This window comes from Moschus berezovskii, chromosome 2 (genome assembly GCF_049115385.1).
Source record: "Moschus berezovskii isolate FMDL1 chromosome 2, NW_MosBer_1.0, whole genome shotgun sequence".
Taxonomy (NCBI): Eukaryota; Metazoa; Chordata; class Mammalia; order Artiodactyla; family Moschidae; genus Moschus; species Moschus berezovskii.
Window position 1 is genome coordinate 3,727,307 of NC_142461.1, and position 141,785 is coordinate 3,869,091.

The 141,785-nt window shown below is 50.1% G+C and overlaps 4 protein-coding genes across 8 annotated transcripts; 2 read left to right on the forward strand and 2 right to left on the reverse strand.

Annotated features, from left to right (window-relative positions):
• Positions 1–4,465: 4,465 nt before the first annotated feature.
• PLA2G2D (phospholipase A2 group IID) lies at positions 4,466–15,025 on the reverse strand. Its single transcript, XM_055397265.2, has 4 exons — positions 14,933–15,025; positions 11,452–11,596; positions 9,618–9,724; positions 4,466–4,747 (listed from the first exon to the last, which is right to left on the reverse strand). Exons 1-4 carry the CDS (start codon positions 14,970–14,972, stop codon positions 4,599–4,601), a joined length of 441 nt encoding a protein of 146 aa, XP_055253240.2. The 5' UTR covers positions 14,973–15,025; the 3' UTR covers positions 4,466–4,598.
• Positions 15,026–33,889: 18,864 nt separating this feature from the next.
• Positions 33,890–43,938, forward strand: PLA2G2F (phospholipase A2 group IIF). 2 transcript variants are annotated; one of them, XM_055397259.2, is made up of 5 exons: positions 33,890–34,148; positions 34,793–34,845; positions 37,992–38,136; positions 39,491–39,600; positions 42,652–43,938. In XM_055397259.2, exons 1-5 carry the CDS (start codon positions 34,039–34,041, stop codon positions 42,822–42,824), a joined length of 591 nt encoding a protein of 196 aa, XP_055253234.1. In that variant the 5' UTR covers positions 33,890–34,038; the 3' UTR covers positions 42,825–43,938. The 2 variants fall into 2 exon arrangements, with proteins under 2 accessions (XP_055253234.1, XP_055253235.1); XM_055397260.2 differs by lacking the exon at positions 33,890–34,148 and adding an exon at positions 34,608–34,706.
• Positions 43,939–57,965: 14,027 nt separating this feature from the next.
• Positions 57,966–85,480, reverse strand: PLA2G2C (phospholipase A2 group IIC). 4 transcript variants are annotated; one of them, XM_088843204.1, is made up of 5 exons: positions 85,221–85,480; positions 74,950–75,047; positions 71,502–71,646; positions 69,547–69,650; positions 57,966–59,804 (listed from the first exon to the last, which is right to left on the reverse strand). In XM_088843204.1, exons 2-5 carry the CDS (start codon positions 74,987–74,989, stop codon positions 59,638–59,640), a joined length of 456 nt encoding a protein of 151 aa, XP_088699330.1. In that variant the 5' UTR covers positions 74,990–75,047; positions 85,221–85,480; the 3' UTR covers positions 57,966–59,637. The 4 variants fall into 4 exon arrangements, with proteins under 4 accessions (XP_088699330.1, XP_055253237.1, XP_088699325.1 ...); XM_055397262.2 differs by lacking the exon at positions 74,950–75,047 and having other exon boundaries at positions 85,221–85,408; XM_088843199.1 differs by lacking the exons at positions 74,950–75,047; positions 85,221–85,480 and adding an exon at positions 73,778–74,039.
• UBXN10 (UBX domain protein 10) lies at positions 84,923–92,849 on the forward strand. Its single transcript, XM_055397256.2, has 2 exons — positions 84,923–85,012; positions 89,791–92,849. The coding sequence occupies exon 2, from the start codon at positions 89,806–89,808 to the stop codon at positions 90,646–90,648; it is 843 nt and encodes a 280-aa protein (XP_055253231.1). The 5' UTR covers positions 84,923–85,012; positions 89,791–89,805; the 3' UTR covers positions 90,649–92,849.
• The last annotated feature ends 48,936 nt before the right edge of the window (positions 92,850–141,785 follow it).

Genomic DNA, 141,785 nt, shown 5'->3' on the forward strand with positions numbered 1-141,785 from the left:
CAGGCAGAGACACGGGGAAGTCATCCGCCCGTCACTGCCCTGGGCTAGGCGCCCGCCCCCCGGAAGTAGAACGCTACATCCAGGTGCGGATTGATCCAGGTGAGGACTGGATCAGCCAATGGTGGGAAGGAGACTTGTGCAGGATGAAGTGCTCCCAACGTGGGGGCTCGAGCTGAGCACAACTCTTATCGTCAGCGTGATTGTTACTCACTATACCTTCCCCCAGGATCCCGTCTTGCTGTACCCCACCCTTGCCTCCTCCTCTCTGGGTGTAGCTGTTTCCCCTGCGCCCCCGGGGTACCAGGGCTGAGTCAACAACTGTTCCAGTAAAAAGTGTGGGAGGTAGGATGAGACATGGCCCTGGAGCCTGCGTTCGAATCCCAGCGCTGCCACTTATCAGCAAGTGACTCAGTGTCAAGTTTCAGTTTCCGCAGCTGGAAAACACAGGTGATAATTCCAGTGTTCTGCAGGAGGAAAGAACTGTGGGCGGTGGGCACCCCAGGTGTTCATTGTCCACCCCACCCCACCTCTGCCGTTTCCAAGCCTGAGCCCGGGGGAAAGAGGAAGCACTGGAAGTGTCCTTCCGTCCACCTCCTTCATCCTGGGGGTGGAGGACAGAAGCTGCCCGCGAATCTCTCCTTTCTTTGAGCCTCTTATCCAACTCCAGTGGCTGGAAACTGACCCAGCATGAGAACTCATCGAGCAGGAAGTTCTCCTCTTACTTTGGGTACTCAGTCCTGGCTTCCCTGAGATCCCACCCACGCATCCAAGACGTGTTCCGAAGTCCTGTGTCATTAGCAACCTGGGATTCGTTCATTCACCCATGTGTTCATTCATTCAACCATGTATTGATCACCTACTCTGTGATCACCAGGCACGAGCCCTAGCTGCTTGGCTCACAGAGGGTGCTCCAGGCAGAGTCCTCCTTCCAATCCAGCCCTAAACTTGCCCACCCAGCACCGTCCTCTGAACAGCCCCAACAGCCTTGGTTCTGGCAGCTCCCACAGGGACATTGACCCCTGTCCCTTCTCAGGGGTAAATAAATCCTGAGGAATCTAAACCAGTCAGGGTAGTCCCATCGTCTGGGGCCACCGTGGTTTAGTCTTGAGCAGGAGGACTGCTGGATGGTGGTGGTGGTAGGGCATATTAAAGAGACGCGGAACAGACAGTGTTTTCTCTGCTGGATGTTATCACGTCTGGCTTGAGGTCTGGACAATAGCTGCTATCTTAGAGACAGGAGGCAAGCCGTCCAGAGGGCAAAGACGGCCCAGGGAGGATGGCCAGGAAAGAAACCGGAGCTGATGACATTATCAAGCCACTAAAGAGCCACCTTCCTCCTAGATGTCTTGTCACTCATTGTTGAAACTCACTGAGCCACAGTTTTTGGCTGGAAAGCTTCCTGACAGGTTTGAGTGGGAGGGGGTGCCAGGGAGCAGAGCAGGAACAGTTGCAGTGGGAGTGGCATCCTGAGTCTGTGTTCTGTTGGTAGAGGGCCCTCTGGAGGTTCCTGTTTCCATTTTGAGCCTCAGGGGGCTCCATTGTCAAATGGGAATAATAACATCCTCATCTGCCAACACTGATGCTATCACAAAGCCACAGAGTTTGGGAGCTCTGATGAGTCAGTGAGGGTACCAGCTCTTGACCATGTGTCTTGAATAGACCTCATGTATCAAGATCTAACTCACATGTTTTCTGCAGAAAGGAGAGAAGTGGGTGGAAAGAGGGGATTTGAGGTTTCAGGTTTGGTCTCTGATTAACAAGAACACCACCCAGGTGGCTCGGTGGGAAAGAATCTGCCTGCCAATGCAGGAGGCCCGGCTTCGATCCCTGGGTCGGGACTATCCCCTGGAGAAAGGAAATGGCAATCCACTCCAGTGTGCTTGCCTGGGAAACCGATGGACAGAGGGGCCTGGTGGGCTCCAGTCCACAGCGTCGCAAAGAGTCAGACATGATTTACCGACCCAACAACAACAAGTAGCAGTTAATTTTAAAATAGAAATTACTATGTGTCACGCATTGTGCTAAGAGCTTAACGTGCATTAATCTTATTTAGTACAGTGACCTCATCTTATTTTCTTATTTCCATTTAACTTCACACACAAGGACCATTTATTTTTGGCTGTACTGCATTTATGACCAACCTAGACAGCATTACTTTGCCAAAAAATGTCCATCTAGTCAAGGCTATGGTTTTTCCAGTAGTCATGTATGGATGTGAGAGTTGGACTATACAGAAAGCTGAGCTCTGAAGAACTGATGCTTTTGAACTGTGGTGCTGCGGAAGACTCATGAGAGTCCCTTGGACTGCAAGGAGATCCAACCAGTCCATCCTAGAGGAAAAGAGTGCTGAATATTCATTGGAAGGACTGAAGCTGAAGCTCTAATACTTTGGCCACCTGATGTGAAGAACTGACTCATTGGAAAAGACCCTGATGCTGGAAAAGATTGAAGGCGGGAGGAGAAGGGGATGACAGAGGATGAGATGGCTGGATGGCATGACCAACTCAATGGACGTGAGTTTGAGTCAACTCTGGGAGTTGGTGATGGACAGGGAAGCCTTGCATGCTATAGTCCATGGAGTTGCAAAGAGTCGGACATGACTGAGCAACTGACCTGAACTGAACTACACAGCTTTTGGGATTATAGTTCCCCAAATAGGGATCGAAGCTGGGCCCTTGGCAGTGAAGGTGCAGAGTTCTAGCCACTGGACTACCAATAAAGTTCTTGGAACCTGAACCCAGTACCCATAGTTCTTAGACCCTACCATGCTCTCTGGCATGAGCCTCTGAGCTTCGCAGAAGGAAAACCACTCAGTCAGCTCTTTCAGAGATGTGTGTCACAGCCTGGATGGTGTGGGTGGCTCCAGGTGCTCCGGCCATGTAGCTAATCATATATGAATGACAGGTTGGGACTTCTTGTAAGAATATATTCACCATCGATCCATTCATCCATCTGAAGTCAGTTTCCCTAACAGCCAAGCCTGAGACGAGAATTCTTGGGCAAGGGAATGATTTATTGAGGAAGTGCCCTTAGGGAGAAACCTGTAGGAGAAAGAGGAAAACAGGGTAGGCCAGGGCACAGATCGAGACATCTAACCCGAACCCACGAGGAGCTCTGGGGCACCGTGTACGACCCAGATGGTCTTGCATCAGGCAGGGAGAAGGCGGTCATGCCCTCCACAGTCATTCTCCCAACTCACTGGTTAGAGGTGGGCGAGGAGGGGTGGGTGATGGGCATGGCAGCGCCCAGCAGCCTGGGGAAATCCTCAAGAGAAGGAGGCCGACGTGCGACTTGGCAGCCGATCCCTGGGCTGGGGACGTGGGCCAGGAGGGGACCTGGGTGGGGCCTGACGCCGCCTGCCCCACCTCCATCTCTTCTCCGGAGGCTCCTTTGATTCCTAAGCAAAGACTGCCTGCTTATCACCTGGGGGAGCAGAGGAAGCAGAGATGAGAGTGACACGGACCCCACCCTCCCAGAGCTCCAGTCCGCTCAGAGCGGTCCAGACAATCACACACCACGCAAGTGGGAACTCGGCAAGGTGAAGACCCGTAAAGTGCTGCGGGAGCTTGAGGGTGGGAGTGAGCCCTTGGAACTGGAGAGGAATGGCCGGGGAAGACTTCTGTAGGAAGCGGCCCTTGGATCCCGAGGAGCCTAGGGTAGGCTTAGCTACCTGGGAAACAGCAGGTCAGTGGAACGTCGCTGCCGAAGTCCAGGTTGAGCAAATGCCTGGCAGCCAGAGAGGAAAGAGTGCCCGGAAGTCACATGGCAGCAGACCAGGTGCCTGGAGCGCAGGGAGCCTGGTCTAGTCCTTGTCTCGAAAAGTATTTACTGAGCCCTTCTGGGTTCTGGGTGCTGCTTTGGGCACCAGCACGGCAACGACTCCAAGACAGGCACGAGCCAAGTCTGTGAGGGTCCCCAAGGCTCCAAGGGAGAGGGACAAAGTGCCAGGCAGTAACGGGTCCCAGACACCCCGCCCACCGCCCCGCCCTGGATGGTGCAGGGCCTTGGGGTTGTGGGGATTTTTTTTTCATTTATTTATTTTTAATTGGAGGATAATTGCTTTATAATATTGTGCTGGTTTCTGCCACACATCAGCATGAATCAGCCACAGGTACATGTGTGTCCTGTGATGACTGGAGGGGTGGGCTGGAGCGGGAGGCGGGACTCTGGGCCTTGGGGTTTGAAGAAGCAGAGTCCCATGGACAGAAAGATCTGTATCGCCCTTTACAGAGGCCACTCTGGCAGCTGCTTGGATGGTGTTTTAGGGGTGGGGGGAGCCTGGAGGGGCCCGGTGAGTGGTCATGAAGGGAGAACCTGCCTCATCCTGCCCCCAGACCCTGCCCCCAGTGCCCACCACTTTGCCCCAAACACACACTCCCCCTGGCAGCTCCCTGGCCTTGGTTTTTCCTAAGATCTCAATCCACCCTCAGAGGAGACATCTGGAGAGATTCAGAAGGTCCAAGAGGCAAGTGGGAGCTAGGGGCGAGGCCAAGCCCCTTCCTCTTCCAGGGAGTATTTTAAAGGAGCCAGGCGGGGATCAGGGCTGTGGCCAGTGGTCCTGGGGGTCTTCTGCAGAGCTCAAGATGCAGAGGGACAGGCTAGAGGGTGTGGCACTGGCGGGTCTCGCCCTCGCATCTGGGCAGGTAACGCAGGTGATTCTTGTAGGTGTCCAGGTTCCGCTGCAGGCAGAAGGCCAACTCCTTGTCACAGGCACACAGCTGCTGCTCACACCAGCTCCCCTTGGTGGCTGCGAGGGGGTGGAGGAGGGCACTTAAGTGGTCTGCCCCTTCCCATGGCGGGGTGGGTCGTCGCCCCCGGAGGGGATCTGCTGAAGGCAGCTCAGCCCTTACTCAGCCTTCGGTGCCCTTCCCAGCTCCTTGGACTCTGGCTCTGTGACCTTGGGCATGGGGCATGCCCTGGCTGAGTGCCATTGCTCCTTTGTTCATGCATCCGTTCAGTAAACAACTGAGCACCCATCCTTTGGCAGTCCCAGGAGGGCGAGGAGAACAGAATGGACACCTGAGTTCACACTCCCCTGGGGCTGAGCGGGGGGCGCAGATGTCGGAGAGGTGTGTGGGCCTTGTTGTTCAGTCGCTCTGTCGTGTCCTACTCTTTGTGACCCCACGGACAGCAGCGTGCCAGGCTTCCCTGCCCTTCACAGAAGTGAGTGCAACTGTGCTTACCCGGGAGTAAGGAACGAGGCAGGGCTCTGAGCTGGGAACTGGTGGGACTGACTCAGTGACAAAAGCCATTTGAGCTAAGATCAGAAGAGTGAGCTGTTGCTCCTACCCTGGAAAGTCAGGGTGGAGGACGGGGAGTGTTCCTGACAGAAGGAACAGCATGTGCAAAGACTCTGAGGAACGACGGACCATGGTGCTTCAGTTTCAGCATCTGTCAAATGGGGAACTCTGCTCAGTGTTTTGTAATAATCTATTAGGGAAAAGAATATGTATACACACATACATACATATATGTATATTCAGATTAAAAGAAGAAGGCAAAGCCTTTAGCACAGAGTAAGTGGTCAATAAATGTTGGCCGTTACAGCTGCTGCCACTAAGTCCTCAGTTAACAGGGACAGCTTCTGAGCCCAGTCAGCTTCCAGCCCCGGGACTTGCTGCCTTTCTCTGTGCATGGACCCTGGGGCCTGGTGACCTGGGTTACAGCCCAGGCTTTCTCATTTGTAGCTGTGTGACCCTGAGCAAACAGTTCACTCTAGTTTCAGGCTTCTTGTCAGTAAAATTCAGAAGGGCTTCCCAGGTGACTCAGGATTTGCCTGCCAAGCAAGAGACGTGGGTTCAAGTCCTGGGTCAGGAAAATCCCCCGAAGGAAATGGAAACACGCTCCAGTACTTTTGCCTGGGAAGTCCCATGGACAGAGGAGACGGGCGGGTCACACTTCATGGGGTTGCAAAGAGTAAGATGCGACTTAGTGACCACCACCACCAAGAAAATGACCAGCAGGTGGTCCTGCCTCCGATCTGGGCTGCTCGAAGAATACACGACGATGAAAAAATGAACAGTAACCTCGGTAACTCAATGAAACTAAGCCAGGCCGTGTGGGGCCACCCAAGATGGACGGGTCATGGTGGAGAGGTCTGACAGAATGTGGTCCCTGGAAAAGGGAATGGCAAATCACTTCAGTATTCTTGCCTTGAGAACCCCACGAACAGTATGAAAAGGCAAAATGACAGGATAGTGAAAGATGAACTCCCCAGGTTGGTAGGTGCCCAATATGCTAGTGGAGATGAGTAGAGAAATAACTCCAGAAAGAATGAAGGGATGGAGCCAAAGCAAAAGCAACACCCATTTGTGGATGGGACTGGTGATAGAAGCAAGGCTTAATGCTGTAAAGAGCAATATTGCATAGGAACCTGGATTGTTAGGTTCACGAATCAAGGCAAATTGGAAGTGGTCAAACAGGAGATGACAAGACTAAACATCGACGTTCTAGGAATCCTTGTGAACATAGACATTCTAGGAACTAAGATGGACTGGAATGGGTGAATTTAACTCAGATGACCATTATATCTACTACTGTGGGCAGGAATCCCTTAGAAGAAATGGAGTAGCCATCACAGTCAACAAAAGAGTCCAAAATGCAGTACTTGGATGCAATCTCAAAAACGACAGAATGATCTCTGTTCGTTTCCAATGCAAACCATTCAATATCATAGTAATCCAAGTCTATGCCCTGACCAGTAATGCTGAAGAAGCTGAACGGTTCCATGAAGACCTACAAGACCCTCTAAAACTAACACTGAAAAATGATGTCCTTTTCATGAAAGGGATTGGAATGTAAACGTAGGAAGTAAAGATAAACCTGGAGTAACAGGCAAATTTGGCCTTGGAGCATGGAATGAAGCAGGGCAAAGGCTAATAGAATTCTGCCAAGAGAACACACTGGTCATAGAAAACACCCTCTTCCAACAACACAAGAGAAGACTCTACATATGGACATCACCAGATGGTCAACACCGAAATCAGATTGATTATATTCTTTACAGCCAAAAATGGAGAATCTCTATACAGTCAGTAAAAACAAGACTGGGAGCTGACTGTGGCTCACATCATGAACTCCTTATTGCCAAATTCAGACTGAAATTGAACAAAGTGGAGAAAACCACTAGACCATTCAGGTATGACCTAAATCAAATCCCTTATGATTATACAGTGGAAATGAGAAATAGATTTAAGGGACTAGATCTGATAGACAGAGTGCCTGATGAATGGTGGACAGAGATTCGTGACATTGTACAGGAGACAGGGATCAAACCATCCCCAAGAAAAATAAATGCAAAAAAGAATGGTTGTCTGAGGAGGCCTTACAAATAGCTGTGAAAAGAAGGAAAGCGAAAAGCAAAGGAGAAAATGAAAGATATACCCATTTGAATGCAGAGTTCCAAAGAATAGCAAAGAGATATAAGAAAGTCTTCCTTAGTGATCAATGCAAAGAAATAGAGGAAAACAACAGAATAGGAAAGACTAGAGATCTCTTCAAGAAAACTAGAATACCAGGGCAAACTTTCAAGCACAGATGGGCTCAATAAAGGACAGAAATGGTATGGACCTAACAGAAGTAGAAGATATTAAGAAAAGGTGGCAAGAATACACAGAAGAACTGTACAAAAAAGATTTTCATGACCCAGATAATCACGATGGTGTGGTCACTCACTTAGAGCCAGACATCCTGGAATGGGAAGTCAAATGGGCTTTAGGAAGCATCACTATGAACAAAGCTAGTGGAGGTGATGAAATTCCAGTTGAGCTATTTCAAATCCTGAAAGATGATGCCGTGAAAGTGCTGCATGCAATATGCCAGCAAATTTAGAAAACTCAGCAGTGGCCCCAGGACTGGAAAAGGTCAGTTTTCTTTCCAATCCCAAAGAAAGGCAGTGTCAAAGAATGCTCAAACTACCGCACAATTGCACTCATCTCACACGCTAATAAGTAATGCTCAAAATTCTCCAAGCCAGGCTTCAATAATACGTGAACCGTGAATTTCCAGATGTTCAAGCTGGTTTTAGAAAAGGCAAAGGAATCAAATTGCCAACATCTGGTGGATCATCAAAAAAGCAAGAGAGTTCCAGAAGAACATCTATTTCTGCTTTATGGACTATGCCAAATCCTCTGACTGTATGGATCATAATAGACTGTGGAAAATTCTGAAAGATGTGGGAATACCAGACCACCTGACCTGTCTCTTGAGAAACCTGTATGCAGGTCAGGAAGCAACAGTTAGAACTGGACGTGGAACAACAGACTGGTTCCAAATAGGAAAAGGAGTACGTCAAGACTGTATATTGTCACCCTGCTTATTTAATTTGTATGCAGAGTACATCATGAGGAATGCTGGGCTGGAGGAAGCACAAACTGGAATCAAGATTGCTGGGAGAAATATCAATAACCTTAGATATGCAGATGATATCACCCTTATGGCAGAAAGTGAAGAACTAAAGAGCCTCTTGATGAAGGTGAAAGAGGAGAGTGAAAAAGTTGGCTTAAAGCTAAACATTCAGAAAACAAAGATCATGGCATCTGGTCCCATCACTTCATGGGAAATAGATGGGGAAACAGGGGAAACAGTGGCTGACTTTATTTTTCTGGGCTCCAAAAATCACTGCAGATGGTCATTGCAGCCATGAAATTAAAAGACGCTTACTCTTGGAAGGAAAGTTATGACCAACCTAAACAGCATATTGAAAACCAGAGACATTACTTTGCCAACCAAGGTCCGTCTAGTCAAGGCTATGGTTTTTCCAGTGATCATGTATGGATGTGAGATTTGGACTAAAAGAAAGCTGAGCAGAGAAGAACTGATGTTTTTGAACTGTGGTGTTGGAGAAGACTCTTGAGAGTCCGTTGGACTGCAAGGAGATCCAACCAGTCCATCCTAAAGGAGATCAGTCCTGGGTGTTCATTGGAAGGACTGATGCTGAAGCTGAAACTCCAATGCTTTGGCCACCTGATGTGAAGAACTGACTCATTTAAGACCCTGATGCTGGGAAAGATTTAGGGCAGGAGGAGAAGGGGGCGACAAAGGATGAGATGGTTGGATGGCATCACTGACTCAATGGACATGAGTTTGAGTGAACTCCGGGAGTTGGTGATTGTCAGGGAGGCCTGGCGTGCTGTGGTTCATGGTTTTGCAAAGAGTCAGACATGACTGAGTGACTGGACTGAACTGAGCCTCTAACCTGAGTGATTATTCAAGCATGCCTCTGCAGGGCACCTTATGTCTCCTCTTATTTTAGTTTTTGAATTAACTTTATGGAGTAGAATACTGCTATCATCCTGAGTTTCCAGAGGAAGATCCCGGGGTTCAGGGAAGTTAAGCAGTGTGTTCAAGGTCACACAGCTGGTCAGTGGTGGGCCTGGGATCTAAGCTGAGGTCTGGCAGCCTTCTAGGTCCTAAAGGGGTCAAAGTCTCTATGGGACCTCTCCATACTCCTACCCCCATTGCTGCCTCTCCTTCACAGCCCAGATATTGCCACTGGACATATGAGAAAAACAGAGAGGCTGAGCAGCTTGTGCTCTGCCATACAACGTGTGAAAGCAATGCATGCGATAACTCCATTGCTCAGCCTCCAGCTCCAACCCTGAGGCCCAGGCACTCACAGCACTGGACTCTCCCCCGGAAAAAGGTGTACTCATAGTGGTCATAGCGGTGGTCACAGCTGTGGTGCGTCAGGTTCCCATAGCAGCAGTCGTGGTCATGGCAGCACCTGGCAGGAGAGGACAGGAGGTGGGTAAGTCCTCGGCTGACTTGAGTCCGAAACTGCATGTCCACCTCGGAAGTCAAGGCCTGCAGGCTCTAGTCTTCTTTCTAGTTAGAACTTCTCGAGTGCTTCCTGTGTACCAGGTGGTGGTTTAGTCTCTAAGTCGTGTCTGACTCTTGCGACCCTGTGGACTGTAGCCCGCCAGGCTCCTCCATCAGTGGGAGTCTCCAAGCAAGAATACTGGAGTGGGTTGCCATTTCCTTCTCCAGGGGATCTTCCTGACCCGGGGATCAAAGCTGGGTCTCCTGCATTGCAGGCAGATTCTTTACCGTCTGAGCCATGAAGAAAGAGTCCCTCCTGTATACCAGGCACTTGCTCTACCTAGGAATTCTCTCTTAATCCTTTCGGCCACTCTAGGATGGAGGTACTAGTATCATCACCATTTCACAAAGGAGGAAGCTAGGCTCTGGGCGGTCAGGCCACTTGCCCAGGATCACACAGCCTGTATGTGGTGGGTGAGGCTGCTGACCTCGGGCCTGGCGGGCTCTTATCCCTCCTCTGGCAGATCCCTGGGTTGCTGTGAAAACCCAGTGAGATCATGGCAAAGAGAAGTGGGACTTTTTTAAAAACAATGTTCAGTGGCAATGGGAAGTGTTTCTGGCTGTTCCAACTAGTTTGGTGTTGAGAGTGCAAGGCGGCCTTCAGAAACCCTGGGGAACCCTCCAGAAGGGCTGGGGCTGGATCGGAGCTCAGCGCAGTTCCTATCAGGGAAAAACATGAGACCATTCAGGTAAGACCTAAACCAAATCCCTTATGATTATACAGTGGAGGTGATTAATAGATTCAAGGGATTAGGTCTGACAGAGTGCCTTGAAGAACAGCTAAGGACTGAGGTTCGGAACATTGTACAGGAGGTGGTAACCAAAACCATCCCAAAGAGAAAGATATGTAAGAAAGTAAAACAGTTGCTGAGGATACCTTACAAATAGCTGAGAAAAGAAGAGAAGCGAAAGGCAAGAGAAAGGGAAAGATAAATCCAAGTCAATGCAGAGCTCCAGAGAAGAGTAAGGAGAGATAAGAAAACCTTCCTCAGTGATCAGTGCAAAGAAATAGACGAAAACAACAGAATGGGAAAGACTAGAGATCTCGTCAACAAAATTGGAGGTACCAGGAGAACAGTTCATGCAAAGATGGGCTCAATAAAGGATAGAAATGGTATGGACCTAACAGAAGTGGAAGAGATTAAGAAGAGGTGGCAAGAATACACAGAAGAACTGTACAAAAAAGGTCTTAATGACCTGGATAACCATGATAGTGGGATCACTCACCTACAGCCGGACATCCTGTTGTGTGAGGTCAAGTGGGCCTTAGGAAGAATTACTAGGAACAAAGCTATTGGAAGTGATGGAATTCCAGTTGAGCTCTTTCAAATCCTAAAAGATGATGCTGTGAAAGTGCTGCACTCAATAAGCCAGGGAAATTTGGAAAACAGGAGTGGCCACAGGACTAAAAAAGTCAGGTTTCATTCTGATCCCAAAGAAAGGCAATGCCAAAGAATGTTCAAACTACTGTACAATTGTGCTCATTTCACATGCCAGCAAGGCAATGCTCAAACTCCTTCAGGCTAGGCTTCAACAGCACATGGTACCAAACGAATAGATGGATGGAGAGGAAACAGGGGAGGGAAGAGGAGGGTCCCTGGGTAGAGGCAGGGCACGGTTGGGAGGAATTACCGGTCTGTGGCATCTCTGGGTTGGCCTTGGCCACCAATTCCGCAATAACAGCCGTAGGAGAAATAGAAGAAGATGGGGTTCTTCCCTGTCACTTGTCTGACCATCTTGTTCAGGTCCAGTATGTCGCCCTCAGCTGGAACCACACCTGCCAATGAGCCCAGGCACAAGGAGAGGATGTAAATCTCAGGGGAGGCCAGTGGGCTGCAGGCCTGGCACCTCTGCTCTGCCTGGGCCAAACCAATGACCTTGGATAATAAAGTAACAACAAACATATGGTTATTGAAAATATAATGACACTTGGTAACTGATTACCATGGATCTTTTCAGGTAGAGACCTATTGACTCCTTCCATCCCATGAGATACTCTTTATTTTTTAAATCTTTTTATTTTGGTTTATTCTCGATGTAGAGCAAAGTTGCTAAGATCATATAAAGAGATCTCACACACCTCCCCTTTCAGTTTCCTCTCATCATGGTATATGTATGAAAACTAAGAAACCAATATTGGAGCCAGAGACACTGGTTTTAATCTCCATTTTAGGGATGAACACACTGAGGTTCAGTAACTTGTTCCAGGTCATAGTAGCTGGTAAACAGAGGAGCAGGATTAAAGCCCAGGGCAGTCGGGTTCTCTGGGTTCACATTCCATAGTAGGAAGACACTCCCCCCACCACCCCCAACTCCTACCGCAGCCCAGAGAGAATCCACACATTAAACAGTATGTGTGGGGGCTTCCCTGGTGGCTCAGTGGTAAGGAATCTGCCTGCCAGTGCAGGCGACACAGGTTCAATCCCTGGTCCAGGAAGATCCCACGTGCCGAGGAGCAGCTAAGCCTGGGAACCACAACTATTGAGCCCACGTGCTGCAACTACTGAAACCCACGCCCCCTAGAGCCTTCCTTCCATAAGAGAAGCCACCATGCTGATTAGTCCACACACCACTACTAGATAGGAAACTAACCCAGCAACGGAGACCCAGCACAGTCAAAAATAAAATAAAGTAAATAAAATCATTAAAAAAAAAGCCTCTTAAAAAAAAAACATGCATGGCTCCTCTGGGAAGCAGTGTGATTTAGAAATCAATGTTTTTCATGGATATTTTTCACTTCAGTCATAATATCTGCTGGTTAGAATTGATCATAAGGGGAATTCATTTTATTGGGAGAGAGGAATGCTTGTATTGAGTTAGGAGAAATAAAATATATTAAACCAATGAATTCAGGGAAGAATTTGGGAGAAACAAATGAGATGCGAAGGGGACTGGAATGTACCTGTGTGCCGCTTTGGGAGATGACCCAAGAACACAGATGGAGCCCAGAGTCTCAGAGAGACTGGGCTGGGGCGGCCCCTTCGGGTGACCCTAGTTTTGGAAGCTCACCTCCCACCCTCAAGTAAATGGTGTTATAGTGAAAGCTCTACACTCAAATAAAGTCAGTAATAACCAGGGGAGAGCCCTAAACTAGGGAAGGTTGGGGCTGGGATGAACTTATGCAGTGGGCTGGGCGTGCCATCAGAAGTAGGGTGCTTGCCTTGTGAAGAAAGTGATAGCTACTCAGTGGGGTCCGACTCTTTGCGACCCCATGGACTGTAGCCCGCCAGGCTCCTCTGTCCATGGGATTCTCCAGGCAAGAATACTGGAGTAGATAGACATTCTGTTCTCCAGGGTATCTTTCTGACCCAGGGATTTAATCTGGGTCCATTTCAGGCAGATTCTTCACTGTCTGAGCCACCAGGGCTGCAGCTGGTAGAGTCTGGAACTTGCAGGTAGGTCATGTTCCCAGTGTGTGGAAGTCCACATTGCCACTCTTGTTTGCCGTGGTGGCTCTAGCTGTACAGATGTTAAAGAGAAACCTTACTAATTTTGACTGTGCTGAGGAATGACCCCAGGCCCCCTGGAACCCCAGATTTGGTGATAAGGCCCCAGAAACAGCCCACGGCCAAGAGAGTTAAAGTCCACCCAGTAGGCCAGCCAGGGATCTGAATTCGGAATCTCCCTTTTTGCTGTGCCTTCATCCCCTGGTGCACCCCAAGTTTAGACCTTTCTATTTCAGCTTAGAAGCAGACACACAAATTCACACCTGAGCTCTGCAGCTGTTCCTTGCCAAGCAAACATATTCAGCTTTGATTCGGGGTGCTTTCAGTGGTCTTATTTCTTACAGTTTACAGTGAGCTCAAGCCAGTCCTGGGGAATCGAGGAGCTCAACTTGTGGTCAAGAGGGCTTCGGGACACTGACTTAGCTCAACAGTGATTCTTGCCTTGGTTGCTCTTTCCATCCTCAGCTGTCGCTGAGAGGGATGGAGCCCCTTCTCCCAAGGGTTAGTGACAGTGGCAGGGGCAATGTCACTACTAACTCATGCAAAGACTTTGTGTTAAGTTACTGTTCCCTAACTGTTACTTACACTTGCTAAGCATTTTGTATATATTTTCTCATTAGAGTCCTTCTAACAACCCAATGAAGAGGATGTTATTGTGCCCATTTTACAGATGAGGATACAGAGGGGTAGGGGGACTTGGCCAAGGTCATGCCACCGGAAGTTGATGGACCAGCATCTGAATCCAGGTTCATGTGTGTATTTCATCTCTACACCGTATTCCCTCTTTGCATCTGAGAGATGAATTTCTGCAGCTTGATTGCAGTTTTCCTAATGGCTTTCACTGTAACCCTGGTGATGTGTTCCTCTTGGGAATTTGGGAGTCCCCAAAATAACATAAAGCACATTAAAAAGTGAAATGCAAATCCTTTCTCATATCACATGTTCTGAGATGGATCAACAAGTAAAAACTCCAGTTTGCTAGCAACCAGATTTCTAACATTTGATCTGTTACAGATCAGGTGGAAACTTCACCATTTCCCAATGGACAACAGAAGCCCCAGGGTCAAGGGAGCTGAAAGGATTCTAAAAATGTGGTGGTTTATCGCTAAGTTGTGTTCAACTCTTTGACCCCATGGACTCTAGCCTGCTAGGCTCCGCTGTCCGTGGGATTTCCCAGGCAAAGATACTGGAGTGGATGCCATTTTCTTCTCCAGGGGATCTTGCCAACCCAAGGATCGAACCTGGGCCTCTTGCATTGCAGGCAGGTTCTTTACTGACTGAGCCACCAGGAAAGTCCCCTGAAAGTGTGGAGAGGTGTGCATATGTAAGAGATTACTATTATCTGGTCAGAAGGACGCAGGAGAGCAGATCCGTTTCTGTAGTTTGTGTCCGAAGTGCCACAGACATCAGTTCAGCTGGAGCCCAGTTTCTGAACTTCTAGTGTCCCGCCTTTGCCTGCCACACAGCTTGGCTGCCCATAACTCTCTGACCGAAGCCACTGTTCCAGGGGATTGAGCCACTGATGACTCCTTGCAGGGGGCTGAAGAGTGGGGGACTGGGAGACTGGGGCAGTGACGATCAGCACAGTAGCTCAGTTTAGGAAAGAGATAAAGGGCATCCCAGCTTCCCTCCCTGCCTTCCCAGCTGTGGGTGCTGTCCCCACTTACCAGCAAAGACCCACAGTGTGCAGAGCAGGGTAAGGTCCATGATCCCAGCACAGAGCAGTGGCGGCAGCTACAGGAAGTCCCCTTTCGAGCCAGCAGCCCCTTATATCAGATGACCCCGACCCACCGAGCTCGCTCCCGCCCCTCCCAGCTTCAGCTCTGACGGAAGTCACCCATGCTCTTTGTGTTTCCTCTTTTCTGGCAATGTGGAGTTTTATTATTTCTGTTTTTAATATCTTTTAAAAATGTTTTTGATTGCATGTTTGGCATAGAAGATTTGGAAAACTTGAACAACTAGAAGAAATTTAAAATCATTTGTGAATCCATTCTTCACCATTAATTTTTTTCAATGAAATTGACATATAACATTGTGTAAATTTAAGTGTACAGTATATTGATTTGATATGTTTATATATCATAATCGGAGTGTTAGTGCAGCAATAATTAGCATTTCTATCACGTCACATAATTTCAATTTCTTTTTGTGGTTGGAATAATTAAGATCTAGTCTCTAGGCAAGTTTAGTGATTATAACACAATGCTGTTGTCTATATTCACTATATTGTCTCTAGGACTTATTTGCTACTTGTTGCAAGTTCGTATACTTATACAATATTTGTCCCAGCCCTCCCCATCCCCTACTTCCTGGTAACCACCATTTACTCTCTATTTTAACATGTTTGGACACACACACACACAACATCTTCTTTGTGCACTCATCCATTGATGGGCACTTAGGTTGTTTCCATCATTAACATCTTGGTGTTAATGCTGCCCTAGTTCTATTACTCTCTATATATCTTTCCACACTTTTCCCTGACCAAATTAGGTAAATATCATAGGTAGTACTTTGTAGTCTGGCCTTTCATTTACTAAAATAACTTGAACATATTTCTATGTTGTTAAATCATCTCCTGCAGAAACATTTTGAAAGGTAGTCTTGTATGCCATTCATTTAAAAAAACCCTATGGTTGGGCATATGGGTTATTTCCAATATCGTACTATTCTAGACCACACAGCAGGACAGTGAAAGAAATCTTTGAGATGAAATCTTGTCCCTGCCCAGAATTGTTTCTATAGGGTCTACTCCTTAAGTGGGCTTGCTGAGACAAAGCACATATACAATTTGAAGGCAATTGACATGTGTTGACAACTTACCCTGCATAAGGTCTGCCCAGTTTAAAATGGGAGTCCTAATAGGACAGGGAGGCCTGGCGTGCTGTGATTCATGGGGTTGCAAAGAGTCGGACACAACTGAGCAACTGAACTGAACTGAACTGAATAGGCAAGTGATGTAGACCCAGCCCAACTAGGGTGGAGATGCTGATGGCAAGACATGCTTGGCATTACAAATGGATAGTCTGCAACAAATGTTTTCAGTTCAGTTCAGTTGCTCAGTCGGGTCCGACTCTTTGTGACCCCATGAACTGTAGCACGCCAGGCCTCCCTGTCCATCACCAACTCTCAGAGTCCACCCAAACCCTTGTCAATTGAGTCGATGATGCCATCCAACCATCTCATCCTCTGTCGTCCCCTTCTCCTCCTGCCCTCAATCTTTCCCAGCATCAGGGTCTTTTCCAATGAGTCAGCTCTTCGCCTCAGGTGGCCAAAGTATTGGAGTTTCAGATTCAACATCAGTCCTTCCAATGAAACAAATGCTCTACCAGTAACCTTCTAAGGTTTGCTGGAGAGTCCATGAGAGCAGAAATTGGGTCTCTTCGGTGCCTGTTGGATGGTTATTGAAGAACATAGAGCACAGGCTGACCTCTTTGCTGCCAGCTAACTGGTCTACCTGAAAAAAAGTAAAGTCACTGCTGGGCGATCTCCCTCTCCCTCTTGCCTGTCTCTTTAAAATCTAATTCTCCTTTATTCCTAGACTCAGTCATTAACTGATCATCTCATACACGAAAAAGCAATCTGCATGCAACACACTAAGCAGCAAATATATGAAATCTCTCTGGCATACTCTTTGGCATGCATCCCCCATGTGTGCTCTATAGTCACATGATCTTTACCTTTATGCTCTTACCAATGTGGGACCTTCTTGTGCACTCTTCTAGATCTGTGGTTACCCTTCTGAGCCCCAGCTCCCCCCTGAGTTGGTATCAATCGAGAAGAAGCAAAAGTAGCCAGGACTTCTACTGATTCCAGAAGTCTTTGCCCTAGTGGGAGAGAAGACTTGATAGATGCTGCAAAAAAGTCTTCAAAATCTGCTGTCCCAGACATCCCCAGAGGTCCCAGGGCATAGTTCAAAGGGAACACATTCTAATTCTAGCTTCTTCTCCAACTAGCTTGGGACCCTGGGCAAGTCATTTGACCTCAAGAGCCTTGCTTTCCTCATTTGCAGAACGTGGACAATGTGGAGGCAACCATCCCTCTCTCCTCTGATGGCCGTGGGGTTTAGAGACCACGTACACACAACACACCCGCAGAGGGAATGCCATTATGGTGACCGCAACACAGGTTATGTAGCATCAAATGGAGATGAAGAGGCCGGGAGTTGGGACCCAAACCCAGGCTGCCTCCCTGGCGTTCCAGCTGCTTCACCAGGAGAAAGCTGCTCAGCTCCGCGTCCTCCATTTTCTCACACGTGAAACAGGGTGGTGAGAGAGTTACGGAACCAAACTTGAGTCCGCTTGCCCAGAAAAGCCTGTCTACGGACTTCAGGTCACGGTGCGGTAAAGAGCATCGTTTACTGAAGGGCACCAAGCAAGCAGTCCAGACAGCTAATGCTCAGCTCAGTTCAGGTCAGTCACTCAGTCGTGTCCGACTCTTTCTCAAAAGGCCTGAATTCCCATGGTGGCTTTCAGAGAAAGCCTGTGTGGTCAGCCTGCGGGCATTGTTCTGATTGGTCGCTGGTAAGAGAATCAAGGCATCAGTATCGTCAAACTTCTGGCTCCAGTCGTCTGGAGTCCATGTGCTTGTGACAGCTTACAGTGAACTTCGTACACATGGTGGAGTCTGTGAAACAGTTCACACGACTGGCTCAGAACAGCCCTTAAGGAAGAACTAAAGGTCCTCGACTTTATTTAATGGCTAAACAATTATTATTTTTGTCTTGCTTGACTGTTTTCTATTGGCTTCGCATTTTTCTTTCTTTTCTGATTAAATGTATTCTTTGGAACTTGGGGAAGACCTAGGAGGTTAAAGTTTTTTATAGTGAGAGGCAGGTGGAAGACCCAAATGGGGGCATGTCTGTCCTGGGAAAGCACCATAGGGTCCAGCTTGGTTACCACAGCACCTGCTTCATAGACTTGTGGGAATTAAACGAGGTGATACGGGGAGAGAGCTCAGTCAGTAGCCAGAAACCAACAAACATGAGCTACGGTGACTCCCACCACCTTCATCTTCATTGGCACCTTCGCTGCTTAAAATGAACAGAATAAATAGCTAACCTTTTCTTTTACATTGTCTAATCTGCATTAATCCCATCCACTCTATCATCTCAGTGTATTTGTTTCTCTCTAGAAATTTGATCTAGTTTTTTTTTTTTTTAATATCTTCTATGTTTCTAATTGGCTTCCCTGGCGGCTCAGACAGTAAAGAGTCTGCCTGCAGTGCAGGAGACACAGGTTCAATCCCTGGGTCAGGAAGATCCCATGGAGAAGGAAATGGCAACCCATTCTAGTATTCTTATCTGGAAAAATCCCATGGACAGAGGAGCCTGGCAGGCTACAGTCCATGGTGTCACAAAGAGTCAGACATGACTGAGCTACTTCCCTTTCTTTTTCTATGTTTCTAATTAATAGTCTCTAGCTTTCCTCTGTTTTCTTAAACATATAGAATATAGGTGTAAGGCTGTTGTAATATCTTTATCTACTAATCCTATCCTTTTTGTTCCTAGGTCTGTTTCTATAGATTTTTTTTTTCATTATGACTCTTAGGTCACCATTGCTTATTGTTATAGGAAACTCTGGGGACTTCCCTGACAGTCCAGTGGTTAGGACTCTGAGCTTCCACTGCAGGGGGCGCTGGTTCGATCCCTGTTTGGGGAACTAAGGTCCCCCATGCTATGTGGCCAAAGAAAAGAAAAGACTATAATAATAAATCTTTGTCTATTTTAAAAGGGAAGTTTCTTTAAAACAGATTTCCAGAAGTGAAATTGCTGAATCAGAAGATAGAAAGGTTCTTAGAGTTGTTCCTTTTTCTGATATTGGTTGAATTTAGAAACTCCCTAGCTTTTGGCTCCATCAGCAGCATATAATAGATGGAACTGATCATTTCCTGAGCCTTTCCAGCAAATCTGTGTTTTCGCTTCCTTGGAAGGAGTGGGGACATACTTGGTGATACTGTTTGCCCGTGATCCATCAAGCTCTCCAGGGGGAGGATGGAAGGTAGTGGGAGAGGGCTCAGACCCTGAAGCGCAAATTCTATTAAGAACAGTTCCCATCAGCTGGGGCCCAGCAAGGTCAGGAACCTACCCAGAGTCACACAGCAGCAGGTGAGTGGCAGAATTTGGGTCAGAATACAGGTCAGTCAGAGCTGCCCCTACTGCATGCTGGGCACTGTTCTAAGTGCTTCACACAGAGTAAGTGCAAAGAGGCACTGCCCGAATCCCCATGATACAGATGACTCATTGTACCCAGGGGCTACTTTCTTAGCCAACATGGATGGAGGTGGAAATGAGAAGAGCTGTCTGAGCTTGGAGCCTGCTGCCCCTGACCTCACTGCAGAGAAGGTGAACCCCCGTCTCCTAAGAGACACCCTCTCTCAGCCAGTGACCAGCGTCCTTTGCTTGACTCGTGCTAAGTCGCTTCAGTTGTGTCCAACTCCTTGCAACCCTATCGACTGTAACCTGCCAGGCTCCTCTGTCATCCCTTCCCATAAAGTCCCATTTACTGAAATGGCCCCACTGCCTGGATTCCACCTGTGATGAAACCTGCCAGAGGCGGCTAGATGCAGCTCAGAATTATTAGTATTAATGCAGAAGGTCTGCAGGGGAAGAGGAAATTGAAAGAAGCTGGGCTTACCAAGAGATGTTCACACTAAATGAAGAAAAGCAGAGAAAGTCAAATACTATATGACATCACTTATATGTGGAATCTTTCCAAAAAATGATACAAATGAATTTATTTACAAAATAAAAACAGACTCACAGACTAAGGGGAAAGATGGGGGAGGGATAAATTAGGAGTTCAGGATTAACAAACACACTACTGTATATAAAATAATCAACACGGACTTACTGTACAGCACAGGGAATTCTACTCAATACTGGGTAATAACCTATACGAGAAAAGAATCTGAAAGAGAACAGATATATGTATATGTGGAACTGAGTCTCTGTGCCGTACCTCTGGAACTCACACAACGTGGTAAATCAACTATACTCCGATACAAAATAAAAATTAAATTAAAAAAAATAAAGAGAAAAATAGGTTAAAAATATGTATACCTATGGCTGCTTCATGTTGAGGTTTGACAGAAAACAACTAAATTCTGTAAGCAATTATCCTTCAATAAAAATATAAATTAAAAAAATAAAGAAGGAAGCTGAGCTTTCTTGGGGTCTTCTGTGCTTCATCTCTGATACGCTCTGGCAAGCGAGGAGGAGGGAGAGATTTGAAATTCTTTTGGGAGAGTGACCCACTTTTCTCCAGCTGCACCAAAGCAGAACTAAAGCAAGTGAATTAAATGACCAGAAACCACTCAAATATCTGTCTGCTGCAGAATGGTAAATTGTGTGATTATACCACACCAACAAACCACAGCTATACAAAGCTGAACTGAACTGAATTGATACATAGCAACACGGAAAAATCTCACAAACATTATGCTGAACACAAAAGAGTACAGGTTGTAAGAGAGATTTATATGAGCTTCCAGACAGACAAGCTAATCTGTACTTTTAGAAGTCAGGACAGTGGCTACCTATTGAAGGGCATGGTGACTGGTGGGGTTACTAAGAGGGCTTCAGGGATGCTACCAATGGTCCTTCTCTTCTGGTATTGGTGACGTTGCTGTGTTCATATTCTGAAAATTCTTCTAGCTGTTCAGTTTTGATTTGTATATTCTTGTGTATCTTTTATAAATCCATGAATGTGAGCAATAACAACAATAATGAAGATCATGAGAGTTAAAGCAAGTGGACTCAAACTTTGGTAGGAAGTACTTGAGATATGCTTCTAGATGATCAGATAAGCCTTCTAGATGATCCCATATCCTTCCAGATGACCAGATATCCTTCTGGATGATCAGATAATCCTTCTAGATAATCCAATATGCTTCTAGATGATCAGATTTCTTTTTAGGTGACCCAGTATCCTTCCAGGTGATCCAATATCCTTCTAAGCGGTCCATTGTCCTTCTGCGTGTGTGTGTGTGTGCTAGGTCACATCAGTCATGTCTGACTCTTTGCAACCCTATGGAGTGTAACCCGCCAGGCTCCTCTGTTCATGAGATTTTCCAGACAAAAATACCAGAGTAGGTTGCCATGCCCTTTGACAGGGGATCCAACCCTGAACCAAGGATCAAACCCATGTCTCCTGTGTCTCCTACCTCATCCAATATGTTTCTAGATGGTAAGATATCCTACTAAATTATGAACAACAACTGAAGCTGTGCAGTTAAAACAAATTTCTACTTTGATATCAGGCAAATCCGGCTTCAAATTCTAGCTTGTTTATGGCATTCCTTTACTTCGTCTCTCTGAACCTCAAGTTTCACATCTGAACCTGGGACCGACATGCACTCTTTGAGGCTTGTTGTCATGATTACAAGTAGAATGGTTGGGACACAGTTGACAGTAAATGCATGGCACCTGGTGACCCCTCTCCCCAGGAGAAAGGAGTTTAAAGTTCTGAGCTCCACTTACACCTCAGGCCCAGAGACGCCTGGTCATAGAGCAGGGAATTTCTACTTTGACCTCTCAGACAAGTGGCCACAGAATGTGATTTCAGAATCACTCAAAACCCACTTTCCCAGCAACTTCAACATTGTCATTTCTTGAAGGTTCTTCTTGTTTTCAGACTTGGCCTAAGTCCCTGTGAACTTCCTGAAGGTCACATTACCCTGGGAAGCAGCAGAGCCTGGGTGTTCAGAAGGAGGATTGGGGGTGAGATAGCCCAGATGTGGATTCTGACCCCCAGTTGTGTTTTCTCATCCGTTAAATGGGGTGAAGGAACATAAGACTGCCCAGCTATTGGAGTTATTGTGAGAATTCTGAGATATGGGGCTTGTACCTAGACAGCATATTAAAAAGCAGAGACATTATTTGTCAACAGAGGTACATCTAGTCAAGGCTATGGTTTTCCTAGTAGTCATGTATGGATGTGAGAGTTGGACTACAAAGAAAGCTGAGCGCTGAAGAATTGATGCTTTTGAACTGTGGTGTTGGAGAAGACTCTTGAGAGTCCCTTGGATTGCAAGGAGATCCAACCAGTCCATCCTAAAGGAGATCAGTCCTGGGTGTTCATTGGAAGGACTGATGCTAAAGCTGAAACTCCAATACTTTGGCCACCTCATGCGACGAGTTGACTCACTGGAAAGGACTCTGATGCTGGGAGGGATTGGAGGCAGGAGGAGACGGGGACGACAGAGAATGAGATGGCCGGATGGCATCACTGACTCGATGGACGTGAGTTTGAGTGAACTCTGGGAGTTGGTGATGGCCTGGTGTGCTGTGATTCATGGGGTCGCAGAGAGTCGGACATGACTGAGCGACTGAACTGAACTGAGTATACAATGACGCGGAGCCCCTTTCCTCTTTGCTCGTTTATCTTCTACATCTTCTCTGGTGAAGAGTCTGTTCAAATGCTTTGCTCATTTTTAAAACTTGAGTGGTTTGTTTTCTTATTAAGTTTTGAGAATTCTTAACAAATGCTGGATAAAATCCATTATCAGATGTGTTATTTGCAAATATTTTCTTTTGCTCTATGATGTGTCTTTCTGTTATCTTAGTATAGTCTTTAAAAGCAGTTTAATTTTCATGAAGTCCAATTTATTATAGTTTTTCTTCTTCTATATTGTGCTTTTAGTGTCATACCAAGAAATCTTCCTAGTCCAAGGTCACAAAGACTTTCTGCTGTGATTCCTTATAAAAATGTTACAAGCTTAGGCTTTACATCTAGGCCTATGATCCACTTTTAAAAAAAAATATTTCTTTTAATTTTTGGTGAAAATATACACAAGGTAACATTTGTTGTTGTTGTTCAGCTGTTGTTGCTCAGTTCAACACGGTAAGCTGTGTCTGGCTCTTTGTGACCCCGTGGACTGCAGCACCCCATGTTGCCCTGTCCTACACCATCTCCTGGAGTTTGCTCAGATTCATGTCCATTGAGGTGGCCATGCTATCTAGCCATCTCAACATTTTCCATCTTAATTATTTTTGAATACACAGTTTACTGGCATTAAGTACATTCACAGTGTTGTGCAACCATTACCATCATCTAGCTGCAGAAATCCTTTCCTCGTTGCAAAACTGAAACTCTGTACCCACTAAATAAAAACTCCCAGTTTCCACCTCCCCCCGGACCTGGCAAGTACCATTCTTCTGTCTCTTTGAATTTGACTATACTAAATACCTCATATGAGTGAAATTATGTAGTATAAGTCCTTTTCTAAGGAGAGAAGCTTCTAACTTTGATGAACTTCCATTTGTCTCTCTCTCTCTTTTTTGGTCACTGTGCTTTTGTTGTATCTAAGAAACCACTGCCTAACCTAAGGTCACAAAGATCTGCTTCTATGTTTTCTTCCAAGATTTTCATAGTTTTAATCCTTACTGTTTCATCTACTACCCATTTGCTTAACACAATGCCCTCAAGTTTTATCCATATCAGTTCTGTTCAGTCGCTCGGTCGTGTCTGACTCTTTGTGACCCCACGGACTGCAGCATGCCAGGCCTCCCTGTCCATCACCAGCTCCCAGAGTTCACTCAAACTCATATCCATGGTGATGCCATCCAAGCATCTCATCCTCTGTCATCTCCTTCTCCTCCTGCCTTCAATCTTTCCCAGCTTCAGGGTCTTTTCCAGTGAGTCGGTTCTTCACATCAAGAGGCCAAAGTATTGGAGTTTCAGCTTCCACATCAGTAATTCCAATGAATATTCAGGACTTATTTCCTCTAGAATGGACTGGTTGGATCTCCTTGCAGTCCAAGGGACTCTCAAGAGTCTTCTCCAACACCACAGTTCAAAAGCATCCGTTCTTTGTTGCTCAGCTTTCTTTATGGTCCAACACTCACATCCATACATGACTACTGGAAAAACCATAGCTTTGATACACAGACCTTTGTTGGCAAAGTAATGTCTCTGCTTTTCAATTTGCTGTCTAGGTTGGCCATAGCTTTTCTTCCAAGGAGCAAGCATCTTTTAATTTCATGGCTACAGTCACCATCTGCAGTGAGTTTGGAGCCCAAGAAAGTAAATTCTGTCACAGCTTCCATTGTTTCCCCATCTATTTGCCATGAAGTGATGGGACGGGATGCTATGATCTTAGTTCTCAATGTTGAGTCTTTAGCCAGGTTTTTCACTCTCTTCTTTCAGTTTCATCAAAGGCTCTTTAGTTTCTCTTCGTTTTTTGCCATAAGGGTGGTGTCATCTGCATATCTGAGGTTATTGATATTTCTCCCGGCAATCTTGATTCAAGCTTGTGCTTCATCAAACCCAGCATTTTGCATGATGTACTTGGCATAGAAGTTAAATAAGCAGAGTGACAATATACAGCCTTGATGTACTACTTTCCTGATTTGGAACCAGTCTGTTGTTCCATGTCCAGTTCTAAATGTTGCTTTTTGACCTGCATACAGATTTCTCAGGAGGCAGGTCAGGTGGTCTGGTATTCCCATCTCTTTCAGAATTTCCCACAGCTTGTTGTGATCCACATAGTCAAAGGCTCTGGTATAGTCAATAAAACAGAAGTAGATGTTTTTCTGGAACTCTCTTGCTTTTTCAGTGATACAACAGATGTTGGCAAAAGTTCCTCTGCCTTTTCTAAATCCAGCTTGAACATCTGGAAGTTCTCGATTCTTGAGAACTTTGTTCTATGGCATATGTCAAAAATTCCTTTCTTTTTAAAGCTGAATAATACAATCCATTAAAAAATAACTTTACCAAAGTACAATTTGGACGCCATACCATTCATTCAAGAGTGTAGTTATTTTGCATGCTCACAGTTGGGCAGCCATCACCACAATCTAATTTTAGGACATTTTCAACATGCTCCACAGAGATCACCCAACGGTTACTCCCCAGCCTCCTCCACCCCACACTCCCTTCCCTAAGCCCTAGTGGTGGTGGCTTAGCCACCAAGTCAAGTCCAACATTAAGTCATGACCCAGGCTCCTCTGTCCACGGGACTTTTCCAGCAGGAATACTGGAGTGGGTTGCCATTTCCTTCTCCAGGGGATCTTCCCAATCCAGGGATCAAAGCATATCTCTTGCACTGCAGGCAGTCTCCTGCATTGCAGGAGGATTCTTTACCACTGAACCACCAGGGAAGCCATCGGCAACCACTAATGTACTTCATGTCTCTATAGAGTTGTCTCATCTGCAATTTCATGTAAATGAAATCATATAATATTTGGCCTTTTGTGACTGGCTTCTTTCATTTAACAATGTTCTTGAGGTTCATTCATCTTATGTATCAATATTTTATTCTTTTTAATTGTTGAATAAAACATTTGTCGAATAAGACATTAATTCAAACAATAGCTGAATAAAACATGAATAATGTTCCATTGAATAGATATTCCACCTTTCATGTATCCATTCATCAACTGATGGATGTTTGTTTTTTGTTTTCTTTTTTCTACTTTTTGGTTATTATGAATAATGCTGCTATGAACATCTGTGTGCAAATTTTTGTGTGGATGTATGTTTTCATTTCTCTTAGGTACATACCTAGGAGTGGAGTTTCTGAGTCATGTATGGTAACTCCATGTTTAACACTTTGAGAACTGTCAAATGTTTTCCAAAGCAGCTGCACCATTTTACATTTCCATCAGCAAAATATAAACTTTCCAACTTCTCCACAACCTCGCCAACGCTTGTTATCATTTGTCATATACATATGTATATATACATATATGTACAGTCAATATTGTCATCCTAGTGGGTGTGAAGTTCTCTCTTATTATGGTTTTGATTGGGTTTCCCTAATGACTAATGAGTGCAATTGTGAGATGAGTGCAATTGTGCGGTAGTTTGAGCATTCTTTGGCATTACCTTTCTTTGGATTGGAATGAAGACTGACCTTTTCCAGTCCTGTGGCCACTGCTGAGTTTTCCAAATTTGCTGGCATATTGAGTGCAGCACTTTCACAGCATCATCTTTCAGGATTTGAAATAGCTCAATTGGAATTCCATCACCTCCACTAGCTTTGTTTGTAGTGATGCTCTCTAAGGCCCACTTGACTTCACATTCTAAGATGTCTGGCTCCAGGTGAGCGATCACGCCATCGTGATTATCTTGGTCGTGAAGATCTTTTTTGTAAGTTCTTCTGTGTATTCTTGCCACCTCTTCTTAATATCTTCTGCTTCTGTTAGGTCCATACCATTTCTGTCCTTTATCGAGCCCATCTTTGCATGAAATGTTCCCTTGATATCTCTAATTTTCTTGAAAAGATCTCTTGTTTTTCCTATTGCAGGGACATTACTTTGCCAACCAAGGTCCGTCTAGTCAAGGCTATGGTTTTTCCCATGGTCATGTATGGATGTGAGAGTTGGACTGTGAAGAAAGCTGATCGCCGAAGAATTGATGCTTTTGAACTGTGGTGTTGGAGAAGACTCTTGAGAGTCCCTTGTACTGCAAGGAGGTCCAACCAGTCCATTCTGAAGGAGATCAATCCTGGGTGTTCATTGGAAGGACTGATGCTAAAGCTGAAACTGCAATACTTTGGCCACCTCATGCGACGAGTTGACTCACTAGAAAAGAGTCTGATGCTGGGAGGGATTGGGGGTGGGAGGAGACGGGGACGACAGAGAATGAGATGGCTGGATGGCATCACCGACTCAATGGACATGAGTTTGAGTGAACTCCGGGAGTTGGTGATGGACAGGGAGGCCTGGAGTGCTGTGATTCATGGGGTAGCAAAGAGTCGGACACGACTGAGCGACTGAACTGAACTGAATGACTAAGGATGTTGAGCAAATTTTCTTGGGCTTACTGGTCATTGTTGATCTTCTTTAGAGAAATCTTTATTCAAGTCTTTACCTGTTTGTTTTTTTTCCCCCCCAAACTTTAAACTTTATTTTGTATTGGGGTATAGCCAGTTAACGATGGGGTGGTAATTTAAGGTGAACAGTTCTTTACCTATTTTTAAATTGGGTTGTTATTTTATTGCTGACATACAGGAGTTCTTTACATATTCTGGACCCAAGTCCCTTATCAGATATATAATTTACACACATATTGTTCTATCCTATGGGCTGTCTTTTTACTTTCTTAGGGGTATGGTTTGCAACACAGAAGTCTTTAATTTTGATGAAGTTCAATTTGTCTCTTTTTTCGGTCACTTACACTTTTGTTGTAGTATCTAAGAAACCACTGCCTAAATTAAGGTCACAAAGATATACTCCTATGTTTTCTTCTAAGAGCTTTATAGTTTTAATCCTTACAGTTAAATCTATTATCCATTTTGAGTTAATTTTTGTGTATGGCATGGGAAAGGAAACCAGCTTCATTATTTTACATGTGGATATCTAGTTGTTTCAGCATCATTTTTCTAAGACCTCTTTTCTTCTTGAATTGTCTTGGTACCCTTGTTGAACCACGATCCATTCTGTTTAATTTTTGAATATGGTGAGAAGTATGGATAAAAATTCTTTTTTTCTCCTTCCTCCTTTCCTTCTTTCCCTCTTCTCTCTTTTTCAGATCTATTGTCAATTGTTCCAGCACCATTTTTGAAAATCTATTCTTCCTCCATGGAATTGCTTTTATACTTTTGTCAAAAACAATTGTATAGTATAGGTCTAGTATTGTATAGTATAGTATAGGCCCATAAATGTATAGGTCTAATTCTGGATCATTTATTCTATTCCATTGATTGTCTTTATACCAGTCTATACTGTGTTGATTAAAGTAACTTTATAAGCCTTAAAATTAGCTAGTATAAATCTGTCAACTTTGCTGTTTTCACAATCAATTTGATATTCTAGGTCCTTTGCACTTCCGTATGCATTTTAGGATCAGTTTGTCAGTTTCTACAAGAAAAGTGTACTAGGATTTTGACTGAGAGGGCATTGACTCTATAGATCAAATGACATCTTAACAAAATGAAGTCTTCTGATTCATAAACATGGTCTTTCTTGATTTCTCTGGGCATCGTTTCATAGTTATCTATGTACAAGGCTTCCATGAGCTTCCCTGGTGACTCAGACAGTAAAGAATCTGCCTGCAAGGCAGGGCACCTGGGTTCGATCCTTGGGTTGGGAAGATCCCCTGGAGAAGAGAAGGGCTGCCCACTGCAGTATTTTTGGCTGGAGAATCCATGGACAGAGGAGCCTGGCGGGCTACAGTCCATAGGATGGCTAAGAGTCAGACACAACTAAGGGACTTTCACTTTCTTCCTTCTTCTTTTCCACTATCCCTAAATATTTCATATTTTTGGATGTTATGTTAAAGTATATTTTCCAATTCATTTTCTGGTTGTTTATTGCTAGTAAACATGAAATTCGGAGAAGGCAATGGCAAGCCACTCCAGTACTGTTGCCTAGAAAATCCCATGGATGGAGGAGCCTGGTAGGCTGCAGTCCGTGGGGTCGCTAAGGGTCGGACATGACTGAGTGACTTCACTTTCACTTTTCACTTTCACACATTGGAGAGGGAAATGGCAACCCACTCCAGTGTTCTTGCCTGGAGAATCCCAGGGACAGGGGAGCCTGGTGGGCTTCCGTCTATGGGGTCACACAGAGTCGGACACGACTGAGTGACTTAGCAGCAGCAGCAGCAAACATGAAATTAAAAGAAATGAAAAAACATGAAATTTCAGGCATGAAATTAAAAGGCGCTTGCTCCTTGGAAGAAAAGCTATAATCAACCTGGATAGCATATTACAAAGCACATTATTTTGCCAACAAAGGTCCGTCTAGTCAAAGCTACCCAGGGATTGAACCGAGGTCTCCCACATTGCAGGCGGATTCTTTACCAGCTGACCCACAAGGGACGCCCAGTATCTCAGAAGATGACTGCATTTGGATAAAGGGTTTTTAACTGAGTTTAAATGAGACCATCAGGGGACCCCCAGTCCAGGGCCTGGTCTGTATGAGCCGAGGAAATTCAGAGACGGGGAGAAACAGGAGGGACGTGCGTGCACCGAGGAAAGAATGTGTGTGAACAGCGCACGCCGAGGGCAGAGGCCTCAGCACGAAGTCAACCTGCCGGCGCGCCACCTCGGCCTCCAAGCTACAGAAAGGTGGGAGATGAATCTCTGTTGTTTAGGCAGCCCAGTCTACGGTACTTCGTTACAGCACTCCTTGCAGCCTAATACGGCTGCGTTGTATTCACCCGTGAAGCCATCTGAACTTGAAGTGTATTTATGGAAAGGTTTTAAACTACATGCTCCATTTGTTTCATAGATATAGGGGCTATTTCCAGTTGAATGACTTTGTGTCTTTCAAGGAAATGGACCTTCCATCTTAGTCGTGGAATGTACTGCCTTACATTCATTTTAGCACAGAAAAAATGACATAAACACATACCCTGCCATGTAACTGTGAATCTGCCGTATGACGCAGGGAGGCCAAACTGGTGCTTTGTGACAACCTAGAGGAGTGAGGCGGGGTGGGGGTGGGGGTTGGGAGGGAGACTCAGGGGGCAGAGGACATATGAGCATCTGTGGTGATTCCTGGCGATGCGCAGCAGGGACCAGCGCAATCCTGCAAAGCAATTACCCTTCAATTAAAAATAAATACATTTCTTAAAAGACAATAAAACCACCAGTTATTCTACTGTCTAAAAGTAACCATTGCGAATGTCTTGCTGTATATCTTTCCAGATAATTTTTATACAGATGCCTACCAACTCTCCTAAACACCGCCCCCCCGCCGCCTTTTTTTTAAACAAAATTGCTATTACCTGTAATATCCAGGGCTTTTGTAATCATCAAGTCTTCGAAAACATAATTATGGGTGGATGGTTAAAAATTTGCTTAACTAAGTCCTTTAATTTGAGGTGCTTCTGATTTGGGGGGGGTAACATTGTATGCAGATGACACCACCCTTATGGCAGAAAATGAAGAGGAACTCAAAGGCCTCTTGATGAAAGAGGAGAGTGAAAAGGTTGGCTTGAAGTTCAACATTCAGAAAACGAAGATCATGGCATCTGGTCCCATCACTTCATGGGAAATAGATGGGGAAACAGTGGAAACAGTGTCAGACTTTATTTTTGGGGGCTCCAAAATCACTGCAGATGCTGATTGCAGCCAGGAAATTAAAAGACGCTTACTCCTTGGAAGGAAAGTTATGACAAGCCTAGATAGCATATTAAAAAGCAGAGACATTACTTTGCCAACCAAGGTCCGTCTAGTCAAGTCTATGGTTTTTCCCATGGTCATGTATGGATGTGAGAGTTGGACTGTGAAGAAAGCTGATCGCCGAAGAATTGATGCTTTTGAACTGTGGTGCTGGAGAAGACTCTTGAGAGTCCCTTGGACTGCAAGGAAATCCAACCAGTCCATTCTAAAGATCAATCCTGGGTGTTCATTGGAAGGACTGATGCTAAAGCTGAAACTCCAATACTTTGGCCACTTCATGCGACGAGTTGACTCACTGGAAAAGACTCTGATGCTGGGAGGGATTGGGGGTAGGAGGAGATGGGGACGACAGAGAATGAGATGGCTGGATGGCATCATTGACTCGATGGACAAGAGTTTGAGTGAACTCCGGGAGTTGGTGATGGACAGGGAGGCCTGGCGTGCTCTGGTTCATGGGGTCGCAAAGAGTTGGACACGACTGAGCGACTGAACTGAACTGAACATTGTAAAGAATACCACAGTCAATATTCTTTTTCATCTGCCTCTAGGAACTACTCGGGGTTGTACCTTGGTTTATAGACCCAGAAGTGGAATTACTGGGTCGACAAGTTTATTCTTGACTTTTCTGATTGAGCGCCTGTGGCTGGGAGAGGAGAGAGGGAGGAAGTGCCCATCCTCCCCTCCAGGGACCAGCCAAACCGGTGGCAGCCCGTGGGAGTGTGGGATGAGAAAATGGCCCAGGACTATGCAAAGACTCCCAGGGCACCCCCACCTGCCCTCCGCCCCAGCCATGACCTCCTTGGCATGGATCTAAGTGGCTCCCGGTTACCTATATTTTGGCAGCTGTATCTTCAGTATGGACTGGGTCTTATTTCTTGGCTCTTCCTCCTTTGGAGTTGAGTGATATCATTAAGACACATCTGCAAAAATCGAATCAAGAACTGAAGCCAAGCTCTGCACAGGCAAGTGAAGGCAGAGACCAGCCTCACCCTCCCATCGTCACACTCCAATCTCAGGGAGCTCCCATCTGACAGGGCAGATGCAACCCCTGTCCTCAGGGGAACCCCTGGTCTTTATTGGAGAAATGACAGCCCTCTGTTCCCCAGGATCCCTGGCCTGAGTGCAGTGCAAAGACCCACAGACCAAAACATGTACAGGTGCCCACAAAAGACTGTATCAGCAGGTACCAGTCGCCGGCAGCCATGAAGGGATGGGTGATTAGATGCAGTGGGATTTTTCTAGGATAACTTCCCGGGAAAGAGAAGGGTCTGGACCCATAGACAAGAAGTTGGGCGGGGAAGAGGAGGGTCTTGGGAAGTGGGAAATGGGACCAGCCAGCCCGCTGGTTTGGTAGAGCCAGAAGTACAAGCCGGAAAGGCCGGGGGTGGGGAGGGAAGTCCTGGGCGGGGAGGGGCTCACTCCTGTTCCTCGCAAGCAAGCCTGGGGACGTTGGAAGGGACAGATGGTGTGAAGGTGTGGGCGCAGTTTGGAGGTTTCATTTCCGGTCGAACTCTTCTCCCCTCCCTCCTGTTCCCACCACCTTAATCCATCTCAAGGCTGGAGAACAGATCTCGGCTCGGTATCACACAGGTTACAAGCTTGAGCACCTGCCTTAAGCCTCACAGCGCATAGCACCTGTTGTCTGTTATTATCTGTGAGCAGGATCCTTACTCAGCGACACCTGGTTATACCCACCCTGCAGCTGAGGACACAGAGGCCCAAGGACCAGAGCTCGCTTGTCAGATGGCGGGGTCAAGAAGTCGGGGCGCTGGGGTCAGAGCCCCTTATCCGTGTAACCGTCCACTCTGGGGGTCTCCCAGGGCTCCGGCCCCCTCTGCTCCTCCCCGCTCCATCTTTCCCCGACTTGTGCCGCCATCCCCCACCAGTGGCCAATGGCACCAACTCCCAGGCCACCAGGATCTCAGCGAGAGGTGACTGGGTTCCCCAGGGCACATTTGGCAATGTGTGGAGCCATTTCTGCTTCTCAAAAGTCGGCAGGGGGTGGGTTGGGGGAGCAGGAAGGAGCCTGCGTGTGTGCGTGCTAAGTCCTTTCCGCTGTGTCTGACGCTTTGCAGCCCTATGGACCGTAGCACCACCTTGGAAGCTAGGGTGGAGCACAGAAAGGCAGCAGCTACTGGGTCTAGTGATGGAGGTAAGGGGTGCTGCCCAAACCCACAGGATGCCTAGGATGGCCCCACCAGACGGGTATCGGGTCACATGACAGTGGTGAGGGGTGCAGAGTAGCCCCGTCCCAGATGCTCAGGCTCGCCCTTCCATGTCTGCGCTGGAGGCTTCCTGTTGTCTGCCTGAACCTGTGGCCCCCTCCAGTCTCAGCCAGAGGTGGGCACCCGCAGCTTGCAGATCTAGGTGGAGAGTTCTCTGCAGATTCTAGACTAAAGCGCTTCCAGACGTGAAGGGATGCCCTGCAGGAACACACGTATCCACATGGAGGGCCTCCCTGACAGAGCTGCTCCTTGACCCAACCCTGCTCCGGCTCCTTGAACTCTTTTTCTTCTCTTAGGCCTCAGCTTCTGGGCTTCCGTATTCATTTCAGCATTGTTCAGTCAGGAAAGCCCAGGTGGCTCTAGTAGTAAAGAATCGGCCTGCCAATGCAGGAGTCGCAAGAGATGAGGTTCGATCCTTGGGTTGGGAAGATGCCCTGGCGAACGGCATGGCAACCCACTGCAGTATTCTTGTCTGGAGAATCCCATGGACAGAGGAGCCTGGCGGGCTACAGTCCATGGGGTCGCAGAGTTGGACAGGACTGAAGAGACTGAGCACGCGTGCACTGCTGAGTCAGTTCGGCCAGGATTCCTCATCTTGATGTCTGATGGGGCTCCTCACTCCCGTCGCTAGGTGACACCGCCCCGCCTGCCTTCAGCCAGATCCTTCTGGTGGGTTAAGCTAGAATCTCCGCAACTCCTGATGTTTTGTCTTAGTAATTTCCCATCCACTGACCTCCACCTTGCACCTTAGCTACAGATTCCCACTTTCTAGGTTCTTCCATTTGGAGTTGAATCCAATCTGTCTCCTCCATGGCAAGACTTCATCAGAGCAGTTTCCAGCCTTCTCTCTCTTGGTTATCGTGGACTCGGGGCGTTGCCGGGGAAGCCTCAGCACGTTGACCCAGAAGCCTGCTCATCAGTCCCCAGGATGCAAGACTCTCATGAGTTCCTTTGTTGGAAAGAAGTTCGATGGCAACTTTTCCCAGCCAGGCTCACAACCTTCAACTTCTCTCTACGAGGGCTCTTGGGAGTCAGCGGTCCCTCCAGATCTGGACCAACGACCTCCTTGAATAAATGATCTGCCTGGCTGTGCTTTAACAGGTATTACTGAATGTTTTTCTTTAACTTATCCTCATCCCTTTCGGGTGGGAAGGGAGAGAACGTGGGCTCACTTCCCTTCAGATACTTGGGGAAGGACCAAGTCCTCTTCCGGTGCATCAAGCCCCGGCCCCCGCAGGCCCAAACACCCTGGGGTGGGATGTGACCAGGCAGCTGTGGGCAGGGCGGGGGCGGAGGGAGGAGGCGGGGCCTCCTTTTTCTAGGACCTGTGCCACCTGCTTCCTGCCCAGGGGCATTGCCCCGGCACTCCCCTGCCAGTGCACGGCAGCGAGACACTGGGGCCTGCTCCCTGCAGTCTTTGGAGCGGATTGCGGACCTTGCGAGCCCTATGTCGCTGGCCCCCCAGAACCCAGAATATGCCAGATGGGGCTCCGGCCAACCCCAAAGGGTGCAGGAAGAAGGGGCTGGTTAGACACCCTGCTGGGAGAAGGGGCCCGAGCCTCAGGACCTCTTCAAGAACCTCCAGGTACGTGCCTGCCTCCCTGGGATAGAGCCCTTGGTAGAGACGAGCAGGGAGGTGGGTGGAGAGCTGGCTCCTAGAACCCATTTCTTCAGAAAGTCTGAGCCTCTGATGACGGCTGAGATTTTCTGCACTACCAGGGCCCTTGGAATCCATCAGTCCTCGTAGGCACTTGAGGCCCAGAGAGGGTAAGGGATCTATTGATGGTCACATAGCATTTTGGAAGTAGAGTTGCAGCTAGAACCCAGGGACTCAGGTCTCTAGGCTCCAGATACAAAAGCCAGACACCAGGTGGGGTCACGTGACTGGCATGAGAATGGAAGGGGCTGGTTCTGATGTGTGACCAGGTCCAACCCTGAGAGACAGGGAGCTCTCTGTCTCTTGGAAGCCTGGCTCGGGGTGGAAGGGAAGAAGGCTCCCTGTGCCTCCCAGCTCTGCACTTCTGGGGGTTGTTGCTCCCGGAAGTACAGGCAGGCGGGAGGTGCTCAGATCTCCCTGCAGGAGCTAATCACAGGGCAAGGGCGGCAGGAGCCCGGGCATCGAGGGATGGTGTTGACCGCGGATGTAAGGAGGCTCAGGAGGAAGCTGCGGGCTAGGAACCGCTCGGGGCAGGGAGGGACAGACTGAGGACTGGGCTCTCTCCCTCTCAGGTCTCGCCTGGGGATGAAGAGTTTCGTCGCCATCACCATCCTAGCCAGCAGCGGTGAGTGAAGGTGCTGGAAACCCTGACTCCAGGCTTTCTCCCGTGACTCAGCCATTGGCCACAGGCTCTCAGACCCGCCGCTGGGTCTCTGCTCCCTGGCTCTGCTGGGCTTCGTTCCCTCTCTGCAGCTGTTTGCTCCTCCAGCCACCTGTAAACATGCCCACGGTGGTCAGCATTAACTGTTTACGAGCCTCCAGGGTGCAGGGCGCACAGTTGAGCAAGCCTCGTAAAGTGGTGCTAGTGGCTGGGCGTCAGGGCACTCAGCGACATGGGGCGCTTGTGTACACAGGAAGACGTGTTTGTGTACACACGCGTGTAGGTGCAGACTTGCACCAAGTAGTGAGCTTGCGTGCAGGTATCCGCAGGTCTACGTGTAGGGGGTGTGTCTGAGCACATGGTGATGTCTGTGTGTGTAGCACATGTCTGGAAGATGGGTGAGCACGTGTTCACGGCAGCGTGTGTGTCCCTGGAGTGTGTAGGTTAATGTAGGGCGCACACATCTGCACACGCGTGTGTGGAGCAGTGTCTGGGTGTGAGAGGTAGCGGAAGATGATGGCAGTGGTCCGGGGGCCTCTTCCTTCTTCTTTCTGGAGGGACCACCCCCGGGACCACCGAGGCTCCTGACACACAGGCAGGTGTCCTGGCGGCAGATGCCCTGTGTAGGCAGAAGAGAGGCTGATATTCCACTGACTCTCTCTGTCCACCTGTTCAGCACCCCCCGAACCCAACCAGGTTTGAGGCAAAGAAAGAAAATACCAGGACCAAAATGAAGTTAAATGCGCCCAGACATGAGACGTGGTCGGCTGAATTCAGGCAAAGTGGCCTGTTATTCAGAAAATAATCCCTTGAGTCCAGCACAGCCCGGGGCTGGGCACAGAGGCTGCAGGCTGAGTGAACACAGGCTGTGTTTCTTCTGCTCCAGGTGGATGCGGATGTGGCCGCTCTGGGTGTTTGCGTGTGTGTGGGTGTGGGAGGTGAGTGTGAGTCTGTTTGTGAGACCATGTGCATGTGGGAGGCATTTGTGGGTCAGTGTGCGTGTAACTGTGATATTTGGAGAGTGTGCGGTGGGTGAGTGTGTGCTTACGTCTGCCTGGTGTAAGAGTATGACGTGTGTCTGTCCTGCGTGTGGATGGGTGAGTTTTAGGTGAGAACTGATGGTTGAGGGGTCCCGGGGATGGAAGCTGCCCCCCACCAGGGGTAACTCCTGTAGGATTAGGGGCAGGAAGCCACGACCTCACAGCGGGCAGTGGGTCCCAGGCCCTGGAGGGGAGGGTCTGTCTTACTTATGAACCCTGCCCCTGGCCCCGCAGCTCTAATGGAGAAGCCTGTTTGCAGATGGGGGTCCGTGTGACCCCCAGGCGTCTGGGCACACATTTGATTCCGGTGACAAGAACCCTGCAGAACAGAAAGGGCTGGGGGAGAGCTGATATTACTGGGGACCCCTCTCAGCCCCCCTCTCTCTTCCATAGTGCCCAAATCAGAGCCAGGCCCCCAGGTCGCAGCAACCCCTTCCTCCCTGCCCCAGACCCAGACAGCCACTTACAGGCTCTAAACCACCCTCTTAAGGCCGTCAGCCGTTTCTCCCCACGCGTTTGTTTCCTCTTTCATTTGCTACTTATTCTCTGTGACGACAAAAATCCCGGAGATAGACTAGAAGAGGCAGATGGAGCGGGATTCCCTAAATCAGCTCTCTGACAGGAGGGCAGGCCTGGCCTAGGGTTCCAGTAAGCCCTGAGAGGGGACGCCGTGGGAAGAGCAAGGGTCTGGTCAAGCTGGGTGCTTGCACTTCCCTGGAGGCTGGGGTTGTTATTCCCATTTTGCAGATGGGAAAACAAAGGCCTAGGGAGCCTTAGTTCTGGGCCTGCATCTGTCTGACTCCAAAGTCTGTGCCCTTCCCACTGAGGCAGGTCGAGGTGGTGAGTTCCCCCATCATCGCTAGCGATGTTGGACAGCCAAGTCTCCAGAAGCAAGTCATTTCAGCCTTTGGGATTCCATCTGGGCTCTGTTTCTGAAATTCTTGGCTTCCTCCCTCTCCCAGTGCATTTCCTGTATCAGGCCGTGGAGCGGGGTGGGAAGCATGACTTGAGAACAGGGGGAATGGTGCTGAGCTGGGCGCCTCCCCCGGGCACAGCTGGAGGAGCCTCCCAGGGAGGCAGCAGGGGTGAAGGGTGGTGAGCTGGCATCCCAGCTCTGGGGTTCACAGACTTGGGTCCAGGTCTGGGCTCTGCCACGTCCAGGCTGCCTGGGGCAAACCACCTCTCTGAGCCTCAGCTGCTCATCCATAAAACGGGGTAAGAGCGGCCCTCCTGCCTGTGTGGGGGGGCACAGCCTCACCCAGGTAGGAACCCAAACCCCAGGCTCGATGTTGACTCGGCCGTGAGCCACCACACCCAGGACCCCGGGAGGCAGGGGAACAGGGGAGGTGAGCAGACGGCCCTGGGGCGAGCAGCCTGAAGGGTGCCAGGAAACTGACCTCGTGATTCTGCTGGTATCGGAAGGGATGTTGTGCTACTGGTGAGACAAGCACAAAGGGGAAGAAACGTATACATGGGCACGTGTGTGTGTGTGCACATGTGTGTGTGTGTTCACTGCATGTCCAGAACACCCAGTTGTCTCCGGATTAACCCTGAGATGCTCTGGCCCCAGGCCCTGCTGGAAGCCCAGGAGCCAGGCCAAACCAGCAGGGCCCAGAACCATGTTCAGAAGAGCACGTGGCATTTGAGAAACCCCTTAGGGTGTATCAGGAACTGGGCGCTCCTTGTCTGGGTCCAAATTCTGCCTCCACTGATTTTCAACAATGTCTCCTTGGGCCAGTTGCTAAATGCTCTGGGCCTCGAGCACCTCATCTGTAAAATGGGTTTTTTTACAGGGTTGCAGTGAGCACTTGATGGATTCGGGCATGGAAGGGCGTCGGGCAGGGCCCACTATCACTTTATTCTGGGGGCTGTGGGGCTCGGTGTGAGGACGTGCGCAGCGCACGACACGGGCGCTCTGTGGAGTGCTCCCTCCTGCTCTGCCCTGCTCCCCTGCCCCCCATCTCCCGTCCCCTGGCCCCAGCCCTGGGAAGTCGGGAGGACAGCCAGGCAGGCAGGACCGGCCACGAATGGGGCCGGGCGCTCACCACACCCCTCGGTCCTCTCCCCCAGTCCTGCCTGCGGCCCACAGCAGCCTGCTCAACCTCAAGTCCATGGTGGAGACGGTCACTGGGAGGAACGCCATCCTGTCCTTCGTGGGCTACGGCTGCTACTGCGGGCTGGGGGGCCGCGGCCTGCCCATGGACGAGGTGGACTGGTAGGTCCCGAGAGGCTGGGCTACTCTCAGAACTGGGCGGGGACAGCCCAGGTCAGACCGCCTCCAATCTCCCCGTGGTGGGAGAAGGCCCTTACCCCAAGGAGGAGGCTTGTTTGATGAGTTTGTAACCAGAAGCCTGACATTTGACCTCTGCTCTCCTCAACCGTCTGGGACACTTCCCATTTTGGTCTTGGGCTTGCAGGCATTCAGTTCAGTCGGTCAGTCGTGTCCAACTCTTTGCAACCCCTTGAACCACAGCACTCCAGGCCTCCCTGTCCATCACCAACTCCCAGAGTTTACCCAAACTCATGTCCATTGAGTGGGTGATGCCATCCAACCCTCTCATCCTCTGTCGTCCCCTTCTCCTCCTGCCCTCAATCTTTCCCAGCATCAGGGTCTAGAATTTCCATTCTCAGTGGATCCTTTGACCTGTCCCCAAACACACATGGGCTTCCCTGATGGCTCAGATGGTAAAGAATCTGCCTGCAATGCGGGAGACCTGGGTTCAATCCCTGGGTCAGGAGATCCCCTGGAGAAGGAAATGGCACCCCACTCCAGTACTCTTGCCTGGAAAGTTCCATGGATGGAGGAGCCTGGTTGGCTATAGTCCATGGGGTTGAAATAGTCGAACACACCTGAGCGACTTCTCTTTCACTTTTCTTTTCACTTTCTTTCAAACACATGAGAGCAGCAGTCACACTGCTGCGCTGGACAAAGCAAGGGCTGAGACCCCTGCCTGCTCAGACAGGAGGCCCTGCAGAACAGGACTGTGCCTCCTCCATCAGACTGGGAGTTCCTGGAAGCCGTGGCTTGTCCTCTGCTCCTTCCCCCATCCAAAGCAGCCAGCACCGAGTCTGACATCCCTGGGGGCTTCATAAATGCATGTTGACTAATTGCCTGCCTTTCACCAGAGGGCATGGGACAGCCACATCAGCAGTGGCTCCCTGTCCCCCACCCCCAAGCCCCACTTACCCCTCCAGACCTTGGTCCCTCCCTGGGCATCTTGCACAGCCAGGAGTAGCCCCTGCATCTAGCCATCTCCTCCCCTGTGGACTTCACCCAGGCCCCTCCCTTCCACCCTGACCCCTCCTACAGCTGCAGCCAGGGCTCAAGGATAGGGAGAGCTGGAATTCTGGGGAGAGAACAGAGAGAGGGCGTCACGGACAAGATTCTGGGGCACTGGCCTGACTCCTTCTGGCTGTGTGACTTCAGGCAAGTAATTGCCCTCTATGGGCCACTGTCTGAAGGTCTTACTCGTGAGGGATGGGAACAGGTGATCATGGCAGGGCTCACTGCCAGTGGGAAAGGGGCCAAGCCTGGCCACATCTGCCTACTCTCCCCTCCCTGCCCCTAGGTGCTGCCATGCCCACGACTGCTGCTACCAGAAGCTCTTTGACCTGGGCTGCCACACCTATGTGGACCACTACGACTACACCATTGAGAACAGCACTAACATCGTCTGCAGTGAGTGTGCCCCCGCGCCACCCCCTTCCCCAGGAAAAGCGCCAACTGCCAGCCATCCCCCTCGCCTGTGCCGGGGGCTGTGGGCAGGGCTGCCAGATGAGATACAGGCTGTCCCAATAACTGAATTTCAGATAAACAATGGAAAGTGTTTTCTTGTAAGTTTACACTGACTCAATGGACATGAGTTTGAGTAAACTCCAGGAGATGGTGAAGGACAGGAAGCCTGGCGTGCTGCAGTCCATGGGGTCACAAAGAGTCGGACACGGCTGAGCAACTGAACAGCAACAGATATCCTAAATATGCACGCGTGTGTGTGTGTGTGTGCACGTTAAGTTGCTTCATTAGTGTCCAGCTCTATTTGATTGATGGACTATAGCCTGCCAGAGTCCTCTGTCCATGGGACTCTCCGGGTGGACGGGTTACCATGCCCTCCTCCAGGGGATCTTATTGAGAGAGGGATCGAACCTGTATCTCTGGTGTCTCCTGCGTTGGCAGGTGGTTCGCCTGGGAAGCCCGAATAGTGCACAGAACATACTTATACTAAACCTGAGCAGGAAAGTCATTTGTACTGGTATAAAATAATCAGCATAAGTATATCTCATATAATATTTGGGATATTTATTGTCTCAAATTCAGATTTCACTGGGCACCTTGCTTTCGTTTGCTTGCTTGCTAAGTCTAATAGGCTCTGGCATATCCCCCGAAGCGCTCTGAGCCCCCACCTGAATGGGCACCCTGATTCTTCAGTCCCCACTTCAGCTTTGGAGAACTTAGAGAGCGATCTTGATTCAGTGGGTCAAGTTTGGAGGGTCCAAGTTCTCTCTGTTTTTAACCAGATCCTTGGGTGATTCTGAGACTCTGTAGCAGGCTGGCTGGGGAGTCGGGAGTCCTGTGTTGACACCTAGGCTTGGCCAGCATCTCCAACCCGTGTGACCCGTGGGTCCTTCCCCACCTGGCTTCAGTCTCCTCATGGGTACATTGAGAGGTTTGGATCTGAGCAGACCCCTTCCCTTCTAGTTCGCTCACTGGGACCTCAGTAGATGAGGTGGCCCCATGCTAGGACACCCAGTGTTTCTAGGGAATTGAGATGCTGGAGCCAGGCCTGGCAGATTCCCTCATTTTACCATGGACTCTCATGCCCATTCCCTACCCGAGGGGTGCAGCATCCAAGCTGACAGCCCAGGAGTCCCCGCCGGTGGTACCTCCCCTTCGTGGTCCTGCCTGGGTCAGCAGGTGGCCCCTGGGAAGCCCCAGGCTCCCTTTGTCCCCTTACATCAACGAGGCTGTGGGCCATACCTCACTGAGAGCTCACGAGCAACGTCAGTTTTGCAAGAAAAAAAAAAAAAAAACACTCAAGGCTCCTGTTGTGTGGGAAAGAGTCTGGTGGGGACCTGAGCACTTCTGGCACCCCTTGGCAGCCCAGGGCTGAGCGGTCCTCAGATGCTGCTGTTCAGATGTACAGTGGAGGTGCTGCCTGAGCAGGAGTCCATTAAGCGATCAAATCTCCCTCTTCAACCCCTAAGACTGTGGACCAACCTGAGCTGTGGTTTTCACACTGGGTTCTGAGGATTTCTGGGACCAGCAGGTCAGCTGCTGTGAGCGGTGATAGGGAGGTATCCCTGAGTGGCCCAGCTGGCTCTTTGATATATTTTATAGCTCAAGTGGCTTCTCTTTCAGCTGCTTGAGATATTCGTCCTTGGGAAAGAGTTTCACATCAGAGGATTCTGCTGATGGAAAGTTTGCAAGTTTGCAAACCATTGGGCTAGTGGGTGGTTCTCGAAAGGGGTTCCCTGAACCTCAGCATCAGCATCACTTGTTAGAAATGCAGTTATCAGGCCCCCAGACTCACTGAATCTGAATCTCTCGAAGTGGGGTGGGGCAGCCTTTGTTTTAAGAGCCCTCCAAACAGATTTCATTTTCTTGGGTTCCAAAATCACTGCGGACGGTGACTGCAGCCGTGAAATTAAAAGATACTTGCTCTTTGGAAGGAAAGCTATGATAAACCTAGACAGCATATTAAAAACAGAGACATCACCTTGTTGACAAAAGGTCCATATAGTCAAAGCTATGGTTTTTCCAGTAGCCACATCCAGTATGGATGTGAAAGTTGGACCATAAAGAAGGCCGAGCACCAGAGAATTGATGCTCTCAAACTGGGGTGCTGGAGAAGACTCTTGAAAGTCCCTTGGACTGCAAGGAGATCAAATCAGTCAATCCTAAAGGAAATCAGTCCTGAATACTCATAGAAAGGACTGATGCTGAAGCTGAAGCTCCAATACTTTGGCCACCTGATGAGAAGAGCTGACTCATTGGAAAAACCCTGATGCTGGGAAAGATTGAAGGTGGGAGGAGAAGGGGACAACAGAGGATGAGATGGCTGGCTGGCATCACTGACTCAACAGACATGAATTTGAGCAAACTCCTGGAGATAGTGAAAGGCAGGGAAGCCTGGCGTACTGCCATCCATGGGGTCACAGAGCAGACATGACTTAGCAGCAGAACAACGACATGCAGCCGATCCTAAAGCTCACCTGAGGCTGAGATCTCAGGGGAAGATGATTTCTGAAGGCCAACAACAACAAACGTTTGCTCCGTGGGAGGCACTGAGCTAAGCTCTTCACAAGTGTTTTGCTCACTGCATCCTTGCCACGGCGCGCTCCAGAGTCGGGGTGCTGGGATTCTGGGCTTGAAGAGAGGAAGCCTGTGATGGTAACAAGTGGGGCGGGGGCGGGGTGGAGATGGGGGTTAGTTCCCGACACCTGAGTTTCTACCCCAGCTCAGCCCCGGGTTTGCTGGGTGACTTAGGCAAACCACACCCCACCCTGAGCCTGTTTCCCCAACTCAACAGTGTCCTGTTGGGCTTCCATGGTTGTCTGTTTCCCACACCTTAGGGGCAACTGGAGGGCTGGGAATGCAAGAGGCTGGGCCCTGGCCCTGACCTCCTGCGCCTGCAGACCCAGGGTAGGCCTCCCGGACGATGGTGTGGCCGGCCTGGGACCACTTTCGGAGGCCCCCTGTGACCTCAGGGTCCGCGCGCTCCACTCTCCACAGGCGAGCTCAACCAGACCGAGTGTGACAAGCAGACGTGTGAGTGTGACAGGAGCGTGGTCCTGTGCTTCCAGAAGCAGATCTACAGGGAGGAGCACCGCAATTACCTCAACATCTACTGCCAGGGCCCCACGCCCAGCTGCAGCGTCTACGAGCCGCCCCCCGTGCCACCCTAGGTCCCCGGGGACTGGCGGAGGAGCCGGGAGGAGGCTCTGGCTCTGGGGGCCAGGCAGATGGAGCAGGCGGAGTGGGGGTGGATCGGGAGCCCCCGGTGCGTCTGGCCGCCTCCCCCCGGGAGCCCTCCAGCGAGACCGGTCCAGAGGACTCGGAAAGGTCTGGGCCCTGGCCCTGGCCACCAGGCTCCTTCAGCCCAGCCCTGAGTGTGGATTCGTCCTGGACGCGGCAGGGGGCGCGTGCCTTGTTGGGGTCTCCCCCAAGTGTGGAGGAGACCGGGGGCCTCTGAGAGGGGCCTCTCGCTGACTGAGCGCGGGCCCAGAGCTCAGAGTGTCCTAGGAGCAGGCTCCCAGGCAGACGGAGTGCTGGTCACAGGTCTGCGTTCTAGGGGCCCCTCAGCTGCTCCCGCAGGATGAGTCAGGGTGGTCCATGCTTTGGGGACCTCCAGAGCCCCGGTAAAGAGCAGGCGGCCCCATCCTGGCCTTCATCAAGTTGGCACATGAGTCCCGGCCCAGATCGGACGGTCACAGGGCAAGCGTCCCAGCCCCGAAGTTCAGCCTCAGTGACCCAAAGAGCCTCCGAGCAGGCTCCTGGGCACTGACAGAACCCACGTGCAGCACCCCAGGTCCACAGGGACCCGGATGGGGGCACACTCAAACGTGCTCCCCCGGGTAGGCCTTCCTGCCTCCCCCGCTGACCCACTCAGGTCAGAGGAACAGCCTGGCCACGGCCCTGCAGCCCTGAGCAGCTCTGAGGAGGCCCCAACCCCAGCGTCCCGGGTCCCTGACAAACACACAGGCCAGGGGGTCACGGCCTCGACGGCCAGGCCCTACCCACACCTCCCCCCACGCAGCAGCCAGGCCAGGGGGTGGAATGGGCCAGAAGCTTCTCTCCCTGGACAAGGAGGGGCAAGGCTGCAGCCTCAACTCAGAATCCTCCTGCATGCGGAGGGCGTGGAGAGCTGGAATCCCGCTCAGGGAAGATGAGGCGGAGGCAGGAGGGCCCAGGGCCAGGCAGGAGGCCGTGGGGAAGATTCAAGGTGTAGACGGGGAACAGGATGAGGACAGGGAAGGGAGGGGGAAGCGGGGACCAGACTCCAGACCAGAGCGGACTTGGCAGGAGAAGGGGGTGGAGGAGCCTTGGGGACGGGGGACCCCCTCGGGGCCAGGTTCCCGCTGGGGCCCAGGGGAGCACCGGCCGGGCAGGAGGGTCGGGCGGGCAGGCCCAGCGCTGCTGTCTCCCCAGGTGCAGTTTCCTCACGGCCTCCGGGTGCCCGGGGTGCCCCACCACATCCCGCCTTCTGTCTTTGTCGGACGTCAGCCCCGAGGGCCCAGTGGTGCAGCGCTGTGACCCCAGGGATGCTCAGAACATCCACCAGGAACCTCGGCCCTCCCGGGGGGCCCCGAAGACTTACAGTCCCCAGGGGAGGGCTGTGGGAGTGGCGAGGATGTCTACAAAAAACCACGCCAGGACTGGACGGAGCCCCCCCGAGCTGCAGCTTCTAGAACGCCTGCCATGGGGGCTGCGGTCAGCACTCACCGAGTGTGGGACCACCGCTCACCCCCTGCTGTCCTGCTGGCCACAGGGGGTGACAGCTGTGTTCTCCCGCGTGCCCTAACTCCACCTGCCCAGTCGCCAAGACCCTCCCGGGAGCCCACCTTTTCCTCGCTGTCCTGGGCTGACCCCCAACTTCTCAGCTGAATCTCCACCCCTGCTGCCCCCCCAACCCAGGCAGGGATGGAGTCAGGATGGGGAGCCCACCAGAGGGGTGGACCGCAGAGGCCTGGGCCCCTTGCCCATGGGAGCCCTGGCTGTGCCCCTCCACACACAAACACACCCTCACCCTCCTGAAAGTCTGGGTGCTGGGAGGCGATTCTGCTGCTCAGGGGTTCTGCCTGCCCCCCCACCGCATCCCAGCTTCTCCCAGGTGCTGCGACCCCAAGAGACTGTTCCCAGGACTCGACATCCCCTCCTCAAGCTATTAAAGGCCTCCTTCCTCAACTCCTCGCCGCTGGATCCTCCCTGGCACAGCATCCACTGGCCAGGCGTTGGGGGAAAGCACAGCGGTTCCCTCCCGGGTCTCCAGCTCTGGGGAAAATGGGTTCCCTGGTGCCCAGCGGCGGGCATGGCCTTCCCCCTCCCTGCCCCTGGCCTGACAGAAGCAGCCGTCCTCCAGCAGAGGTGCAAGTGTCAGGAGGGTTGGAAAGTAGGGCTGCGGTCAAGCAATCAGACAACACAAGCAACCAGTGGGCTGAGAGCTCGCCCGGCGTCCACTCCGTGATGCTCTCCGTCCACCCCATCTTTCTTTCTGTTGGGGAACCGAGGCCCAGAGAGGGCAGGCGACCTGCCCACGGTCACCCAGGCCACTATCAGTGATGGTGCTGGGCTCTGACGCCTCAGCCCCTGACTTCTCGTGCCACCTCCTCACATCTTCTTAGCGAGGACTCGGGCCACGAGGGCCAGTGGGACAAGCGACTAAGAGTCCAGCAGGGTGCCAGGTCCTGGGTCCTGGCTTGACCCCTTGCCTGTGAGGGACATCAGTTTCCCCAAGTGCGGAGAGACCAGAGCAGCTGTTTCAGAGGCTCCCCAAAGCTGTGGATTTTCCTGGAATACCCAGGGGTGACCTCTGGGGAAGGGGAGGCTGAGCAGACAGGGGTCGGAGGCCTCCTACTCATCCTTCTGTGAGCAACCCTGCTTTTCCTACGGTACCTACTGCCCCTTCACAAGAGCTACTGCAAGGAGAAAAGGGGCTCTTTGGCCGAAAGTTTGAAAGGCCCTGGACGTGGTCGTCCATGGATTGGTCCTTTCTTTCAGTGAACCTGTCCTGGTGGTCTCCTATGGACCAGGCTGGGCTTTACAGTAGACACCGCTGATCAGACACAGCTCCTGCCCACAGGAAGCCCACAGTCTGGGAGGGGGAGGCAGACACGTGGACCGACATCCTCGACATACAGGGCCAGGTGGTGTCAGGAGGGAGCCCAAGCATGTCTGTGCTAGTCCCGGAAGTGGCCCCTGAGTGGGTGGGGTGGAGCTGGAACGGTGTATCAGAGGCCTCTGGAGGTGGCGAGGGAGAATGGGGCGGCGGTTTTTGAGGAGGGACTCTGCTTAACCCAGTTGCATGGTCTTTCTCTCCTCAAGTTAGTGAGGCCTTTCATGCTGAGGCTTGAGGAGGGCCCAGGACTTCCATCTGCTGGTCTGAGGGCAGCCACCAGCAAAGACACTCTCCTTGACCACGATTTGGGCAGGCTCTTGCAGGATCTTTTCTCAACCAGGGCTCCACACGTGGGTTTCCGTTGCCCCGTTTTAGCAAGAATCCTGCTACGTCAGTTCACTGAGCACCCCCACCCACCCTCGGTATCTGATCAAATTTCTCATCCTCCACCCCTCCCCCCACCAGTGATATCAGATCACCCCCACCCTCCTTCTCCAAGAATCCTGTTTGGTCAGTTCAGCAGGAATTCCCTACCCTCTCAGCAATTTTCCATCCCCACCTCCAACTCCTGCTGTAAATCCCCACTTAAGAAAACTCAGGATTTCACAGTGCTGTAGAGGAGAAACTAACACAAAATTGTAAAGCAACGATACTCCAGTGAAAAATAGAAAGAAAACTGAGGACTTGAAATCGTATTTGGAATTGAGCCCAAATCTATACTGGCCCCTGTTGCAAGAGTTTTTGAATAAAAATCTGTTTTGGCCACTTGACTGTCCATCTCTGGTTTTCTAGGAGCTGTGACTCAAATGGAGGAATCAGATTCACCACTGGACCCTGGGATCTCTGCCAACTAAAAATTGTCACTTGCCATGTGCTTCCATAAGAAGGAAGTCACTAGACACTGCAGCCGCTGACTTTCAGCACTCCCTAAAAGGGGGGGCTTCCCTGGTGGCTCAGAGGTTAAAGCTTCTACCTCCCATGCGGGAGACCCGGGTTCAATCCCTGGGCTGGGAAGATCCCCTGGAGAAGGAAATGGTAACCCACTCCAGTATTCTTGCCTGGAGAATCCCATGGACGGATAAGCCTGGTAGGCTACAGTCCACGGGGTCGCAAAGAGTCGGACACGACTGAGCAACGGAACGGAACGGAACGGAAAAGGAGTTCAGGGTAGAAATGAGCCTCAGGAATGAGACTGTCTGTGCTCTGGGAAAAAGTGGCAGAACAGGTCTTCAGACAGTTAGATATTTTCAGGAGAAGATTTTATGAGCCCAATTTCTAGCATCTTCTCATATCTAGAAAAGCACTAAGATCACTTACGGAGACGTCTGCTCCTCATCACTAAGCAGCAACCTTCTTGACGGACAGGAATCTTTTGTCAAAATGTGTGCTTGATGGTGCACAGCTCCCTTCACCAAAATCACATATATTCTGACACCCTCCCTCTTTAACTCTTTGGAGCATTTCCTTAGCACTATTTCAGACGCCGTAGTTCTCATTTTGCCCCAAATAAAGCCTAACTCACGTCTGTCACATTGCGCCTTTAAAAATCCAGCGCCTCTCACGTTCGGTGGGAGGACAGTGCAGCCTCACGGGCTACCACATCATCGCCCTAGTCACTGTCTCTGAGCTATTTTTCGCTTCTTGGTTCGACTCCATTTGCCTTTATGCTTTGTTATCTGCCTTTAAACCCGAACAGATCCTGCACATTTTATTAATTCTTCTAGTTTTCTCCAAAAGTGTGGCTACAACTCTTCAAATGAATGTTTCCAATTTTTGTCCCGTCCCTCTTGATTTGGAGTCACTGGGAACTAAACCCAACTGTCCAGAAACTTACAGGAACTTTCTAAAGAAGCCCTGTGATATGAAGCTGGATGTGTCCATGCTCTTCTCCAAAACACAAACGTGACCGTGACACTGATGTCTGCCATCCACAAAGACGCTGCAAACTGCAAACCAGGAAGACCGACGGAGTGCCACTGCTCTCCTCACTTCACCATCTGCAGAGGCTTCAAGCTCAACATCTCAGCTGGCTGCCCTCTGCACTTAGAACCTAAGTGTATTTACTCGTTAATCTCTGCTTTTCTTCTCTCTCTTTTTTTTCACAGAAATCCCCCTCATTTAAATGTTTGACAGTTCATACCATTCAGAAAATACCCTTTACTGCCAAGTCTCAACAGATGGTTCCACTGGTCACTAAAGAACAAAATATGATCAGTTGATAAATGAACTGCTGAAAAAAGTTTTCTATGACCAGTGCGTTCTCTTGGCAGAACCCTATGAGCCTTTTCCCTGCTTCATTCCGTACTCCGAGGCCAAATTTGCCTGTTACTCCAGGTGTTTCTTGACTTCCTACTCTTGCATTCCAGTCCCCTATAATGAAAAGGACATCTTTTTTTGGTATTAGTTCTAGAAGGTCTTGTAGGTCTTCATAGAACTGTTCAACTTCAGCTTCTTCAGCATTACTGGTCAGGGCATAGACTTGGATTACTGTGATATTGAATGGTTTGCCTTGGAAACGAACAGAGATCATTCTGTTGTTTTTGAGATTGCATCCAAGTACTGCATTTCAGACTCTTTTGTTGACCATGATGGCTACTCTGTTTCTTCTGAGGGATTCCCGCCCACAGTAGTAGATATAATGGTCATCTGAGTTAAATTCACCCATTCCAGTCCATCTTAGTTCACTGATTCCTAGAATGTTGATGTTCACTCTTGTCATCTCCTCTTCCAATTTGCCTTGATTCATGGACCTAACATTCCAGGTTCCTATGCAATATTGCTCTTTACAGCATCAGACCTTGCTTCTATCACCAGTCACATCCACAACTGGGTATTGTTTTTGCTTTGGCTCCATCCCTTCATTTTTTCTGGAGTTATTTCTCCATTGATCTCCAGTAGCATACTGGACACCTACTGACCTGGGGAGTTCATCTTTCAGTGTCATATCTTTTTGCCTTTTCATACTGCTCATGGGGTTCTCAAGGCAGGAATACTGAAGTGGTTTGCCATTCCCTTCTCCAGGGACCACGTTCTGTCAGACCTCGCCACCATGACCTGTCTGTCTTGGGTGGCCCCACACGGCATGGCTTAGTTTCATTGAGTTAGACAAGGCTGTGGTCCGTGTGATCAGATTGGCTAGTTGTCTGTGATTATGATTTCAGTCTGTCTGCCCCCTGATCCCCTCTCTCAGCGCCTACCGTCTTACTTGGGTTTCTCTTAACTTGGACATCGGGTATCTCTCAAAGGCTGCTCCAGCAAAGCGCAGCCACTGCTCCTTACCTTGGATGTGGGGTAGCTCCTCTTGGCCGCACTCCTGCGCCATCGCAGCCTCTGTGCAGTGCCAAGAGAACGCACTGGTCATAGCAAACACCCTCTTCCAACAACACAAGAGGAGACTCTACACATGGACATCACCAGATGGTCGACACCGAAATCAGATTGATTATATTATTTGCAGCCAAAGATGGAGCAGCTCTATACAGTCAGCAAAAACAAGACCAGGAGCTGACTGTGGCTCAGATCATGAACTCCTTATTGCCAAATTCAGACTTAAATTGAAGAAAGTAGGGAAAACCACTAGACCATTCAGGTATGACCTAAATCAAATCCCTTATGACTATACAGTGGAAGTGAGAAATAGATTTAAGGGACTAGATCTGATAGACAGAGTGCCTGATGAACTATGGACAGAGGTTCATGACATTGTACAGGGGACAGGGACCAAGATCATCCCCATGGAAAAGAAATGCAAAAAAGCAAAATGGCTGTCTGAGGAAGCCTTACAAATAGCTGTGAAAAGAAGGGAAGCGAAAAGCAAAGGAGAAAAGGAAAGATATACCCATTTGAATTCACAGTTCCAAAGAATAGCAAGGAGAGATAAGAAAGCCTTCCTCAGCGATCAATGCAAAGAAATAGAGGAAAACAATAGAATGGGAAAGACTAGAGATCTCTTCAAGAAAATTAGAGACACCAAGGGAATATTTCATGCAAAGATGGGCTCAATAAAGGACAGAAATGGTATGGACCTAACAGAAGCAGAAGATATTAAGAGGAGGTGGCAAGAATACACAGAAGAACTGTACAAAAAAGATCTTTCTGACTCAGATAATCACAATGGTGTGATAACTCACCTACAGCCAGACATCTTGGAATGTGAAGTCAAGTGGGCCTTAGGAAGCATCACTACGAACAAAGCTAGCAGAGGTGATGGAATTCCAGTTGAGCTGTTTCAAATCCTGAAAGATGATGCTGTGAAAGTGCTGCACTCAATATGCCAGCAAATTTGGAAAACTCAGCAGTGGCCACATGACTGGAAAAAGTCTGTTTTCATTCCAATCCCAAAGAAAGGCAATGCCAAAGAATGCTCAAACTACCGCACAATTGTACGCATCTCACATGCCAGTAAAGTAATGCTTAAAATTCTCCAAGCCAGGCTTCAGCAATATGTGAACCGTGAACTTCCAGATGTTCAAGCAGGTTTTAGAAAAGGCAGAGGAACCAGAGATCAAATTGCCAACATCCGATGAATCATCTAAAAAGCAAGACAGTTCCAGAAAAACATTTATTTCTGCTTTATTAACTATGCCAAATCCTTTAACTGTGTGGATCACAATAAACTGTGGAAAACTCTTAAAGAGACGAGAATACCAGACTACCTAACCTGCCTCTTGAGAAACCTGTATGCAGGTCAGGAAGCAACAGTTAGAACTGGACATGGAACAACAGACTGGTTCCAAATAGGAAAAGGAGTACGTCAAGGCTGTGTATTGTCACTCTGCTTATTTAACTTATATGCAGAATACATCATGAGGAACGCTGGGCTGGAAGAAGCACAGACTGGAATCAAGATTGCCGGGAGAAATATCAATAACCTCAGATATGCAGATGACACCACCCTTATGGCAGAAAGTGAAGAAGAACTAAACAGCCTCTTGATGAAAGTGAAAGAGGAGTGTGAAAAAGTTGGCTTGAAGCTCAACATTCAGAAAACAAAGACCATGGCATCTGGTCCCATCACTTCATGGCAAATAGATAGGGAAACAGTGGAAACAGTGTCTGACTTTATTTTTCTGGGCTCCAAAATCACTGCAGATGGTGATGCAGCCATGAAATAAAAAGATGCTTACTCCTTGGAAGGAAAGTTATGACCAACCTAGACAGCATATTAAAAAGCAGAGACATTACTTTGTCAACAAAGGTCCATCTAGTCAAGGCTATGATTTTTCCCGTGGTCATGTATGAATGTGAGAGTTGGACTGTGAAGAAAGCTGAGTGCCAAAGAATTGATGGTTTTGAACTGTGGTGTTAGAGAAGACTCTTGAGAGTCCCTTGGACTGCAAGGAGATCCAACCAGTCCATCCTAAAGGAGATCAGTCCTGGGTGTTCTTTGGAAGGACTGATGTTGAAGCTGAAACTCCAATCCTTTGACCACCTGATGCAAAGAGCTGACTCATTTGAAAAGACCCTGATGCTGGGAAAGATTGAGGGCAGGAGGAGAAGGGGACGACAGAGAATGAGAATGTTGGATGGCATCACTGACTCAATGGACATAGGTTTGGGTGGACTCTGGGAGTTGGTGATGGACAGGGAGGCCTGGCGTGCTGCAGTTCATGGGGTCACAAAGAGTTGGACACGACTGAACTGAACTGAACTGAACTGAAAAAAGTTTGCACAATGTGAGAGTTGCAAGTGAAGTTTTATTTTGGGCAAAATGAGAACTTCACCCTGAGAGACAGTGTTTTAAGTAGCTTTGAGAATCTGCTCTGGGAAGGCAAGGAGAGGAGCTAGGTCTGTATCGGAGTTTTGTGACAAAGGGCAGGTAGTGGGGAACATCAAAAGCTTCTTGTAAATGAATGAAAGTCAGGTATCCCAAGTTAAGGAATTTAGTGCCTTTCTTTGTATGGAGAGATGCACGAGTCTGGGCTCACTGAAATAATTCCTTCCATATGCACCACACCTATCTGGGTCTAGCATCTTGTGTTTTCACACCCTGGGTCTCCCCAGGGCTCACCACAGGGAGTGGCTGCAGTCTGATGACTGCTAGATGGTAGGCATTCTTTCCTTCGGAGTTCCTTTAGGGCTCACCATCCGTGGGGGCTGCAATCACTGATGACTGTGACATCCTTCGTGTCCTGATATGGCAGGAAATATTCCATTTCTCAGAACTCATGCGGTTCAGGAGAAAGAAGATCTCCTCTTCCCTCTGAGTGAGAGGAGGGACTGGCAAAGACTCTCTCCTTGAGCGAACTTCAGTCAGGCTCCTCTGAGACCTTTTCTCAACTCGCCCTCCACCTGCGGGCTTCTGCATTCATCTCTGCATCATTCCTGTGTCTTAGCAAGGCATGCAAGCTAATTCTCTTAGTCGTGTCTGTGCGACCCTGTGGACTATAGCCCACCAGGCTCCTCCATCCAGGGGGTTCTCCAGGCAAGAATACTGGAGTGTGATTTAGCAAAAATCCTGCTGTATCAGTTTAGGGGAAATTCCTGCCCTTCCTCAATATCTGATCAAATTTCTCACCCCACATCCCCTGCCCCCACACCCAGCTCACAGGTGATATCTGCTCATCATGACCTGTTTTTAGGAAGAATCCTGTTAGGTCAGTTTAGTAAACCCCCTACTCTCTTAGCAAGTTTGTATGCACTGATTCCTCCCACCCTTCTCCTTAGATAGAAATCCCCTCTTTTCTTCGCTCTGTTAATGACTGAGCCCAGGGACTCCCACTGGTGGTCCAGGGGCTAAGACTTCACGGTCCCAATGCAGGGGGCCTGGGTTCGATCCCTGGACGGAGAACTAGGTCCCACATGCCACAGCTAAGCACAGCTGAGACTGAAGCTCCGGCCACAACTAAGGCCTGGCACGGCCAGACGCGTGAAACAAGAAGAAACCTGCAGCAACCGCCTGAGCCCAGTTCCATACTGTTTCCCCTGTTGCAACAGTTAACAAAATCTACCTTCACCACTGTCACTTCTGCCCAGATCCGATTTTCTACCTCACCTCTGCCCAGAGCTCGGTCCTGTCCTTCAGACCCTTCCAGGGAGCGGCTGCCGAGTCTTTTCTGGAGCTTGGGTGACACCTAGTGGTCATGTGATGATGACGCCTTTAGGAGCTCAGTTGGGTCAGACTAGGACCCCACGCACTTACCCGCCAGGTTCCTCTGTCCACGAAATTCTCCAGGCAACAATACTGGCGTAGGTAGCCGTTCCCTTCTCCAGGGGATCTTCCTGATACCCAAGGTCCGAACTCGGGTTTCCGGCCTCGCAGCCGGATTCTTTACCCGTCTGAGCCGCCAGGGAAGACAATGGATCACGATCGGCCACCACTGAGGCTTTGCTCCACACCTGTTGCCCCTAGACCATTCAGGTATGACCTAAATCAAATCCCTTATGATTATACAGTGGGAGTGAGACATAGATTTAAGGGACTAGATCTGATAGACAGAGTGACTGATGAACTCTGGACGGAGGTTCGTGACATTGTACAGGAGACAGGGACCAAGACCATCCCCATGGAAAAGAAATGCAAAAGAGCAAAATGGCTGTCTGAGGAGGCCTTACAAATAGCTGTGAAAAGAAGAGAAGAGAAAAGCAAAGGAGAAAAGGAAAGATATACCCATTTGAATTCACAGTTCCAAAGAATAGCAAGGAGAGATAAGAAAGCCTTCCTCAGCGATCAATGCAAAGAAATAGAGGAAAACAACAGAATAGGAAAAACAAGAGACCTCTTCAAGAAAATTAGAGATACCAAGGGAATATTTCATGCAAAGATGGGCTCAATAAAGGACAGAAATGGTATGGACCTAACAGAAGCAGAAGATATTAAGAAGAGGTGGCAAGAATACACAGAAGAACTGTACAAAAATGATCTTCATAACCAAGATAATCACGATGACGTGATCACTCACCTGGAGCCAGACATCTTGGAATGTGAAGTCAAGTGGGCCTTAGAGAGCATCGTTACGAACAAAGCTAGTGGAGGTGATGGAATTCCAGTCGAGCTATTTCAAATCCTGAAAGATGATGCTGTGAAAGTGCTGCACTCAATATGCCAGCAAATCTGGAAAACTCAGCAGTGGCCACAGGACTGGAAAAGGTCAGTCTTCATTCCAATCCAAAGAAAGGCAATGCCAAAGAATGCTCAAACTACCGCACAATTGCACTCATCTCACACGCTAGTAAAGTCATGCTCAAAATTCTCCAAGCCAGGCTTCAGCAATATGTGAACCGTGAACTTACAGATGTTCAAGCTGGTTTTAGGAAAGGCAGAGGCACCAAACCAAATTGCCAACATCCGCTGGATCATGGAGAAAGCAAGAGAGTTCCAGAAAAACATCTATTTCTGCTTCATTGACTATGCCAAAGCCTTTGACTGTGTAGATCACAATAAACTTTGGAAAATTCTGAGAGAGATGGGAATACAAGACCACCTGACCTGCCTCTTGAGAAACCCGTATGCAGGTCAGGAAGCAACAGTTAGAACTGGACATGGAACAACAGACTGGTTCCAAATAGGAAAAGGAGTTCGTCAAGGTTGTATATTGTCACCTTGCTTATTTAACTTATATGCAGAGTACATCGTGAGGAATGCTGGGCTGGAAGAAGCACAAGCTGGAATCAAGATTGCCAGGAGAAATATAAATAACCTCAGATATGCAGATGACACCACCCTTATGGCAGAAAGTGAAGAGGAACTCAAAAGCCTCTTGATGAAAGTGAAAGAGGAGAGTGAAAAGGTTGGCTTGAAGCTCAACATTCAGAAAATGAAGATCATGGCATCTGGTCCCATCACTTCATGGGAAATAGATGGGGAAACAATGGAAACAGTGTCAGACTTTACTTTTGGGGGCTCCAAAATCACTGTGGATGCTGATTGCAGCCATGAAATTAAAAGACGCTTACTCCTTGGAAGGAAAGTTATGACCAGCCTAGATAGCATATTAAAAAACAGAGACATTACTTTGCCAACCAAGGTCCGTCTAGTCAAGGCTATGGTTTTTCCCGTGGTCATGTATGGATGTGAGAGTTGGACTGTGAAGAAAGCTGATCGCTGAAGAATTGATGCTTTTGAACTGTGGTGCTGGAGAAGACTCTTGAGAGTCCCTTGGACTTCATGGAGATCCAACCAGTCCATCCTAAAGGAGATCAGTCCTGGGTGTTCATTGGAAGGACTGATGCTGAAGCTGAAACTGCAATACTTTGGCCACCTCATGCGACGAGTTGACTCACTAGAAAAGAGTCTGATGCTGGGAAAGGTTGGGGGTGGGAGGAGAAGGGGACGACAGAGAATGAGATGGCTGGATGGCATCACCGACTCGATGGATATGAGTTTGAGTGAACTCCGGGCGTTGGTGATGGATAGGGAGACCTGGTGTGCTGTGATTCATGGGGTCGCAAAGAGTCGGACATGACTGAGCGACTGAACTGAACTGTTGCCCCTCTAGGTCTGAACCCAAAGTGAGAGACCCTGCCCAGGCTGGCAGTGCCCAAGAGAGCACTGGGAAATTGTCACTGCACCTTATCATCACCATCAACACCACATCTCCCAAGGAGCAGACTGGGGGCAACATGGGCTCTGTCGTTCAAGGCCCTCTTGGCCTTGGGTTAGTCACCCCACCCCCTCCCAGTGTCCATCTCCCCTTTCTGTAAAATGTGGGTAATAATGACGAGCATCGTGGGGTGTGAGAACCACACGAGGCCATGGAGGTGAATGCTCCCAGCGCAAGGCCTGGTGTCGAGACTGGAAAGTCAGCGCTGGAGAATGGGGCCCTGGGCTGCGTGTTGGGACAGAGGTCCCGATGGCCAGGTCAGCAAAGGGCGGCGGGTGGAAGGAAGGAAGATGCTGATGGGGAAGGATGGCCTGTGACCTTCTCCAGCAAATGGAAACCTGGCAGAGCAAAGCTGTGGTTTAGCAAGAAAATCTGGCTCTCCGCACAAAGTTGTTGGGGGCTTGGGGAGGGGAAGGATGAGGGAGAGGCAACAGGAAAAGGGAAGGAGGCAACTTAGTGCCCTAGATCCATGGCCAGGCACCTGCTGCCTGCCCATCTGACCTGACCCAGCCTGCCCAGCTCTCCACGTCAGGATCAACCGTGAACGCAGGGAGGCGGCCCTGTCCTCCCCGGAGGCTGGCACAGCAACACTGCTGTCAGCTTCCCAGGCTACCGCTTCTAACGAGCAGCTGAGGCTGCCAGCTGTGACAACCAGCAAAGCTGGGCATCGGGAGGCAGGGGTGTGCACACGAGCGTGGAACCCTGCTGCACTCTCACCCCCAGCCTGGCAGTCCGGGGTCTCAGGATGTGGGGGCCCAGGGAGTAGAGCAAAGTGTATTAAGCACTTACTGTAGCTGGTACTGGGCTCAGAGCTCCGTGTGTGCCAACTCAGCTAACCCCCCGCAACCCAATGAGGTGGGGGCTAGTCATAGCTTTGTTTCAAGAAGGAGGACACAGGCCCAGAGAAGCCAACTTAGTTACTCAAGGTCATGCAACAGAAGCAGGGTTTGAACCCCAACTCCAGAACCTTAGCGTCAGAGAGCAGCCCGCTGACAACCCCCTTATTGAGAGAAAGGGGACGGGAAACAAGAAAGTTAGAATCAGGAGACACGGGTTCCCGTCTCAAACCCAGCTGCCGGCTCAGACCCTCTGTTTCCATCTGTGACATGGGGGTGAACACGGCCTGAGATCCTGCTGCTGACCAACAACATGAGGACAGGTGCAAAGGGGCTTCAGGACGGGCCAGGTGTACTCAAACGCTGGCTCTTCATTCTGCTAAGAAGAGGAGCCTGGGGCCCAGAAAGAGGAAGGGGGCTTGTGTGCGGTGGTCCTCACTCCAGGGTCCTTCACAGGAGACCCTGGCCTTCTCCCAGCTCCCTCGCTCACTGCTTCCCACCCCCCTCCATCTCCACTCCTGCCTCCAACTCACCTTCGCCCCCAGCCTCCCAGCATCAGCCTCCTCCCTTATCTCCTGCCTGGCTTTTGCTCATTCCCTCTGCCTTGCCTGGCCTACCCCCAACTCACGTTCAGGTCTAGAAGCCTCTTCTCACCACCTGGTCTGGATGGGGTACCCCCGGGTGTGCCTGCATCTGGGCGCCCCACTCCTCACCTGTCTCCAGCTCAGCTGTGAGCTTCAGGTGTCAGGGAGACAGGGGGCCTCCTACTCCCACTGAACCCCCAGCATCCAGCCCTGTCTCGGCGCACTGGACATTCGGGCAGTGAGCGAATGATGCACGCATGAGTGAAACCACACAACTGAGTGCTTTGGTCCCTGGCGGCTCGGTGGTAAAGAATCCGCCTGCCAACGCAGCTGACGCGGGTTCCGTCCCTGAATCAGGAAGATCTCTGGGAGGAGGAAATGGCAGCCCACTCCAGTGTTCCTACCTGGGAAACCCCATGGACAGAGGAGCCTGGCAGGCTCTACAGTCCATGGAGTCGCAAAGAGTTGGACACGACTCAGTGACTAAAAACAAACAGTAACCAAAACCAGAAGCTCAGCTTCCCTCCAGGGCAAGAGTATAAATCCTGCAGCAGCCTCCTCCAGTACCCATCCCCCTGGTCTCTCCAGAACTGGATTCTTTCTGGGATGAGCCTGCGGCAGGAACCTTAAGGCAAGGAGAGTCAGCTGGGCTCATGTCCTTCCATGCGTTGCCTGTGTGGCCTTGAGCCTCGGTCAATTGGGGATTTATCAGTTCAGTTCAGTCGCTCAGTCGTGTCCGACTCTCTGCAACCCCATGAACCGCAGCACGCCAGGCCTCCCTGTCCATCACCAACTCCCGGAGTTCACTCAAACTCATGTCCATCGAGTCGGTGATGCCATCCAGCCATCTCATTCTCTGTCGTCCCTGTCTCCTCCCGCCCCCAACCTTTCCCAGCATCAGAGTCTTTTCCAGTGAGTCAACTCTTCGCATGAAATGGCCAAAGTATTGGAGTTTCAGCTTCAGCATCAGTCCTTCCAATGAACACCCAGGATTGATCTCCTTTAGAATGGACTGGTTGGATCTCCTTGCAGTCCAAGGGACTCTCAAGAGTCTTCTCCAGCACCACAGTTCAAAACCATCAATTCTTCGGCGCTCAGCTTTCTTTATAGTCTCACATTCATACATGAAAAAACTGGTAAAACCATAGCCTTGACTAGACGGCCCTTTGTTGGCAAAGTAACGTCTCTGCTTTTTAATATGCTATCTAGGTTGGTCATAGCTTTACTTCCAAGGAGCAAGCGTCTTTTAATTTCCTGGCTGCAGTCACCATCTGCAGTGATTTTGGAGCCCCTAAAGTCTGGCACTGTTTGCACTGTCTCCCCATCAGTCAGCACCTGCCCTTCTCCTCCCAAGCCCTAAGGTGAGGGGCAGGGGCACACCACGCTGTTCCTGGTGCCTCCAGGAGCGTCACAGTGCTGAGGCTCAGGGAGTGCGGGCCAACAACATCAATGAGTTAGACCACGTGACAGACCATGCCTAAACTTAATACTGTAGACAGAGCCTCTATCTAGCTCGCTCTTCCACAAGGCGGTGGCTTCGCCAGAGCTCAGCCGGGCGGTTGTTTTGGCCTCACTGAGGTTCTCTGTGTCTGTGGTCATCTGTGAGCTGGCTTTGCTGATCCTTGCTGAGCACTCTCACAGGTCTGGGGTCTCAGTCCGGGCAGCTGGGCGGATGACCCTAGCCCAGGCGGCCTCCCGTCCTCCTGCAGGCCTCCCTGGGCTTTTTCTCTTGGCGGTGGCAGTGTTCTGAAAGAGGGTGTGCACTGGGCCTCCTGAGTCCTCGTGGGGGAACTGGTGGACCACCGCTTTCATCATGTTTTATGGACCATACTAAGTCACAAGGCCAGTTCAGAGTTCAGATTCACAGTGGGTTGGGGGGGAACAGACGCTACCTCTTGATGGGAAAAGCTGAGCATCAGGGCAAGGAAGGATGGCGTGCTGCACCCCATGGGGTCGCGAAGAGTCGGACGTGACTGAGCGACCGAACAACAGAGAGGTAAGAACAATGGTGGTCATTTTTTTTTAACCAAAGAGTCTTTATTATTATTTTTAATGATCTGGCTTCCTCCAGTCTTGGTTGCGGCACCTGGGCCTAATTCCCTGTGACTTCTGGGATCTTAGTTTCCTGACCAGGGACCGAACCCACATCCCTTGCATTGGAAGGCAGAGTCTTAACCACTGGACCCCGGGGAAATCTCCAGGTGTGGTCATTTTTGCAATCTCCGCTACAAGCTGGGCGTCAGAATGATCAGAGTCCACCCAGACTGGACCACTTTAACATTTATTAGAATTTATGCCTCGTGGCCAGGAGCTTCTAAACGTGACCAGCAACCTTGGATACCCCTGACTCGCCCACCCCCCGCCCTTTCTCTGTTGCTTTGGCATCTTCCTGGCCGTGACATCCGTGGCAGCCGTGGGCATGGATGTTCCCAGGCTCTATCTCCTGAGAGGTGAAAATGGCACCGATGTCTTCCTACCTTGGGTTTTCAGAAGTCAGAACTCCAGCAAATGAGAAAAGAGGCCAAGTGCACCTCTCAGGGCCTTGGCATGTGCCTGAGACCTTGTTTTCCAGGATCCTTGCTTGGCTCCAGCTGGATCTGGGGTGTGGGTCTGGTCCCCAAGTCTGCCCAGCATCCCGATCTTGGGCTGGGGATGAAGGGAGCGCTTAAGGCAGATCCTGGGGCCTTTTCCCCTTTTGGAATCTTCCTGGGATGGGGGTAGGGGACATCTCTCTACCTTGTCACTTTGTTCTATAGCTTCATAGCACTGACTGTGGTTGGAACGTATCGTTTATTTATATTTCTGGTCTGTCTCCCTCCATCGAAGGCCCAGATTCTGCCTTCTGCACTGTTGATCTCCAGCCCTCTGATGCCGAGTGACAAAGGAGTACCCTGGGCCTGACCAGGGACCCTGTGGCCTCTCTAGCACTGGAGCTTGTGCTTGCCACAGTGGGGCCGGCTGGAGAACTGCTTGAAGTTCTTCTCGTAAGTGGGCAGGTTCTCTTTGAAGCAGAAGGCAGACTGTGTGTCACACTCGCAGGCCCGTAGCCCACAGAGGCAGCTGACGCCAGGCCCAAGGGCACATTCACCTGCAGGGAGACAGAAGGTCACGGGGGGCTTGCAGCCACCCCCAGGGTCTGGTCCTCAGGTTGGGGAGAACTGTGAGCTCACAGTAAGGGGTCAAGGGTTGAAAATTGAAAGGAAAAAGGAACTGGAAGTCCTTCTCCTTCATGTCAAGCCCTTCCACCTTCCAGCTGGACATGCCCTGAAGAGACAGCTGGAAAGAAACAGGAGAAGGGGCGGGTGTGGGCTGCACGTGAGTGGGGGGAGCACTGAGTTAGTGTCCCCAGGCGGCTCCCAGGGCAAGGACACAGAACCCGTCTTCTCAGAGCTCAGCTCCTATCTCCAGCAGCTTACCTGGCATCTCACATGGAAATCACTAGCATCTCCAGTATAAGATGCCCCAAAGGAAGCTCTTGATGTAGGTGCCCCTGCCCTAACCACTGATCTGGCCCTCCACCCACACTCTCAGCTTCAGAATTGGTACCACCTCCAACTCAAGCCAGAAAACTAGCAGCCAACCTTGATTGCCGCCTTCCTTTCACTTCCACACTCCATCCACCCAAAGCTCCATGGATGTCTCTACGTTTACAATACTTCATGCTCTGCCCTCTTCTCCCCATGTTCTTGGCCATGATCCCAATCCCTGTCATCACCAGCTCTCCCGCCCTGATGGAAGGAAATAAACAGGGACCATTGGAATGAACGAGGTTCACTCTCTTGCTGGAAGCCCTGCTGTGGTTTCCTACTATTTGAACCAAGACATCCCAAAGCCTTGCCACGGACTCTGAAGCAGGCTTGCCGTAACGGGGCCCCTGCCCACCTCTCCACGCCCCCAGCCCTCCACCCTCCCCTCCCCTCTGCTCCAGGAACGCCGGCCTCTTCGGGTCACATGCTTTGGTTGGTCTCGTCCCAGGGCCTTTGCACTTGCTAGTTTCTTGGTCTGAAACACTCCTCTCCAAGATCTTCAAGTGGCTGGAGGCGTCCCACTCTTGGGCCTTGGTCAGACTCCCTGTCTTCAGAGAGGGGCCCCCTGACCGCTCCAGCTGAATGCCTCCAGCCGCCCTCCCTCACGCCCCATTTGTTTGCACCCGCACCTTTCACACCTCTCACTCCTGTTTGCTTGTTTGGGTCTGTCTCTCCTTGGCTGAGTGTAAGCCATGTGAGACTGAGGCTTTTTCTATCTCGTCCCTCCCAGCGTCCCCAGGATGCAGAACAAATGCTGGCTCACAGGATGTGCTCAACTAACAGTCCTTCAGTGAAGGAAGGAAACCTCAATGGGTCTTTGGGATGGAGTGTCTGCACTGTGGTCAAATGACCACTAGGTGGGGATCTTTTACATCTTTTATTTGGTGTGTGTGTGTGGTGTGTGTGTGGTGTGTGTGTGTGTGTGTGTGTGTGTGTGTGTGTGTATCTTTTATTTATTAGTCAGAGTTGACCGAGCTGTGGTGGGGTGTGTGTGTGGCATTCAGTTCAGTCGCTCAATCATGTCTGACTCTTTGTGACCCCGTGGACTGCAGCACGCCAGGCCTCCCTGTCCATCACCAACCCCCGGAGCCTACTCAAACGCAGGTCCATCGCGTTGGTGATGCCATCCAACCATCTCAGCCTCTGTCGTCCCCTTCTCCTCCTGCCTTCAATCTTTCCCAGCATCATGGCCTTTTCAAATGAGTCAGTTCTTTGCATCAGGTGGCCATAGGATTGGACTTTCAGCTTCAGCATCAGTCCTTCCAATGAACACCCAGGACTGATCTCCTTTAGAATGGACTGGTTGGATCTCCTTGCAGTCCAAGGGACTCTCAGGAGTCTCCTCCAGCACCACAGTTCAGAAGCATCAATCCTTCGGTGCTCAGCTTTACAGTCCAACTCTCACATCCACACGTGACCACGATTCCCAATTCCTTTGGCACCAGAGACCAGTTTTATGGAAGACAATTTTTCCACGGACTGGGGGTGGGGAGGAAGGGATGGTCTCCGGATGATTCGAGGGCACCACATTTACTGTGCACTTTATTTCCGTTCCTATTACATCAGCTCCACCTCAGATCCTCAGGCATTATTAGATCCTGGAGGTGGGGGACCCCTGGCATAGGGGATATCTAAGGCAGCCTCCTTCTAGATAACTCCATTCTCTTTTCAGGGTTTGGGGTGAGGAAGTGAGGCAGTCAGATCCCCTGATGTGTTGGCCTTGGGCAAATTAGTTTCCATATCATTTATAAAACGGTGATAAAAACAATAGCATCAAAAATACACAGTGCCGTCTACCTCAGGCATCATGAGGATTTTCACTGCTGTCACAGACGGAGGTCTGGATACGCCCGGAACGCAGAGGCCTCTATGGACGCTGTTATTACGACGATGCTGCACACGTTGGGAGAAGAAGGCCCCTCTGAAGCTGGGCCAGTGCTGGCTATAGTCTGTTTGTTTTCCTTCTCCCTCTCTGAAGTCCACAGCTCCTGCAGGAAGCTGTCTTCCCCTGGCTCACTGGAGCCTGGGCTTCTCAAGACATGTTGACACCAGCCCACGCCTCGGGGGCTCTCCACTCACCCGCAGAAAATGTGCCAGGACGGCTCCCGCCGTTCCCGCTGCTCCGCCTGGATCACCTTTGCCCTCGCACATGTGTGACAATTCTACAACACCCACGGGGCCCCAGCTCCCCTGGGGCTCCCTGAGACCCCCGTCCCATCCATGTCCGGGCCTCTCACCTCTGCCACGCCCAGCTACCCCCTGGATTCCCTCCCCAGGCAGCCGCCGGGTAGGGGCCCCCGGGTCGTGTGGCTGCTGCACGCAGTGGGGCTACTTGGGTGCAGGGCTCCAGCCCATCCAACCTCTCTCTCCTCCCAAAGGGCCTGGTGCCCCGAGCTGTCAACCACCCAGGTGCTGCCTCTCTGGAAACCCGAAGGGAGTCACGCTTCCCACGCTTTCCTCTTTCTCCCCCGTCGCTCTTTCAGTCCCTTTCTCGGGCTCCTTTTCTTTTCCGTCTCTTCTTTCTTCCATCTCCTTTCATCAAGCCTCCCTCCTCCTTTCTCACCATGTCCCTTTCTTGCTTTGTCTTCTGGTCCTTTCCAAAGCATGAACCGTAAATTCTCTCCTGCTGATCAGCTCTACGTCTAATGACTGACCCGGTCCCCAGGCCTTGGGGACTGACACAGAGCCGTGGTCTATCGCTGTGGGCATCCCACAGCTGTAGTAGGGTCAGGCCTGTCACTGGCTAGAAGAGGCAGCCCTGGGCCAAGAAATGCCATGCAAGTCATCTTTTAACAACAAGCCCAAATCCAGAGCCTGCATCCTTCAGTTTGCTGATGGGGAAACCGGGACATGAAGAAGGGGACTGATAATGGCTTCTCATTCCATGAGACAGACTGAACCTCTTCCACCTGGGCTTCCCAGACGGCACTAGTGGTAAAGAACCCATGTGCCAATGCAGGAGACGTCAGAGATGCAGCTTCCATCCCTGGGTTGGGAAGATGCCCTGGTGGAGGGCATGGCCACCCACTCCAGTATTCTTGCCTGGAGAATCCCACGGACAGAGGAGCCTGGGGGGCTACAGCCCATGGGCTGCAGAGTCAGACACGACTAAAGCGACTTAGCACGCACACAAGCACACACGTCCACCGACTTAGCACGCACGCAGGCACACACGTCCACCAATGAGATGGGAGGGTCTACGCTCCTGCGTGGGCTAACCTCGACTGCCTGCCAGGCCACTCCTCGTCTGCACCTCTTTAAAGAGCCCTTGTTTTAAAGCTCAGGGCTGTAAATACCGCCTGAGCACTGCCCACTCCCCACTTCTCCCCTCAGAGACTCCCCAGTTCTCCCCGCAGCCCTTTGAGCTCCGATACGCGTGTGTTCACGTGACCCCCCACCCGGCCCCTGAGCGTCCGACGTGCATCTCAAACCCAGCACGGCTCATCTAGGCTCTTGCTGTGACCGCAGAGTCTGTGTGTCTCTATGCGCACAGGCTCGTAGACGCACGGTTACCCACGGACGCTCAGACCCACGACGTCAGTCGGCCTCCCTCGCCTTCAAGCCTCACACTGACTCCGACATCAGGTTCTGTCGCTTCACCTCCCAAGCACACCCAGCGTTTGACCCTCTGCCCCAGCTACTGAGCCACACGACGGTCACCTCCCCCCAGTGCGACGGAAACAGCCCACTAGTGGCTCTCCCTCTTTCTTCCCTTGCTCCCCAACTTCTCCAGGCGGGGGCCAGAGTCATCTTTCCAAAGGAAAATTTGAGCTGATCACTCTCTGCTTGAAGGCTTCCCCCTGCAACTGAAGGAGCAGGGGAGCCCCTCACCCCATGGCCAGGCCTTGCCGACTCGTTTCTCGTGGGACACCCACCCCCACCCTCCTCTGCCTTCCTTGACACCTGAAGGAGCCATCCACCCCCCACCGCCGTCCTCATTCCTTAGCGTGTGGCCTTATTTTAGAGGTTTCACAGCATTTGTCGCTACCCGAGTGTATCTTTCTTTCTGAATATTTCATGGGCTGTCTCCCTGCCTGCACACAAGCTCCTTCTGGTCACCGAGTTTGTTTCTTTCTTGCAGATCTTCGGCACCAAACACGTGATAAGGGCTCCATCACCATATGCTGCCGCCTCGCTGGCTGGACTTTGACACTGCCCGCCGGGCAGTGAACAGAGCCCCCATCCCGAGAAATGGGCAGTCAGTTTCTGGGTCCAGATCTGCTGCTTGCAAGCTCTGGCATCTCAGGGAAGTTGTTCCTCTCTGAGTCTCTTCCCTAGGCTTTCAAATGAGGGTACAGGTTCACATACAGACTATTTCATGAATTTCTTCACTCATTCGATCATCAAACAGATATTGAGTTTCTAACATATGCCTGGCCTTTGTCCAGGAAGCAGGGGGACAGGTCTGAGTGAGTGGAGCCCACAACTGCATGGCTTTGGGCATCCTTCTCTGTGCCTTTATGAGAGCGAGCACCGACCCCCTCCCCGGGGCTCCCCAGGGGGCTCAGCAGTAAAGAATCTGCCTGCAATGCAGGAGACATGGGTTTGATCCCTGGGTCTAGAAGATCCCCTGGAGGAGGAAATGGCAACTCACTTCAGTATCTTGCCTGAGAAATTCAAGGGACAGAGGAGCCTGGGATGGGGGGGCGCTACAGTCCATGGGGTCGCAAAACAGTCAGACACGACTGAGCATGCATGCACTACCCCACCCCCAACAAGTGCTCCCCATCTCCTGGAGCTCAAACCCCAGCTGCGGGGAGGGCTGACCCGTAAGGAAAGAAATACTGAACAAGATGAGATGGCGGCAGGGCGAGCCAGGTGCCAGGAAAGGAAAAGGGCGACGCGCCAGTGAGCGGCGGTGTCGTGAGGAGCAAACGCAGCGAAGGACAGAGATCTCTGCGAACTACAAACTCGGGCGGTGACCTGGTTCGCCCTCCGCCTTGGGCAGAGGGCAGAGTCACAGGCTCAGAGACGGAGGTGACAGAGGGGCCTCGGGCCGGAACTCTGGCTCTGCCGCCCACGGCCCAGCAGATGTGGGCACACGTGGGTGGAGGGGACATCACCACTGGTGGATCTTAGACTCCCTTGTGAATTCCAAGTGCTTATGCAAGCCCTCTCAACAGAGCACTAACGACCTCCGCGGTCGCCTGAGGGCAGCCGTCACCACTCGGCAAGTTGGCCCCAGGGCTTGGGTTCCAGGCCTTTCTCTGCACAGCTCTCCCACTGACATTTCGAGACACGGACAGACCAGGCTGTTTTTCTCCTTTCCCTTCCCTGCTCGCACCAAACACGTCCAGGAGCAGCCGCTGGTTGCTAGGCAACCTGGAACTAGGCTTGGGTGCCAGATTTCAGAACTGAGAGGCTTGGGAGGTGATTAACCCTTGCAGGGCAGTTCTTTGAACTGCAGTGTAACTGGGGATTGTGGTGGGGGCGGTGGGGGAGAGCTTTCATCCTATAAGGGGTTAATGACATTAATTCAAGGGGAGGCCAATGCAGAGGAGATACTTCCAATTATCTCTCAACGGTAATAAAGAAAATCCCAGTGCTTTCCTACGAAGTAAAGGGGAAAAGGAAACTGGGGTTAAAAAAATAAGAAGAAGAAATCTCAACTTCTAAAAGGAAAGGTATTAATTATGCACCCACTCTGGGTCAGACCTCTGAGTTGGGGAGTGTTTAGTCTTTTGCAACCCCATGGACTGTAGCCTCCCAGGCTCCTGTGCCTATAGAATTTTCCAGGCAAGAAGACTGGAGCAGGTTGCCATTCCCTACTCCAGGGGATTTTCCCGACCCAGGGAGGAAAGTCCCTTACATCTCCTGCGCTGGCAGGCGGGTGCACTGGTGCCATCTGGGAGGTCCCTGCGTTGAGTTACTTCAGTCAATTCTTTAGTGACCTTGGTGACGTTGCTTAGTCGTGTCCAACTCTTTGCGACCCCATGAGCTGTACCTGCCAGGCTCCTACATCCATGGGATTTTCCAGGCAAGATTACTGGGGTGGGCTGCCATTTCCTTCTCCAGTGACCTCAGAGACCTTAGGAAGTACTGATTAGTACTTTACAGAGGAGGAGACTAAGGCCCAGGGTGGTCGTGCAATTAATCCAGCTGGAAAAGGTGAAGCTGGAATTCAGGCCCGACTCTGCCTGACTCCAAAGCATTTGCTGTCTCTGGGCCTTTCAGCGAGGTGCGCGGAGTTGGAACAGAAAGATCTGGGGCACTGCAGGGGGACAAGCTCCTTCAGCTTTCCTTTGCCCCCTGGGCTGGAGCCAAGCATTCTGACAGGCGTGCTTTAGATAACAAGGCGTGCATTTGTGTGAGCCCCCCAGTCCAGCCCCCTGCCCCTCCCAGTAGTCTCATGCCAGCGGGGAAGGCGGTGGGAGGCAGGAGCGCCAGCTAGGGTCAGACGACCTGGACTGAGTCCCAGTGGTTCTTTCCCCGGCTGTGTGGCCTTGGCCATCTCACTTCACCTCTCTGAGCCTCAGGGTCCCCCTCGATAACGCGGAGGACAGTGCCCACCTCAGAGGCTTACTGTGGATTCAAAGCGCTGAGTGCCAAGTCTCCTTCAGATGCTGACGAACTTCAGCTATGGTGAGTGCCCCTGCAATATGGATGCAGAAGCTCCGGCCCAGAAAACTCAGGCCAGCAGGGTGTTCCAGAGCACTGGACAGTCTCAAGACATGAGACTGAGCTTGCCTGGAGCCTGGGTCAGCCCTTCCCCATCTCTGGGCCTCAGGCTCCCCATCACTGCAATGAGGGGTTGGTCGACTGGTTTCCAAAAGCACTGCAGCAGGGCCCGGGGCTGCCTTGCTCTGTGCCCCGGCCCTGGCACAGCGCTGGCCCTGCATGGGTACCCCGTGGGTACTCAGTTGATACTGGGCAAGGAGATGGATGTGCTCGGGGTTCACTCAGGGTCTCAGCACACCAGCAACAGACCCAGGATTAGGAGCCAGGTTACCCGGCTCCCAGCCCTGTTCCTGGAAATAGGGACTTCGCAAGCTGAAGCTCCAATACTCTGCCCACCTGATGCGAAGAGCCGACTCACTGGAAAAGACCCTGATGCTGGGAAAGATTGCAGATGGGAGGAGAAGGGGACAACAGAGGATGAGATGGTTGGATGGCATCACCAATTCAATGGACATGAGTTTGAGCAAACTCCAGGAGATGGTGAAGGACAGGGAAGCCTGGCGTGCTGCAGTCCATGGGGTCACAAAGAGTCGGGCATGACTGAGTGACTGAACAAAGGTGGGGGTGGGAACAACAGGGGATCAGCCTGGTATTCACTGGATGGGTCAGCTGCAGAAGGGGTTGCTAGTGCCCTGGTGAGGATGGGCAAACGTCCTTCCTCGCTAACTCTCTTAGACAGGAGCTGGACTCCGGGATCCCTGGCCCAGCTTCAAGAACAACTGGCTGCTGCTGCTTGGCAGGGGCCAGCATCTATGAAAAGCATAGCCCAGGCCATGAATGTTCCAGTCCAGCTCCAAGACCCTGCCTGCACCTCCCACCACCACCCAGCGTGATGTGCCAAGCAGGCAACACTTCCTGTGCCACCTGCTGGGGCTCCGGCCTCTGCTGCCGGGTCACCTTCTTCAATTTCCTGGGGTCCTTGGCTGCAGCTCTGGTCCCCACGGCAGAAGGTGAAGAGCGTTGCTAAAGAAGCTGCTCCAGATGCAGAGGACCCAGACCCACAGGCACTCAGTACGGCCCACCCACAGGAGCAGAGGGTTTGGTCTGGGGCGTGGGACCACGGTGCAGGAAGGGCCTTGGCACCTACTGAAAACCTGCTTCCCTCTTCAGAGCTCTGTATCCCTCCCTCCTCTCCCTGTGCTTTACGGGGGCATGAGGGAAGAGAGCTCTTAGAGTGCATCTTCTCTCCAAGTGATGCCTTTTCAACCACCCTAAGGTGACACCTGACACGACAGAGGTCAAGGTCAAGAGGAAAAGAGATGAGAAGAAACCACGTGAAGACAAGACCACCAGCCAGATGGAGAGGAGTCAGGGCAGCTTCTCTGTGTGCCCCTCCCCCACCAAGCGACAGCCAGGCTCGCCCCGTTTCCCACCCCCACCCCCCAACATGTGGGGTCGGGAGGGATGAGAAACTTGGTGCCACCACTTGTGGAAGCAAGCCATCTCTGAGATCCTCCTCCTCCAGCCCCACCTCGGCCCCCATCCACCAGACCGTGATCCCGCCCCGTGTCCTGGATGTGACTGAGGGGGCCTCACAGTGGAGACACTTTGCTTTAGGCTAGAGGGTGGTCAGGAAGTCTTCTTGCGCTCATATGGGAAAAACGGGGTCCCTTCCCCATTGACAGCAGGCCCGAAGAGGGCAGAGCGGAAAAGCAGACTCTGCTGAAGCTGGGCCTCCCACCCGCAGGGATCTGGGCCAGGTTCCAGCTCCCAGGCATCGGAACCGGGCAGACCGAGCCAGCCTGACTCAGGGCATCCGGAGCCCGAGCTCTGGGTGGGGGCGCTGGGAGATGAAGGCAAGGCAGGGGGTCCCCCGCCTTGGGAGGGGACAGGTGATCTCCAAGACACACTCACAGCTCTGAGTAAACACGCAAGGGAGGACGGTGGTTCCCGTGACTCCACAAGGCCGAGCAGAAGGTGAGTCACACACTTGAAGGGGCGTTCAGACCACCCGTCCTGCCGAACTGAACGGCATTTGAGAGAGACAAGCCTGTGGTCTGCTGCCTGCAAGTGAGCTTGCGCTTTAGATCCAGCCTGTCCTACCTGCTACCCAGCCGCCCCGGATCACGCTTTGAGAGATCAGAGGCCCCTCCCCACAAGCTGGACACTCAGTGCTGGCCCACCCTGTCCTCCTCTCTGAACGGCCTCAATGACAGATGGGCTCCCTACCCTGCCCCCCCATTCACTCTGCTGTCCCCCACGGCACCTACCCCAGAGCTTGGCACGCAACCCCCTTCACAAATATTTGTTCAACTGAAAAACAGCCGAGCCCCTTTGTTAACACACAACAGACATCAGGAAGAAGCTTCTCAATAGTAACAGCTGCCAAGCGCAGCCACAAGATTCAGTGTAATCTTCGGTCAACAACTACTTATCGAGATCAGGCGGGACCCCGGTGGGCGGTGGGGACTGTGGGCTGAAAACCGCACTCCAGGAGAGGGAGGACCGGGGGAGGGACCAGGGCTGGGCTCTCAGGAAGCGCAGATGCTCGGAATTGCCACTCTCCATCCCAGAGCCCTTGGGGGGAAAAAAAATCTCCTTTTCCCAAAGTTCTCCAGGTCCACGAGGCTTAACTGTAAGAAAGGCCCAGGGTCAGGGACACTCTCTGCCGAGAGGACTACTCACACACCACCGTCCCATTGACCACGCGGAACTGGTAGCCATTCAACACGGGCTGGCAGCCGAGCTGCTTCGCCCTCTCGTAGCAGCAGTCGTGGGCCAGGCAGCACCTGTGGGCCAGACGGAAGGAGACGGGGGCTTTCCTGAGGACGGCCCTGGGGAGAAGGCGGGAAAGGACTCACCCGCCTCCCTCCTGGATGACAAGGTGCGGAAGGCAGGGAGGTGACTTCCTGATGGTGTTAAAAATCATAGAAAGAGCCCTTCTCTACCTACTGCTGGCTCATGAGCTCCTCATGGTGACCCTAGGAGATGCAGTCCTAGTCCCCATTCTGTGCTGGAGGAAACGAGGTTCAGAGGTGAATTTCCCCCAAATCCAGGCTCCCGTGGCGTATTCATTCATTTAATGACCTGCCCTTGTTGTTCAGTCGCTATGTCGTGTCCGACTCTTTGCCAGCCCGTGGACTGCAGCACACCAGGCTTCCTGTCCATCACCCACTCCCGGAGTTCACTCAGACTCCTGCGCATCGAGTCAGTGTGCCGTCCACCGCCTCCCCCTCTGCCACTCTCCTCTCCTTTCACCTTCAAGTAATGACTGAGTACCAAGTAAGTGCCCGGCCCTGGGAGAGGCTCTGAGCAGGCAAAGGTCAGCACATCAGACGTAATCCTTCGGGCTCTGCTCTCTTGAGGCTGAGAGCCGGTGCGACGGCAATGGGGTAGACGGAGCGGGGACAGCACTGGAGGAGAGAAAACAGTTGGGGACAGCCCCCGCCCCCCTCCCCAGCCAAGTCAGAGCGGCAGGAATGCAGAGGCGGGGACAGGCCGATCCGCTGGGCTGGACGCTCCGTCTTCCCCCATCACCATCTGCGTCCACACGTGGGCTCCTGGTTGTCACCTTTGGCTGACAGTGTGGGAATCCTCATCAGCCTTAGGACTTGGAAGGGGAGGCACAGAGCATTAAAGGGCCTGGACTTTGAAACAAGAAAACTGGTGCAAATCCTGACTCCGCCACTCAAGGGGCTGAAGGTCTTCAGGGTCTGCAGCTCTGTTCGGCGGGCCCCTCGTCATTGTCCCCTGTAAAATGGAGATGGTGGCCTGGCCTCAACCACACGCTAGGAGGAGTCAACCAGGCCCCGCGTGCAGAGCAGCAGTCCCAGGGCTCCGCGCGTGCTGGGCACTTCGTCAGTGCCAGGCCCCCTCCACGGCTCTGGGTCTTGCCCAGAGGACTTGAGCTCCAGGGGTGATATTCAGGCCCTGCTGTGGGGCTATATTCATCCACACTCTGGTGAACGTGGCCAGGAACATTTTGCTTCTTATTTCTTCAAATAAAAAGATGCACAGACCGTCATGTTTCCTACTTCCCTGTTCCCTCCCCAGATAACACCAACCTCCACCTTTTCTGGGAACTCACACCCCTCCTCCCCATCCTGAGAAGTAGGCCTGGCAGCCGGGTCTGTGCCGCGTGTCCTCACCCAGATGGACAGCTTCTCCAAACTGGGCCACTCAGATTCTCTCTCCTTCCTGCAGGATGGAATCGGGATGGGGGACACCAGGCCCGTCCTGCTGCACTGATAACCCTAACACGTGAGGGCCCAAGAAAAGACGGCATCTGCCATGGACTGGGAGCTGGGCATTTGTCTAGAGCTCTGGGCAGGGCTGACCACACGATCTGCAAAGCCTGGGGTAACATGAAAACGGGAAGGCCCCTTATTCAAACACTGTCCAGCATTTCAAGGTGGTAACAGCAGAGCAGCGAACCTCCTGCAGGCCCTGGACTGCAGGAAGCCAGCCCCAGCCCTGGGCTTCTCAAGACCTCCCTCCCACTCCCAGTTTTGTCCTTCTGCTCAAGCTCACCCAAATCGGTTTGTTCCTTGCAATTTGCAAGTCTGAACATCCTCTCTCTCTTCAAGAAAGGATTTCGATGTGAATCAAATGACAGAAAGCCTCAGAGCCTCTGCACTCACCTGTCAGTGTTATCCACAGGGGTCCCCTTGCCCCCAAGCCCGCAGTAGCAGCCATATCCATAATACGAGAAGAAGGCACTCCGCCCTGTGATGTGTTTGACCATCCTTTGAAACTGCCAGAAGCTGCTGTGCATGGGGGCCATCACTGCCGAGGAGCAAATAAGGAAGAAGGGAAGATGCTATGAGAAAGATTGCTTTCACATCCCCGAGCCAGAGCCCCCTAAACTGGACACCAGCCCCTTTAATGCGGACGAGAGAGGGTCGATCAACTGCATCACACAGCTAGTTTCTTGCTAACCCCGGAGGAGAGCCCAGTTTCTGGGACATTCAGGACAATGCTGTCAACTACAGTCTTCTCCCCACAGAAAAAGACCACCATCCCGTGCAGAAACACCCTCAGGTCTGATGTTAATCATTAACAAGGAAGGTTCAAAGCCAGAAATGCCAGTCCCTGCAAAAATCACCGGGGCTTTTACAATCTCACAGGAGAAACAAAATACTTAAGAGGCAGAAAAAGCTGTCCTCAATTCATTTTTTTAACAGCAAATACAGGTGGCATAGTGGTAAATAAATCCCCCTGCCAGTGCAGGAGATTGCAAGAGATACAGGTTCGATCCCCGGGTGGAGAAGATCCCCTGGAGTAGGAAATGGCAACCCACTGCAGTATTCTTGCCTGGAAAATTTCACAGGCAGAAGAGCCTGGCGGCCCACAGTCCACGGGGTCATAAAGAGTCGGACGTGAATGAGCATACAAACACACACACACACACAAGAACTTAGCAATTTTTACTTCTACAGAGTGCTTAGGAAAGTGAGGGGAAATATATATATATATATACAGAGAGAGAAATGTTTGCTGCAGCATTATTTGTGATATCAAAACTTGGAGACTACCCACATGCCTACTGACAGGGAGATAATAACTAAATGATGTCTTGAAAACATACTACTTTTAATAGCAATATCACTAGGCAGTGGGACCGAGGAAGTAGGTGGAGAAGAAAACAGACAACATTTATCTTCAATACTTTTATGCTGTCTGATATATACATATTTTACAACAAGTACTTTTCTACTGAAATGTTGGCAACATATGTATGTAAAGGCCTGAGTGGATGTCAGTCGCTCAGTCGTGTCTGACTGTTTGTGAGCCCATGGACTGTAGCCCACCAGGCTCCTCTGTCCATGGGATTCTCCAGGCAAGAATACTGGAGTGGGTTGCCATTTCCTCCTCCAGGAGATCTTCCTGACCCAGCGATCAAACCCAGGTCTCCGACTCCAGGGGAATCTTCCGGACTCAGGGATCAAACCTTCGCCTCTTCGTTTCCTGCATTGGCAGGATTCTTTACCACTGCACCACCTGGGAAGCCCAGGTAAAGGCCTAAAAGGATGTATATCAAACTCTGAAGACTGTTTACATCGAAATGGATCAGGGTCTGTGAAAGATGAGAAGGGGTTTTATCTTGTTACTCCACACTAATGTATTTTACATTTTAATTACAAGTGAACCTTAGTTTTACAATAAAAATAAAGTAAAACGTGAAGAAGAAAACCCAAACGGGGGGGTTTCGAGAGACTTTCCCAGGAGCCCTCCCATCTCATTCTGTGGCCCCAAGCACTGCGGAGGGGGCCCAAGCCTGGGCGTGGTCTCTGCTGCCAGAGCAGTGCCTGGAGAGAGGGTCGGACCGTACTGAGACACTGCTTTTGGGGCACACGGAGCAGGGTGTGTGTGTGTGCAGCAGTGGTTCTTCCTGCACATGGGTCCCCTGCCTCTAACATCGTGATCTTGAAAACTGCTTTCCACCACTGACTAAGTGAACCGGGGACCCCATTTTTGACATTTTGACTTGGGAACCCAAAAGTGATTGTTTCACAGCTGAAATGGATAGAAAAATGGATTTGGGCAAATCTCCACTCATCTAATCAAAGCAACAAGTCAGAGAGTTTTCCAGCAAACCCAACACTGTTTCCCAGTAAGTTAGCTTTCACTTTGCAGAGATAATGTAATCTGGTCTCCTGGAAGCAATGGCTTATAATTACCCATTATTCCATGGATCACCTAAAGAATGCCTTTCTGAGGAGAACTAATCATTCCTAAATTAGCTAGATATATGTCCACGCTTTTGTTCTGGAATCCATATGACTCTAAATAAAGGCAATGTAAGATGCAGAGAACAAACGAGGGTTTCCAAGGGGGCAAGAGGAGAGGGATAAATTGGGAGACTGGGACTGACACATACATACAACTGCATGTAAAACACAAAAGCAGTGAGAACCTGCCACGCAGCACAGGGAGCTCCACACAGCACAGGGAGCACAGGGAGCTCCACGCAGCACAGGGAGCTCCACACAGCACAGGGAGCACAGGGAGCTCCACGCAGCACAGGGAGCGCCACACAGCACAGGGAGCTCCACGCAGCACAGGGAGCACAGGGAGCTCCACACAGCACAGGGAGCTCCACGCAGCACAGGGAGCACAGGGAGCTCCACGCAGCACAGGGAGCTCCACGCAGCACAGGGAGCACAGGGAGCTCCACGCAGCACAGGGAGCTCCACGCAGCACAGGGAGCACAGGGAGCACAGGGAGCTCCACGCAGCACAGGGAGCTCCACACAGCACAGGGAGCTCCACGCAGCACAGGGAGCTCCACACAGCACTCTGTAACACAGGGAGCTCCATGCAGCACAGGGAGCTCCACACAGCACAGGGAGCTCTACACAGCACAGGGAGCTCCACGCAGCACAGGGAGCTCCACGCAGCACAGGGAGCTCCACGCAGCACAGGGAGCTCCACGCAGCACTCTGTAACACAGGGAGCTCCACACAGCACAGGGCGCTCTACGCAGCACAGGGAGCTCCACACAGCACTCTGTAACACAGGGAGCTCCACGCAGCACAGGGAGCTCCACGCAACACAGGGAGCTCCACACAGCACTCTGTAACACAGGGAGCTCCACGCAGCACAGGGAGCTCCACGCAGCACAGGGAGCTCCACGCAGCACTCTGTAACGACCTGTGTGGGAAAAGAGTCCGTAGAAGAGCGGACATACGCATCACCGTGCGATGCAGGGATCACTAACACAGCATTGTAAATCAACTATACTCCAACAGAGGTTAATTTAAAAGTACGGAAATAAAGGCAACTAGCGTCCAAACAAAGACTCCTGAAAGGTATGCGTGTGGTACAACAGGGGTCAGATGCCCTCTTGCTTAGCAAATGGTTAGCAACCTATGATTTTCTAAACGTTCTGTGAGATCCCAGCACTGGGGTGAAGGCTTTGTGCAGAAGACGCAGAAGCAGGACTTCGGTGGGGGCCCACTTCACTCCGGATTCCCCTTTGAGCAACGCTTGATTCTGCTCACCTGACGCCACCCGAGGAGGGGTCGCCCCAGACACAGACACAGACAGGGGGTAACAGGGTGGAGCTCGCCCCGCTGTGACCACTTACAGCAGGAGGCCAAGACCACGAGAACCCCGAAGACCTTCATTCCCGAGGCGCCACGACCACACCTGCCGCTGCTTTCAAGGGCTCTGCCAGCTGAAGTCCTACGTGGGGAGAAAATAACCAAAATGAGGGGCATCACGTGGCTATGGAACCCACAACTACAGCGCAGGTCTTCAAAAGCCCTCAGTGGAGGACTCCACGCAAACAGACCTTTTCAAACCTAATCATCTCTGAATATGATACCCCCCTCAGGTATTTAGACCTAAATATAAAGATAAGAATGGTTCAATTGTTTGAAAAGTCCAAGTTGTTTTTGTTTTTAATTTCTTTCTTTGGCAACACTAAGCCTTCATCCTTTTTTACTTTTCTTTTGAAGAGTCCATATTTCCTGTGGTGCCAAGTTGACAGGCAAACGCTATGCGGTTCGTGATGGGAATCCAGTGTGGGAAAGTCTGGCCCCATTTACATGGCAGTCCCCCTGGGATTTCCTTCCTTGATGACCAGGTATCTTATTCATAAACTTAGCCCCTCTAAATCCCAGCTTCCTCTCCTAAAGAGGCTAAAATCGCCTACCAGTCATTTCAAAGAATAATTAAAAAATTAGTTGGAGTCTCAGAAAACTTATACAAATGAACTTATTTGCAAAACAGGAATAGACTCAGCCATAGGAATCAAACTAATGACTACCAAACAGGGAAGCGGGGATCGGGGGACAAATGAGGAGTCTGGGATTAACAGATTCACACTGTTGTAAATAAAATAGATAACCAACAAAGACCTACTACATAGCACAGGGAACCCTGCTCAGCACTCTGTAATAACCTATGTGGGAGAAGAGTCTGAAAAAGAATAGATACACGCATAACTAAATGGGGCTTCCCTGGTGGCTCGGATGGTAAAGAATCTGCCTGCAGCACAGGAGACCCAGGTTCAATCCCCGGGTCGGGAAGGTGCCCTGGAGAAGGGAATGGCAACCCACTGCAGTATTCTTGCCTGCAGAATCCCATGGACAGAGGAGCCTAGTGGGCTGCAGTCCATAGGGTCGCAAAGAGTCGGACACAACTGAGCGACCAACACACACACGAGTCATTCTGCTGTGTACCTGAAACTGACACAACCTTGTAAATGAATTATACTTCAATAAAAAAAGAAAAAAACACTTAGCAGATCACTGCATCACATCTATTTATTTCTAATAAATTCTTTGTAAAGAAGAAATAAAGGGAAATTAGTAAATGCCAGGTGCTATTTTCCCTAAGGGCTTCATGTCTGTTACATTATTTAATCCTTGCAATAACCTGAGAGAGTCTATTATCAGTTTCGAGATGGAGAAACTGAGGCCCAGTGAGTTTGGACAACTTCCTCCTGCTCACACAGCCCCCTGCTGCACAGACTTGCGGAGCTCAACTAAAATAAAGCAAGTGAAACAGACTGGCACTATAAGACGCTGCAGCAGGTGACCACACCCTTCTTATCACTATTAGCAACGGCGCATGCGTACCTGCTCAGGCATGCACGACTCTTAGCAACCCCATGGACTGTACCCGCCAATCTCCTCTGTCCATGGGATTTCCCTGGTTAGAATACTGAAGTGGGTTGCCATCCCCGCTTCCAGGGGGGTCTCCCAGACCTAGGGATCGAACCTGCTTCTCATGCGTTGGCAGGCAGATTCTTCACCTCTGAGCCACCTGGGAAGGTCATTAGCAATGGTAATGACAGCCATAGCCGGCACACTTCTCACAGGATGACAGAGGAGAACGTGAGCTCAGGGTCCCATGTCCTCACATGGAGCCCTGAGGCAAAGTTTCCCAAGAAAATGTCACAACGAGCATCCTGCCGGAGCATCCTGGCTGGGAGAATTTGCTACTTTTGCCTTCATTGGCAAGATTCTGGTAGATGCTGAGAGGCTGGGCCCTGAACGGGCCTGGTCCCAGCCAGCCTTCATCTCAGATGCTGCAAGGGATGTTTTTAAATTAGGTTCCATCTTACAGGCTGACTTCCTTCGTTTCTTTTGACTGTGAAAAAAATAACTGTGTGATGGTTTAGCCCATGATGAAGGGACTCATATCTTTCAAAAGAGCGAGTGATGACATTTTGGTGAGAAGAAGAAAGGGACCTGGGTGCATTTCTGGTAATGAGATAGTGCAGACTCTTAATAAGCATCAACTATTCCCTGGTGGCTCAGAGGTAAAGAATCCGCCTTCAATGTAGGAGGCCTGGTTTTGATCCCTGGGTCAGGAAGATCCCCTGAAGGAGGGCATGGCAACCCACTCTAGTATTCTTACCTGGAGAATCCCACAGACAGAGGAGCCTGGAGGGCGACAGTCCATGGGGTCTCGAAGATTCGCACACGACTGAAGCAACCTAGCACACACATGCCTTCTTCTAAGGAGACAAGACTGTGGCCCCAGGAGGGCCTCCAAGCTGGTTGGAGACCAAATAGGTAAGTACAGACCATATCTGGATCAGAAGCACCCCACGGGAAGAGCGTCTGCTTGGCTCTCCATTGCTTCCTGAGTGCTTGGCACAGTCTCTAGCAGGCCCCCTCTTTAGGGATGGGATATCAGCTGCCCCTGAGGCTCTCACTCACTCACTGGGAACTGCCTCTGTCTGCTCCAAGGTTGTGACCCTGCCTGGCCATGATGGGAGGAGTAGCCCCTGGAGGTGATGATTTGAAGCGCCAAGTCCCCAGGATGTTGGGAAAAGGGAATTCTTGGGCACTGTTGATGGGCATGTAAACTGGTGTAGCCAAGCAGTGTGGAGGTTCCTCAAAATATTAAACATAGAACTACCGTCACTTCAGTTCAGTTCAGCTGGGTCTCAATCTCAATCAATCTCAATCTGAACCTCAAACGAGATTCAGTCTCAATCGTGTCTGACTCTTCACAACCCCATGGACTACAGCACGCCAGGCCTCCCTGTCCATCAACTCCCAGAGCTCATCCAAACTCATGTCCATTGAGTTGGTGATGCCATCCAACCATGTCATTCTCTGTCGTCCCCTTCTCCTCCTGCCCTCAATCTTTCCCAGCATCAAGGTCTTTCCCAATGAGTCAGTTCTTTGCATCAGGTGGCCACAGTATTGGAGTTTCAGTTTCAGCATCAGTCCTTCCAATGAACACCCAGGACTGATCTCCTTTAGGATGGACTGGTTGGATCTCCTTGGATCACTACCATATAGTCCAACTATTCCACTTCTGGGTAGTTATCCAAAGAAAACAGAAACACTAATCTGAAAAGACATATGACCTTTATATTCACTGCAGCATTATTTACAATAGCCAAGATATGCAGCAACCTAAGCATTCCTTGACATGTATCTATAATGAAATATTGTTGTTCAGTTGCTAAGTCATGTCCAACTCTTTGCAACCCTATGGACTGAGGCCCTCCAGGCTCCTCAGTCCATAGGGTTTTCCAAGTAAGAATACTGGAGTGGGCTGCCATTTCCTCCTCCAGAATGAAATATTACCCAGCCATAAGACACTAAAGATGTTGCCATTTGCAGCAACATGGCTGGGCCTGGAGGGTGTCAGGCCACGTGAGATGTCACAGAGAGAGACAAACACCGTATGACCCCACGCATAGTGGCAGCCGAAAAACAAAACAGATGAGCGAGTAAAGCAGAGGCAGAGTGACAGACGCAGGGACGGACAGGTGGCTTCCGGGGTGGGGGGGGGCTGGGGCTGGGCTTTAAGAGACACGGACTTTCCAGTTATCAAACGTCACGGGATGCGATACACAGCATGAGGGCTTCAGTTAACACTGGGGTAATTCCGTGTGGTGACAGGTGGTTAACAGACTTATCATGGTCACCATTTCACGGCGTGTTTCATCAGCCACTACGGGGTGCTCCTGAAATTAACGTGATACTGTATGTCAACTATACGTCAATAAAAAAGTAAATTAAATAAAGGGCGGCCCCCTTGTCTCCTCCCGGACATCTCTGAAAGGCCAGCCCCAGGCCCTGAGCGCCCTGGGGGGCCGGCGCTGGCCTCAGCATCGCCTCCAGGTGTCAGCTGCTCCTGCTCCCCAGCTCTGCGGCGCCCACTTTCGCACAGGTGTTCTCTCCAGGGGGCCTCCCGGGGCTGCACCCTCCGCCTGAGCCTGGTCCAGGGAGGCCAGTCTAGGAGAGGGATGGGTGGGCCCTCTAGTGGCTGAGTAAACAAACGACTTCGAGCTCAGAGAAAGGAGCCCTGGACTCAACTCCGAAAGGAAGGAGGCATTTGGGGGGGCCTTGCATGACCTCAAGTTTGCATTTTGCATCTATTTACTCCTCACCTCAACCCTTCCAGGTAGGACCTGTCACTTCTTCACTTGACAGTAGAGAAACCAACTCAGAGAGGAGGCGTGGCCTGACACAGATCCACGCGGCTTACCACGTGGCGGGGCCAGGACAAGCCTGCGGTCCCAACTCCAAATCCAGTGCTCCTTCCACCTTGCTGGGTGCCCCCTGCCTAGACCTCTTGTCCGTGAGGCCTTTTGAAGGCTACAGAGCTTTTCCACAGACACTGACCTCCACAGCTACAACTTAGGCAAGACGGACATGGACCTCTCCCTCTGACTAATCGTTTACGGGGGATTTGAGCCAAAGCCAAGGGCACAGGATCAGAGGCACAGAGAGTAGAGGAGGGGGAGACGGAGGGAGCCAGTGGGCAGGCGAGTCCCTAAGAGCAGCTCTCTCACACTCATCAGTTCATCTTCTGTGGACAGTGATAAAGCATTGCTCGGCTTTTCTCCCCATGGAGAACAGAAGCAGGAAGGAGCCTGCAAGGTCCGTCCGTAAGGGTCACCGTTATGCTGTTCACGTGGAGCTCAGCGAGCCCTGTCCTGGCACCAACTAGTATAAAGAAGATGGCTAATGAGTGCATCACGTTTACTTTATACGTGGTACAATTCTGAGCACTTCACATATATTTACACGTTAAGTCCTCATATCCAGTCCCCAGCTAGATAAGTGCTGTCATTATCTTTGTTTTTCTGATAAAGAAAACTAGACGTGGAGAAATGTGCAGTAATCAATATTTGAGGGTCGAATGAGTGAATGGTCCGAGTCCTACCATGCTTCAAGTCTCATCAATAAAAGCAAAGCTACAACCACGGAGGACCAGAATGAGGCTAAGCCTGGCACCGATAATCAACCGCAGTTCATGGATGGCGGGATAGAGACTGGCAGAGGTTAGGTATGTTGCCCTGCAAACTGACAGAGCCAAAGCTTAATCCAAGTGTGCCTGAGCCCACTGCGTTTTTGCTTCTGTTTGTCACAGCACGAGGCTCGTGGGCTCGTGATTCCCCAGCCAGGGGTCAACCCCATGCCCCCTGCATCTGATCGTCAGGGAAGTCCCAGGTGTGTCTGACTCCAAGCTCAGCACCCCGAACCCCCTTAGCAGTTCTCTTGCTTACCCGTGGGCCACTGAGCCAAGCCCTCTAACTATCCACAACACAGCCGAGAAAACAAAACTGAAGGCAACACGGAACACCCAAGCACATGGCACAAGGCTCTTACGGTAGACAAAATTCTAGCAAGAGAATCAGCCTCTTTTTCTCAGACCCAGAAGTAGGACAGGCACGACAAAAGGAGTGGCTGCTCTGAGCAGGAGGCAAGGGAGAGGAATGATTAAAAGGATAACTGCCCGAGCCCGTGAACCTGGGGCTGTGAGCGCAGGGCAGATGGCTGCAGTCAGGTCAACAGTGTTTCACCTGGGGTGCAGATAATGCCTTCCAAGCCCTGGGAAAACACTGCACTGTGCTGAGCCGGCCACTTCTTGGCAGAGCCACTGAAGCTCCCCGAGCCTCAGCGTCTCCATCTGTGGGGAGGAGACAATAATCTGGCCCCCCACAGCCTGCCAGCAAGACTCAGCAAGCTCCCGATGGTAAAAGCACTTGGTCAACAGTAGCCAAGGTGAGTTACCACATCTGGTATGCTTTGCTGAAGAACACCGGGAAGTAGGCAGTACATTTTTGGATATTTTCCAACCATATGGCAGAAATAATATTAAAAAAAAAAAACACAGCTGCGGTGCTTCAAGGGGCAAATTTCATTCTCTAGAAACTTCTCTTGCAGTGCCCTCAGGAAGCTGATTCATCGGGAGGCACGACTAACTGTGCCAGTCTCTTGACCTCTTTACCAAAAGACCCAGCCAGTCTACCCGCTGTCTCAGGGCATCCGTGATCGCAACAGACGTGTCTAATAAGACTGAGTTCAGACAGAGTGGGACACGGGGGCACAGACTCAAGATCCACAAGCGTCCAACTGAGAAACAAAGCAAAAAGGCCAACTGGTCTCTGCGGACAAGCGGCTAAAAAACGGAAGCGCCTGCCTTCAGCCCAGCCCTGGGAGAGGTTATCTCCACTTCAAGCCACATACCCTCAGGGGGGATACCAATGGGCAGTTTGCAGGATCTCTCATAGAAAAGTCGGCTTCTGCAATCAACATCACCACTGCCATTACTTCAATTCTCGTTTGCTATGCACCTACCACAAAGCAGGGGACACAGACACAGGCAATGTCCTGCCCACAGGGGGTTCATAGCCGACTGAAGTGGAGGTGCCCTGTGAGACGAGAGCAACAGGACAGTGGACCTGACCCTCACCAAGCATTTACCACTTGCCACTCGCGGTGCTAAGATCTTTACATGCATTGTCTCATTTCAGCCTCACAACAACCCTATTCTTATCATCTCCACTCTAAGATGTGAAACTGAGGTCCAGAGAAGTTAAAGCATTTACCCAAGGTCGCCAGCTAGCAAGTGGTGGAGCTGGAATTCAAACTCAAGCCTTGAGGCCAGAGGTCACGTCCGCCACCTCTCTTCCAGCACAGGAGGCAGGGACAGGGCAAGTGCCAGGTGGGAATGCCAGGGTGGGAGATGGGGCTGCGGGGTACACAGTGGGCTTGGGAGTCAGCCAAACTGGGGTTCTAACACTGCTCTGCCAATCATTAACCTGGGGGGCTCTGAGGTTCAGTTGCTTTCTACAACTACATTGGTAAGGAGGAGAGAGATGAAGATCTGAAGAGCTGACCTAGTAAAGTCCACGGTGCCATCTTTGGCACGTTCCACTGGACGGAAAGGGATTAGAGAAAGCACAGGAGAGTGTGTGGGAGGGATGCGGGGTGGGTATGGTCAGGAAAGGCTTTAAGAAAGTGGTGATTTTTTAGGAAGAGTCTCGAAGGGTCAGTGAATTTGGATTAACTTCAAGGAATGGACCAAGGTCCGGGCAGGCAGGCATGAAGACCCTGAAGATGAAAAAGCTGAGGGTGCATTTGGGGAACAAGCTGGCTGGAGCCCAGGAAGAGGGCTGGGGAGCAGAGAAACCCAGGCCTGGAAAGGAGGCGAGTCCACATGTAAACCCACAGGGCAGTGATCTTCGGCCGCGTTTACTGAGAATCCACTTTGTATGTGTGCCAGAGACCCGGTATTACAGGCTTCATCCTTCAAAGACGTCCTCTTCAAAGAAGGCACAGAGGCAACGGCAGAGTCAGCCTTCCCTTTAAAAAGCAGGCAGACACCGCAGCTGGCTGGCCGGCCTCCTCTGTTTCCCTCCCCTGCAGCCTCCCCCCAGAGCTGTGCACTGCAAGGCCCCTGACAGCAAAACGCACAGCCCGCTAAGGATGAAACAGACCCCGGGGACAAGCACTGTTTCCCTGTGTGCCCACACGGGGACACATCCACGCCCACAAACACACTCACTCACACACACACACAAATGGGGTGAGAAGCCAATTTCATTTTCCAAAGGATTGCATAATCCTTAGGTGATATTAAAATAGCCGATGAAGAATCCACTTTCATCTTTTTTGGGGTGGGCGTTGAAAGGCTGAAGAGCCTGGCTTAGATATTTTCTGACAGAATCATTTACAAGAAACAAGCCCGCAGCACAGAGCTGCAGAACCATCAGCTCTGAAAACCTCCACCTTCTGCACCCTTGTGGGTCCTGAGATGCCTCCCTGGGTGTGCAGAGTGGGTGAGGGGGTGACCCGCGCAGGAAGCCTGCCCAGCCCAGGCCCCTCTCCAGCTGCTCCCACAGATCAGGTGCTTCTTTTCTGAGATGGGAAGAGACACCTCTGCTGAAACAATCCCCCCTTCCCCAGGCCCCTGGAGAACTTCCGGTCCCTGCGAGTCACTTGGCTCATAATCATGTCCAGCCCGCGCTGCTCTTCTAGCCATGGCTCAGACTGCGCTGAGAAGGATCTGATTTGTGCGACTTGTCTTCTCAGCCAAGTGTGAACACCTTGCTGGAGGATCAGGGCAGTGCTCCATTAGAGTCCTGGCTCCACGTATCTGAGCTAGCCACGGTAGCAAATGTGCTGCCATCAGGCTACACAGGGAATCCGAGCTCCTTCTTCTGATGATATACGGCTCTTGACTGTCTCCTAACATGATCTTCTAATAATCTGTGTGAAACTGTTAGTCGCTCAGTCATGTCTGACTCCTTGCGACCCCGTGGCTTGTAACCCACCAGGTTCCCCTGTCCATGGAATTCCCCAGGCAAAAATACTGGGGTGGGTCTCCATGCCCTCCTCCAGGGGATCTTCCCAACCATGGGACTGAACCTGGGTCACCTGCATTGCGAACAGATTCTTTACTGTCTGAGCCACCAAGTCCTCGGATGATACAGTCGCTAGTCATTCATTTGCAAATTTCAAGAGTCTAGAACAGGGCCTGGCAAGCTAGAGTCCAGGGAGGACTCCTTCTGAGGCTCCCTTCGTTCCATCTTGGAAGAAAACCTTCATCTACTAAGTTGGGATTTGAAGGATAGGTGGGCATGAGGCAAAGGAAGGGGATGAACGGTTGCGGAGAGTGGAGAAGAATGTTCCAGGCAGAGGAGGCAGCAGAAGCGAAGGTGTGAAGTCTGAGGAGGCTGCGGACGGGTGGGGCCCCGCGGACAGGGGGCAGGCTTCAGGGCAGCCCTGGAGCAGCCTCTGGTCTTAGAATCAGACGACAGGTCCCCTCCCACTGGAACCGGAGAGAGAGAGAAGCAAGGAGACAGAAGTAGGCTGGTCTCGGGTCTGAGGGCAGAAAGCTGAGGAGGCTTCCATCTGACGGCTTCTATTTTCTCTCTGAAGAGGGAGAAAGGTTATCTCCTGAGCAGGAGGAGGAATGGGGAGAGGCGAGAGATTCCAGGAGAGAGGACGAGGTTTGAAACAGCCAGTGAGAAGAAGGAAGGCAAATCTGGAAGGATTTCTGTGCTAAGGCTGAGGTTCTGTTGAGGTTGGAGACCGCACGTGTCCATGACATCACCGCCTGTCAGGGTTTCTTCAGGACCTTGGTGTGGGTGGACTGGCTGGGATTTCATCCGGTGGGAGTGTTGGAAAGACAGCAGGTCAGGGCACGGATTTTGGCGAGCGAACAGCTGAGACAACAGAGCTTGGATTTGACAGGGTAGGGAAGACGCAGGTTGATGGGGAGAAAGCAGAAAAGGCCTGAACCAGCCTCTGGACGGTGTTGGAAGACAAGCGTGATAGAAGTGACTGGAGTTAACCAAAGCAGAAGGAGTGGTCAGGAGGGTCGAATGGCTGCAGATGTAGTTACAGGAGGGTTTTTGATGTGGCCTGGGAGTGGGAGGCTGATGAAGAAAGGAGGAGATCAAGAGGCAGGTGTTGACAGGGCGGCGCTGAGATAAGGCACATACATCAGGTAGACAGCAGATCCCGGGATTCCCGGGCTCACAGGAATCAGCCAGTTCAGCAGCTTCATCTGAAAACCCTGAACACTGAGGAGGATCAGGGCCTGAGCCACTGCTCACAAAAAGGGCTTGAGGCAGGCAGGAGCCCCTTCCCAGCCCCGGGTCAGGGCTCCCCTCCCCTGGTGCCCTCTCCCCCCAGGAGATGAGCAGCCAGGCAAGGGGGACGAGGAGAGGAGGCAGGGGAGGCCAGGCTCGGGTCCCAACCCCAAGTCTCCCAGGGGCAGCCCCACCACCACCGCGCACAGCCCCTCCCCGCCCACTCTGGCCGGTCAGGCCAGACCGGAAGCACGTGGCCGCCCACCGCGTGGTTGCCCGGGAGACGCGGGCTGTTTACCGGCAGGCTGGCCCCTGCCACCGACAGCAGATGGAGCCGCGCGGGGAGGTGAGCGCTGCCGGCAAGGCCGCTGGGCGGGCCCAGGGTCTGTCTTCCGCCTCCCCGGGCCTGGAGGGACCAGACGCGAGCCCCAGAGGGCTCGTCCCCGCCGCCCCCGGGGCAGGCCTCCCCAGAGCAGGGCCCGGGCGAACCCGGGAGACCGGCCAGGGCTCCAGGAGGGAAGGGGCTACTCCCCAGGGGCAAAGCCAGAGCTCACCATTGCCGGGATGGGACGGCTCCCGGGCTCTGCTGAAGCCGAGGGGCCTTGGAAACCGTTGGGCCATGTCCTCTTGGCTGGGCAGTACAGAGCGTCCGCAGACTGAGAGGGCCGGGCGGACGTCCTGTGGCCGGAACCAGCTCTGAGCCTCCCCCAGACCAGTGCTCTTTCACCCAGATCAACTGGCTCTTTCTTGCCCCTCCTCCCACTTCGCTCCTGCTGCCTGAGCTTGCTTCCTTCTGGAGCTGCCTGTACTTGGAAAAGAATTGAGCTCGTCCCCTCCACCGACCCCTGATCCCCGCTCCTCAGTGCTGTTGGAATCATCCGCAATTCCTTTTCCAAACCTTCGATCACTTGATGTCCTTGTGGTCCCGTTTCTCCACTCCCCCCTGTGAACGTGGCTCTCTGCACGGGACAGTGTACAGATTCTAATCTTTAGTCCAGGAGACCTGGGAAAGGCACCAGAGTGCTCTCATTTTCAGGCCAGTGTCCTGCCCTGATTCTTCTGCGCGTTTTCCTCCTGAAAGCTTCACAAGGAGGGGTGGGGATTGGCAGGGGAGAGTATTAACTGATCAACATTTTTAGAAGACCAATGCAAAACAAATGTATGTATCCTTGGTATATACCTGCAGATGGTGTGTGGGTGGTTATATTTCATTGCATTGATCGTAGGCTTAGATTTGGGTTGTGAGTGATATAGTTATTTGACCCTCTGGGGGGAGGTCGGAGCCTGTGGGAAGCAGGAATATGACTTTAGCGTCTCCGGTCAAAATTCTCCTTCTTTCCAGCTGATTTGGTGATGAATCCTAAGAAATGGGCACCTGGCCTTTGGCGGTTCCTTGGGAACAGTTATCAGTGTTTGTTTTCTGACTCCTAGCAGGCCTCTGGATGCAGCTATTATGTTTTAAGTAAACAGGCCACTTGCCTATTCAGCTGGCAGCTTGACGGAAGCCTACGCCTAGATCCTGTCAATAAATCACGTTGTGGTTGAGAGTGTGCCAGGCCTAGAGGTGGTGAGCTGAGCTGAGCAGGGTTGACGATGGCTGTGGCAGAAGCCTCCCAGGTACAGTGTGAGACCCAAGGTGAGGCTCTAAAGGCACCACTGGCCCAGGTTCCCGGACACCTGTTTCTCCCACCTCCCCTCTCCCTGAGGGAGAGGCTGGGGAAAGTTGGTGTTCCCTCCACGTAGCAGATGGTCCCTGCGCTCGCGAGGAGGCAGAGGGTTATGAAAGCAGGTTCGATGGGACGCTTTTACCTGAAGGAGGTGTTAATCTCTAAATAACCATGAGTGGGCTTAGAGGAATTAGTCATAATTGAGGACTTTTTTTTTTCCCCTCTGAGATAGCTCCAAGTCATGTTATCTTATGACCACGGTGTCTTGGCTCTGACGCCCCCTGAACATGGGTAATTATATAGCACCAAAAGGTGTAGAGAGTGCATGCACACAGTGAAGTTTCACTGTTAAAAATAACCCAGCAGAGAGCCTGCGAGAACACGAGACTCCTCATCGAAGTTGTTAAGGAAGAGGTTTCTAAGTTACCAAACTTACTGACAGTTAAACCTTCCCCAGGCATGTGTGGGAGTTAGAAGCCAAGTCTGTGATAATTCTGTAGAAGCTGTGGCGAATTAATAGCCCTTCCTCAAGGCGGGAGGGTGGGCAGAGAGGGGGAGTCGGCTTCCTGGTTGAGCTTCTCTCTGGCAGAACAGTTGGGCAGTTCTGACCTTCCCATGCCGCCCTGAGTTCAGGTGCAGAGCTGCTTGATTACAAGTGAAAGGCTTTAAAACTGAAGGGGAAAAAAACCCCACATTCTTCACAGTTGATGAGAAACTAGATTAAATTAACAAGGAGTTGGGCAGGCTTTTTTTTTTTTTTTTAATGCTGAGAAGGCTCCCAAACTCCCCAGCAGCCAGATTGAGTGTGAAAGACTGGAAGTGGGAACTTGGGAGTGTGGAAGGGCTCAGGCTTGAGCAGAGTGGCGTACACACAAGCGCTTTGCAGTGAAGACAGAGCAGACTTTGAGCTGGGCAGGACTTCAGGAATACATGGGAATGGTGTGGGTTTGTTCAGCTGTGGTTTTAGTAGCAAGGAAGGCCATACACCCTCAAATCAGGCAGTGGTAGTAATATGCACAGAATGGGAATATCGGGGTGCAGAACTAGGAGACTTGAGTCGAATCACTCAGGTTGTGTGATGAAGGTAGCTTGGAGTAAGTCAATGAGAGGTAAGCATATGGCTAAAGTGTGGGACTGGGAGGAGGACCTGGTGGCCCAGCGGTTAGGACACTGTGCTTGCACTGCTGAGGGCCCAGGTTCGATCTGTGGTCAGAGAACTAGGATCCCACACACCTTGTGGCGTGGCCCCAAGTAAATAAAATGTGGGAGAAGAAGGGACACATTAGAACACTTTTTGGAGACAGTTTCATAAGCAGTAGCTCGTTGGAGTCCACCTTCTGGCATTTCTGAGCGGTGACGGGGGCAGACATGGGCCCCATGAGTCACCCAGCTAGTTAGAGGTGCCTGGGAGTGCACCCACCAGGGAGCCCCTGGAGAAGAACTCTGAGGCAGCTGGTAAGACTTTCGGACCTTAAATAATTGAAAGCCCTAAACAGGAAACCCAAAGCAGAAAAGCCTAAGCCTTTACAAGCCTGGTTTTTATGGCCGTACCTACTCTGCTTCATATTACCGTCCTCCTGTGGCAGACAAAGAGACTGAGGTTTAGAGCTAGTTACATAATGTTTTCAAGGTCGTGCAGCTACTTCTATAGATGAAGAGAGCAATGTACCAGAAATGTCAACAGCTGCCAGAGAAACGGAACGTGATCAACGGTGGGGGGGAGGCCAAGCTTGGTCCTTGAGGATTGGGTACTGCGGACCTGGGTTCTGTTTCTCAGGCCGGCTCGATGGCCTTGGGGCATCACTCTTCCTTTCTGGTTTTTTTTTTTTTCATGTTTGTTTACTTATCTGGCTGTGTCTTCTCTAATTTGCGTCACATGGGATCTTTGATGCGGTGCCCGGACTCTGGTTGCAGCACGTGGGCTTAGTTGCCACGCAGCATGTGGAATCTTAGTCCCCAAGCAGGGATGAAACCCACGTCCCCTGCATTGCACGGTGGATTTGTAATCACTGGACCACCAGGGAGAGCCCCCACACCACCGTTTTTGTGTGGCTCCTGAGCTAACAGGGCTTCCCCGGTGGCCCAGACGGTAAAAACATCTGCCTGCCACACGGGAGACCTGAGGTTGTTCTGGGTCGAGAAGATCCCCTGGAGGGGGGCATGGCAACCCACTCCAGTATTCTCGCCCGGAGAATCCCCAAGGACAGAAGAGCACGACAGGCCTGCAGTTCATGGGGTTGCAAAGAGTCGGACACGACTGAGCAACTAAGCACGCGCTAACAGCCGTGTTTAATGGTTGAGAAAAATAAAGAGAAGACTCTTTGGTGCCACATGGAAATGATACGAAATTCAAATGCCAGTGTCCGTAAAGGCAGTTTTCTTGGAGCAAAGCCACCCCCATTCATTTCCACACTCTTGATGGCGCTTTCACACTACACGGGTAGAGACGAGTAGCTGCGACAGACTGTGGCCCACAGAGCTGGAGGTATTTACTCTCCGGCCGTTTGTGGAAAGGAACTGCTGACCCTGATCTGGAAGCTGAGTCCTCCCCAAGTTCCGGCCCGTGAGTGGACCAGCAGTGGGGTCTCCTCTCCTCCCCTAGCCTGGTGACTGGGGGCAGCAGAGGGTCATTGCGCGAAGTGACGTGCACCGAGCCTCACGGGGCTGAATGATAAGAAGCTCTGGGGAGATGGGAAAAGCGGGAGGAAAGCATAGAGGGAGGGAAACGGGGAGCCAGAGGGGCTCTTCCCCAGTGAGGACTGGGCCCCTCCTCTGTCAGAAGTGCACGCAGCTGGTGGGCCCAGCTTTCAGCTCTTAAGTGAAGCTGAGCGTGGTTTCCCAGCTGGGCAGCCGAACAGGGTTCCTTGCCCTCTTTGGAACAAAGGGAGCCCCTGGAGGCTCAGTCAGTCAAGAATCCGCCTGCAATGTGGGAGACGTGGGTTCCATCCCTGAGTCGGGAAGATCCCCTGGAGAAGGGCATGGCAACCCACTCCAGTATTCTTGCCTGGAGAATCCCATGAACAGAGGAGCCTGGCTGGCTACAGTCCGTGGGATTGAAGAGTCAGACATGACTGAGCAGCTAAGCATTCCTGCATCCCAAGTGGATCTTTTCCACTGAGCTACCAGGGAAGCCCAGTCGCTCTCTGGTCTATACTTTTATCTTTGTCATAGCAGTTGTTACTCTTTCAAAAAAGATCTATTTGCTGTGGGCTTAACACCAGTCTCTTCTCACTATACTATTTTGAGTTGCAGGGACTTGGGTTCACTGATACATTCCAATGCCTGGAGTGGATGAATGAATGAATTGCAGCTTCTAGAGAGAAGCTGCTCTGTACCACCCCTCCCCCCGCCCCCACTGTGGCTGGTCCTTATTCTGGCCCCTGGGGAGTGGGTGGCTTAGGTCCAGAAGTCCCAGAACACTTAACCCATGGCCTCCTCGTTTCTCCTGCTTCCCTAGGGGTGTTGAGAAGCCATGGCCACCGAAGCCCCTGTGAATGTAGCCCCCCCTGAATGCAGCCCTATTGGCAGCACGGCGACCAACAGCTTCCTCTGGCAGCCAGACTCACTAAGCATGCATGTCACAAGGCCCAAGTCGGCCAAGGGACGTACTCGGCCAAGACTGCACAAGCGCCTGGGCTCGGAGGGGTATTCTGGCCGTGCATCACCTCTGCCTCCAGCCATTCCCTGCGAGTCACCAAGCAGCCAGAAACCGGGAGCCTGCACCCCCAGATCTCCAGATCAGGGAGCCCCCAGTGAGATCCCGGAGCTGCTGCAGCAGGTGCCCTTTGGGGCGTCCTCTTCCCTCAATAAATACCCAGTCCTCCCTTCCATCAACAGGAGGACCCTGGAGGAGGGCGCCCTGGAGGCTGTCGCTAAGAAGGCCAGCTCCCTGCAGCTCAGCAGCACCCAGGCTCTTTCCCAGGAGGAGACCTGCACCACGAAGATGGGTGAAAAAGATCCCCAGGTTCAAACCTGTTCCCCAGAGAGGAGAGTCCTCGTGCGGACCGAGAGACAGACCTCCTCCAGGGCCGGAGACCTGGAAGAGCCATCAGATCAAGAGCCAAGACTGCTGCTCGCCATCCGCTCACCCTCAGGCCGAAGGTTCGTCCGCCACTTCCGGCCAACTGATGCCTTGCAGACTGTTGTGGCCGTGGCCGAACACAAGAACAAGGCCACCTACCAACACTGCAGCGTTGAAACGATGGAGGTGCCCAGGAGACATTTCTCTGACCTCAGCAAGTCTCTGCAGGACTGTGGAATCCCCAACAAGTCGGTGCTGGGCATCTCCCAGGAAGAGGGGGAAGGCTGGTCCTGAGTCTGCAGCCATAGAACTGGGGTCCTGGGTGTCTCAGCAAGGAGCGTATGTGGGTGCCATGGCCTCCCCGGCAGCTTGCTTCCAAGTGCCATGTGGACCTGGTGCACCTGTGGCTCTTGGGATGCCCACCCTCCAAGCATCTTCTTCGGAGCCGTGAAATCTACACATGCACCAAATGAGTGAAGAAGATTCTTTTCCTGCTGTTCCGCTCTCTCCATGGCTGGAGTGAACTGGCAAGTGACCAAGGCTGTTCCCCGAAGAGCTGTGCCCAGGCCTCCCTTGCTGCTCAGGTCCTTCTTGGAGCACCTGTTGGCCTTTACAATGAACTTGCACTCGCTTGAAGCCAATGGTTCACCTTTCTGTATTTGATGCAGGATTAAACACTTCCCAGAGAGGATTCTGGTCTGTGAAATAACCAGGGTTGAGGAAGTACTGCACTGGCATTTGTGTTTCTTGCAAGCATTTTTAAGAAGCAGGCAGTTGACCCTGTGTGGGGAGCAGCCCCTCTGCCAGTCTCGGGTGGCTCGAGTTCTCGGGGATTACCGTTCGTGTGAGGTGGTTTCAGGGGAAAGAATAGGTCTTTTGCTAGTACAGATCTTGCAGCACATCAACATTTCCGAGAGAGTCCAAGAGCTGGAAAATAAATCCCTTCCGTAAGCAGCGAGTAGCCAGGAGCCACTTTATAATTTTAACAGAGTCTGACCAGGTTTACAATTTTTGGTAGCTGCTCTCTGTGCACAGAATTTCCCGCAAACTGAGAAAAGCCAGCAGAATCTGACATCCTTGGCATTTGTCAGTGGTATCGTTTGTTTTTAAATGACACAAAAACCCACAAGTCTGCATAAGTTTGTAGGAAAGACCCCCTTGGCTGATCTGGGTGTGGATACGCTGTTTCATCCCCAGTTTCAGGGTCTCCCAATTTCAAGCACAGAGGCGCCCTAGAGATGACACAGGTGTCCGCGTTCTCTGAATTTGAATCCCCTGGAGGAAGAGGGCTCCTGGGTTTGGTGTCACCTGCTGCACCTGTGCTGAGACCAGTGCCCAAGGAAATGTCTGGCCAATCAGCATGATGCCTGCAGCTGTGTGGCAGACCCCCGAGTCTTGTTTTTCCAGCTCTGAAATGCTGACGTGGAAATCTGCCAAAGTTTCCTCGTGTGCTGAGCTCAGCAAGGCTCCCATGTCGCATCTGGAGCCCCTTCATGGCCAAATCACCATTCAGAGTAGGGAACACTTGTCCTCTGAGAGCCCTGCTGTCAGGAAGCTCTGAGTACTGATAAGCACCCCCACTTGCTAGGTACACAGAGAAGGCAGGACTTCTAGAAGCATAGCAGCAAGTGCATGTCAGGACTTCCCTGGTGGGTGGACCCAGCAGATAAGACTCCAGGCTTCCAATGCAGGGAGCGTGGGTTCAATCCCTGGTCAGGGGACTAAGATCCCACATGCTGCCAAAAAAGCAAAACAAAGCAAAACCAAGGTGCATCTAGTGCATAGATAAGGCCTGCAGTTGGAAATGTTACTTACAGCAAATCGATAACGCAGCCCTGGAGATTAACACCATCATCATTTCTCTGAAGAAGGCTTGCCTTGTCCCAATCTGCATCCCACGCCACCCAGATCATTCTAGAATGGGCTATTTTGGAATGTTTTACAACATTTCTTAATGCCATTTGGTTAGCCACTCCTCTGATTGCAAAGGTCAGCCAGGGCGGTCAGTGCCTTGGTCAGACCCCCGCCACTGGCCACATCCTCCGGCCGCTGACCATGCAGAGGGGCCAGGTAACTCATGCCTGGTACTCACAGTCCAGGAGTTTCGCCTCCCACATGGCACTGGAGCACAGAACTCTGCCTCTGATCTCGGAGGCTGGAGGAAGAGCTTCCCACGAAATCACACCTACTCTGTGGTAAGAATAAAATCCCACCCACCTGGGACTTGGTAATTTCTTCAGGCAGGAAATCTTTAGAAAACTGCAGTGAAATGCAGCATGCTCGAAGGAGTTAGAGTGTTGTGCACTTAGGGATTTGCTGCTGCTGCTAGCTTAGAATTTTGGGGTGGTGGGAAAAATTTGGAAAGCATAAAGCATAGAAATATTTTAGTATATTTGAAGATCTGTTAATAAAGCTAGATTTGAAACTCCTTAATAAGCTTTTTTCTGTGTGTGTGAGAGGGGCCAAAACATGACAGTACTAACAATAAAAGTCAATTTACGTGAAAATGAGTTGTAGAGAAGTGCATCTTCTTATTTCAGCCCAAGACCTCGGCCACCACACTTGTGGACAGCCAGCTGCATGTGTGGACCCAGTCTGCAGTTTTCTCCTTGGCAAAGCACTTGGCTCTGCTATGAGTTCCAAGTCTTCTCTCCCAGGCACTCCAGATGTCTACCCTTCCCAAAGCTGCTGATCTCAGCTCATATCAGAGCATTGTGGTGGCTTAGTCACTAAGTCGTGTCCAACTCTTTGCGACCCCATGAACTGTAACCTGTAGCGCCTCTGTCCATGGGATTTCCCAGGCAAGAATAATGGAGTTGGTTGCCATTTCCTTCTCCACAGGGGCTCTTCCCACCCCAGGGATCTAACCTGATCTCCTGCATTGCAGGGGGTCTCTTGCATTGCAGGCAGATTCTTTACCAACTATGCCAGCAGGGAAGCCTATCAAAGCATTAAGATTTTTGTATGGAAAGAGACTTCTGAATGTCTCCCCCAGATCATTCCACGTACTCACTCTCCTCTTGAGGTTGTCAAGAACAGACTGTATCAGAATTTCAGAGTTCTTGGCTCTGTAGGTGGTACTGCCCATCAGGTGCCCTGGCCCCATGGGCTAAGCCGAGCCCAGGACCCAACTCTTGATGGCCCTAGTAGGTCTGAAGTTGGCCCCCTCTATGGCAGACCTGAGTTACTCGTTTAACCAACAGTCACCCAGGGCTCACCCTGTGCCGTGCATGGCCAACGATGGCACCCTAGCCTGACAGCATTGGCAAAAAATGTGGAACCACCTTAGACTGTGGACTCCAGCCAGGTGAAGGTGACAGCTGCCGCTCTATCTGGGAGGGCCCTGGAGTGAGGGCCAGGCTGGATGGCGTCTGGTCGTCTCTCCGTCTTGTGGAAACTCAGGGGAGCCTCCTCCCCACCTCTTCTAGCGCTGGCCCTGGGACGATGGCTCATTAGGGACCCAAACTTTGCACAGGACAAAGGTTCATGCCAAGCCACTCCAGCGCATCCCCTGATAAAGTCCAGTAGGTAAATTCATCCTGGCTGCAGAAGGAACAGCAGGAGAAAGAAGTGACTCATCCCGTAGAATCCAAAAAATTTTCACCAACAGATGGCAGGTGGTTCTGACACAACAGTCCTTGCCCTGAAAGTACCCAGGGACCCAGCCCACAGCCGCAAATCCAGGGCAGTCCTGCTGAAGAGGCGAGGTAAGCGTGATCATGGGCCAGCAGCCACCCCTGAGCGACCCACAAAAAAACAACAGTACGACAAGGCTTGAGGCTTCTATTCCAGTGCAAAATTTCCAAGACTAGTGACAGATCACTCTCACTACCAGGCAAGACAAAAGCAAGGCCTCCCCCACATTAGACTTTGCTTTTGTTCACACTCTACAACCACTTGTCTGATGGCAAAAAAAGCCACCTTGCCTCAAGGAGCAAAAAAGAGTTTCTCTTTACACGTTTTTTAACTAAGGGTTTCATCATAAGTGGAGATAAAAGTGTGCATGGTTCCCTGTGGTTCAGGGTATACTTTAGATGAGCCTTTTATATAGTCAGTGGATCTACTTTTATGCCTCTTAAACAGAATTGGATAGAAAACTAGATCACTTTGCTTCAGCGCTAGTTTGGAAATCATTCTGAGAATAACAACAGGCATATCTGTTTTCTAATCCCATCAAGGCAACACCCCACGATAAAGTTAAGACTGAGCATGTTTACCCTCGCCCTGAAACCAGAACCGACTAAACTCCACCATAGAAACGGAGAGGGCGGGGGGCCCCTGTGGAGGAGCTAGCCATCCAGGAGGGGCAGACTCTTGCTGACTCACTCATCAACACACAGGACAGTCACTCACATTACAAACACGAAACTGGGCGTTTTATTTTGCGTCCACACTGGCGATGCGACATTTTCCTTTCCTGAGGAGGGCAGTGTCCACCAGCCCTGGCTGACATCCCTCTGTGTGCCCCTGTCTTCAAACGCTTGAGGAAACAGCAGCCACCCTGAACGGCTGATGCACAAGCCCAGGTCTCTGGAAGTGTTTTTGGACACACTTAGATCTCATCTCAAGAAGGTGAACAGCTGATATGACAGCTTCCAACAGGTTCAATGAAGCGAGCCTCAGTCCCACAGTCCTGCGGAGCTGAGCAGACTGTAGGGGTCGGGGTGGAAGATGAGAGACTAACTCCTGGATGCTGTTAGTAATCAGGGACAAGATGGTGGTGGCTTGGGCCAGGGTGGTAGTCACAGACTTGATGAGAGATGGTCGGATTCTGGATACATAATCCATTTTCTTACAAGAAAAAACAAGATAGTTTGACACGTTGGGATTTACCCGAGTGGACTTTGTTATTGTTGTCGATCAGTCGTGTCCGACTCTTTGCGACCCCATGGACTGCAGCGCACCAGGCTTCCCTGTCCTTCACCATCTCCTGCAGCTTGCTCAAACTCATGTCCATTGAGTCAGTGTTGCCGTCCAACCATCTCATCCTCTGTCGTCCCCTTCTCCTCCTGCCCTCAGTCTTTCCAAGCATCAGGGTCATTTCTAATGAGTTGGCTCTTCGCATCAGGTGACCAAAGTATTGGAATTTCAGTTTCAGCATCAGTTCTCCCAACGAATATTCAGGACTGATCTCCTTTAGGATGGACTGGTTGGATCTCCTTGCAGTCCAAGGGACTCTCAAGAGTCTTCTCCAACACCACAGTTCAAAAGCATCAGTTCTTCAGCACTCAGCCTTCTTTATGGTCCAAGTCTCACATCCATACATGACTACTGGAAAAACCATAGCTTTGACTAGTGTTGGCAAAGTAATGTCTCTCCTTTTTAATATGCTGTCTAGGTTGGTCACAGCTTTTCTTTCAAGGAGCAAGTGTCTTTTAATTTCGTGGCTGCAGTCACCACCTGCAGTGAGTTTGGAGCCCAGAAAATAAAGTCTGTCACTGTCTCCATCGTCTCCCTATCTAGTTCCATGATGTGATGGGACCAGATGCCATGATGCTCATTTTTTGAACGGTCTGCCTGCAACTGGCTGGGCACGCCTGTTAGCAGTGGGCTGGGGCCGGAGCAGACCCAGGATGTCTGTTGCTGGGACTCACCAGCCAGCGCAGACACACAGTCCCACCTCTCTGCTAGAGGGTGGACGTCAGAGAGGGGCAGCTATCAGCTGGCCCGAGGCACTACGGCACAGATCTCCTCATTGCAAAGAACAGAAGAACAGGTGGGCTTGGAAATTATGAAACAAGGAGCTTTGTTAATTGGACCAAAGACAGTGGTTTTATCTGCCCTCTTGAGAGGAAATGCACCCCAAATCGGATGTTGGATTTGGATCAATGGAATGAACAGAGGCAGGGGAGGGAGGCACGGAAGAGGTTTAGATAAACAATGTATTATTTTACTGAAACAAGTGTTTCTTATAAAGTAACCTTGGCCAGTAATCACACCCCTAGAGTTAGATGGTAATTGAGTTAAACTGTACATTAAGTGAAGCAAACATTTTAGTTGCATCACTTAATTTAATTAATGCAATTAATAGCTTTGAGATTCTCTACACACTTTATCCAAAAAACTTCCATGCATTTCCTTCCTATGCACATTGACTTCTGGTCAGGGTTTTTCTCCAGCCCAGGGATAAACCACAGGGTCAACCCAGACCCGACTTCCTTGGGCTGTGTCCCAAAGACTCTGGATCCAGACCCTGTTCAGTTCAGTTCAGTTCAGTCGCTCAGTCGTGTCCGACTCTTTGCGACCCCATGAATCACAGCACGCCAGGCCTCCCTGATCATCACCAACTCCCGGAGTTCACTCAAACTCATATCCATTGAGTCGGTGATGCCATCCAGCCATCTCATTCTCTGTTGTCCCCTTCTCCTCCCGCCCCCAACCTTTCCCAGCATCAGAGTCTTTTCCAGTGAGTCAACTCGTCGCATGAGGTGGCCAAAGGATTGCAGTTTCAGCTTTAGCATCAGTCCTTCCAATGAACACCCAGGATTGATCTCCTTTAGAATGGACTGGTTGGATCTCCTTGCAGTCCAAGGGACTCTCAAGAGTCTTCTCCAACACCACAGTTCAAAAGCATCAATTCTTCGGCGATCAGCCTTCTTCACAGTCCAACTCTCACATCCATACATGACCACTGGAAAAAACCATAGCCTTGACTAGACGGACCTTGGTTGTCAAAGTAATGTCTCTGCTTTTTAATATACTATCAAGGTTGATCATAACTTTCCTTCCAAGGAGCAAGCGTCTTTTAATTTCATGGCTGCAATCAGCATCCACAGTGATTTTGGAGGCCCAAAAAATAAAGTCTGACACTGTTTCCCCATCTATTTCCCATGAAGCGATGGGACCAGATGCTATGATCTTCGTTTTCTGAATGTTGAGCTTCAAGCCAACTTTTTTCACTCTCCTCTTTCACTTTCATCAAGTCTGTTAAAAGATAAACTGGGCATGCTAAAATGTTTAAGTTTATTTGAGCAAATATCAGTTCCTTCCTTTTGGTCAGATTTTCAGTCTGAGAGATATAATTAAAATATAAGGCATTAGAGCTACTCTCAGACACCACTCTGGAGTTCTCATAGGCTTTTTTGTTTTGTGTGTCTGTGGTATTCACAGGTCATGACATCAGGTTCATACTCTTTAAGGTGGACATTCTCTTTGATCCTTTTCTGATATTCTAATCTTAGAGAGGTAATTTGCTTGGTGGTTAGTGCTGCAAATATGCATTTAAAGCTTTTGAGAGAATGCAGTGTGCTAGGGAGGCCAGATTAGGATAAGCAGGGTAATTCCCAATATCTGGAGAGCACTTCAGAGACATGGTCTTCAAGATTCAAACCAATCATAATCAAATAAGTGAAAGAAAGACCCCATTGTAGGAGTCATCTTTTTAAGCCAAAAGTCTTGGTCAATGATCTTACGTAGCTGAATCCCAGCTTCCCCAGAAGTCTCAATCCAAAAGTAAGAGGTGTTGGTCACAGCACAGACATATCCTTGCTCAGTTAAAAGCTGTTCTCTCAGTGTTACTTGAGATATCTCCTGGGCTTGAACTCCTAAAACTCCCACTGAATAAAATATAACTCTCAACTTTTAGGTTGTGAATAATTTTTTTTGGTTGGCAACAGCCCATTTGCAACCTAGATTTCATAAAGTACATAACTGCTAATACCAGAAGTTTAACCCCACTTAATTTCAGGATTCCAGAAATGCCACTACTCTTTACTCTTAAGATCATCTCAATTTCTTGAACTTTTATAAATATTCACTAATTTATTTAATTCATTTACTCTTACATATATAGGTTCCCCTGGTGGCTCAGATGGTAAAGAATCTGCCTGCAGTGTTGGAGACCAGGTTTGATCCCTAGGTCAAGAAGATCCCCTGGTGAAGGGAATGGCAACCCACTCCAGTATTCCTGCCTGGAGAATCCCAAGGCCAGAGGAGCCTATGGTTGTCCATAGAGTTGCAAGAGTCAGATACAAGTGAGCGACTAACATTTTCAATTACATATATATATGTATTGGACATTTATTAATTGAATGTTATGAGCAAGAGTAGTGGTCACTTGTCATTAATTAACTTTAATCAAATGCAAACACTTTCTCAGACCAAGTATTCTAAATTTAACTACCCACTCAGAGGAGCCTTCCCTGAGCACCCGGCACTCCCTAGTACCCCATTTCTTTCTACCTCTGAAAAATCTTAGACTACAGGCTGTTTTCTACTTATTTAGGCATGTTTTTATGGTGTTTGACTTACTTCAGCAATACCAAAGGCAAAATGAACATGAAAAAAGATAGCTGAACAGTAAATCCTGAGCCAATGTAACCACTGCTGATTTTATTCTGGGCATGCAGATAAAGTGCCTTCAGTTCAGTTCAGTTCAGTCGCTCAGTCGTGCCCGACTCTCCGTGACCCCATGAATCACAGCACGCCAGGCTTCCCTGTCCATCACCAACTCCCGGAGTTCACTCAAACTCCTGTCCACAGAGTCGGTGATGCCTTAGTACATATGAAATTTTTAAGACTTCCTGTGTTCCATTCCATATTATTAATATCAAATCCTCATATTACTTGAAAATATTTTTTGACTTAAACTGGTGGAGAAGAGAACAGGGGCAGGGGGACATTTATATGCGTAACAACCTAGGAGAAAACATCGCCACACTTCTGGGGCCAGGCGCGTTTCATAGAGACACTGAGAGTTCTTGATAGTGTGTTTTCTTTAGTAACAGAGACTTTTCCTAAATGGAGTAGGGGCCATTAGAAAACAAACCACGCACTCGATGAGCGCAGAAAGTAGCACTGACATATGCACACTACAATGTGTAAAACAGATAGCTAGTGAGAAGCTGCTGAATAACACAGGGAGCTCAGCCTGGCGCTCTGCGATGACCTAGGTCGGGAGGGAAGGAGGCTCAAGAGGAAGGTGATATGTGTGTAATTATGGCTGATTGGCACTGTTGGACAGCAGAAGCCAATACAACATTGTAAAGCATATTTCCTCCAGTTTAAAAATTAATTTAAAAAAGAACACAAAACATGCAAATAAACAAGCTAAGTCACTTCAGTCGTGTCCGACTCTGTGTGACCCCATAGACGGAAGCCCACCAGGCTCCCCCGTCCCTGGGATTCTCCAGGCAAGAACACTGGAGTGGGTTGCCATTTCCTTCTCCAATGTGTGAAAGTGGAAAGTGAAAAGTGAAAGTGAAGTCGCTCAGTTGTGTCCAACTCTCAGCGACCCCATGGACTGCAGCCTACCAGGCTCCTCCATCCATGGGATTTTCTAGGCAATAGTACTGGAGTGGCTTGCCATTGCCTTCTCCGAGCTTTACAAGCTAGAGTGATTTTAATAAGAGTGCTTTGTGTCGTTTGCAGGTCAACGCTATAAGGAATCTAGGAGAATTGTAACCATGAGGGTTTTGCTAAGTCCACACACAGATTATAGACCAGTACTTTGCATTTCTGCCCTTAATTACTAATGGAATATGGATAACAAACATTTTGCTGTACACCTGAAATTATCACAACATTGTTAATCAACTATACTCCAATGTGAAACTAAAATTTAAACAATGAAAACCAAAAAGTATATATACTAATGGAGCTACCTCAGTCAGAGCTATCGTCAGAGTCTCCTTCACTCCTATGACCCATAACCAGTCCCTACCTGAATTTTAAAATTGGTGGCAAGATTATGAATTAACTTAAAGCTGGTTTTCTTCAAAGAATTGACTGCAATTGTGCTGAGCTACCTGGGAAGCCCCTATACTAATAGCCCCTATAATAATAATAGTACAGGAGGGTTCCATTTTTTCCACATCCTCTCTAGCATTTATTGTTTGTGGATTTTTGAGGATGGCCATTCTGACGTGTGTAAGTTGAAACCTCAATGCAGTTTTGATTTGCATTTCTCTAATAATTAGTGACGTTGAGTATCTTTCAACATACAGGTACCTCTTGGTCACCTGTATGTCTATTTAGATGTTCTGCCCATTATTTTGGAGAAAGCAATGGCACCCCACTCCAGTACTCTTGCCTGGAAAATCCCTTGGATGGAGGAGCCTGGTAGGCTGCAGTCCATGGGGTCGCTGAGAGTTGGACACAACTGAGCGACTTCACTTTCACTTTTCACTTTCATGCCTTGGAGAAGGAAATGGCAACCCACTTCGGTGTTCTTGCCTGGAGAATCCCAGGGATGGGGGAGCCTGGTGGGCTGCCATCTATGGGATTGCCCAGAGTCGGGCACGACTAAAGTGACGTAGCAGCAGACAATGAACACTCAAATATTTTCTGTAATTATTATTATTGCTTGATACTTATCTTTGTCTTTGAAATCTTATGAAATGAATACCTGATTTTTCTTTTTTTTATTACATATAAAGTACTTTCTTTGAGGATACATTTGTTTTTATTAATTTATATTAATTAAGCAAATGACTGGTTATCTAATTAGCTGTAAGCCCAAGCTCAAATGTTATTTTCCAGACCCTGTAGAGCTTTGCTAGTTTCTCCAACTCAGGCCTGGACCTCAGCTCGATTTTTTCCTTCTTTTTTTTTTTAAATTATTCATTTTCGGTTGCCCTGGGTCTTTGTGGCCGTGCGCGGACCTCCTCTAGTTGCAGCAAGCGGCGCCACTCTTCCCTCCAGCACACAGGCTCCTCACTGCAGCGGCTCCTCTGGCTGCCGGCACAGGCCCGAGGCACGCAGGCTTCGGCACTTGTGGCGCCCGGGCTTAGCTGCTCTGCGGCGTGTGGAACCTTCCTGGACCGGGTATCGAACCTGCGTCCCCTGCATTGGCAGGCGGACTCTTACGTGCTGCCCACCAGGGAAGTCTGCTTTCTTCCTTCTTAATGAAGTTCCTAACAGGAGCTCATCTTATTTAAATTAGCTGTAGTTCAAGATATATTTATAGGCACCTATAAGACAGTTCAGTTCAGTCGCTCAGTTGTGTCCGACTCTTTGCAACCCCATGAATCACAGCACGCCAGGCCTCCCTGTCCATCACCAACTCCCGGAGTTCACTCAAACTCATGTCCACAGAGTTGGTGATGCCATCCAGCCATCTCATTCTCCGTCGTCCCCTTCTCCTCCCGCCCCCAACCTTTCCCAGCATCAGAGTCTTTTCCAGTGAGTCAGCTCGTCACATGAGGTGGCCAAAGTATTAGGCATGTATTAAATCTATGAGGCAAACAGAACAAACCCAAATTTCCTTCCTTGAGGAAGGTTACATTCTAATGCCTGAGACAGAAAAGAAACAACATATATAATAAATAATATATCGAGTAGTATGACAGAGAAGGATACAGGTGATGGAAAATGGAGAAGCAGAGCAAGGTTGGGGATCTGGAGAGCATGGGGCTTGTAGAGGATGTAGTCTTACAGGGGGAGGAGGTTGGTCCAGGCAGACCTCATAGACAAAGCAACGCCTGAGCAGCAGAAAACTGGAAATGAATCAACCATGCTCCTGGGAGCAGGGGGTCGGGGGTGAGGACTCCAGTGACGGGGAGCCTGATCCTGGCAAAGCAGATGCCCAGGTCCCAAGGAGGGAACATTTCTAGCCTGCTGGAGGGAAGGGCAGTCAGTGTGGCCAGAGGGAGGGGTGGGTAGAGCTTTCAGAGATGGGGGTGGGGAGACAGAGCACGTGGGGCCTCCAGGTAGAACGGGCGCCCCTGCAGGGCGCTGTGAGAGGGTCGACCTGACGTGTATGCTCCGATCAGCGCTCTGGCCACTATGCTGAGACCAGACAAGAGCGAAAGACGGGACATCAAGTGGAAGATGTTCTTCCCACAATCCAGATGGGCGCTGAAGACCAGAGAGGCAGCCATGGGTGTCGCGAGAAGCAGTCAGCTTCTGGGCATCTAACCCGTTTACTTTTTAAAGAAGTAATACTTGATTTTATTGTAGAAATAGTAGTAAAGTAAATGCTAACCCACAGTGTGTTCATCATCATAAATGATTTTTCCAGGCTGACTCCAGAATCCATTATACTCTCCCTCCAAAACAAGACACATGGGAAACTTGAAAAATAATGAGAAGATTGAAGGGAAAAACTGAAAATCATCCATAATCCTTTCAGTCAGAGATAACCATTGTTAATATTTTGGTGTATGTTATCTCATTCTCAAAGATTACACTATTTTGCACATTATGTTCTTGCCAGTAGGCACACAAGCATATTTTTAACATTTGCAATCCCAGCAAAACCAGAACTATATTCTTTTTCCAAATTTCTGTAGTTTCCATAATTATTATAAGACTGAGTAAGATTTCAATGTGTTGATCTACTGTAAATTATTAAGTATTTCCCTTTGGGGGAACATTTGCACTTTGCCAGATTTTTTTGTTTTTGATTCAGAAGTCAAGGCTGGAATCTTCTTTTGTGTAGCTTTTTGCAGCTTTTGAATTATTTCTTTAGGACAGATTTACAGGGATAGGATGTGAAAGTGAAAGTTGCTCAGTTGTGTCTGATTCTTTGTGACCCCGTGGAATACAGTCCATGGGATTCTCCAGGCCAGAACACTGGAGTGGGCAGCTGTTCCCTTCTGCAGGGTATCTTCCCAACCCAGGGATCAAACCCAGGTCTCCCACGTTGCAGGCGGATTCTTTACCTGCTGATTCTTTACCAGGGAGCCACCAGGGAAGTCCAAGAATACTGGAGTGGGTAGCCTTTTCCTTCTCCAGCAGATCTTCCCAACTCAGGAATCAAACTGGGGTCTCCTGCACTGCAGGTAGATTCTTTACCAACTGAGCTATCAGGGAAGCCCTGATAGGCTTCTGCCACTCTGATAGGAATAGGATAGGTTGGTGCAGTTATATATATACAAAAAACCCTTCATTTTTCTGCTTTGCTTTTTGAAGGGTTATATAATAAGGACCTAACAGTTTCACTGCAGCTTCTTCAGTTTTGAAGTTACTGCTTTTTCGAATTTACTTTTGTTGAAAATAGAACCTAGAAGTTTTTTAAACATATTTTTCATGTCTTTCATTAGTCTTAACACTTTTTACATGTCTTTCAAACTATTTTTAATATTAAAACTAAAGTTCAAGGTGCAGTTAATTTGTTGTCGTAATCTGGGACACTTTCCCAATACTTCCTTCCAACCAAGGAAAGTGGGGACTGATGGGGAAGGTCTGAGAGTAAAATTTGTTCTTAATATTCATATTTGTTGATATGTGCATTTTTGGTGACAGAAACATTGTACTTTTCTATATATATAGAGAGAGTCGTGAACTAAACTACATTCATATTGGATTTTTATGACTCAAATCTTGGTTAAATGCATGTCTTCTCATTGAGCCAATAGACTGGACATGTAGATGCGGCAGACATGGAGCTCAAAGGTGAATCAGGTGGGTCTTTGCTCTCAGGGAATTTCCAGTCTAGTGGGAAGAGGCATGTAGATTCTTAAAAATCACACATGGTAAGTATCATACCTGTCATTTATCTCCTTCGACTGTAGTCTGAAACCAACTAAGCACCAGAGTGGCAGAAAACATTCCTATTGATCTGCAACTAATAGTCTTGGAAGGAGGTCTCCCTGTTCAGCTGTCCAGGAGCCTGGTCAAAGACATGAATGACCACCCCACCACAGTCTTCTAACTCCTTTTAATTTGGGGTTTAGAAAGAGGATGGAGGCGGCAAAGGCCAGCATGGGAGTGAAGGAAACCAGCTCCCATTTGCCCCCACTGCAGTCCGTCCTGGAGAGGGGCCATGGAGGAGACAGTCCAGGGACTAGCTGGAAATGCTCCCAGATGCGGTCCCGGCTGGGCATGCTGGGCTATGCCCCTGCCATCCTCCCCCCAGTGCCCCACCAGCCACGGCATCCGGCACCAACCCGTCTAGATTACTCCAGGAACTTCAGGGGTGAGCTCGGTGCTTAAGAGAGACCAAATCAACATGTAGACTCAGAGGCAACCTCAGAGGCTGCCCCTTGGTGTCCAGGCAGAGGAGAGGGAAGACCAGTGTGTCCAAGGGTAGGGGACGTGCAGCTGGGAGACAAGGGTGAGGCTGCAAGCTCTGGGGGCGGTTCAGACCACCCCCAGAGCCTTTGACTCAGCACAGCCACGCTGCCTCCAAAACGCCTTTGAACTCGACGACTGCGTCCAGTAGGCAAACAACTGAAGAATGGACTTTTAAAGGGGGTCCCAGCATCCCAAAGGCCCTCTGGAGATGAAGCCTGGGAACGACACTTGTAGAAGCACCCCCAGGGAATGGTAAGGGTCCCCAGGCTACGAGCTGCTTGGCTGAGTCATTTCAAGGTGCCTTCCAACATCTCTGGTCTATGATTCTCCAGCTCCATCTCCCCAGGCCAGACCAGGGACTCAATGACTAGCCGCTGAACCTTGGCAGGGGGACTTCCTCCTCCCTCCCCCTGCAGCCTTGGGCCCAGCCTTCTCTGAAGTTCTCCACGGGGGGCACTCTCTTCCTTCCCTGGGTATCCCCAGCTCTGTATTCCCCTCCCCCAGCACTCCTGTGTGGAGCAGAAAGAGCACAGGATTTGACGTCTGAAGTCCCCTCTCCTGCTCAGAAGCTCATGCTCCACCCAAGCCGCTGCCTTCTCGCCGCAGATGAAGACAAGTGCACCTCAAGGGGCGGCTGCGAAGAAACAGAGAAAGCAGCATTTATTGCGAATGTCTTGACACCCGTGAAAAGAGAGATAAACGCTCGCTTCTGTCTCAGGACCCACCCCTCTAACACTGTTGCCATTGCTCTCCGCATTTGCTCCACGGACGTTTGCGGAGCAGCGGCTTTGCCCCGGGGACTGGGGGACGCAAAAATGAAGATGCGCTCAGGGTCCTCAGGAAGCCGCCCACCCAACCCCCAGCCCTGCACTGAGGAAGGCCGGCCAGGGCACGGAAGACTGTCGTGTCACCAGATTAGCACGGCCATCTAAGCGGCGCCTGGCTCGCAGTAGGCACTCAGTAAGCACTTGCGGGGGTTCATGAACGCACTGAGGATCCGATGGAATCGTCGCAGATGGAGGGCGGGGGAGGTTTCTGAGACTCCGTTGGAGGGCCAGCAGGAGAGAACCAGCCAGGGGAGGGGCAGTGTTCCTGAACCAGAGCACTGCCGGGCTCTCCGACTTCCAAACTGGCCCATGGCTGGTGGATGTGTCCACACTGCTGTATTTGAAACGATGACCAACAGGGTCCTGCTGTACAGCACAGGCAGCTCTGCGCAGTGTTGTGGGCAGCCTGGAGGGGAGTCTAGGGGCGAGTGGATGCATGGCTCTGCACGGCTCACTCCTTCTGCTGTTCACCTGAAACCATCACAACATTGTTCATCGGCTATTCCCCGATACAAAACAGTCTGTCAAAGAGAAAACTGGCCCACGACGCGTTCATCTGTCTTCCTCTGTGTCCTAGCAATGGGGCTGCCCATGGCAGCTGTCAACATCTCGTAAGTGAAACTGCCTTAAAAGATCCTGCCCCTGAAACAAAACACATATTCAGCAACAAAGGCATAGAACTGACTCGGGTCACCGGGGTCACCCAAGCCCTTTAGCTTGTTCCCAGTGACACGTCTCCATTGTGCCATGCCCAAGGAGCTTGGCAGGGCCTGCAAAGTCCCTGCAGTGCGCTGGCTAGAGCCAGCAAACACAGATTAATTCCGTCCATCTGCTTTGGTCCGCATCCACGTATTTCAGAGCACGTCCTTCATTACCTTAATCAAGATAATACATTCTTAGCGGAGAAGACAGGGAGGTTCCTGTTCTCTAAATGCTTCCCATTTTCACAAGAACAGAAGCTCAGTCTGCAGGGGAAACAGCCGCTGGATACCAGATAAGGAATCCAATACTTTAATGACCTTTGCTCAGGCTTCTTCTGGAGAGCACATTTCTGAATGAAAACACTATAACCAGAGACAGAGTGTAACCCTGAGGACACGGTGGGGCGGGGTGGTGGTGGTTGCATTTGGGGTCCCTCTATGACCTCCGCCCTTGGATACATTCAAGAAGAGAAATAGTGCCTTGGGACCAGGAGGGTTTACACCTTCCCTGTCTGGAGACAGAGGCTGGGCGATGTCTCGGGGGTCCTTCAGTTCTTTGGTTCTGCAACCCACAGGGGCTGGATCTTTATTGCTCATAGCTGGAAATTTGGCTGAGAGTGAGAACTCCTGCCAGCTGTAAGCATGAACAGGCTCCCTCCTGCAAAATGCTCGAAACTGAGGTTCAACTTCAACAACTGCCACAGAGCCCTCTGACCCGGCCAGCTACCCAGCCCAATGGGCCTGTGTTTCTATGCCATTTACACCTGGGGCCAGGTGAGCGAGTGAGGTGCGCAGATGGCCTGCCCAAGCTCCAGAACCTCTGGCACGTGGTAAAAAAATCTTCCCTTGTTTCAGTTTAGTTCAGTTTAGTCGCTCAGTCGTGTCCGACTCTCCGCGACCCCATGAATCACACCACGCCAGACCTCCCTGTCCATCACCAATTCCCGGAGTTCACCCAAACCCATGTCCACAGAGTCGGTGATGCCACCCAGCCATCTCATTCTCTGTCATCCCCTTCTCCTCCCGCCCCCAACCTTTCCCATCATCAGAGTCTTTTCCAGTGAGTCAACTCATTGCATGAGGTGGCCAAAGTACTGCAATTTCAGCTTTAGCATCACCTGTGCCTAAACTGATGCTGTATGCAGGTCAGGAAGCAACAGTTAGAACTGGACATGAAACAACAGACTGGTTCCAAATAGGAAAAGGAGTACGTCAAGGTTGTATATTGTCACCCTGCTTATTTAACTTATATGCAGAATACATCATGAGGAACGCTGGGCTGGAAGAAGCACAAGCTGGAATCAAGATTGCCAGGAGAAATATCAATAACCTCAGATATGCAGATGACACCACCCTTATGGCAGAAAGTGAAGAGGAACTCAAAAGCCTCTTGATGAAAGTGAAAGAGGAGAGTGAAAAGGTTGGCTTGAAACTCAACATTCAGAAAACAAAGATCATGGCATCTGGTCCCATCACTTCATGGGAAATAGATGGGGAAACAGTGGAAACAGTGTCAGACTTTATTTTTTGGGGATCCAAAATCATTGTGGATGCTGATTGCAGCCATGAAATTAAAAGACGCTTACTCCTTGGAAGGAAAGTTATGACCAACCTAGATAGTACATTAAAAAGCAGAGACATTACTTTGCCAACCAAGGTCTGTCTAGTCAAGGCTATGGTTTTTCCCATGGTCATGTGTGGATATGAGAGTTGGACTGTCAAGAAAGCTGATCGCCGAAGAATTGATGGTTTTGAACTGTGGTGCTGGAGAAGACTCTTGAGAGTCCCTTGGACTGGAAGGAGATCCAACCAGTCCATTCTAAAGGAGATCAATCCTGGGTGTTCATTGGAAGGACTGATGCTGAAGCTGAAACTCCAATATTTTGGCCACCTCATGCGACGAGTTGACTCACTGGAAAAGACCCTGATGCTGGGAGGGATTGGGGGCAGGAGGAGAAGGGGATGACAGAGAATGAGATGGCTGGATGGCATCACCGACTTGATGGACATGAGTTTGAGTGAACTCCGGGAGTTGGTGATGGACAGGGAGGCCTGGCGTGCTGTGGTTCATGGGGTCGCGGAGAGTCAGACACGACTGAGCGACTGAACTGAACTGAAACTGACGCTATGACAGGAGAGGTGGTTATACGAGGGTGCTGTCCAAGTCAGGTGACCTTTCCTCCTCCAGAAGATCACAGAGCTTGGGAATGTGTGGTTCAGACTTCAAACAGCATGATCTTACTGCGCTGACCTGATCACTCTGTTTCTCCCTCCCCTCCTCCAACTGCTGTTCACTCTCTATCCCGTTAACCTGCTTTGCTGTTGTTGCTGTTCAGTCGCTCAGTCGTGTCCGACTCTCCGCGACCCCATGGACTGCAGCATGCCAGGCCTCCCTGTCCAGCACCAACTCCTGGAGTGTGCTCAAATTCATGTCCCAGAGTAAAGAATCTGCCTGCAGTGCAGGAGACCTGAGTTCGATCCCTGGGTTGCCGAGATCCCCTGGTGTAGGAAATGGCAACCCACTCCAGGATTCTTGCCTGGGAAATCCCACGGACAGAGGAGACTGGAGGGCTACAGTCCATGGGGTCACAAAGAGTTGGACACGGCTGAGCAACTAACACACATTCATGTCCATTGCCATTCAACCGCCTCATCCTCTGTCGTCCCCTTCTCCTGCCCTCAATCTTTCCCAGCATCACGGTCTTTCCAAGTAGTCAGCTCTTCACATCAGGTGGCCAAAGTATTGGAGCTTCAGCTTCAGCATCAGTCCTTCTAATGAACACCCAGGATTGATCTCCTTTAGAATGGACTGATTGGATCTCCTTACAGTCCAAGAGATTCTCAAAAGTCTCCTCCAGCACCACAACTTGAAAGCATCAATTCTTTGGCGCTCAGCGTTCCTTATGGTCCAACTCTCATATCTGTACATGTCTAGTGGAAAAACCATAGCTTTGACTATACAGACCTTTGTTGGCAAAGTGATTGAACTTGGGTCTCCTGCATTGCAGGCAGATTCTTTACCATCTGAGTCACCAGGAAGATCCCAACCTGCTTTTCTTTTTCTTTTTTTTTTCTTTTACTTTCCTTAATTTTCTTATTTATGGATTTGCTTGTTAGCTGTTTTCCCAATCCCAGTATGAAGTTCACAAGGACTGGAAATTGCCTGTCTGTACCCCTGGCACCCGCTGCCTGGCTGGTAAACATTTTTGGAAGAAGTGAACACAAGTCCCACAGGCCAAGAGCACATACCAGGCACACGGAGTTTGGGCTTCTTGAAAATGGCAACCTAAAGGTCCATCACCCACGAGGAAGTGGAATCTTCAGCCTCCTGAGGCATCTTCTCCAGGCCAGGGCTGCTGCTTTACCCTCAGGCTACTAGAGGTAACCTGAAAGGTATCTAAGCTGCCTGAGCAAAGTCAGCTCTTGCATAAGGAGGCCAGGCCACCCGGGCTCAATTCTCTACTTCCCACCTATGGCCAGGTCACCAGGGGCGACATTTCGAATCTCAGTGCTTCAGCTGCCAGTGTTTCTCGTTAGGGTGGGTTGTGTGCTTAGCTCCCAGGGTTGTGAGAATTGCCAGGTAACACACATGAAGCTGCCCTGGTGGCTCGGATGGTAAAGAGCCCACCTGCAGTGCAGGAGACCTGGGTTCGATCCCTGGTCGGCAAGATCCCCTGGAGGAGGGCATCGCAACCCACTCCAGTACTGTTGCCTGGAGAATCCCATGGACAGAGGAGCCTGGCGGGCTACAGCCCAAGGGGTCGCAAAGAGTTAAACACGACTGAACGACTAACACACACATTCACACAAAGCACCTAGAATTGAACGTGGCACGTTGTCAACCGCTCCTGTCAACACCTCTGCAAGGAACACAGATAGAGGTGCTCTGGCTGGCGCTCAGATGAGTCGCAGGGGTGTTCCTGAGCGGGGCGCCGGTGCCCGACGGCAGATGGGCCCCCAAGGTTGCTCTGTCGGCCCCCGCCCCCCCAGCGTCGCGGCCTGGTTGGGCTTCCGGCCCTTCTCGGCCCTGCGGTTACTCCACAGCGCCACCTGGTGTACTTCCCGGAAGAGCGCCTCTTCCCATCCCAGGCCGGCGTGCACCCCGCGATGAAGTCGGCGGGCACACCAGGGCCAGGGCCGCCCCCAACCCCCGGTCACAGGCGTGAGCGACAGATGCAGAGCCCCGTGCCATGCAGCGTCTGAGCTGCTCCCTAAGCTGCAGAAAGAAGAGGAGGGGGGCTGCATTTTGCCCCAGGGCATCCCACCCTCTGTCCTCAGCGTCTCTTTGTGCCACGACTGAGGACCCACTCCCACGGGCGCCCGTGGGACCCAGGAAGAATTTCTAGCTGACGCGAGGAAGCGGCAGGAGAGTGGGACTCACTTGTTGTTAGTGTCTGCTAAGAACCCTGGTAGCTCAGCTGGTAAAGAATCTGCCTGCAATGCAGGAGACCCCTGTTGGATTCCTGGGTCGGGAAGATCCCCTGGAGAAAGGATAGGCTACTGCTCCAGTATTCTTGGGCTTCCCTGGTTGGTTTAGATGGTGAAGATTCCGCCTGCAATGCGGGAGAGCTGGGTTCCATCCCTGGGTTGGGAAGATCCCCTGGAGCAGGGCATGGCAACCCGCTCCAGTATTCTTGCTTGGAGAACCCCATGGACAGAGGAGCCTGGCGGGCTGCAGTTGGGGTCTAAGACCCCCCAACACGACTGAGCGACTAAGCACAGAACAAAAAGCTCGTAGGCAGATTCTCATTTGATCTTCGGGGGATTCCTCTGAGGTCAGCGTCATCTGCTCCCTTTCACAGATGGGGAAGTGGAGATTCAGAAAGGAAGTATGACTGCCCAGCGCTCGGGGGACTGATACTCAGTGACTAGGGCAGGTCATAGCAGGTAAAGGGGTGGGTGGATCCTGGGGTGGAGGAGGGACACAGCATCCAATCTGTGTCAGAAAAGTCCAGGACGCCTTCACTCCCAACTCCAGTTGAGAACTCCTGCCAGAGTTCAGTGTGGGTGTCCTCAGTCATGTCCACCTCTTTGTGACCCCATGGACTGTAGCCTGCCAAGACCCTCTGTTTACGGGATTTCCCAGGCAAGAATACTGGAGTGGGTTGCCATTTCCTCCTCCAGGGGGTCTTCCTGACCCAGGGGTCAAACCCGTGTCTTTTATGTTTCCTGCATTGGCAGGCGGGTCCTTTAACCACTCAGTCACCTGGGAAGCCCACTGCAGCTCAGAGCACATTGTGGTTCTAGGTCCCATTGATTCTCTGTGTCATTATCTCAGAAATGATGAGACCTTTTAGCGGCATTTAATATCCTCCAATCTTCCGTTATACAATTCCCAGGCCTAGGACAATTTCTGGGGTAAATGTTTACCCTGAGTCTCCTAAGGAGGCTGAAATGGAAAGTGTGTGACGTTTCTCAAGGCCAGGCTGCACTGTTCAGAGATACCCAAGGCCCGCACAGAAGTTGGGGGTCGGGGGGTAGGGGCTGGCCCTTGAATAACAGGAAACATCTTGGCCTTCAGCAGGCAGGAGGTTCCTGGTGTTCAAGGAGTGTGGGAACTTCTGCTTGAGAATGTCAGAGGAGGCCACGTAGATGGGGGTCACCTTGTAGCTGAGTTTTAAATGATGAAACAGGAGGTTCCAGGGAGAGAAGCGGGGGGTAGGGGACAGCCTGCCAGGCAGTGGGATGAGTTTGGAGCCAGGAAGGGCCTGCCCTGCGTGAATGATGAGTGCAGAGGACCCGGGGTGTGTCTTTCTGGGGGGTGTTATGTGGGGTGATTGTCAAGGGGCCCTGACAGCCATGCTAAGGACTGGTCACTTGACCCTTGGAGCTCAAAGGGGAGCCGGCAGAGACTTCAAAGAGGAATGTGCGTGTGTGCATGCTCAGTCACTTCAGTCATGTCTGACTCTGTGTGACCCCATGAACTATAGCCTGCCAGGCTCCTCCGTCTGTGGGATTCTGCAAGCAAGAATTCTAGAGAAGGTTGATGTGCCCTCCTCTGAGGGGGGGTCTCCCTGACTCAGGGATCGAAACGGCATCTCCTGCATTGCAGGTGGATTCTCTACTGCTGAGCCACCAAGGAAGCCCCAAAGAGGAGTGTTCAGATCAGTTCAGTCACTCAGTCCTGTCTGATTCTTTGTGACCCCATGAACTGCAGCACGCCAGGCCTCCCTTGTCCATCACCAACTCCCGGAGTTTACTCAAACTCATGTCCATAGCATCGGTGATGCCGTCCAACCATTGCATCCTCTGTCGTCCCCTTCTCCTGCCCTCAATCTTTCCCAGCATCAGGGTCTTTTCAAATGATTCAGCTCTTCGCATCAAAGAAGGTTGTATCATGACTCAGATCAGAAGTTGATTCTGGACAGGCCTCCTGGTGGCTGGGTGAAGGGGGAGGAGGGTGAGACGGGGAGGTCTGCTCGGAGGGCCTGAGCTGAGGCTGTTGCCACATGAAATACGGCTTGCTCCCGGGCACTGGGCAATTGACGAGGCTCTTTACAGAGGACAGCGGGGGCGCTTTTCTATTAATCAGGCTGGTGGGTCAGCAATGCTGCCTGAGCACAACCCGGACCCCCAGGGTGCTCAGAGGAGGGCCGGGCTGTCATGAAACAGACCCCAGCATGCAGCCCACCACCCTGCAGGCTGGGCTTCATCCAGCACCATCGCTGCAGTCAGCCTGGCCCCTGACACACCAGGCTGAGGCGGCTGGGATCTTCTGTGGGAGCCATGGGCAGTCGCCCTCCCTGGCCCCTCCACTCCTTCCCTAATTCACAGAAAGGGACACATCGCCTCGCTAAATGAGGCTGTCATGAATCTCCCAGGCAACAAACACCCTAGTCACTGGCAGCGTGCCAAACTCTCAGGTGCAAGTTTTGTATAGAGTCTCTCTTTCAACCTCATGACAACCCCAGAGGGGTGGCTCCAGAAGAGTCAGCGAACGCCAGCATGACAGGAGGGGCCTTGCCGAGAAGTGGAATCATCTGAACCCAGAAATCCCAAACTAGCAGCTCTTTGATGCCCAGGGTCCATCATCAGAAGCCTCTTCTTCCTCCTCACCTCTCTCATCCTCCCCACATCCCACCAGAAACCAGGGCTATTTTTAAGGCCCCTGGTGAATGCTTTCTGTCTATCAAAATGTCTGCTGAAAAGCTATCACACTTTTCCTTTTAAGTTCTTCATTAATGGATGGGGTAGCCTTTCCCTGAGAATTTTTCATTTCCACCCGACCTGGGCCCCAGCTCTGAGCTTTAATGAGGTGGTCGGTGGCTTTTCCAGTGTGCTCATTAGTTACACTTCTCAATTCCTGGTTTTAAAAAGACATTAGATTCCTACAGGCACACAATGAATTTCTTCGCCCCTAACAATCTCACCCCTCTGTAACAAGGCCCTAAGAGGGGCTGGCGGGGCGAACGGTCTCATCAGAGAGTTTACTGCATGGAGCAGTGTTGGGGGACGCTGGTGCGAGCTACAGCTGGTCCAGCTGCTCAGAGATGAGTCCAAGCAGGATTCCAGTGTGATTCTCTCAGGAAGACAGCTCAGCTGGCAAAGTGAACCAGGATCAGGATTCCAGACAACTGTATTGGCAAATTTCCTCATGCGTGCATTTGAAGGAAGGCTGCAGGATTAGCTGTTGACAGGTGCTTTTCAGGGGTGGAGGTTTGTGTTGCTAAGTTGAGGATGACAGTTCTGTGTTCGCCTATGAAAAGGCCAGCAGAAGGTCCAACCCTCACTAGGGCCGTTTGCCCAGAGCTGCCGGAGCCGTGCCTGAGACGGGGGAGAAGGGGAGGGCCTTGGGGTCTGGGCCACACCACCTCGCATGCAAGTCAGAAGCCGGAGTGCAGCAGAGAGGGAGACAGCCTCAGGGTGCCACTGCCGCAGCGTGCGCAGCAGGGAGCAGGGCCTCTGAAGCTCCTGTCGCTTCCCTGGGAAACCTGGGATGCTTAGGGGATCTGGTTTCGCTCTGGTCTTATTGAAGCAGAATCGGGAACTGCCTGGAAAATTGCCCGTCAGGGTTCTGCAGCCCTGGCCTATCGAGGAATGAGCCAGGACGGCCTCCCTGAGTTACTAATAAACCTAAAGAATTTCCCCGAATAAGGTCAGAAGAGACAGCAGACATACGCTTTCGTGAGTCCCACTGCCGAACTGACCAGTGCTCTCAGGAGACACCCCACACGTGACGGGGTGATGCAAAGACTCCAACCTCAGCAGGAGACCCCCACACTTCTGGGCTTGACTGTCACATAGCAGCCCAGAGCCTTTTTTTAAGGGGGGGGCTTCCCTGGTGGCTCAGTGGTAAAGAATATGCCTGCCAATGCAGGAGACACAAATTCGATCCCTGATCCAGGAAGATCCCCTGGAGAAGGAAACAGCCACCCACTCCAGTATTCTTGCCTGGACCATTCCAAGCACGGAGGAACCCGGCGGGCTGCAGTCCCTGACTGAGTGACAGAACACCCTCGACAACAAGCTGATTCACGGTGTTGAGTCCGTTTCACGTGAACCGCAAACTGAACCAGTTATACTTGCACATATGTTCACTTTTTTAAAAAAGACTCTTTTTCCGTATAGGCCATTAGAGAGTACTGAGTAGAGTTCCCTGTGCTATACAGCAGGTTCTTATTAGTTATCTCTTTTATACATGGTCGTGTGTATATGTCAACCCCAATCTCCCAATTTGTCCCTCCCTCTCCCTTGTTCCCTGGTAACCATAAGATTGTTTTCTACCGCTGTGACTCTACTTCTGTTTTGTGAATAAGTTCCTTTGTATCCCCTTGTTTTAGATTTCACATATAAGCAATATAGGGCTTCCCGGGTAGCTCAGTTGGTAAAGAATCCGTCTGCAAAGCAGGAGACCCTGGTTCGATTCCTGGGTCAGGAAGTTTCCCTGGAGAAGGGATAGGCTACCCGCTTTAGTATTCTTGGGCTTCCCTGGTGGCTCATATGGTGAAAAAACCATCTGCAATGCTGGAGACCTAGGTTCGATTCCTGGGTTGGAAAGATCCCCTGGAGGAGGGCATGGCAACCCACTCCAGTCTTCTTGCCTGGAGAATCCCATGGACAGAGAGCCTGGCGGGCTACAGTCCATGGAGTCGCAGAGAGTCTGATACGGCTGAGCGGCTAAGCACACACATGAGTGACATCTGATACTTGTCTTTCTGTGTCTGGCTTACGTCACTCAGTATGACAATCTCAGTTTCATCCATGTTGCTGCAAATGGCCATTATCAAAAACTCTACAAACAATAAATGCTGGAAAGGGTGTGGGGAAGAGAGAACCCTCCTACACTGTTGGTGGGAGTGTAACTTAGTACAGCTACTATGGAGAACAGTTTTAACTATTGCTTCTTGACCTGCATACAGATTTTTGGGGGGCTCCAAAATCACTGCAGATGGTGACTGCAGCTATGAAATTAAAACACGCTTGCTCTTTGGAGTAAAAGTTATGACCAACCTAGAAAGCTTATTAAAAAGCAGAAACATTACTTCGCCAACAAAGGTCTGTCTAGTCAAGGCTATGGTTTTTCCAGTAGTCATGTATGCATGTGAGAGTTGGACTATAAAGAAAGCTGAGCACTGAAGAATTGAACTTTTGAACTGTGGTGTTGGAGAAGACTCTTGAGAGTCCCTTGGACTGCAAGGAGATCCAACCAGTCCATCCTAAAGGATCAGTCCTGAATATTACTGGAAGGACTGATGCTGAAGCTGAAACTACAATACTTTGGCCACCTGATGCAAAGAACTTACTCATTTGAAAAGTAACTTACTCATTTCCCTGATGCTGGGAAAGATTGAAGGCAGGAAGAGAAGGGGACAATAAAAGATGAGATGGTTAGATGGCATCACTGACTTAATAGACATGAGTTTGAGTAAGCTCCGGGAGTTGGTGATGGACAGGGAGGCCTGACATGCTGCAGTCCATGGGGTTGCAAAGAGTCGGACACGACTGATTGACTGAACCAAACTGATGGAGAACAGTATGGAGGTTCCTTAAAAACTAACAGTAGAACTACCATATGACCCAGAAATCCCACTCTTGGGCATATATCCAGAGAAAGTCATAATTTTAAAGCATATATTCACCCCGATGTTCATTGCAACCCTATTTACAATAGCCAGGATCTGGAAGCAACATAAATGTCCATCAACAGAGGAATGGATAAAGAAACAGTACAAATATACAATGGAATATTACTCAGCCATAAAGAAGGACAAAATAATGCCATTTGCCTGGAGCCTTTTTGAGACATTTCCTTCTCTACAAAGTAAAGATGCTACCACCTGCCCGGCCCACTTTCTAGAACTGTTCTCTGGAACCAAAAGGAGAGAATAAGTATGGTAGCGTCTTGTATCCTGTAAAATCCTGTGCCCATGCCATGTGAGGAGGTTAAAGGTCACAACAGTTAAAGATCACCTGAATCAAAAGGATCACCGGACTCAATTTCACCCCCAAGTGAATCTGAACCCCAGAGTCTCCCGTCCTGCTTGACCAAATCCCTGCCAGGATAGTCCTTAGAGCTTGGATATTGATCTTAATTTCTGAGTTCCCCAAATATTCATCTGAAACTGGCAAATCTTTTCAAGGGTGAGCACTCAGAAACAAATGAGAGAGAATCTCCCATACTCGTGCCAGAAAACATCCCGTGTCCTCAGGAGGTGGGAGTATGATCCAGGCACCCCCACCTGGACCCAGTGCATAGAGCAGGGTGGAGCCCCCGCCCCACCCCCGTTTCAAGGCAGTCCACCAGAAGGTCAAGGTGAGAAGGCTCCCGAGCCACTTCCTCTTGGCAAGGAGGTAGACGTCAAGGCCAGCTGTCTCCAAGGGCAGTTGCAGGGCAACCAGGTGGTCATCTGCCCAAAGATAGAAAGCAACCCTTTGCCTAGATTCTGCTTCCAGAAGGGACTGACATTTTGCTCTCGGAACACGACTTCCTGGCTGGGAGCTGACCTACATCGCCGCCCTGCCCACGCTGGTAATTGTTTACCACGGGGAGCCTGTTCTTCGGCCACCAGCCATTCTCTGGTTTCCAGCCTGTTAATTGGTTTGCAGTGGTTCTGTTGCAGCAACTGTACAGAATCCCACTCTGGGGTCTGTCCACTGGCTACCCTGAGGGGGTCCAGGGGGAACAGATGCCCCCAAAGGCACTGCCCTGACCCCAAAGGGGTGTCCTCCCACAACAGCCCTCTTTGAAGAAGGGGTCACTTGACTTGCTCAAAGCTATGTATGACCCGAGGGAAATGCAGAAGGGAGGCTGCAGCGGAATGAGACGGGAATGCAGGCCGGGTAGCCCAATGGAGGGGCGCTCTCCTTTCTTTCTGAAGAGCAAAACAGAGTTGAAGCAGGAAAGGGCTGCAAGGGCAGAATGGGGAGCTTGGCAGGAACGATGCCCCTGCTCAAGGAGAGTCGGGGGGAGGTCGCTCTCTTGGCTGGGAAGCCAATACACACAGTGGAAGGAGGGTTACAGATCAAAGCGCCCCAGAGGGTCACCGGGAAGGACTCTGGTGAGGAGCCTGGATCAGAGGCGGAGAAGTGGCTTAGCCGGTAGGTGGAAGCATCTGGACCGGCTCCCAAGACAAGGAACGGTCTTTCCAGTCATTAGACAGATGCCTTTATGCCTTCCCCTCTCGGGCTGTCTGTGGGTTTGTGTCTGTTTTATTCACAGCTAAATCTGAGTGCCTTGGAAAGTGTCTGGCTCATAGAAAGAAATCAATAAATATTTTCAGAGTAAATGAATGCCCTATTTAGCTGTATTTTTCTCTTAAAGCAGGCTGGATTGAGGAGGTATATTCAGGCTGTTTTAGACCTGGAAGTGCATTATATAGGGGGCTTCTTTACATGCTAATCACCGTCCAGGATCAATAACATGGGGGGGGGCTGTTAGGGTGGTCTAGGGGGCTGCTTGTCCCAGCGACGACGGTGTCCCTGTGGGGGCTGGTGGGGGAGGAGGGCAGAGGAGACTGTGAACTGAGCTCGGAGGTTTTTTGGTTAAGGGCATTTTGTGAAAAAAGGAGAGCCGGACGGTGTGAAACAACTGAAGGGTGGAGATCAAAGCGCGGAGGGGAGATGAAGGGGCCCTGGCATGTGTGCTGCGGAGGGACGACTCAGTTCAGGAACACCGAGTAATGAGCTGGGGGCCCTGCCAGCGCCCAGAGCGGAGGACTTGTCAGAGGTTGTCCTCTGATAGATGATTACAGAGGCCTGGGGACAAGCTGGCTTTTATGCCTTGCAGCTGGGTATCTCGGTGATTCGTGCGGCGCCAGGTCCCTGCTTAGGAACGCACCCAATTATAACAGTGTCCCCATGGGAAACAGCTCCATCATAAAGTTCTCTTTGTAGCCCCTTTCCCAGGGATGCAAGTGAAAGTGACCGATTATAACAGTGTCCCCATGGGAAACAGCTCCATCATAAAGTACTCTTTGTAGCCCCTTTCCCAGGGATGAAAGTGAAAGTGAAAGTCACTCAGTTGTGTCCGACTCTCTGTTACCCCATGGACTATACAGCCCATGGAATTCTCCAGGCCAGAATACTGGAGTGGGTAGCCTTTCCCTTCTCCAGGGCATCTTCCCAACCCAGGGATCAAATCCAGGTCTCCCGCATTGTAGACGGATTCTCTACCAGCTGAACCCATGAGGGAAGCATTCCTAGGAATGCCCTGGCCTAAAAAGCAAGACTTCTACATCTCAGCAGACTCCTGGACACTGCCACACAGCCCAGGTGTGACCACACACTTCGGAGGACGGCGACTTTGGGGCAGCAGGACGGTGAGGCTAGGGCGGAGATAGAAGCAGGTGAAGGCAGGACCTCGCTGGGGGCTGGACTTTCTATGTGAGGGCTGCAGGACCGGCTCCGGCGCTTGGCCTCAGAGGCTGTTCCAGGGAACTTGGGCGTTCTTGCCTGGGCTAAGCCCGGCCGTGTGAGGCTGCACAGTGGCTCACCCAGGGCCCTGGGCACCAAAGGTTTTATCAAATCTTGGCCAGTTCAGGACATTCCGGTCCACAAAAGTCCCTGAGTCAGATTCCCTGGGTTAGAAAAACAAATGGAAACAGTTCCTCCTACCCTAATCAGCTTTAGAGAAATTAAATGAAAAGAATGAGAACAAAGGTTAACAGCACGGCCTTCACAGTCACATTGACAGCTGAAGGCTCTGCCAGCGGCCTAGAGTTTAAGACAAGATGGGCTCGTCCTTCCTGCTGAGGCGATGACCCAGGAGTCAAGGGGAGGCCCAGGCGCTGAGGAAGAGAATGCAATCAAGAAATTCTTTGGCTGTTTTAGGGTATCCACGAGGAACTAGACTTGAGATTTACCTCAAAGCACAGCCATATGTTTCAAGTCAGCATTTAGGATTTTATCTCGAGGGAACGAAGCTAGGCAGTGGCTGTCACCTTTCCTTCCACCCCGCAAGTTGACACTGAATAATGCAGATGCTTTCCCCCACCACAGTCTTCCCAGTCTGGTTGCCTTTTCACGGGAGACCGGCTGAGAAGCCTACACATTGCGCAGCTCCTCACAGCAGTCTCTGGAGTGCAAGAAACAGGGGTGCTGCACCCCATTCCCACTCCCACTTCTCTTCTGGGATCTAGGGGGCCTGGAAAGAAGGTGCACATTTTTCCTTAGCTCTAAAAACACAGTGGAAAGGTGACTGGCAGCCCACAAACGTGCTTGCTAAGTCACTCAGTTGTGTCCAGCTCTTTGCAACCCCAGGGACTGTAGCCCGCCCAGGCTCCTCTGTCCATAAGATTCTACAGGCAAGAATACTGGAGTGGGTTGCCATGCCCTCCTCCAAGGGAACTTCCTGACCGAGGATCGAACCTGCATCTCCTGTGGCTCCTGCACTGCAGGCGGATTCTTTACTGCTGAGCCGCTGGGGAAGGCCTGGCAACCCACAGGCTCTTTCTAGTCTCTTCCCTCTGGGCACAGGGAACCTGTGGCATCTTCTGCTCCATAACCTGGTGCCATGGACGTGGTCTGATCTTGTGCTGAATTCTTGGCAGGTCTGTGGGCGGCGGGGGGGCAGGGGAGACTGAATTTGTTCTAGGAGCCCAGCCAAGGCATTCTCTAGGACAGTAAGCAACCAAGCCTGCTCATCAGGCATTGGCCCCTACGTGTGTTCACCTGCACCCTGGAAGAGGTCTGAAACACTCGACCAAAACTAGAAGCTCTTTTATCTTCCGGTTTCTTTACTGCAGGGAGTGCAAAGAATGCTGAACCAAGGCTCCGGTGATGAGATGCTGTAGGGTCGATGCTGCCACTAGCCGGCTGTGTGACATTCGGGAAGCCCATTCCCTTCTCTGGTTCTCAAGCTCCTTTGGTATCAAATGAGGGCAATTGATTTCTTTGGTCTACTTTAAGTACGCCCGGATGATTTTTTTAAAAAGCGGAGGGCGGATTTCCTTTCTTTCTCCACTAGATGGCGATGTGTCTCCAACTGCAGCTGGCCGGGGCCTGCGGCAATCTGGCAGGTATTTGTGCAGCGGTTCCACTTGGCCCAGCACAGCGATGGCGAGGGCGGGGCCGGGAGGGGGTTCGCTCTTCCAAGACCAGAGGGAGATGGTGCGATCTGGCTCGGCAGGTTGAATCAGGGAGAACAGGAAACGGTCCTGAGGTTACACTTCAAAAAAGCAACGTGGTTTAAAGGATGACGCTCAGGCTCAGGCTGCACAGGCCAGGCAGGCTCCTAAAGGCAGCTCCTGCCCTCAGAATCCACAGCACCACCGTGTTGCTGCATGGACCCGGTTTTCACCAGGACAAGACCTTGGAAGATTATGGTGCAGGCTCTGTGCTGGAGCTCTGTTTGCAGCTAAGCTTTCTGGAATGTCAACCTCACAAAACAAAGGCTCAGAAGCTTTAGGAAGAACCTTAAGGCCAAGTGCCCTCTGCCTCAGAATCCCTGCCACGGAGTTCCTGAGTGGTGGGGGTCCAGGTGACCTGGGACTGACACCTTTCCTCATGTCTATTCAAGTCAAACATGACAAGACTGACAATTCCCTTTCCGCGACAATCTCAGTGGGTTTTTGGTTTTTTTAAAGAGAAGGTCAGATAGTTCAAGTCAACAAGTATACCAGAATAACCATGTTTTTAAGTGTAGTCAGTAAGTCCTTCTCTGAATACATTAAACATTACAGTATTGTACAATATAAGTGAAAATACTTACAGCTTTTGTGGGAAGAAAGCTGTATAAATGTATCTAAAGCTATGTTAAATCGTGTGTGTGTGTGTGTGTGTGAGCAAATATTAGAGTATAAGGAACAAATCCAAACAAGGTTTGGTTTGTGGCATTTGTGCGTTTGGGGGGAATTTTTCTTTCTTACGTTTAGAATGTTCTTAGTTTTGCTCTGATGGTTGAGAAATACCAATAGCAGTTCCCTAATTAGACCAGGATCTTTTGACTTCTAAAAATCTTCCTGTATATCCCTAAAAATGTGTTTCTGCTTTAAAATCCTTTTCAAGTTCTCAGCCCAAAGGTCAGAATTTCCATCAAGTGTGACTGTTCCTGAGTTATTTTTAAAGATTCCCTTTCTCAGCCTCACGGAGATGCTTTTCCCATTGATTTTTTTTAATATAATGTTTTGGCTATAGTAGAATAATTATTTGTTCTTCTCTCTTTAAACTGAAGGCAATGCAATATTGAAATATTTCCTAAAAAATAAAGTCGTCATCTCACCTCTATAAAGTAACTCCTTTCCATGCGTATTCCTGTCTGGATGCTGGAGATACATGTGTCTATTTTTGTATAGTTGTAATCACAGAATACATGCTATTTTGCAGAATACTTACTTTTAAAAACTTGCCAAAATGTATCCAATATCTGGCTGACATGATTTCCAAAATGCTGAAAGTCTCAGTACCTAACCCAAAGGTCCTTCAGAATGATAATACTTAAAGCTGAGATGATACTGGGGAATTACATTACCTATCATGATCTTTTTAGTCCTTAGAAACAGTAACACCTATGGGTTCTGATCTGTAGAAAGGACTCTGAGGCATCCACCTATATGGTTCAGTGATCCTGGAGACGCATCCGCTGGGTTAGCTACCCCTTCCTCTGCACTCCCCCAGGGATCTCTATGTAGTGTTTTGAACTTCTAATTCTTTTCGTTGTTGTTGTTTAGTTACTAAATCATGTCTGATTCTTTTGGGACCACCATGGACTGCTGCCCGCCAGGCTCCTCTGTCCATGGGATTTTTCAAGCAAGCATCCTGGTATGAGTTGCCAATTCCTTCTCCAGAGGGTCTTCCTGACCCAGGGGTCGATCTTGAGTTATTATTTATCTGTGTGTGATGATGCTGAGGCAGTGTGTTCTATCCTGGCCCATCGCTGAGCAGAGCACCTCAGCATCCACAGTTTAATGAGGGATTTGTAGGAGTGCATCTCCTTTTGTCAGAGACAATGGGAAGCAATCTATGGCAGAAACTGGGCTTCTGAGAGAGGTAAGGAATAAAAAAAAGAGGCTTCCCCCAACTCCCAGTGGGAGGGGAGAACTAGAAATAGTTCTCAAGTACCCAGAGTCTGCCTCCCATCTCCCACTTGGCAAGGAGGAATCTCACCAGCCGCCAGCACACACACTGTTACTTGTGCCCCTGTCCTTCTCCAGACTCAGTGACCTCCTTCACCGATCTCTGCAAACCTAGAGGAGCCAACACAGTGTCTTTGCTGCCTGATCACTGGCCCATCCCTTAGGCTCTCGGAGGCTCCCCAAGAAAGGGCAGGAGTGATTTCAATTAACTTCTGGTAGGAAAGAGGCAGGGGAGTCACTTCGACACCAAATATATTTCTGGCTCTACAAAGAGGTTCAGAAATCACTTTACTGAACAGTATTTTTGCTTTAGCTACCCAAAGAATAAGTCAGGATCAGTGCTAATGTTTAATTAAAACAAATACAAAATAAGCTACTGTTGTGTCCTTACATTCTGCTCAGAGCTGCCTTGCAGATACCAGTAACGAACATGGCAGACCAGTAATTAAAATGTAGACTTTGCTTTCATGCCATTACAGGGTGAGAATGGGCACGACTTGCTAAAATACTTCCACACGATGGTAATTACTTGATACTTCTCTGCAAGGTTATATTAAAGCATTCCATGCAACCCTAGATGCCAGGACAAAAGAGGTACCTTTTAATAAAGCTCTATCACATAGTCATCTATTTATATTCTGCCTTGACTCAGAAAGGATCTGAGGTAGCCAACAAAAACAATGATAAGAGAAAAAGATTCTGTCATTTGTGAGTAACTGTTACATGTCAGACATTGCATACCAGGTGTTTTGTTTACATTGCCTATAATTTTTCAGAAAACCCCTAAGGAGAGGTGTCATTAATGCTCGGGAGGCGCCAGGCACAGCAGCGAAGTACCAGGTCCTGCGGTCAGAGTCCTGGCTCCATCACTCACTAGCTGTGAGACTCTAGCCAGTGGCCTGAATGCCCTGGGGCCCAGTGTAGCAGCTGTACAATGGAGACGTTAGTAACTCCTTCCAAGGTTTAGGGCTAAATGGAATCAGTAAAGCAGTTGTGAAAGTGCCTGGCACGTAGGAAGGGCTCAGTCAACGATTGTAAGGTGGCAGAGACACGTACTGCAGACGCAGCAGCCTGTGTATTTTCCTAAACATCCAATCCCCTTGCAGTTAGGCAAAGTCACATGACTAGTTTGAGTCAATGAAATACGATAGGAAATGACGTGTCATTTCCGGACACAACAGTTAAGAGACGGTGCCTGACCTTTTAGCTTTCACTTCCCTGGCTCAATGACCCTAGAAGCGACGTGTGAGGCGATGGCCACGCTGGATGGAAGGTACCTGTATCCCAGAGTCATCAGATTGAGGAGGGCCCAGGTAACACACATCAGATGTTACGAGAACAAAAAGTCAATTTCGCTGTCCTAAATTGCTGCTATTTCCAGATTTACTTGTCACTACAGCATAGCACATCATACCCTGAGGACCCGAGCACTATTATGTCACTCTGATTGCCTTCTTTCTGCACTTTGAAGAAACTGAGGGTCAACTAACCAAAGAAAAAACCTGGGTACCTATTAAGCGCCAAACGTGTGTCTTCATATGAACATTTGCCTTTGGGGGTAGCCAACCTACCCCAAAACCTTCCCCATTTGTGAGTTCTCACAAACTCACAGATGCCACAGAAAGTTTCCAAAAAAGTTCATCTTCAGTTAAGCACTGATTAAAAAACAAAAGCACCAGAGATGATAACTGTCAGAGCATATGTGTATATGCTTCTTCTGAATCTGGACTGTGACCGCCTTTTAAAACTACATCAGAAGACTGGTAAGGAGAGAAGCTCAGAATTCTCTTATCACTCTAGGGAGAGTGCGCCCTGGATCCCAACTGTGAGTTGCCTTAGACGGGCTGGTGTGTTGGAGACACCAGTCACGGGAAACTGGAGGGCCACCAAGGAGGAGCTCGAATAGTCTGACTGTTCCAAGGGGATGAGGTGTGCCCCGGGGACACTGAGCAGGTGGGAGTCCAGGAGTCCGGCCCACTTTCTCTGGCTGCCAATAGCCTTCCCGCCTGCCCCGTCTCCCATCTGCTCTGTAAGCATTCAGCATCCCCTCCTTTTTTCTTCTGAAGGTTCTCAGCAAGAATAATGTTATATATTAAAGCAAAAGGCTCATCTGGAAGATCCTCCATTCAAAACAAGGCATGGAAATGATCTTCCCAAAAACTAGGCTAACTCCCCTCAGTTTGCTCCTTGTGAGGTAGTGGACTACACACTGTTTCTCCGGTTCCTGCCAATCCTAAATGTCTGGTGTGAGTGAACGAGGATGGGTGGCAACATTTCCTCATGTGGGCCTGAATTTCACAGCTTAAAAACATCAGTAGAAGCAAAATGCAATGTTCATTCTGTGCCTGGATTTTTTTTTCATCCACAAAATCATTACAATTCTTACTGCCTGCCGCACAGGGATGGTATGAAAATGAGCTCAGTGCTACAACACACCTGAAAGGTATCCCATTAAATGTCATCTCAGTGCTAAACCGGAGAAGGAGCTGGCACCCACTCCAGGACTCTTGCCTGGAAAATCTCATGGGTGGAGGAGCCTGGTAGGCTGCAGTCCATGGGGTCACAACTGAGCGACTTCACTTTCACTTTTCACTTTCACACATTGGAGAAGGAAATGACAACCCACTCCAGTGTTCTTGCCTGGAGAATCCCAGGGATGGGGGAGCCTGGTGGGCTGCCGTCTACTGGGTCGCATAGAGTCAGACAGGACTGAAGCGACTTAGCAGCAGCAGCAGCAGCAGTGCTAAACATTAATATCCAGAAGCTGCCACTTCCTACTATTTTATAATCTAAAAGTTCTACCACAATCACCTCCCTGGACCTATGAGATTTTGCCTTTACTTCTGTTAAGTGACACTTTCACCTAAATCATGGTTATTAATGTGTGCTGTGAAAAAACAGAAAATATAAAGAATAAAATTAAAGTCTCTGGCAGTCCCTCTTCCAAGGAACAACTTTGGTACAATTATCCTCTTGGATCATCTCCTTTCAGTCTTCATCTGGCTTCCCAGGTTTACATCAAGATTGGGCTCAACACACAATTTTCTGTCCTAAGTTACCGTTAACTCGTAAACATTTTCCCACGCCATCCATGAAAACCTCCCCATAAAGGCAACTCTTCCTCACGGTGGGTTCTAATCCCCTCACCCACAGCATCACTGCTGGGCATCTCACGTGTTTCCAGTGTTTTCCTGCTATGAGTGAGGCTGGGATGAATTTCTTCAGCTTTTGGGGTGTTCCTAATGGAGATACAACCAGTTCATTCTAAAGGAGATCAGTCCTGGGTGTTCATTGGAAGGACTGATGCTGAAGCTGAAACTCCAATACTTTGGCCACCTCACGCGACGAGTTGACTCACTGGAAAAGACTGATGCTGGGAGGGATTGGGGCAGGAGGAGAAGGGGCCGGCAGAGAATGAGATGGCTGGATGGCATCACCGACTCGATGGAGGTGAGTTTGAGTGAACTCCAGGAGTTGGTGATGGACAGGGAGGACTGGCGTGCTGTGATTCATGGGGTCGCAAAGAGTCGGACATGACTGAGCGACTGAACTGAACTGAACTGAACTGATGACTAGTTTGTACTAAAACAGTTTCCAGCAAATACCCAATGCTGCAAAAAGAGTCAAGAGAATCTAGTTGTGGATTTGATGCTACAAATGGCCCACTCATGGGTTTCAGGAAGGGCCTATGAATAGAAAAGCAATGGATTCCAGTGTAAAGATACAAAGAAAAGAGTAGCCCTTCAGGTTGCTCTTAAGCCAGGGTTAAGATATTGTTATGTGGTACCTCTTAACCAGAGAGCTATTAAATGAAAATCAGACATTAGTGTAGAAAAGTATATTTCTATTCAAGGGAAAGAATCTGGCCACCCACATCTTGCTTGTAATTCAACAGGCTCTCTGAAAAGCACAGATTGCCTACAGACACTAGCTGACAGACATAAAGAGCTGTGGACGCATGACCTTTGTGTGTCCTCCTCCCGAGAGCGTCCTCCGGGAAGCTCAGCTCTCGCCTAACCAGTTGCCAAGGATACCCTGAAAAGCTGCAGAAGTGAGACTCAAGTAGTCCAAGTGGCCTTCACTGGTTAAACACTTTATCTGTTTATTTTGACAGATTAATTCATATTTTTCTAACACAAAACAGGGAAAATACAGAAAGCTATCTGGGCTGCATTCTTCATATGCCTTTGGTTACATGTAACTACTTATCATGCAAGAATCTATCTTTAAAAGAGACTTTCCATCAATGAGCATCACAATGGTGATGTTAGTGACAACAGTAATTAGAGCAGCGAACGCTTTATCGCACTCACGCCCATGAAAATGGTGAGTGCATGGGTCAATCATAACTGGTTCGGACAAGCAAGCAACATCAAGGCAAGTCAAACTAATGATTTCACCTGGAAAAAAAAAATGTGGTTTATTAACAACTAATGTTCCTTAGGCGACTTCATGGGCCAAGCACTTGGCTGGGGGCCTTGTAGACATTTTCATCAGTCCCCACAACTACCCTCCTAGGGAGGGGCAATCTGTCCCATTTTGCAGATGAGGAAACTGAGGCCCACTGAGGTGCAGGGACAGATTGCACACCAGGGTTGGACCGTGGGATCAAGTCCTGAGCTTTCGCTCTTTTTTTCCATTGCCTTTACTTCCTCAAGAAAACCAGTAGGTTGACAATAACTCTTAGCCCAAAGCTGGGAGGTGCAGAGTATCAGGAGGGCTGCTCTACGGGGAAACAGCTGACCCAGGTAAATGACTGATGGGACTAGGGACTTCCCTGATGGTCCTGCAGTTAAGATTTCACCTTCCAGTGCAGGGGGTAAGGGTTTGATCCCACATGCTGTGGAGCAGTCAAAAAAAAAAAAAACAAAACATAAAACAGATGCAATATTGTAACAAATTCAATAAAGACTTTAAAAATGGTCCACTTCAAAAAAAATCTTTAAAAAAGGAAATAAACTGGAGAGAGAAGTGAACACCAGGTTCTCAGAGCCTTTAGCCAGTTTCTTCTAAACTGTGGTGGGAGGGGGTCACTTCCACCAAGAACAGTGAGAAACAACTGCTTGCAGCTTTTATACTCAAGGATGCCTCTTGAGAGCCCCTGTTCAACTGGTCTTCCAAAAAAGAACAGTTATTCTGTTTCCAAAGAAAAGAGTCCAAGTTTACTCTTTCCCCCAAGGAATTTCCTAGCACTTGTCCATACACAGAAAGCACCAGAGCCTTTATATTGGGACTGTATTTGGGCCAAATCCTGCAAGAGGAGATTAAAAACAAGCGAACAAAACATTTCCACTAGAAAATGTGAGAAGTGGCCCTTCTTTTGAAGGTAGGCACTCAAAACGACAGGAAATCTGTAGAGGAGCCAGAACCATGACAGGTGGTTAAGACAAGTAGGGGAGACAGTCACACTCGTCTTAGGACAAATGACGCCAAAGAAAGTTTATGCTGTGGGCCTGGGGGGTGGAGCTGAGATGGCCCACTTAAATCGTTAGAGCCTCCTGTGACTTCCAAACTAAGGAGTTTTCCCTCCAACATTTTCCTATTTATTCAGTGCTATTGACTCTTGAGCACCGAAGAAAGGAGGCTAGGAATATTGGGCTCAAAATCAGGATTCTGGATTCTAGAAACAGCTCTGCCAGCAGCGAGCTGGAGCTTCTCCTTACCTTTTTATGTAAGAAGGAAGGGCTGGAGACTAGCTTAGGGCCCTTCCAAGTTCTGTCTTTGCTGCTTTGGGTCCTTGTTGCGGCATGCACGCTTCTCTTGTGCTCCTGAGCACACAGGCTTGGTAGTTGCAGCTCAGGCTTATTGGCCCCAAATCATGTGGGATCTTGGTTCCTCAACCTGGGATTGAACCCATACCCACGTCCTCTGCACTGGAAGGTGGACTCTCAACCACTGGACTACCAGGGAAGTCCCAGCGCCCTTCCAAGTTCAGATTCAATGTAATTTCATCCAACTGGACAAACATCTAGACAGAAAGCTGAGTACCGAAGAATTGATGCTTTTGAACTGTGGTGCTGGAGAAGACTCTTGAGAGTGCCTTGGACTGCAAGGAGATCCAACCAGTCCATCCTAAAGGAGATAAGTCCGGAATGTTCTTTGGAAAGACTGATGTTGAAGCTGAAACTCCAATTCTTTGACCAACTGATGTGAAGAACTGACTCATTGGAAAAGACCCTGATGCTGGGAAAGATTGAAGGTGAGAGGAGAAAGGGACGACAGAGGATGAGATGGTTGGATGCCATCACCAACTCGATGGACATGAGTTTGAGCAAGCTCTAGGAGTTGGTGATGGACAGGGAAGCCTGGCGTGCTGCAGTCCATGAGGTTGCAAAGAGTCGGACACAACTGAGCGACTGAACTGAACTGAAATAGGCAGACATGTATTCCATATGCACGCTATGCCAGGCACTGTCCTGGCTTTAAGATGTAAAGACTCAATCCCAGCCCTCGAGAAACTCAAAGTCTGGCAGGAGAGTGTAAACAAATAATCCAAGTAGTCTGTGAACTGGATGCAGCAAAAAGCAGCCCAGGGGAGGCAGCATCAGTTCTGAACTGGGGGCCTAGGGAGGTTCATGAAGTTAATGACATCTAAGCTTGATTTCAAAGGATTATGAGGCAGTTATCCATGGGGGGAGAAGGGGAGGTGTCTGGTAATCGGCTCCTGGATCCTTTCTAACCTGGAGTAACGCAGAGGTCAGATTTCTGTAAGCTCATGGAGCAAAGGAGCTGGACTGTTGGCTGGCTCATGGGGTAGCGCGGTGCACAGCCCCGGGAGAGTCCAAAGGTGATTCTGCTGGGATGTGCCCTCAACTCAGGGGACCAAGTGGGTGTCCTCTAGGACAGGGCTGCTCCAATGTCCTTCCTCAGAGCCTTGGGGTTCAGAGGTGGGGTTGACAAGAGGAAGGCTAAGTGAGCAGGGTCTCAAGCCCAGCCTTCCCCTTTCCAGGGGGTCACCTGGAAAAATCTTAAGCTCTGCTGCTTAAACGTTTTTGGAAACCAGTGCTCTCAGGCCTGAGTGTTCATCAGTCCACAATGATCTCCTTGCAGAAAGCCTTGAGCATGAAATCCACCGCCGCAGGGTGTGTCTCCTCCTTTCTCTGACGGCCTCTTCTTAGTGTCTTGGTGAATTCCCAAGATTCCTCCTTTCCTTTTAAGATTAAAACATATATATATATATATATTTACTTGGCTGTCAGGTCTCAGCTGCACACGCACGATCTTTCCTTGTGGCACGCGCACTCTGTAGCTTTGGCTTGTGGGCTCCAGAGTGCTCGGGCTTCATTAGTGGCTCACAAGCTTCTCTTCTCCGTGGCGTGTGGGCTCTTTTCCCTCCCCAACCAGGGAAGGAATCTGCATCCCCTGCATTGCAGTGGGACCACCAGGGCAGTCCCTCATTTCCTCCTTTTCTGAGAGACCGTTAGATGGTGGAATTCTTCAGGCCTTGGCTTCAGGTTTGTACTTCCTTTGGGAGGAGAGGCTTGCCTCCCCAGAAGGACATGTTATGGAACTCCGCAGACTTCAGCCTAGTGTTGGCTAAGGACGCTCACTTCTCTGCTCATCCAGTTTCCAGACCTGCCAATCCCACTGCCCTTCTCAAGGTCACCATCCTATGCCTCAGATTAAATATGGCCAAGACGTGAGTTACCACTGTCCCAGCCCCAGACCTGCTTCTGCTGTCTCCCCACCACCCTTAATCTCAGTAAATGGCCCCACTTTGAACCCACCACTAAAGCGTGCCTTTGGGAACCATTCTTGACAACTCCTTTCTCACTCCCAACATCCAATTAACCAACAATTCTTGCTCATTCCATTTTCTATATAGATCCCTCAAGTGTACCGCACCCCCCACCCTGCATTCCCACCATCAGCATCGTAGCGCAGGCCACCATTGGCTTTCATTTGGACCACTGTAGAAGCCCAGATCACTGGCCCACTTCCCATCTGGACTCATTCTGTTCAGTTCCCCACACAGCTGCTGGGAGATTTCAAGAGTACAATCCGATCCTAAGAATCCCCTGCTTAAAACCTTTTAATGCTTTCCTTCCAGTCGCAAATCCTTCGTGTGACTTAAAGGGCTATGAATAATTGGGCTTTGCTCCAGCCTCAACTCATGAAATCCTGCCTTTCCTGTCTCTGCTCCAACATGTGGCACTTTTCTTAGGTCCAAGAACAAAACCTGTTCTCTCTCTCTGCCACTTCCCGTGTGCTGTCCTGCAAGGGACTCTGCTCTGGCCCCTCTGCCCCGCCACCCCTTACGTGACCTTTGCATCTCAGCTTAAAGCTCTTTCTGCAGCCAACTCTGTAGTGTCCATACAGAGCCCTCAGAATCTACCTTTTGCAGTACTTCACACACTTCACTTACAATCATTTCTTTATGGTCTGTCTTCCAAAGAGTCATGTTTCATTGCACGCTCTATAGCTTGTGATCAGCACGGTGCCTGGCACAGTAGATGCTCAATATATATTCTTAAAAAGTATTTCGTTGGGACGCCCCTGGTGGACCGGTGGTTAAGAATCCACCTGCCAGTGCAGGGGAAATGGACTCAATCCCTGGTCTGGGAAGATCCCACATGCCGAGGGGCACTGAGTCTGTGCAGCACAGCTGCTGAAGCCCCCAGGCCCTGGAGCCTGCGCTCTGCAGCAAGAGAAGCCGCCACAAAGAGGAGCCTGCACACTGCAACGAGAGCAGAGCCCCTACTCGTAGCAGCTGGAGAAAGCCCACGTGGCAGCAAAAGCCCAGCACAGCCAAAAGCAAACAGACAAATGAACTGAAATCTTTTTCTTTAAACCCTTTGTCTATCTCCCCTGTTCTCCAGGGTGAGTCCCATCCCCTCTCCGGTCCCCTCTGCCTGAGCTCGTGGTCTGTTTCCCATCGTCAGGCCCCTCAGTCCTATTTGCAGACCTGGCTTCACAGGATCCCTCACACCTTGTGTGAGATGACTACAGCCTAGAAACCAGCTTCATTTTCTACTGAGTCATGCCTACGATGTCAGAATTCCCCCACTACTGTTATTTCTACCATAAAAATCATCATCCAAACTCAAGAGTTCTATGTCTGGAGTCCAGCATCCAGGTTAACAGGGGGATTCTCTGGTCTCAATCCTCATGCTGCGCGCAAGCACACACACACACACACACACTACATCAGATGTGCTGGTTACGTGGCGATTCAGCCGAGTCGGGATTTATAGCCTTTATCTCAGAAGGTCAGTGGTCAGGAGTGAGGATCCGTAGGCAGAGCAAACCCCTTAGAAGCAGAAGGTTTATAAAGTCTCAGGCACAGAGGAAAGGGAAACCTTGCTTTCCAAAGTCCAAACGCTTCCCCCCTCTGCAGTGCAGTCTCTAGCTGGCACAGGCCGTGTGACCAGGAGCCAAGCGGCAATGACAGCAGCTGATTGGTTCAGCAAAGCCTGTCTCAAAGCAATTAAAAAGAGAGAGTGTCATCTCCTGAAGAGGCTGCAAACAAAAGGCCGGGGACGCTCTTTCCTTTCTTAGTTGATCGGTGCTGTCAACGACTTCATTAGCAACCTGATCAGGTTCTAATTAGCACCCTCATTAAGTGCTTTCAAATCAGAACCCGGAGAACTGGAAGGGAAAGAGAGCCAGCTGGACAGGTCCTCTTGCAAGAAATGGATGTGGGTTTCTGGACCCAAGTCAGTGGCACAGACCTTCTCCTTAAAGTGGATTCCCATATGGGGGAGTCCTCTGAACATTTTATTTCTGAAGCGAGCAGTTCAACCCTTTATTGAAAAAGTCTAGGCAGTAAAGCAAGAGGAACTCCTTGCTTAAGAACAACATGGAAAAATAATTGGGAAATGTTTCACAGGCAAGCATGAAGGGAAAAAGCAAAATTAATGCTTTTGGCTCAGGGGCTGTGCTCATATGTTCTCTAAGATGGCTTTCCTTGACCTTAAGAAACCCATGGACTCTAGGCAACCAAGAACAATCTTGGAAAGACCTTTAAAACCTAAGATTCATGGAAATCCAGCATCATTCCTTGCAACACCACAATGAGGCGGGCACGTATCCTAACACACACTCCACTTTAAAAGTGCTTAACTTTTGAGAGGTTTGTTGTGAGGTGGCGGCAGCTGTTTCTCAGCTGTTTGTTCCTTTCAGCTGCCAATACCAAGGGTCCTTCCGATCAAGCTCAGCCTAACAGACTGTGGGACAGCAGCCAAGTCAGAGCCACAACAGTCCAGCATAAGGCTTGGGAATTTTATTCTTCAAAACCACAAGTATCAAATTTCAACTGTTTAAAAGATTTTTTTAAAAAAATCAAGCACAGAGGAAAGGAAAGATCTTTCTTTTCTAACCTCTCTTCTTCAAAATAATTTCTCCTCCTTTTCCTGTCTTCGCAGCAATCAAAAAAGGGCATCACATAAGAAATTGCTCGGTGTGACTCCTCATTTAAGCAAGAATTTTTCACACATATGTGATGAGAGGGTTTCACTGCTTGGCCAATGCAAGGTCTTAGGACCCAGATGTTATAAAGCCACTCACTGTCTCCAGAATTTCCTAAGTCCAGAAGGGAGATGGAAAGCAGGTTCAATCCACTTGGCTACAGTCAGTTCAGTTCAGTTCAGTTCAGTCTCTCAGTCGTGTCCCGCTACAGAGGGTTGGACCAAAGATAGTGTGAGGATGAACGGAACTGAATCTCTTCCGGTAACTCTTCCAAACTCAGGGGAGTGTGTACATGGTGTGTGTGTGTGTGTGTGGAAAGGGTCACGGGCCAGAGGAGGAAGGGATATGAATTCATGCTAAGACTCTCACTGGTTTGTGTTATAAGCAAATCAAGGTCACTACTAAAATATACCCCGTTTAGTCGTGACCTCACTGCACTCCCCTGCATTTCACATGGTGATGACAGAAACTGAAGTTAACTAAAGACCTTAAAGTCATGACATCAGAGTGCCCTAAACCAGTAGCCCTTCTGGGACAGGGGCTTGGGTGGGTCCAGGTACTGAAACAGGAGGGAAAGGGGCAGGGCACAACCTTAAAAAGAATGATACGGCCATAGGACACAACAAAAACCAGTTAGAACCAACTAGGTCCAAGATGGCGGCAGATTCGACTTCCAGGAGACCTTCAGCCTCATTATACACTCATTGTAATATATTAGCATGCTAAATGACACACCCACCCGCACAGTGACAGTTCTGAGGCCAACCATAAAAGGTCAAAACGTGGGCGGTGACCCAATTCCTGGAAATCTCCGCCCCTTTCCCAAAATAATCGGAATAACCTTCCCACTCATTAGCCTATGAAATTACTCAGTCCATAAAAACTATTCGGGGCTCTCTCACCTTCTGAAATGGCCCACATTCTGTATGTGAAGTACGTTTCTCTCTAAATAAATGTGCTTCTTACTATCACTTTGTCTCTAAATTCTTTCACAATGAAGCAAGAACCTTAAATTTACTGGGGACATTAAGGACACAGGCTTTAGGGTCAGAACATCCCCAGTGTGGCCTCAGGAAGGGGTCTTGTCTGAGCCTCTGTTTCTTTCTCTATAAAATAGGGTAAGACTCTCTCTTTACAGAAATTTTCTGGATACTGAATGAGAAAACCCCTCTGGCGCTGAGCACAGGGTTGTTGTTTAGTTGCTAAGTTGTGTCCAACTCTTGTGAAACCGTGGACTGCAGCCTCACCAGACTTCTCTGTCCGTGGGATTTCCCCTTCAAGAATACTGGAGTGGGTTATCATTTTCTCCTCCAGGGGATCTTCCTGACCCAGGGGCCGAGCCCAGGTCTCCTGCACTGCAGACTCTTTGCTGCTGAGCCGCCAGGGAGCGTGGGGTGATTACCAAGAAGAGCCCGTTTCCTCGCCCTCTCTCTCCTCACGTTTGCCGGGGGGTGACGCCTCCCCCAGTCTCCTGTTCCTCTGCTCCTCCGAGAACCACACTCCTTCATTCTAACCTTTGAAGTCAGAAAGTGTGTTTTCATTGATTTAGCTGTAGGTCAACTGAAGTCAAAACACAGACCGTCAGTAGAATTCTCTGCATATAATTTTCATGGATTTTATGCTTTCCTAGAAGTCTTGTAATTCATATGTAAACAACTGAGGTTTGAGATACTTATCAAAACAGTCTAAAAATGAAGCCCTGAGAACAATGGTTCATTGTCCTCATTATCCCAAGACTTTCTCAGAATCCCTTCACCCGTCTCTTGTCATAGAACTTCAAATGGCAGTTACCCTTCCCTCCGCCTCCACTTGCCTGCTTTGCATTATCAACCTTGACAATAGCACCCATAACAGGTAGGTGCCCTTAGTCAAGGGCAAAAATTGAAAACAAAATTGCTAACACAATTCACAAGCTTTGACAGACTGACTTTTGGAGCAGCCCAAATGGAAATGCTCTGATTATTCATGCAAATGACAGGTCTGCCCATCCTTGAAAATTACATTACTTAAAAACTACATGCAGCCCACTTCAATGGCTATTCACTGCACTTGCAGGCCACCTTCCAGCAGAGTAGAGGAGACTGGAGAGAAAGAACATGGGAAAAGAAGGGAAGAGGAAGTGGGAAAGGGCCAGACCCTAAATAGCCAGATGAAGAGGCGGGAGGAAGAAGAGGAGCCAGGAAAGCAAACAGAGGACCAATGTCGAGAACAGCAGACAAAGCAAGGACAGTGTGATTTTGATGCCCTGTCGGGCCCTGTGGGGCTCCTGGGCACAAAGCCTTTCTGTGTCCCCCATTCCTTTGATTATAGGAAACAGCCTTCATTCAACCTCCACGACCTTCCCTGACTTCCCAGGGGCAGATTCCAACAGCTGCTAATCAAAGGAGGAGCAGCCTTGAAACCACCTGAGGCAAGATTTCCGGGACCATAGGCCTATTCCCTGGGGAATAGGGGCATAGTTCTGGAGACCCTTGTCTGCTGTTTCCCCCCTTTGCCTGGCAAAGAAATAAAACCACTCTTTCTTTCTGCTCCATAACTTTGTCTCCGTACTTCTGTTTGACATGAGTGCACAGAAAGCCAAGGGTTTGGCATCAATTTCAAGGAAACCAAGTAAGTGGGGGAAATTAAGAAGAGGTTTTCGGCACTGTTTACTACTGAAATCAAGCAGGACCCTGTGGGGCCCTTCCAGGTTCAAAAGTTACTGAACCAAACTTAGGTCCACTCACTCACACAGTAAAGCCAATCTACTGACACCAGGTTTCAGTGAAGGACCGTGCAGCATTTATTACAAGGTGCCAATAAAAGGAGAACTGGTGGCTCATGCTCAAAAAAACCCCAAATTCCCCCAAGGGTTTAAGCAAAACATTTTTAAAGCCCAGGTAAGGGAGGGAGGGTTGCAAGGTATGTGATCATCTCATGTTCAAATCTCTGATCAGATGGTGATGAGGTTGTAGGATGGTATCACAGGGGTTCACATTATCAGTCCTTAGACACCAGTAGGTCTGTGGGCTACTACACGCTCATGGTTATCAAATAGTTAATACCTTCCATTTTGTGGGGTATAAACCAACTCAGGAAACACTCATCAGACGCTGTTATCTGGGTACTTCGGAGGAGAGCTAAAGCAGAAGGTGTAGGGGAGGGCTCTGCCCTGGGAAAGCCCCATAGAGTGCTATTCAGTTACACAAATCCTTTCCTTGTCTCCTGTTTCTAGTCTGCAGGGAAAAGGCTTCAGCTTCCCAGACCTTCTCTGAGCATCAAAGAGCAGATTCAAATAGTTGCTAATAGGGAAGGGGAAGAGAATGTAGAAACAAAGGAGGAGCAATCAGAAAACAATAGCGCAGCGATTAAATCAGGGTCCTGGTTCCGCCTCAAGGGGTATACAGAACAATATCTGAGTTCTTCTGCAGGAAATAAGGCTCCCAGCCAGGTGGAAGATGGTAACTTCAGGCCCTGTTACCTCACCACCAACCAAGCAGAAGAAAATCGCATGCCCAAAATTGCCAATAGAAGCATTTCCCTGAAAACCATCTAGGGAGTTTGGTGTTTTTGAGCACGAACCGTCCATCCTCCTTGTTTGGCCCTGAAATAAACCTTTCCCTGCCGCAAACTCTTATGTTTGGTTGTTTGGTCTCACTGTGTGTCCTGCACACAGATTTGCATTCAGTAGACGCCCAACATTTACTGCCCTTTCACCACGCGCCAGGCTCCGTTCTAAATATAAGGCCTGCTATCTCGGTTGCCACAGCAGATGACATAGAAATCACTAGAATGCTTGGATTACAAAAAATAAAACAGGTTCTGAGAAGGGTAAGATCATATTGCTGTAAATGAGACAAAGGAAGGGGGCAGAGTGCAACCTTTAAAGAATGACATCGGGGATAAGGCAGATACTGGTTAGAGCCTGCTAGGCACCAGACGACAGAAGATTTGACTTCCAGTAGACATTAAGCCTCAGTATATGTCCACTGTAATCCGTGAGCACATGCTGACTGACACACCCGCCCGCGCCATGCGAGGTTCAAGTATGTGTCTGCAGCGTCCTCAGTCGTGGCTGGCTCTTTGCGACTCCATGAATCGTAGCCCACCAGGCTCCTCTGTCCATGGAATCTTCCAGGCAAGAATACTAGAGTGGGTTGCCATTTCCTCCTCTGGAAGATCTTCCTGCCCAGAGATTAAACCCATGCCTCTTGCATCTCCTGCATTGGCAGGTGGATTCTTTACCACTAGTGCCAACTGACAACCCTGAGGCTGACCATAGAAGACATAAAAAGTGGTCAGTGGCCCAATTCCTAGAACTTGTTGCCCCTTCTCTAACATAGTTGGAATAATCCTCCTACTTATTAGCCTATGAAATTACCCAGCCCATAAAAGCTACTACCACACCTCATCAAAGACCTTTAAAGACAGGTCGCAGTCTGCTTATGGAATGTGTATCTCTCTCAGTAAACCTGCTCTCACTTTATTACAGCTCTCTCTTAAATTCTTTCCCGCAAGAAGCCCAGGACCCTGACTCAGTGGCCCATCCCAGGGGCTTACCTGGGACATGACCACTCCCTTGCATCCTGCAACATAAGCACTAGAGTGGTAAGAGTCTAATCCTGATTGTGGGGCTCACAAGTCACTCTGGTCTCCGTTGTGTGTTAGTGTGTTAGTTGCTCAGTCATGCCTGACTCTTTGCCACCCCATGGACTGCAGCCCACCAGGCTCCTCTGTCCATAAGATTTTCCAGGCAAGGATACTGGAGTGGGGTGCCATTTCCTTCTCCAGGGGATCTTCCCAACCCAGGGATCAAACCCAGGTCTCCTGCACTGCAGGCAGATTCTTTACTGACTGAGCTAATTAGCAGGATATACGTCAAGGCTGTATATTGTCACCTTGCTTATTTAACTTATATGCAGAGTACATCATGAGGAACGCTGAGCTGGAAGAAGCACAAGCTGGAATCAAGATTGCTGGGAGAAATAGCAATAACCTCAGATATGCAGATGACACCACCCTTATGGCAGAAAGTGAAGAGGAAATCAAAAGCCTCTTGATGAAAGTGAAAGAGGAGAGTGAAAAGGTTGGCTTGAAGCTCAACATTCAGAAAGCAAAGATCATGGCATCTGGTCCCATCACTTCATGGGAAATAGATGGAAAAACAGTGGAAACAGTGTCAGACTTTATTTTTTTGGGCTCCAAAATCACTGCAGATGCTGATTGCAGCCATAAAATTAAAAGACGCTTACTCCTTGGAAGGAAAGTTATGACCAACCTTGATAGTATATTAAAAAGCAGAGATATTACTTTGCCAACCAAGGTCCATCTAGTCAAGGCTATGGTTTTTCCCGTGGTCATGTATGGATGTGAGAGTTGGACTGTGAAGAAAGATGATCACCGAAGAATTGATGCTTTTGAACTGTGGTGTTGGAGAAGACTCTTGAGAGTCCCTTGGACTGGAAGGAGATCCAACCAGTCCATTCTAAAGGAGATCAGTCCTGGGTGTTCATTGGAAGGACTGATGCTAAAGCTGAAACTCCAATACTTTGGCCACCTCATGCGACGAGTTGACTCACTGGAAAAGTCTCTGAGGCTGGGAAAGGTTGGGGGCGGGAGGAGAAGGGGATGACAGAGAATGAGATGGCTGGATGGCATCACTGACTCTGTGGACATGAGTTTGGGTGAAATTCGGGAGTTGGTGATGGACAGGGAGGCCTGGCGTGCTGTGATTCATGGGGTCGCGGAGAGTTGGACATGACTGAGCGACTGAACTGAACTGAACTGAACTGAAACCTATATATTCAGTGCTGGGGGACCTTTCCACCGAATGTACTCCCACTGAAGCCAGATTCCCAGACAAATAGGCTCTGAGACAGAGATTTCTACAAGAAATTTTCCTGGAGAGTGTGCTCCGGATCATACTTGTGGAAGAGTGAAGGCCATAGTGAAACGTGAGGGAAAGGGGCAGAGCACTCCATTTAAAAGACTGGCATAGCCTGAGGAAATGACGCAAACTGATTAAAATCAAACAGGTCCAGGATGGCAGATGAGGGGATTTTCACTGGATCTTGAGACTCTGTATCTGCTCACTATAACACATCGGCAGGCAAAGCGACACACCCAAAGGCACCATGATAGCTCCAGGGCTAACCATAAAGAGAAAAGAGTGGGTGGTGGCCCAGTTCCTGGAAATCCCCAGTCCTCCTCCGACATAGCTGGAATACTCTTCCCATTGGTCAGACTATGAAATTACCCACCCCTGTGTCAAAGCTGTATATTGTCATACTGTTTATTTAACTTAGATGCAGAGTACATCATGTGAAATGCTGGGCTGGATGAATCACAAGCTGGAATCAAGGTAGCAAGGAGAAATGGCAACAACCTCATATATGCAGATGTTACCACTCTAATGGCAGAAAGTGAAGAGGAGCTAAAGAGCCTTTTGATGAAAGTGAAAGAAGAGTGAAAAAGCTGGCTTAAAACTCAACATTCAAAAAACTAATATCATGACTTCTGGTCCCATCACTTCATAGCAAATAGATGAAGAAAAAGTGGAAACACTGACAGATTTTCCTTTCTTGGGCTCAAAAATCACTGTGGACCATGACTGCAGCCAAGAAATTAAGAGATGCTTGCTTCTTGGAAGAATAGCTGTGACAAACCTAGACAATGTATTAAAAAGCATAGACATCACTTTACCAACAAAGGTCTATATAGTAAAAACTATGGTTTTTCCAGTAGTCTTGTATGGATGTGAGACTTGGACCATAAAGAAGGCTGAGCAATGAAAAATTGTTACTTTTGAACTGCAGTGCTGGAAGATGCTTGAGAGGTCCCTTGGACAACAAGGAGATCAAACCAATCAATTCTCAGGAAATCAACCCTGAATATTCGTTGGAAGGACTGATGCTGAAGCTGAAGCTCCAATAATTTGGCCACCTGATGTGAAGATCTGATTCACTGGAAAAGACTCTGATGCTGGGAGAGACTGAGAGCAGGAGGAGAAAAGGCCGACAGAGGATGAGATGGTTGGGTGGCATCACTGACTCAATGGAAGTGAGTTTGAGGAAGCTCCAGGGGACAGTGAAGGACAAGGAAGTGCTGCAGCCCATGGGTTCGCAAAGAGATGGACACGGCTTAGCAAATGAACAACAACAACATGTGAGGGATTATATATTCCCACCATAGTCAAGGCTATGGTTTTTCCAGTGGTCATGTATGGATGTGAGAGTTGGACTGTGAAGAAAGATGATCGCCGAAGAATTGATGCTTTTGAACTGTGGTGTTGGAGAAGACTCTTGAGAGTCCCTTGTACTGCAAGGAGATCCAACCAGTCCATTCTAAGGGAGATCGATCCTGGGTGTTCATTGGAAGGACTGATGCTAAAGCTGAAACTCCAATACTTTGGCCACCTCATGCGACGAGTTGACTCACTGGAAAAGACTCTGATGCTGGGAAAGGTTGGGGGCGGGAGGAGAAGGGGACAACGGAGAATGAGATGGCTGGATGGCATCACCGACTCGATGGACATGAGTTTGAGTGAACTCCGGGAGTTGGTGATGGACAGGGAGGCCTGGCGTGCTGTGATTCATGGGGTCACGGAGAGTCGGACACGACTGAGCGACTGAACTGAACTGAACTGAACTGAACCATCAAGCCCAAACACACACTGGTCTCAATCCTTGTTCTCAGTTTGAGGAAGATGGGGCTGGGAGAGGAAGCATGCGGGCACCACATTAGGGAGGAAGAGGGGAAGGAGAAAACCATCCTTTAGTGAGCAGCCACGAGCTGCCAGATACTCAAGCTTCTGCTCATTCCTTCTTAGCAATGACCCTACAAAGGAGTACTGGCCTCATCCTTATTTCTCAGGTTAGAAAACTGAGGTACAAAAGGTAAAGTATTTCCCCCAATTTGCTGAGCTAAGGAACTTGGTGGAATAATTGGGCTTTGCACTCAGGCTCCTCCTCTTTCCCACTCTGGTGTGCAGAGGTGCTCCGTGAGAGGGCAGAATGCCACTCTGGTCAATGGCTTCAGCTGCCTAGGATGGCCGTGGGTCCTGATGCCTTCCTGCCACCCACACCTCCCCAGACAGGCTCCACACCTCCCCAGACAGGCTCCACACCTCCCCAGACAGGCTGTCCAGGAATGCTTCCTGCAGGGAGGCAGCTGCACACACAGCCACAGCTCACGGTCTCTCGGGGAGGCTGCCGCGGGCAGAGACATGCCAACCGCAAGGATGGCTTCTGGCCCAGCTCCAGAAGCCTGGGCCACCTTCCTCCCCAAGAGGATCAGGGTTTCACAGATTGCTGAGAAGCTCAGCAACTCCATGAGCTGGGCAGCCAGGAACCTGTAACAGAAAACTCAAGCAAGTCCTCTGCTGCTCCTGGGTGTGCTGGGTTATCAAGCCTATTGCATTCCTCTTGTGTTTTCTTGAGAAAGACCTGGGTTCTAACCCAATTTTTTTCCACTTTGGGTAAATGATGGGAGCATTCTGAGCCTCGGTCATCACCTGTAAAATGGGGTGATGACAGTTCCCTGAGAGATTGTCACAAGACAATGTTTCCCTCAGCAGGAAATGGGGACACTAAGCTTATTACGTGGTACATTGAGAGAGCATTAAAGGACAGGGAATCACAAGTTGTTTTGTTATTCTATTTGTTCCCAGTTCTTTTTCAGTAATTCTAGTTACAGCCAGAAGAAACACCTGTTCAGATCTAGTATGTGTCCAAGGCCTCTTAACACTTGCTAATTTCCCTTTTAGCAAGAAGGGGCTTCAGGTCCAGAGGATTATCCAGCTGGAACTGGTCAACACGGCTTTGTTTTAATTAGGTCTATCTTCCTGATCATCCTCTATTCATGGTAAAAGACACTGCTATTTACTGTAGTGGCAACTGTTATTTTGAAACACATTTAAGTAATAATGTGAGTCAATTTTAAAGAAAATTAAGTGATATAGTTGTATAGGTGGTACACAGTAATGGCAAAAAATTGTGAAGATAGAACAGAAATGACTAAATTTTGGAGAACACTGTTAAAAAGACTACAGA

Coding starts and splice junctions, on each gene's coding strand:
- PLA2G2D (XM_055397265.2), bottom strand. CDS start 14,972: ATGGACCTTACCCTGCTCTGCACACTGTGGGTCTTTGCTG. Junction 11,597..14,932: donor CACACTGTGGGTCTTTGCTG/GTAAGTGGGGAC, acceptor GCTCATTGGCAG/GTGTGGTTCCAGCTGAGGGC. Junction 4,748..9,617: donor CCGGGGGAGAGTCCAGTGCT/GTGAGTGCCTGG, acceptor ACCCCCTCGCAG/CCACCAAGGGGAGCTGGTGT.
- PLA2G2F (XM_055397259.2), top strand. CDS start 34,039: ATGCCAGATGGGGCTCCGGCCAACCCCAAAGGGTGCAGGAAGAAGGGG. Junction 34,149..34,792: donor ACCTCTTCAAGAACCTCCAG/GTACGTGCCTGC, acceptor TCTCCCTCTCAG/GTCTCGCCTGGGGATGAAGA. Junction 39,601..42,651: donor CAGCACTAACATCGTCTGCA/GTGAGTGTGCCC, acceptor CACTCTCCACAG/GCGAGCTCAACCAGACCGAG.
- PLA2G2C (XM_055397262.2), bottom strand. CDS start 85,287: ATGGCCCAACGGTTTCCAAGGCCCCTCGGCTTCAGCAGAGCCCGGGAG. Junction 71,647..85,220: donor GCCGTCCCATCCCGGCAATG/GTGAGCTCTGGC, acceptor GCTCCTCGGCAG/TGATGGCCCCCATGCACAGC. Junction 69,651..71,501: donor CCTGTGGATAACACTGACAG/GTGAGTGCAGAG, acceptor TCTGGCCCACAG/GTGCTGCCTGGCCCACGACT.
- UBXN10 (XM_055397256.2), top strand. CDS start 89,806: ATGGCCACCGAAGCCCCTGTGAATGTAGCCCCCCCTGAATGCAGCCCT.